General features: G+C 34.7%; 12 protein-coding genes, 1 long non-coding RNA gene and 2 pseudogenes across 33 annotated transcripts; 11 read left to right on the forward strand and 4 right to left on the reverse strand.

Moving 5' to 3' along the window:
* Positions 1-8,338: 8,338 nt before the first annotated feature.
* On the forward strand, positions 8,339-10,352 carry LOC111805545 (protein AAL-toxin resistant 7-like). 2 transcript variants are annotated; one of them, XM_023690655.2, is made up of 2 exons: positions 8,339-9,474; positions 10,114-10,352. In XM_023690655.2, the coding sequence occupies exons 1-2, from the start codon at positions 8,435-8,437 to the stop codon at positions 10,160-10,162; spliced, it is 1,089 nt and encodes a 362-aa protein (XP_023546423.2). In that variant the 5' UTR covers positions 8,339-8,434; the 3' UTR covers positions 10,163-10,352. The 2 variants fall into 2 exon arrangements, with proteins under 2 accessions (XP_023546423.2, XP_086984316.1); XM_087128190.1 differs by lacking the exon at positions 10,114-10,352 and adding an exon at positions 9,870-10,061.
* Positions 10,353-12,311: 1,959 nt separating this feature from the next.
* Positions 12,312-13,116, forward strand: COPT5 (copper transporter 5). The gene has a single exon (XM_023689772.2). The coding sequence runs from the start codon at positions 12,406-12,408 to the stop codon at positions 12,832-12,834; it is 429 nt and encodes a 142-aa protein (XP_023545540.1). The 5' UTR covers positions 12,312-12,405; the 3' UTR covers positions 12,835-13,116.
* Positions 13,117-19,417: 6,301 nt separating this feature from the next.
* LOC111806095 (ethylene-responsive transcription factor ERF017 pseudogene) lies at positions 19,418-20,272 on the forward strand (annotated as a pseudogene).
* Positions 20,273-27,049: 6,777 nt separating this feature from the next.
* LOC111805666 (3beta-hydroxysteroid-dehydrogenase/decarboxylase) lies at positions 27,050-38,232 on the forward strand. 6 transcript variants are annotated; one of them, XM_023690822.2, is made up of 13 exons: positions 27,050-27,201; positions 27,368-27,616; positions 27,708-27,797; positions 27,869-28,002; positions 28,129-28,299; positions 30,248-30,373; positions 31,274-31,353; positions 31,476-31,674; positions 32,830-32,935; positions 34,633-34,807; positions 34,975-35,131; positions 37,385-37,451; positions 37,814-38,232. In XM_023690822.2, the coding sequence occupies exons 1-13, from the start codon at positions 27,075-27,077 to the stop codon at positions 37,948-37,950; spliced, it is 1,818 nt and encodes a 605-aa protein (XP_023546590.2). In that variant the 5' UTR covers positions 27,050-27,074; the 3' UTR covers positions 37,951-38,232. The 6 variants fall into 6 exon arrangements, with proteins under 6 accessions (XP_023546590.2, XP_023546592.2, XP_023546593.2 ...); XM_023690824.2 differs by having other exon boundaries at positions 27,091-27,248; XM_023690825.2 differs by having other exon boundaries at positions 27,092-27,248; positions 27,379-27,616.
* On the forward strand, positions 28,306-29,747 carry LOC111805667 (uncharacterized). The gene is made up of 3 exons (XR_015422920.1): positions 28,306-28,852; positions 29,295-29,519; positions 29,610-29,747. It is a non-coding gene; the product is annotated as an uncharacterized LOC111805667 (long non-coding RNA).
* A 3,495-nt stretch (positions 38,233-41,727) lies between the features above and the next one.
* LOC111785896 (uncharacterized) lies at positions 41,728-48,298 on the forward strand. Of its 3 annotated transcripts, none has more exons than XM_023666257.2 (11): positions 41,728-42,182; positions 42,272-42,514; positions 43,435-43,526; positions 44,209-44,311; positions 44,570-44,832; positions 45,022-45,153; positions 45,882-46,004; positions 46,904-47,026; positions 47,199-47,416; positions 47,554-47,707; positions 47,817-48,298. In XM_023666257.2, the coding sequence occupies exons 2-11, from the start codon at positions 42,307-42,309 to the stop codon at positions 48,033-48,035; spliced, it is 1,635 nt and encodes a 544-aa protein (XP_023522025.2). In that variant the 5' UTR covers positions 41,728-42,182; positions 42,272-42,306; the 3' UTR covers positions 48,036-48,298. The 3 variants fall into 3 exon arrangements, with proteins under 3 accessions (XP_023522025.2, XP_023547261.2, XP_023547259.2); XM_023691491.2 differs by having other exon boundaries at positions 41,729-42,182; positions 42,281-42,514; XM_023691493.2 differs by lacking the exon at positions 46,904-47,026 and having other exon boundaries at positions 42,281-42,514.
* A 656-nt stretch (positions 48,299-48,954) lies between these two features.
* DCL3 (dicer-like 3) lies at positions 48,955-65,985 on the reverse strand. 2 transcript variants are annotated; one of them, XM_087128046.1, is made up of 26 exons: positions 65,553-65,985; positions 65,281-65,461; positions 65,089-65,202; positions 64,126-64,260; positions 63,963-64,032; positions 63,530-63,594; positions 63,312-63,443; positions 63,078-63,230; positions 62,180-62,309; positions 59,521-59,626; positions 59,250-59,442; positions 59,008-59,168; positions 58,713-58,931; positions 57,698-57,963; positions 57,009-57,280; positions 56,359-56,894; positions 56,182-56,276; positions 54,496-54,722; positions 54,209-54,418; positions 53,118-53,594; positions 51,954-52,226; positions 51,437-51,763; positions 50,173-50,236; positions 49,985-50,056; positions 49,557-49,668; positions 48,955-49,378 (listed from the first exon to the last, which is right to left on the reverse strand). In XM_087128046.1, exons 1-26 carry the CDS (start codon positions 65,678-65,680, stop codon positions 49,171-49,173), a joined length of 4,926 nt encoding a protein of 1,641 aa, XP_086984172.1. In that variant the 5' UTR covers positions 65,681-65,985; the 3' UTR covers positions 48,955-49,170. The 2 variants fall into 2 exon arrangements, with proteins under 2 accessions (XP_086984172.1, XP_086984173.1); XM_087128047.1 differs by lacking the exons at positions 65,281-65,461; positions 65,553-65,985 and having other exon boundaries at positions 64,155-64,260.
* Positions 65,986-72,050: 6,065 nt separating this feature from the next.
* Positions 72,051-73,510, forward strand: GAE1 (UDP-D-glucuronate 4-epimerase 1). The gene has a single exon (XM_023665419.2). The coding sequence runs from the start codon at positions 72,142-72,144 to the stop codon at positions 73,435-73,437; it is 1,296 nt and encodes a 431-aa protein (XP_023521187.2). The 5' UTR covers positions 72,051-72,141; the 3' UTR covers positions 73,438-73,510.
* A 4,717-nt stretch (positions 73,511-78,227) lies between these two features.
* LOC111806190 (uncharacterized) lies at positions 78,228-84,226 on the reverse strand. Of its 6 annotated transcripts, none has more exons than XM_023691571.2 (8): positions 84,053-84,226; positions 83,481-83,605; positions 83,313-83,350; positions 82,836-82,943; positions 82,638-82,717; positions 82,072-82,108; positions 79,373-79,414; positions 78,228-78,687 (listed from the first exon to the last, which is right to left on the reverse strand). In XM_023691571.2, exons 1-8 carry the CDS (start codon positions 84,185-84,187, stop codon positions 78,659-78,661), a joined length of 594 nt encoding a protein of 197 aa, XP_023547339.2. In that variant the 5' UTR covers positions 84,188-84,226; the 3' UTR covers positions 78,228-78,658. The 6 variants fall into 6 exon arrangements, with proteins under 6 accessions (XP_023547339.2, XP_023547338.2, XP_086984856.1 ...); XM_023691570.2 differs by having other exon boundaries at positions 78,228-78,698; positions 84,053-84,225; XM_087128733.1 differs by having other exon boundaries at positions 78,511-78,687; positions 82,607-82,717.
* A 928-nt stretch (positions 84,227-85,154) lies between these two features.
* Positions 85,155-88,702, forward strand: TPR1 (Tetratricopeptide repeat (TPR)-like superfamily protein). The gene is made up of 5 exons (XM_023666375.2): positions 85,155-85,515; positions 86,258-86,437; positions 87,576-87,702; positions 87,835-87,948; positions 88,308-88,702. Exons 1-5 carry the CDS (start codon positions 85,261-85,263, stop codon positions 88,421-88,423), a joined length of 792 nt encoding a protein of 263 aa, XP_023522143.1. The 5' UTR covers positions 85,155-85,260; the 3' UTR covers positions 88,424-88,702.
* A 1,248-nt stretch (positions 88,703-89,950) lies between these two features.
* On the forward strand, positions 89,951-94,068 carry LOC111784884 (uncharacterized). Its single transcript, XM_087127985.1, has 5 exons — positions 89,951-90,198; positions 91,172-91,365; positions 93,098-93,182; positions 93,456-93,521; positions 93,613-94,068. The coding sequence occupies exons 1-5, from the start codon at positions 90,115-90,117 to the stop codon at positions 93,703-93,705; spliced, it is 522 nt and encodes a 173-aa protein (XP_086984111.1). The 5' UTR covers positions 89,951-90,114; the 3' UTR covers positions 93,706-94,068.
* LOC111784885 (uncharacterized) lies at positions 91,372-93,010 on the reverse strand (annotated as a pseudogene).
* Positions 94,069-95,248: 1,180 nt separating the features above from the next.
* On the reverse strand, positions 95,249-106,047 carry ATG18B (autophagy 18 B-like protein). Of its 7 annotated transcripts, XM_087128465.1 has the most exons (12): positions 105,857-106,013; positions 102,558-102,628; positions 102,252-102,325; positions 101,410-101,483; positions 101,183-101,292; positions 99,766-99,857; positions 99,326-99,438; positions 98,762-98,881; positions 98,215-98,360; positions 97,083-97,193; positions 96,726-96,791; positions 95,249-95,775 (listed from the first exon to the last, which is right to left on the reverse strand). In XM_087128465.1, the coding sequence occupies exons 4-12, from the start codon at positions 101,455-101,457 to the stop codon at positions 95,634-95,636; spliced, it is 948 nt and encodes a 315-aa protein (XP_086984591.1). In that variant the 5' UTR covers positions 101,458-101,483; positions 102,252-102,325; positions 102,558-102,628; positions 105,857-106,013; the 3' UTR covers positions 95,249-95,633. The 7 variants fall into 7 exon arrangements, with proteins under 7 accessions (XP_086984591.1, XP_023521194.1, XP_086984590.1 ...); XM_023665426.2 differs by lacking the exon at positions 102,558-102,628 and having other exon boundaries at positions 105,857-106,047; XM_087128464.1 differs by lacking the exon at positions 102,558-102,628 and having other exon boundaries at positions 97,083-97,190; positions 105,857-106,045.
* Positions 106,048-112,301: 6,254 nt separating this feature from the next.
* LOC111784875 (S-adenosylmethionine decarboxylase proenzyme) lies at positions 112,302-113,914 on the forward strand. Its single transcript, XM_087128098.1, has one exon. The coding sequence runs from the start codon at positions 112,489-112,491 to the stop codon at positions 113,656-113,658; it is 1,170 nt and encodes a 389-aa protein (XP_086984224.1). The 5' UTR covers positions 112,302-112,488; the 3' UTR covers positions 113,659-113,914.
* A 1,703-nt stretch (positions 113,915-115,617) lies between these two features.
* On the forward strand, positions 115,618-117,071 carry LOC111784881 (putative GDP-L-fucose synthase 2). The gene is made up of 2 exons (XM_023665425.2): positions 115,618-115,761; positions 115,855-117,071. Exons 1-2 carry the CDS (start codon positions 115,740-115,742, stop codon positions 116,808-116,810), a joined length of 978 nt encoding a protein of 325 aa, XP_023521193.1. The 5' UTR covers positions 115,618-115,739; the 3' UTR covers positions 116,811-117,071.
* Positions 117,072-123,874: the final 6,803 nt, after the last annotated feature.

The raw sequence follows: 123,874 nt of genomic DNA on the forward strand, positions 1-123,874 counted from the left end.
CAACATGAATCATGACATTTAGTCCTAGTATGATCTAAAACTATAGCCTTTAGGCTCGAGCTCTTTCTTACATTTGGGATGTGTACCACTTTCATACACATAGTTCTATATCCACCACTTTCATATACACCGAACCCACCAAGCTCATACAACTTTCTTAATCACTAAGCCCGTCGAGTAAGTGCCACTTTGGTTCGTGTGTGGTATCAGTTTCATACACATCGACCCTACACTAAATACGTCAATGATTTTAATTTATAACCGTTAAAAGAAATTATTAGTGTATTTCCAAATTAAGATAGGCTCAAGTTGGCTAAATGTCATTATTAGTTTAAACAAAATAAAAATAATTAATTATCATTAAATTAATTTGAGAAAATGTTTTAAGTTACAAAAATATAAATAAAAAATCAAGCTTTCAAGTTATAGAAATTGGGCTTTCAGCCCATAAAACTAATTGGGCCATTGGAAATAGTACTTTTCGGCCCATAAAAACTACGCTTTAAGGTTGACTAGAACTACCCGACCAAAACTATAAAGTTTATGTTGGATCAAAAATTTTTCCATTTGGGTCGGTTCATGGTTGACTTTTTTTTTGTCGGGTCAACCCGACCAATTCAAAAATGCGTTACAACCCAACTCAACCTTATCATACTTTTAAGATAACGATGAAAATTAAAAATATTTGACATTTGTAGCCAATGTTAATGATGCGTTGTGACTCGTGAATGTTTGATATATTATACTTTATCATATTTAATTATTAATGTAACATATATCATAGATGTATATATTTTTTAAATAATTTACCCGACAAACCGACCCGGTTATTGGGTTGTGAATGATATTCAAATTGCTCAAATTACTAACTCAACCAACTCGAACTTTCGAGTCGATTTAAAAGAATTTTCAATCCAATCTAACTCAACCTGTTTGTTCTACACGAGTCTGTATTATAAATATTATATTTAATATATTTATGTTGTTACTATGAATTTGGAACAAAAATACATTATAAACAAATTAAATGTAATGGTGATGGCAATATATTACAAGTGGGATACTTGCTTTATAATTTCACTCTATTTATGGTTAGTTATTATGGTTTTATTTAATAATTTAATATGAGAAAATTATTTTATTAAATAAAGTAATTGACAATATAAAGATTATTATATTTTATTAAATAAAGCAATTTTTAAAAAAGAAAATGACGTGGAATATTGGTATTTATTTTTAAAAAAATTAATGTAATTATTAATGTGACCTATGAATTTTGGTTGAATAATGTGATTGGTGACTATTGGAAGGAGAGTTGGAAGTTTGTTATCTTATAAATGCCATTTTGTGAATCATTTTCTAGAAACAGAGGAATGGCCTTCAAGTTGGGAGCTTTTGGAGGCATCCACGCCCGCCCGCCCGCCCACTGATAACTGAAAGTGACCTCTCGATTTATCACCTTAAATGCTTTTACGAGTGAATGCATCTAATCATCGATCTTTTAAAATGTAACGAGATTTTTCATTCGTTTGTAGAAAATTTACCATTCGTGGAGGTGAAAAGTTAAGTTGGGGTGTGACGTTCAAGTAAATAAGAAGTACATGAATGAACTGAGATTATATCCGAGTGAGAGTGATCTTATGGGTAGAATGACTGAGAAAGGTTCAAAAGAACTGAAATTACTACTTATACCCATGTACCGTCTCACGTTCTTTCTTTTTGGAAACTCAGGAGAAGGACAGGGATTGCCAGGTCAGAAATTCGAGCATTTCGAATTTTCCCCAAATTGGCATTGAAGGTGATAGTCGAGGTATCTCCACGTTTCCAACTGATAGGGAGAGGGTCGTTGCCTTTTGCATGGTCTCGACTCTCCCTGATGCTGAGTTGGCTCCTATGCCGCTAGCTATGCCGATACGTTTTTTTTTTTTTTTAGTAGCTTAAGTATAATTAAGTGTGTTTAACGTGAAACAATCCTTTGTTGTCACAGGAAGCATGTCGAGAGAATTTATATTGGTTTGTGGGGAGATAATATTCACTGTTAGAAGCTACAAATAGAGAACGTGATTGTGTTCGGGAATTTAGAATGCATAACGAGACATACTGAAGAGACATGTGTTGGTACCGAGGTAGAAAAATGAATAATAAAAATAAAAAAAGATATTTAAAAATGAATGAAATTAAAGTTAATAATGAAAAAAAAAAGCATTTAAAAAAGAGAGGAAAAGAATAGTAATAGAAGGGGGAAGGAGAGAGAATGGATGGGGGAAGCGGGCAGGGGCAGGGGCAGGGGCAGGGGCAGGCTTTTGGATTTCGGCGGGGAGATTGCAGGTGGGGCCCAATGAAACGTATGTGGCGATATCTTGTCGGTATCTCTGGCAGGCCACGTGGAGTCCGCCACTTCAATGGACCCGTAAAGTTCACTCCACGTGGCAAACAGCCTCCGAAATTAAAAAAAAAAAAAAGAAAAAGAACTAAAGTCCCCAAATTGCCCCTATGATTAGGACCCCTCACGTTCAGGTCCGTCAGCGGTCCCACCGCCCCGCCCCCTGGCTTTCAAAGTTCAGGATAACTAACCCTTGAATTTACTCTCATCCTCCATCCCACCGAACCACCCCCACCACCATAATTTTTCTTTACTTTTTATTTTTTTTTATTAATTAATAATAATAAATAAATAAATACTTTTCTAAATTCATTAATTTCAACTGAATAATTTTATCAAAATTCATAAATTTTTTAATAAATTAAATCCAAAACCTTGTGGTGATTTTTAATTTATTCTTCAATAATAGAACAATTTTTAATTAAATTATATTAAAATTGTCACATTTTTATTTACCAAATTTAAGTAAATTTTAAACCATTTTTTAAAATTTATTTTTATTATTTTTCTTATAAATTAAATGTATAATAATAATTAATAAAAAAACAAAATAGGACATATTTGAACTTTCACAATATCAAAACACCCAAAATTGATGTCGTGTCCAAGTAGTTGAGTTATTAAATACAAATAGTTTAAAAATTAATTACCAGCAGTAAAATTATTACTTTTTTTTTTTTTAATTTTTTATCATTAATATATTTATAATTCTATTTAAAGTCTAAGTTGGATTTTACGGTATCTCAATCAATTTATATAAATTTTAAATAGTAAATTTATTGTTAAATTTTTTTAGATAATTTCTTATTTAATTATTTGGAAAATTATTATCTGACGTGACAATTGCCTAAGAATCCAACGGCCCACTTGCTTGACCCGTGATTGTTGAAAAGAGAATGCAATAATTAAAAATGCACAAATATTTAATTACCTTTAATATATATATATATTAAAAATTAAAAATTGAAGATAAAAGTATTTTTGAATTAAAAAAATAAATAAAATATTTGTTTAAAAAAATTTAAAAGTCGTTTTAAACTTAAAGAAAAAAGGAAAAAAAAAAGGAAAAAAAATGATTGGTGGAAAAGAAAGGAATATCCAATTGAATTAATTTATGAATAAAATAATATTTCTTAAGAGAAAAGGCAACGCCGCAGCTGGGGGAGCTCTGATTGGTTCCATTTGGAGGTTGCCTTTGGCTCTTCCTATTATCTCTTAACACATGAGAGAGATTTTTTATTTTTATTTTTATTTTATATTTACTCCTTGCCCCCTCAACTTTCACTTTATTTCATATTAGTCCTTTAATTATTTCGAATCTTAAAAAACTTGCGAGGCGAAGAACGATACGTAATGAACTAAAACGGATAATATCTATTAGATGTGAGATTGAACCGATACGTGTTGAAGATGGGAACGAATCTTTTCTTATAAGGATGTGGAAATCTCTCTCTAATGTTTGAAAATCGTAAAGCTAGCGACGATACATAATTGATTAGATAAGCTTTCGTCAAATGTTACTTTTTATTAATTTAAAATAATTAAATTAATTTGTGGGGTAATATATATATTTTTTTTGACGAAAGTTTTAAATATTTAAAAATTTAGAGATGAAATAAAATTTAAAATTTAAAATTTTAAGGTTAAAATTGTAATATTTTAAAATTCAACTTTCAAATAAAATTAAGGGGTAAAATCAACTTTGAATAGTCAAATAAAAACTAGAACTAATAAAAAAAATAAAAAATAAAAAGACAAAAATTTAAAAATTGTAACAATATTTTTATACGTTTATTAATTTGAAAATAATATGAATTTTTAGATAAAATATAATAAAAATGTCAACAAAATACACTAAATCGTTAATATTGATAATAAAAATATAAACATATTGTTGAAACAATTTGGTCTATGTCTGATTTTGATTTGTGTTTGCCCAAAACGACAACCCACGAACGGTCGGTGATTTATATAATTCTCCTTCTTCACATTTTGTGTTGATTCCTGTTTTGGATTATTTTAGTTTTTTTTTTTACTGTTTTTTTATCCGACATGTCGAATTCTTGGTCGTCTTCATCCCCCTCCCTCTTTTCTAAAACACTACCCCTTCCAAATTTATTGTAATTCTTTTAATTATATTAATAATTAAAATCTTACAAAAATGTCGAATAATAAACCTTCACAAATCACAATTTTCATAATAATTTTAAAAGCATAGTAGGATTGAGTTGTAATCTTATTTTGGGGTTGGTCGGGTTGATCTAACCAAAATTTTTTATTTTAAAAAAAATTTAACCCAACACAAACCAACCGAAAAAGAAAACATAATGCAACTTGACTTTTATGATTTCAGTTGGGTAGTTCGGGTTAATTATGTTAATAAATCATACGAACATTAAATAGAAATTTATAAATTTTTATTTTTTTATATTGTACACTTTGAGTATACACTCTTATGGCTTTGCTTTGGGCTTCTCCGGAAGCCTTATCCCAATGGAGATAGTATTCGGGGACTCTCCCAATAATCCTCAACAGACTAATCTTATGTCCATACTTGAGGAGACTAAAATTAATAAACTAAATTAATAAAAATACAGTTGAATTTTTTATTATTAAAATTTTAATTAATACTCTTAAATCTTGTCAATAGACTATTTTCATTAATTTATTCATAAAAGTGTTACTTACTTTCAAATTTTATTGGTATTTTTTAAACCGTAGAAATATATATATATATATATATATATATATATGAAATAAAATATTAATGATTTTCATTTTTTTTATATATTTTAAAGTTGAAAAATATAATTTAGTAAAATAAAAAATGAGTAGGAAAAAGGCATAGAAGCCATGCTGTGGCAGACTCCAATTGGACCCTGAAATATATTGGAGACTAAGAGGTTTAACAGTAACCTGAGTCCCCAATTGCCGGTAGCCGGTTGTGCGCATCAAAATCATGACAAACCCAAACCCCACCAATAATTGTCTTTAATTTTTGGGACCATTTTACTATCACTACATACCCATAGTATGTATGGTGTAACCGTTTTAAATCTCGACCCGAATTTTTTGTTATGTTTTTACAGTAGTATGGTATTGTCTACTTTAAGTATAAGATCTCATGGCTTTACTTTGGGCTTCCCAAAATGTCTCGTACCAATGGAGAGAGTATTCCTTAATTATGAACGCATGATCATTCCGTAAATTAGCCGATGTGGGACTTTCATCATTAGAATCTTATCTACGAGAAAATAATATTTATTTCCATTTTACTCTCATGATAAATAACACAATAAATAAATAAATAAATAAATAAATAAATAAATAAATAAATAAGATTGTGGCACACGAATGCAAAAAGCAATGGAAAAAGAGAGAGAAATAGGTATGGGGGAGATGTGTCGTGAAGAGGGGGCCAAGTTCACTGTTTCAAATATACACACTCCAATCATTTCATTTTATTTTTTATTTTTTTTTATTTTATATATATAAAAAAAAATAATAATAATAATAAAGGGATGTGATGTAGATGATGTATTCCTTCTGGGTCCCGTTTTGTTCGATGTAGATGTATGAACTGATAGTTTTGTATCGTTGAATGTATAAAAAAGAAATTATTAGAGTGATTATAAGATCGGAAGTGTCGGGTTCTTCAAATTTATGATATGGATGTGTAATAGCCGATATTGTTCTTTTTCGGGCTTTCCCTCAAGGCTTTAAAACGCGTTTGCAACGGGAAGGTTTCCACATCCTTATAAATGATGGTTTGTTCTCCTCCCCAACCAATGTGGGACATCACAATTCAAACCCCTTTCGGGGCTTAGTGTCCTCGCTGACACTCTTTCCTTCCTCCAATCGATGTGGGAGCGCCCCAAAATCCTCCCCCTTTGGGGCCAGCGTCATTACTAGCACACTGCCTCGTGTCTACCCCCCTTTGGGGAATAGCGAGAATACTGACACATCGTTTGGTGTCTGGCTCTGATACCATTTATAACGGTCCAGATCCATCGCTAGTAGATATCGTCCTATTTGGCATGAGGCCTTTTGGGGGAAGCCCAAAGCAAACGATATGATATTGTCAACTTTGAGAACAAACCACCATTTATAAGGGTGTGGAAACCTTCCCCCAGCTGACGCGTTTTAAAGCCTTGAGGGGAAGCCCGAAAGGGAAAGCTCAAAGAGAACAATATCTGCTAGCGGTGGATCTGGGTTGTTACGGGATGAGTATTTGAACTCGTTGGATCAAGGGTGTAATGTCGTTGACCTATGTGTTTACTAGACTCTAAATGAAAGATTCCTACAATTACGTGTTCACTCGATCTTTGAATACAGTCGAAGTGTCATTGCTCTTATATGAAGAACTTCGTTCTTCAATCACAAGTTCTGCTTTTCTCTTGTATACGATACCATCGCACCCTTGTTATCATTATGTACTTTGCTAAATAATCCTTGTTTAGCGGTTCGGTTGATTGGCAGCTCTATAGATTGAGAAACAATCCCGTAAACAATTAGGTTGACATGTGGGTACGCATTAGATTAAGAAACAATCTAATGAACTTATTTGGGTCGAACTGAGCTTAAATAAATGAAAATTTTATAGATTGAGCTAGTTCACGACTTTCACTGAAATTAGATTGAGTTGAACTGAACAAACCCAAAATTATTAAAGACTCTACAATATGTTTATTTTTTTATTGAGTTAGTTTGAATACGTTCATGACCATATAGTAACAGTCCGATCAATAATAAAACTAGGGTTCCTATAGAAGTTCTAACTCTTTCTCCTCAATTCAACTCGAGAACTATTTTCATTATTATCATGGAGAGTAAGGAACCGAACTTAATAAAAATTCTCCGAGCATCACTATACTTTCATTAAATCGAAAGAGTTTGTTGATATATCCAACATTACGGTTAGGCTTCTCAATAGTAGACTCCATTTCTAATCTCCTCAAAATCGTGGGAGAAATATAAATAATAGATAAAATCTGAGTCAATATTAAAAAACGAACACCTAAGCAATTAGTTTGATGTGCACGTATCTCGCTCTCTTTAAGGAGATTCAAACCCTCTACCGTGCATATTTCTTTATATCAACCACTACTGCAACCGATATTCTTTGGTTTATCCCCCTAGGTGCAACAACCCAACTGAACGGTTGTGTGGCTCAAACCACTCTTCTCAATAAAGAACACTATCGTTTAGCCAAATTGCTCTTAAAAGTAGGGGTGTTCACGAAAACTTGACCAACTCAAACCATCCAGCCTAAATTATAAAGGTTAGAACGAGTCAGATTTTTTTTGTTTGAATTGGGTTGAACTTTTCGAAAACAAAAAATTTGAGTCGGTCCCCGAGTCGACAATTTTTTAGTTGGGTCAACTCGATCAACCCGATCAACCCAAAATATTGTTACAACCCAAACCTACCCTACCTTTTTTTTTAAAGATTATATTATAAAAATTAAGAATATTTAACATCCGTAACATATGTTAGTAATACGGTGTGACTTATGAATATTTGATATTTGAATTGGAGTAGATTTTAATTATTAAAGGAATATAAAATTAAAAAAAGTTATTTAATCTAAGGGTATTTTTGAGATTTTTGTTAAATTAGGTATTGTTGGAATTTTTAAAATAAAATAAAAATTAAATGTTATTTTTATTTAATTTAGGAAAAAAGAAAAATAAATAAATAAATAAATATATACTGATGTGAGTCCACACGAAACCCGTCCTTCCAGTTCGCAGTTGTTAATTACAGGTAAGAAAATAGAAAAACAAAAGTAAATTTCCAAAAAAGCAAAAACTCCAAAATAATATTCTTATTCCTTTTTATTTATTTATTTTATTTAAATAATTCAATTTTCTCCCTTAAATTAAACTAAATAAAATAAAGTAAAACCCTAGACTACCCCTACTTCCCAGGCTAGCTATTTATATCACCCACGAGCCTCTCCCTCCCTCCCTGCCCGAGACCATCAAATCCTCTGCTACATTTCTGCACTTCCCGTCTCTCCATGATTCTCCTTCTCTTCTCCTTCATCTAATGGAATCTCCCAACCCTAATCCACAACCTCCCGTCTCCGGCGCTTCCATCCGCTCCCTCGTCAAGCATTTGAAAACCAAAGAATCCATCAATCCTTCTAAAATGGCCGAACAAATCCCCAAACCTCACAAAAAGCAAGTTCGACGACGGCTTCATACCAGTCGGCCGTATCAAGAGCGGTTGTTGAACATGGCGGAGGCTAGAAGAGAGATTGTTACTGCACTTAAGTATCACCGGGCGGCTATGAAGAAGGCCGAGCAGGAACTTCAGCCACAGACGCCGCTCGATCCTTCCCCTGCTAGATCTCATGAAGCGAAGATCAGGCCGAGGAAAATCCTCAAATCCTCGAGTATTGACAGAAATAGAGTTTATGATTCGCAAACTAATTTCAATACTAATAGTAATAATTATTATAATTTGAAGAATTTGAGTAATTATGATCCATCGATGAATTGTTCGTTCCCGATTTGGTCTCTGAATTCGCAATCCATGGAAGGGGATAATATGATGAGCATTGTATTACCAGAACAAACTCTAGGGCTGAATCTCAACTTGCAGGATTTCAACAATTTGGAGATGAATCTGTTCTCAAACGGAAGTAGCGTTTCGATTTCGGGATCAGGTTCGGGTTCGGGTTCGGGTTCGTCGTCTTCGTCTTCTCCCAGTCTTTCAATTGCGACGGACCAGGAAGCACCGAATTGGACATCGGAGTCGAATACGAGCGGCGGTGGTAGCGGCGGAGGGCTGCACGTGGCGGTAGGGGAGGAGGAGATGGCGGAGATCAGATCGATAGGAGATAAGCACGAGATGGAATGGAGTGATAAAATGAATTTGGTGAAATCAGCGTGGTGGTTGAGATTCATGAAGATCGGAAAAAAAGAAGAAGAAGGAATCGGATTCGGATTTGGAGATCAGTTCGATCAGATTCTCGAGTTTCCAGATTGGATGAACAATGGAAACGAGACTTGTTTTCAAGAACAATTGTTGAATGATTATTGCTCAAATGATCACGACGATCATCCTTCCTCTGCTTTACCTTGGTAAGAATCATTACAACAACACTCTATTTTTTATTTGAAAATTATTTGTTTATTTCATAAGTTCTTCTCTGTTCATCATATCCATCATCATCTTCTCTGTTTTCCACTGTTACATTCATTTTGAAGATTTGGATTATTTATTTTTTCATCAAATTGTTTGAAACTGTTTGAATACATTATCTTTTAATAGTCTCATTAAAATTATTTATTTTTTCACAATAAAATATTATTGTTGAGTTTTTTTTTTTCTATGCCCGCAATTATCCATCCAAATTTAGTAATAATTTATAGTTTATAATTTAAAATATATAGCGTTTAATTTTGATTTTTTTCCATTTAAATTATATTATAAGTATGATTTTTTTAAATAATTTAATATTTAATATTTATAATAGATTTTACGCAAGTCCATTCAACCTTGTTGTGTGGAAATAGGCTCTCTGTCCCAAACTTCAGAGTCAAAGTTGTGAAGTTTGACCCATGTGGGGAAACTGGGTCAAATGGGCTTTCTTCTTCAACAGGCCGCACAGTTGGGCTTAGTCAGGCCCATCAATTTTTAATTTTTAATTTTTAATTTTTGATATTTTGAAGTAAATATTAATTTTTGCTGATTAAATTTATGTTTGTTGTTGGATGCAGCATGGACATTGGAGAGTTTGAAGGCATGGATGGAGAATGGTTAGCTTGAAAAAAAAGATTTGATTATCTTTTACTTATCAAATCATTATTAGAATTTTTGTTTTTTTTTTTTTTTTTAATTCTTATATAAACATATATATATTTCAATTTTGGTAGTTTTAGAGTTGAAACTTATAGTAATAAATAGAAAACAGTGAATTTTAAATTAAATAAGGAAGAATATTTTGTGCTTTTTCCCTTTTTTTTTTCTTTTTTTTTTTTTAATCTTCATTTATTGTTTCTTCATTTTAATTAATTAATTTATTTGTATTAAAAATGTATACAAGATCAAATACTAAAGTTCTCTAAAAAAAATAAATGAGAAAAAAAACCATCATCAAACCTGTACTTAATTTGAACGAAACTTTGATTTTTGTTTTTTTTTAGAATTATTTTTTGAATTATGTTATAATAACCTTAAAAAATGAGAGGCTAACACGAAACATAATGAAGTTTGGAGTTTAGGGTTCGAGGGTCTTTGAGTATATTTAATATAAGAACGAGGAAATGATTGAGGATAATTGGAGGCATGATTGATTTCGGTAAACCTTTCATTTTTAAAACACCAAAACCATGTCTATTCTTCCTGGGCCTTAAATTTCTTGGATGTACCTGGGAGGTACTGTGTCAGCTCCCAACCACCCTTGAACTCTGTGGTCTAAGTTAGTTACCACATGACACTGTCGGATGACATAACTATGTCAATATTGGTTCTTGTCCTTGATTCAGAAGTTGGTATATAGGGCCACTCTCCAATACGGTAGGTAGAAATGACTTGACATGGACTCGAGAGGGTTTATACCTCGATATAATGATCGGATGGATGGACATCCAAGATGTCTAACTATAAAAGTGACTCATGGGTTGGATCTAGATAAACATGCCCGAGTGAGCAATGAAAGTAAATGATATCTTGGACTTGGGATGGTATCAGGAAGTGTGGGTAATGTTGTTGAGAATCAAAACAATGAAACGAGATGTGGCATCACATTTGAAAGACGTTGGCCTAGATTAGAGACAAGTAAGCTCAAATGTGAACATATGCATACATCCATTAATAACAATAGCAGGACATGCCTCCATAGATCACTAAAGACCAATTCTAAAAGTTTATTTGAGACTAATTCTAAAAGTTTATTTGAAATAGATGACGATCAAAGGGTAATAATTTGAACATTTTCCAAACAAGAAATGTGCACAAACGCATGGTGTCGTAATCAAGAGAGTTTTTTTTTGGGAGGATGACCAAGACGTTTATGCCACAAAAGGTGAGCCACCTTGGCTCCGGATGGGCAAAGAATGGAAACTCCCGTCCTATCAGCATTGCGTGATCTTCTCAAAGATCATCACGAGCCCTCCTTCCTACATATAGGACATATAAAAGAGGAGGAACAATGATCCATTCTAACAACAAATCGATCATTACCTTGTTATGTGAGGAATCTTCTCTTGGCCAAAAGCTTAATAACATTTCCTTGTTCCTGTGAACAAAGAAGCCAAAGTATCAAACCGTTGAGCTACTGGGTCGGTTGGTGAGTCACCTAAAAAAACATTATGAAATGTCAAGCATATATGTTTTATGAAATGATCAAACACTTTAAATCAAAATGATTTCATCTCAAATGATATGAAATTTATAAGAGTTCGAGCTAACAATTTTATTGATGAACAAGACTTTTAGATCCAAAATATAAATGAAATCAAACTTGAATAATTCTGAGCATGTAGCTAAACGGCATAAAAAAGTACGACTGCAATATGCAGTAAAGGACGAGGCGACGAAGCTTCGTCTTCTTCGATAGCCACCCACAGAGTTTCATTGAGTTACCCGCTTCCCGTGCTCAACAACAACGATCTCTGCCATTAAACCCAGATCCACGCGGTGCACGAGTATGACTATGACATGCAACGACAGCATCTCTGACATCGACACAATCCAATTTAAGATTTTTTAATCATCTTATCTTTAAAATATTTCTTATTCGGAAGTCGTCTCAATTCATTCATGTGACAGACAACCGAGGCTTGAATTTTGGCCGGAAGGGTAGAAATGTAAATAAGGAAAATGTGAAGGGCATTTTCGTAAAACGTTGTTGTATCGTACAAGTGTACTACGTGCCTCACAGTACAACAAACCAAGCAAAAATTAGCTCCGAGGCGTTAAAACGGCCCCATATCCTTACTAACCCCAACAAGAAACTCTCCCGCTTTCCCAATCTCACCGATTCCGTTGATTCGTTGCAGAGAGCGAAGATGATGCACATGACCTTCTACTGGAGCAACCAGGTGACGCTCCTGATCGATTCATGGCGGACAAATTCATGGCTAAGTTATTCCCTCTCCTTGCTCGCTTGCTTCATCGTTTCCGTTTTCTACCAGTATTTGGAGAGCTATCGCATCCGTTTGAAGCTTCTTTCATGTCGGAAGCCGTCGCCATCGGAGATCGATGTTCCTCTCCTTCGATCTAAAGTGGCTGGTAAGTGGACGGTTGTGAAATTTGCAGAATCTCTGTTTTTCGGAGTCAACTCGGCGATAGGTTACCTTCTGATGCTCGCGGTCATGTCCTTTAATGGCGGAGTTTTCGTTGCGATTGTGTTAGGGCTTGCGTTTGGTTATTTGGCGTTTAGGAGTGATGATGAGGATTTCAGTGTTAGCGTTGAAAATCCTTGTGCCTGTGCTTAGTTCTTCCTCAGTATCGCGAATCAGATGAAAGCTGAATGAAAAGTAATTGCTGAATCTGCTCCTTTCAGATACGAATCGGTTTCTTGCATTGTCTTATTAGATCTGTTTCTTTTCATTTCTTGCTAAATTGATTGGCCGTTTACTTCAATTTCTGCAGATCTGTTTGGATGTTTTATGATTAGATAATTTGTGCATAAACGGAGTAAAATATTGTGATTCGTCTATTCGTCTGTCAAATTGTGGAAAATTTCAATTAGGGGGAGAAACTCTACTGGTTGATTATGATCCTTATTTTGTTTTTTGTTGATGAATTTCGATTTGCAGTTTGACAGATAAGATAGCAGAAAATGGCTCCATAAATCCTTAGCTTTTGATTTCAATTTCAATGTATAAAGCCCATCATCATTCTATCTTCTTGGGATGGGAAACAGAATAAAGGTAGCTAAAATAATACCACTCTTCCGAGATTGGCAGTTTCCAAACCATTTATAGGTTAGCAAACAATAAACAAATAAACAACTATAGTAACTTATTATCCGAGTATGAAGTATTGGTACCTAGCGGCATTTTGAAGCAAAGTTAATTTTGATAGTGATAAAGAGTATCTTCGACTTCTAGGATCATAGCAACATGTCTTATAAGGAGTATGTTCGATTGTCAAGATCATAGCAACATGTCTTATAAAGGGTATGTTCAACTTCTAGGATCATAGCAACATGTCTTATAAGGTGTATGTTCAACTTCTAGGATCATAGCAACATGTCTTATAAGGTGTATGTTCAACTTCTAGGATCATAGCAACATGTCTTATAAGGTGTATGTTTAACTTCTAGGATCATAGCAACATATCTTAAAAGGAGTATGTTCCGTTGCTAGGATCATAGCAGCACGTCCTGGAAGGAGTACGTTCTGTTGCTAGGATCATAGCAGCACGTCCTGGAAGGAGTACGTTCCGTTGCTAGGATCATAGCAGCACGTCCTGTAAGGAGTACGTTCCGTTGCTAGGATCATAGCAGCACGTCCTGTAAGGAGTACGTTCCGTTACTAGGATCATAGCAGCATGTCTTGTAAGGAGTACGTTCCGTTGCTAGGATCATAGCAGAATGTCCTGTAAGGAGTACGTTCCGTTATTAGGATCATAGCAGCATGTCTTGTAAGGAGTACGTTCCGTTGCTAGGATCATAGCAGAATGTCCTGTAAGGAGTACGTTCCGTTATTAGGATCATAGCAGCATGTCTTGTAAGGAGTACGTTCCGTTGCTAGGATCATAGCAGAATGTCCTGTAAGGAGTACGTTCCGTTGCTAGGATCATAGCTAGCAACATGTCCTATAAGGAGTGCGTTCCGTTGCTAGGATCATAGCAGCATGTACTATAAGGAGTACGTTCCGTTGCTAGGATCATAGCAGCACGTCCTGTAAGGAGTACGTTCCGTTGCTAGGATCATAGCAGCACGTCCTGTAAGGAGTACGTTCCGTTGCTAGGATCATAGCAGCACGTCCTGTTAGGAGTACGTTCCGTTACTAGGATCATAGCAGCACGTCCTGTAAAGAGTATGTTTCGTTGCTAGGATCATAGCAGCATGTCCTGTAAGGAGTACGTTTCGTTGCTAGGATCATAGCTAGCAACATGTCCTGTAAGGAGTACGTTCCGTTGCTAGGATCATAGCTAGCAACATGTCCTGTAAGGAGTATGTTCCAGTGCTAGGATCATAGCAACATGTCTCGTAAGGAGCATGTTCCAGTGCTAGGACGGATTCCGAATGGCATAATTGTCCAATTTCTTACTTGATCTTCAAACAAACAAAGAAGACTGACTCCTCCTTCTCTGACTCCTCCTTCTCCTACTCTTCCTTCTCCTTTAGGATAGGATCGTCATTGGTCCTTCTTTCACTAATGATTTCATTAGATCACAAGTCACAATTTGATAGTCACGAGGGACCAGACTTTCTATCGCTTGCTTTTCACTCTCAAGACAATGGTCTCTCTTCTATAAATAGAAACATATCATAGAAACATGTCTTATAAGGAGCATGTTCCACTGCTGGGATGGAAGCAACATGTCTTGTAAGGAGCATGTTCCACTATGACCACGACGATAGTGACAATGTGCATACTCAACCATTCGGATCATAGTTGGATTCTTCTTCTTTACCTTAAATTTTAAAGATACTTGTTTAATGATATATAGTCGGGTTGATGTACATATACTTCTTTTTATTCAAATTCGTTAAATAATAATAATAATAATAATAATAATTTATATGAAATAAAAGACACTAGGTGAATACATTCCAAAGACCAAAAAAATAATAATAACAATAATAATAATTTACTCTGCGTTTTACCGGTCCAGCTGATGTCAGCCAGAACACCAGGAATTTGCTTACGTCATCTGTGCCACATAGGTGTGGACGTCATAACTAATGGGCCGAAGGCCCAGCCTGTAATTGCTTCAATTCATGGGTGGATAGTTTTTATAAATGCTTCACCAATTCACACAAATAAATTTAAAAGTTAAAAAAACAAATAACATAATTTATAATTAAGATTCCTTTACTTATTTGTATATATAATATTGAAAAGAAAATTCCTAAATATTTAGTAGTTATTGTTGAAATTATTTTATAAAAAGGAAACTATTAGAATTAAACACGGTTCAACCCGGATACTATCTCCACACGTTTCAAGGTCGCGCTAAATTCAATTATCATTTTCGCGAAATTCTCCGTTTGATTTTATAGGGATTGGTACAGATACCCTACCAAAATTTTGTTGGATCATATTTTATGCATGAAAAAAACTCAATAAAATTGTCGGATCAATCCACATGACTTTTTTTTTTTTTTTTTTTTTTTTTTTTTTTGTGTATATATAGAGTCGAGGATTAGAGATGTCTACAAAGCGAGACAAGGACGAGAAACCTTCTCGATCAGCCAAATTATCAATTTATTTTTGCGAGATCAAGTTCCTCTCGAAACTTTTATTTATTTTTTATTTTTAACATTAGTCCTTAAAAACAAATTAATTCATAATTTTCACTTTTTATTATAAATATTAATTATATATATATAACATACTAACAAATTTAATAATATTTCACAAAAAAAAAAAAAATGTCAATCATTTCTAAAATTAAAATTTTAATATTATATCATAATCTTCGCCATAAATTTAAATATGATAAACATAGTCGGAAAATAAAAAACAACAATAAAGTACTATATATGTAAAATAGTATTAGATTGAGGACAAAAAAAAATATAATTTTTATTCCCGACCCCATTTATCTAATGGAGAGAAATTTCTTCTCGTTCATATTTAAAACAGGTTAAATGGTGATTTATACTAAGGATGAGAATATAATATCGATCGGTTCCGTTAATACTGATAACCTATCAATATTTGTAAAATAGTAAAAGTTTTGATATATATATGGTAGCGGGGCGGAGAATTATACGAGAACGGAAAAAATAATTTTCATTTCCAGTCCTATTTATCTATTGGAGAGAAATTTCTTTTCGAGAATATAATCTTGCGCGATTTAATTAACGAGATTTGACATTTAATTGACACGTGGATGACACTTGGATATATATAGCATACCGGTCGAAAATGATTGTCTCCACATGTCCAGTACTCCATTCAACTGTCCTCTCATCTGTCGCTTTCAATACGCTCACGTCATCAATGAGTCATCTCCTCCGCCGCAAACGCTTCCACCGCCCATGCTCGCCGCCGTCCATTCCTCGCTGACCGCCTCACTATTTCTTTGACTTCCCCAATTTTCTACAATCATTTAAATCATTTCTTTTTTTTTTTTTACTCTTTTATCTACAATAATTCTTTCAAACAAATAATAATAATAATATTAATATATATATATATATATATATATATATATATATATATAGGTTAGTTTTGTAGCGGAGAGTTGTGTGCAGGGATAAAAAATATAATATCTTGTCCCGTTTAGCTAATGGAGAGAAATCTCTCTCCGTTCTGTCTCTCAAATATCTTTTAAATGGGGATTCTCGAGCTCTAATGGGATTAAATAGACATTGTGGTTAAATTAGTATTTTATAATATATTAAAATATAGTAATAATTATCAGATGGACGAGTGAATCTTATTATGTGGTTTTTTCAGACAACTTATCGACTTAAATAAGGTTGAATTGTTCAGACGAGGATGGGACAGTGTCGGTTGAAAGGTCTCTACACCTTACTTCCATTAATGGCTGTTATCTTCCAAAATCTCACTTACTATTAAAGTAGACAGCTTAAAAGTCAAAATTTACAGGCTAAACGTATCGTCTTATGGTCAACCTAAATCTTTATTAGTTAATTACAGTCGAATAACGTCGGATTCACTAACAAAAAAAATAAGGATAAAAGTAGTACCGCTTTGTTCGTATTCATCGAACGTTGCAGTGGCTTCCAAAATTCAAGACAGTATTGAATCATATAAAATAAATAAGACCATATTTTTCAATAGCCTTGTCGGTAAATAAGTTTTTATTAACATTTTAACACTTGAATCCCACCACTAGTAGATATTGTCCGTTTTGACCCGTTACAAATGGTATCAGAGTATATATATATATATATATATATATATATATATATATATATATATATATATATATATCAACAACTTAATTCAAATGAATTTTTTTTAAAAAAATTCATCTTGAGAATGTAACACCGGAAGCCCACCACTAACAGATATTGTCCGTTTTGGCCCGTTACAAATGGTATCAGAGCCAGACATCAGTCGGTGTACTGTTGAGAACATTGGATCCTCAAGGAGAGTGGATTGCGAGATTTCACATCAATTGGAGACGGAAAGAAAACATTTGTTATAAGAGTATGAAAAGATCTTCTTAGTAGACGTGTTTTAAAAAGGGAAGTTCGAAATGAAAGCTCAAAGAAGACAATATCTAGTAGCAGTAGGCTCGTAGGCTCGTAGGCTCGTAGACTCGTAGGGTCGTGTATATATATCAAGGGTAGAATTGGAATTTGAAAAGTTGATTAGGGAATATGGAAGACTTAGGAGAGCCGTTTTGGAAGTTCTTCCAATGATTATAACTTTTGACCCTTAGAACCAATCTTAAATTGGATTCAAATATGAGTCAACCTCGCATTATAGAGCCGTTCTTTCATCTACGTAGTCGGAAGGCCGGCGCAGCCTCCGCCCCTCTGGCCGACGTCCGATCACTCCCCTTTTTCAAAGCTGGTCCTTCCTCATAGACTAACCAAAACCCTAATTACTCCAAATTTGAAACACTTTCTCTACACATTTTTGTCCATTTCACACTCCGAATCAAATATTATCATTGTAGTCCCTAAACTTACAAAAATTAACGTTTCCGTCCTTATCTTATTTTAACAAATTAATTTAAGAGCACGGTTTTAACATTCATTGAGCGGATTTTATATATAAAAACAAAAACTAACATAGCAACTACGGGTGTTCGTGGGTTAAGTTGGGTTAAGTTGCAACATCTTCTTAAACCTAATTCAATTGTTCGGATTGTAAATTTTTTCATCCATAATTTTTTTTGGGTTGAGTTGGTTCGGGTTGTTTGGATCATTTATTCATATTTTATTTTTAGTCAAAGCAAATCGATCGAGCTGATCTATGCTCGGTAAGGGATATAAGGAGCTTAACTCACTAGTTTTAGGGAAACCCACCGGCCAACCCAATCCATAAAATTTTTATTTATTTGAACTTAACCGAACCCAAATAAATTCATAATATAACTCAAATTGAATTGGATTTATTAGATTTTTCTAATTATCGAGTTTTTTTGAACACCTTTAATTCAAAAATAAAAATAAACACTGTTTAGCAATTTCAGAATCTCCCCCTCGAACCACCTATTCTCCCCGGTACGAATAGGCAGGTAAATTTCTCCAATAACCGAGTACTTTTATCTATAAATACGACATATTTCATTAAATCCATAAATTTTATTCCCTACAAGTTCGAGTCTCAACACAAATGTAAGTTCTAACTAATTTCCACTTACACAAAAGAATCAACGGAGTTTTTTTTTTCTTAACAACTTCCACGATAGACCCAAGTCAAGCTAATAGGATATACTCGAACAATTGCCCTACTCGATCAAAATGTCAGGACAAACACGACTTCACTAACGCTAAAACACCACCACTTTCTTAACCGTAAGAGAAAATTCATTCAGAATCAAAGCTCGAAAAATGAATCTATCTCTATATAAAAAATTTGCTGGAGAATAGAGAATTTAAAAATTAATATTTAAACATATTCTAAATATGCCAAGTCAAGAATAGTTTTTCAGTCAAAGATATCTAAATAAATAAATAAATAAATAAATAAATAAATAAATAAATAAATGAAAAGGCATATTTGTTGTAAAAAAAAATTAAATAATTCAAGACAATAATTTATTTTTCTTTAAATTATAAGAAATTAAATTAGAAAGAAAAGAAAAATTGGCAAAACATGTAAAAAAGGCATTAAGCAACGTGGCAAAAATAGGGCGGAAAACACAATAGGAACCGCGTTAGCGACAGTGAACACACACCCTCCGAAGGCGCCACGTGTCATTCCGTTTCAAACGTCCACTTTCAAGTTTGAACAAGTCAAGAAAAACATCCCATATATATATATGCCGAAAAACCCGCCCCCACTCAAAATCATGAACAACAATAATAATCCACCAGAGCTCAGCCAGTCCTCCGCCGCCTCCGCCGCCGGTGACACCAAATACAAAGGTGTACGACGACGGAAATGGGGTAAATGGGTAGCGGAAATCCGCCTCCCTAACAGCCGCGACAGAATATGGCTCGGTTCCTACGACTCACCGGAGAAAGCTGCCCGTGCTTTTGACGCTGCCCTCTTTTGCCTACGTGGCCGACAAGCTAAGTTCAACTTCCCCAACCAACCACTGCCCGACATTCTCGACGCTCACTCCCTCACTGCCCATGAAATCCAACAGCTGGCAGCTAAATTCGCTAATGATTATAATCAACACTCCTCCGGTAGTGCTGACCAAAACAACGCCGCCGTCGACCGTCTCCAAGCTCCTCCCGCCACCTCCGACCAAAACATTGACTGGTCATTCCTCGACAACCTCGACGCCGTTGACTACACTCCAGACACTTCTAATCTCTTCCCACTTTACAACGACGACTTTGATAACATATTAACCAGTGATTTTTACCAATCCCCGAATGACCATTACGACGATGAAGACGGCGCCGCCGCCGCCGCCGGTCAATCGTTTCTCTGGAACTTTTAAACCCATCATTAAAAGAACCCTTTTTTTTAAGATTCCAGGGCTCTTTGATTTCTGGGTATGTTTTGATTGTTTTGATCCTTTTTTTGGGCAAATTTTTATTTTTCAAGCACTGTAGATTGATGAGACGATATAAATATATGAACACAAAATAGTGTTTTTTTTTTTTTTTTTTTTTAAATTTATTTATAGCAAATTTGGTATTCTCTTATCTTCAATTTGTGGTTTAAATTTTTAGACACGTGGGGTTTTTTACATTCAGGAAAAGTCAAGTTTTTCAATCATAATGAAAAGGAGGGGAAACAGGACAGTTGTTCCCCTGAAATACTGTTATGTTCTTCAAATAATTTTCTCGTGTTTTTTTTTTTTTTTTTGTTCTAAAAAATATTTTAAAATTTTCAATAATATTCTTAATTTTTTTAAAATTAAGATTAAAAAAGTAATTTTAATGGTTAATTTTGGAAGTTAACGGTTAAAATTTGTTTCAAACATTTTTAAAATTTTAAAAAGATTAAAAAGTAATTTTAATAAACAGTTAAAATTTGTTTGTTTTAAGAAAGATCTTTGGTTTTTAAAGGTAATATTCTTTGACTTTTAAAAAAAAAGTTTTTACTGTGGGTGTAAAGGTAAAAATAGTTTATTTACATTTTTTTTTACTACAATGAAGCAACTATTTAGGTGTTCGAAGTTTCATAAAGTTTTGAATTTAAGTTGATACAATTATTAGTTTGAGGTTACAAGCGTATATGTATGTGTATATAATATAATATAATATGAGACTCACATTTAATAATGGTAATAATTCAAAATTAAAAAGAAAAAGAAAAGAAAAGAAAATGAAAGTTGTCTCCGTCCCTTTAGTTTTCTATGTTACAACAATTACTTCAGCAATTCGAAACTAGTCGGGGAATACATTTTCTTACTGCTTCAAGTTGATTTTTTTGACTAATCTGATTCGGGTCTGATATGCTCGGACTCATTTTTACCAGTTTCAACTCTTCAAAAGCATTTATTGTTAATTTAATACAAAATTAAGTGAGCCAATTTCTAGAGTTGAATTCTAATTTATGAGTGTGAGACTATTTAGACAAAATTAAATTTCAGAGAGCAGCATTAAACTAGTATCAAATGATCCTTAAGCTAACATGAAGAGATCGTAGTAGTTTCGGCCTAAGTGAACCACGTAAGTAGCTCTACAGTCGGTTTGATTGGAAGAATTGCTTTATGTATGATGACATATGCCCAGTAGTTTCTGCACGTGTCATATGTGTGATATGCTTTGATATGTGATGTTATGTTATGTTATATTACGCTATATGATATGCCAAATAATATTATGGTATAAAGGAAATGTCATATTATGTTATGATATGCTATGACATGCCATGATATGTTTTGAAATAAGAAAATGTATGATGCACAACCTTCGTATACCATGTCTTGGAAGCTATGTTATGGAAATGACGTATAAGAATTATGTACGCATAATTACTAGATTTAATATGTTACGAAAGAATGGACGTTGTCTTGCATCATTTATTATACCACGATGAAAAGTACGTAGATCTCATGCATAATTGTATGTTCACGTGCATCAAGATACTCCCATATTATGATGAGTACAGACACATACCACCATGAGACTGATTATGACCATCATGTTTTCCACGATGCTACGATGACCGCTATTTCCTCCAAGTATCCAGCAACAACCCATCAGTGAGCGCTAGCCCAACCAACCGGCCTAGGGGTGTGCGAGCCTACGTAGTGAGCCGTGTGTAGAGAAGTACTGCGCCGCTTATGGTAGGACCCATCATGTTGCATGTTTTAGCATTTCACGACCGACCCTACTTAGATGAAATGAAAATTAAGCTCCAAAACGTATTAGAATTGAAACGAAAATGACCCGACGGAACCGAACCGAGTGTTTTGTTTCTTATTCTAACCTAGATCAAATTTAGTATGAGTTGGAAAATGAGGGCTCATGAAAGTTGACCAAAGACCCAACAAGGTTTTAGAGTGATGCGTTAAAAACGTGGGGAAAATAATACAGAATGGTTTCATTATCATAAAGGGGTTTGTGTTATTATAAAAGAGATATGATATCACAGTGGGGGATGGAGACTGCAATAGCAAATGAGGTCCAGGCTGGGCGGATAGCTATGCATCACCGCCTGATATTGCCTAGCCTCGCCGTACTGCTATGCGCTGGCCGCCCCCAATGGGTAGCACCGCCCACCTTCCTCCGCCCATACAAACCCTAGCAACCTTTTTCCTTAAACAACCTATACATATATATTGTAACGATGTGACTTTCTCGACGTCGATCGACTCGAGTCGCTACGCCATGCAAGTCTTTGTCATTTTAAAGTTGATAAACGTAATTATTTTTTTTAATCAAAATAAATAAAGTTTGTTCGGAGTTTCCCTTTTAAATATTTGGATATACAAATTTGAACTAAATAATCTTCGTAACGTATATCGAAATGATTGAACTATAAATCCGTTCCGTAACACGTTACAAAATTAATATAACTCACGAGCACCGAAGAGATTTTTAAAAGTTTGTCGGGTTCAATGCTTTATTTATCATATCTGAGAAAATAATGACGAAAAATCAAATAACTGTGTTTGGTATCTTGTATATATTATCAGTATTTTTAACCATTTTATTAAAATAATTTTAAATAATTAAAATTTAATGTAATTTTAATTCATATACCCTAAATTTTAGGATTTTAAGTTTATTTGGTAATAACTCTTAATAATTAATTTTAAATAAATAAATTTTATAAAATTATATAAACAAATATTTAGTATTAAAAAATGTAGTGTAGGATGAAATATCAATTATGTTAAATTATTATTTATATTAGAACGAATGGTTATTTTGATTTATTAGAAATTGAACCAGTAAAAAAAAATTCTCGTTGCGTTACGTACTTACGTAAAAACGAATAAACTCCAGTTTCAAGAAATAATATCTTCGACCAAGATCAAGACATTCACTCCTCAAGCGGAAGCCCTTTTGAAAGAAGCTATTTAAGAACAGATGGAACGTTTTCTAGTTCAAGACCAAGTATAAAAGAAAACAAGTAAAGTATACGCTCATCGTCATGCACCGCCCCTTATTCCGCTCTGCATTTACCTTAAAAAAAATGTTTTGAAAGGTTGAGTATTATAAATATTCAATAAAAATCTCCGGTTAGGGTTAAATATGAACATACAGAGTGTAGCATAAATTTGAGGACCTAAAATCATTCAACACTGGGCCATCTAGCCTATGACCTTGCTCGGAAATAAGACCCAAAGTGAACTTGAAGATATTATTCATCTAGCCTCGGACCAAGTCTCAAACACATGGACCATTTAGGTTTTGGCAAAAGTTAAAACCCTAATCTTCTAGCCTGGGTTCATGAACCAAAATGATGGTCATCGAACCCGTGACTATAGTGGTACAATTAACTCGTTAACTGAGAAGTAATTGTCACAATTTTATTTCATAAATATCATGTCATATGATAAATAATAAATGCAATCCATCCCATAAACATTTTAAAATGACATTTTTTAATGTATCACAACAATCGCACTACAAACAAAATGCACGTGTACCTTATTATTACTAATGGGCATCCAATAGGAAATTCACTTACTTTAAAACGCTATTTTTGTAGATACCGTAGCATATATTGTCTGTTTTGACCCGTTACGTATTGTCGTCAACCTTCCGATTCTTAAAACGTGTCTATTAAGGATAGATTTCTACACTCTTATAAGAAGTGCTTCGTTCTCCCTCTCCAACCGACGTGGGATCTCACAATCCAGCTCCCTTGGGAGTCATGTCTTTGCTGACACACTGCTCAGCGTCTGGCTCTAAACACTAAGCCTTAGTCAATCCCTTGTAATACTTTTACGACGGCTTAATCTCCTATTACTTTAGTCTCCAAGCCCAAAATTTTAACGAATTCTCCTCCAAATCTTGAATGCAACGTATGTATCGGGTCGATGACTTATTTCTTTAACCATTCACATGAAACATATTACGTCTGACGTATATCAATGGTGACAAGATCCATCTACAACTAATAGATCAATGCACCCTAAAAATCGAAAATGAATTTCCTCCACGAATTCTTTTGAATATCACTGTAACACCAATAATTTAACTTGTGGGAGCTTATTGAAAGGACGAGGAAATTTCGATTAACGAAATTGTGAGAGATCACACTTTAGCTTAGACCTGGGTCCTATTTGTAGAAATTTGAGAGGAATCTTTGACATATTTAAAATAAAATATCTCAATATATATTTAACCAATTTAAAACATATATTTCTGTCTCTAAAATATTAATTTCAACGCTTTAAATTAAATATATTTTTTTATCTAGAGATATATTAAATATAATTTAAATATTTTAAATTTTAAGAGCTTGCCCATAAACCTATAAATTATAAGCTCCAATGACACAAATTAATTAATTAAATTTTTTAATCAATCTATTTCATTTATAAATTATATGTCACTCCACGACCTATAGCTGAACTCTCATGTACATGTCTGTGGTTTTGTATTGTACCGTCGGTCATTGTCGTTTTTTTTTTCTTTTTTCAAACAAACTCTATCCATGAAAACTCACAAAAAATGGCCGAAGTCCTTACGATACAACACGCCAAATTGCTCATAAACCCGAAACCAAATGGTTGATCAGAAAAAGGTATCTTCCCCTTGATTGCGCCCACACGGGACAGATGTTGTAGGATGCAAATTAAAGAATTTACGGTTGAGATTTATGCCCGAAAGTCTCGTAATTAATTATTAATTTTTTAATAATAATTTTGATTGTTTTATTCTTGATTTAATATTATCTATGCTATGAAAAGTCCAAGGTTATTAACGTAGTATATGATTGACGTAAGATAAGCAATAACCTAAATGATCTATAGTATATGAATATGGTTAGGTGTCTTATCTTGGTAACACTATTGATACGACCAACTAGGTAATTTATACAAATAATTTGATCCAAATCGTTCATGTGGAGACATGAGTAGAGATACTTATACAATGAGTTTGTATAAGACTGAACCATGAAATATTTAATCTCTTTTTATAAATCTGTTAATCGATAAAATTAATAGTTCACATGATGATCATTACGTGACTCGATCATATGTGACTCGATTTTGAGTGAGTTATGAACTTGTGCCTATGAGGGCTTGTCCTTTGGTTTACACAGGTGAAGATGGCTTTTGTACCGATCCAATATGTCTAAAATTTTGGGGCCTGACAAAATAAGAAACAAGTTAGAATTTCACTCAAGTAATGAGTATTTTCCTAGCTAATAATAACACTAAAATGTCAATTTAAATTCGGCAATAAAATTAGACGGAGACGTTGATTTTATAACTATAACGATGCTATTAGAAACTCAAATCTTGACAACAGTACTCTTCGACCCCGCAAACGATTCTAGTTGGATCCGAAACGAGTGCTAGCCTAAGTGGGTTTCGCAAACAGGTTGATGGGCTCGAGCCTAGCGGGTTAAATATGACTAGGAAGCAAGTGGATGCAGCCATGTTACAGGCGGAAAACCAACGTTATAAGGGGAACAAAATGAGCCACTAGTCTTGATGTTCGGCTAAGTTTAGGTGGTTGGGCCAGCATGTTATGCTTGTCTAAGGCGTATTACCTATGGCCACATATCCGTTGCATGCCAAAACTCTTGCGTTATATCATTTTATTGCTTTTCTTTACCGCTTTTACAACAAGGTCTACTCGACATGAATTAGGAGTTAAGTCCCTATGCCTATGTGTCGACACTAAACCCTTTTTTCTCTTCTTTTAATAGGCGTTGTGACCTCTTGATGATGTAGCAAGCAGTGCCATATATAAAATAGGAGTGAAAGTCTCCCTAGAGGAAAGAAAGAGTTGTAGGTACTAAGAGTTCTATACTATCTAACCAGTTGTGTTGCCTTTCTCGCTTATAGTCTGTAACATTTCTATTAATCTCTATCCAATCTTACTTTCGAACTTTTTTTTTCGAAAATCTCTCTGCATTGTTTTTTAAAGTTCTTATCAAAACGGGGCTCGAGGCTTGAGCATACGTCGCCTTGCCGCAGGCGACGCGGTTTCGAATTGGCTTGACTCACTCGGTGTCGGGAGTGAGTGTCGCATAATTGCAAAGTCTGCTACAAAAAAAAAGTACAATTCTGACACTAAGTAGAGACCGACGAAATAGATGGTTCTTTTTCGTTTTAGCATGGAGATCTAAGTCATTGACCACAGTCGTGAAATAAGGGTGAAATTAAATTGCATTCAACAGAGATAACAATATGGTGAACAATTTAAAACGGAAGACAACAAGAAACCAAAAAAACAATTAGGAAACATTCAAGACGCTTAGTTGAGTTATTAAGGAACCGTGTTAGTTTGTGGAGCTAAATGATTTGTGTTTTAGGTGTTGAGTTTCTCCGCTCGAATAAAAACACATTCATCCAATAAAAAAAACTAAATTTATTGAAAAAAATGCGGTGTTCATATAATTTGATAAGTCCGACTAATCTAGACTATCCAATCCAAACCATATAGGTAGATTGCTAGGCATATTCATATGATCAGATAATTCGATTAATCTGAACTACTAATTCCAAATCAGGGAGACGAACCGTGTTAGATGTTTTTATTTTTATTTTTATTTGTGTCGAAAATAGGGTTACAATCCAACTTTACCTTCGAATTATAAAAATTAGGAATATTATTAAAATTTATGATATTTTAATTATTAACGTAACATTTACGGTAGATAAGTATGATTTATTTAAATAATTAAAAAAAAAAAAAAAGAATAATCGGACGGCTCAAAATAATTTAATTTGAGTTAGATTGAGTTGTGAAAGTCACTGCAATGGGCTCAAATTGGGCCGATGTCTGTTGAAGCATTTGTCGGCCCTTAAAATGAATCCAATGGTGGATTCTCCGGTGAAGATTGATCCGCACGACGACGCTGGCGGCATCATCCGCCAGAACAATTCTTTATTCCAAACTTTGATTACCTTCCCTCTCTGCTCTACTGTACATTCTTGTATGCGCATGTGCTCTCCTCTCTGCTTCAGATCCCATCCGTCCTAGGTCATCTACTTCGACGGCGTGGTTATTCAGTCTGGATGCTTAACTTACCTGTTGCATAGCTTACTCACTCCACATTGCTGAAATTTTGGTAAAATTTCTTACTCTCACTTTGTTTGCAGCAAGCGAACAGATGAGTATGGGGAGCGAGGAGAAATGGTGCGTTGTTACTGGAGGGAGAGGTTTCGCTGCACGACATCTCGTTGAGATGCTGATCAGTTCCAAGATGTTTTCCGTTCGAATCGTTGATTTAGGCTCCTCCATTGAATTGGAAGCAAGCGAGGAGCAAGGGATTCTCGGAGAGGCATTGCGTTCTGGTCGTGCTCAATATGTTTCAGCCGATCTTCGTGATAAAGCTCAATTGCTCAAAGGTTGTGATTTTTTCTGGAACCTTTCTGTCAACGCTATTGATTTCTGTTTTATTCGTGAAATGTGGTTGTAATGTCAATTTTAATGTTGCAGCGTTTGAGGGAGTGGAGGTTGTTTTCCATATGGCTGCTCCGAATTCATCCATTAACAATTACAAACTTCATTATTCGGTCAACGTTGAAGGTACGAACTATTTGGTTTAGCAATTCTTCTTTGATGTGCTGATTATTGTTATTGTTTTCTTTGCTTTTCAGGAGCCAAGAATGTAATTGATGCTTGTGTCGAGCAAAATGTAAAGCGGCTAATATATACTAGTTCGGCCAGCGTAGTGTTTGATGGGATAAATGGACTTGTTAATGCAGATGAGACACTGCCTTACGCATCGAAGGTACTAACTCCACTGACGTCTCTGCTCATTTCATCAATAATTGGACTTTCTGTTCAGTGATTTTCGTTGCATGTTGCAAATTTTCATCGACTGTACTGCTTGGACAATGTTTGTCCACTGTTTCAGCATAATGATTTCTACTCTGCGACTAAAGCTGAGGGGGAAGCTTTGATCCTCAAGGCAAACGGCTTAAATGGACTTCTAACATGCAGCCTAAGGCCCAGTGGCATCTTTGGCCCTGGTGATAGGTTACTGGTTCCATCCCTAGTTGCTAATGCGAGGGCAGGGAAATCCAAGGTAAGCATGTTCATTATTTTTGTTAGTTTTTCTTTTTTTTGTTTTGTTTTGGTAAGAAACACATTCCCATCCAAAGACATGAAAGAATATACAAAGTATAAAAAACAATCCCCAACAGAATAAGGAGGCGAGTTGGGCTCTAATTACAGAAAAGAACTCAAATCCCAAAGAATAAGAGCAAGCTCCCAATGACGAAAGGACCTAGTGACAATCACAAAGAGGCGCTAATCCTATCCGCTTCCCGACTTCCTGACCAATCTTTCAATCTTCTAAAAATTCTATTGAAGTTCCATTTTTAGTTTTTAGTTTTTTTTTTTTTTTTTTTTTTCACTGTCAAAAAATTTCTGACGTTTAATTTGGAATTTGGAGTATTGGAGCTACTTCTGTCGTCAGGATCTTGTTTAGATACCAAAATATTATCTTTATGTTTTTAGAAGACTTTCAGCTTACCATTAATTTTAATCCAGAAGTTGGCAGTGGACAAGCAATCAAAATCCAAGATCTCCATTTCTCACTGAAGCCCTTAACAGAATGATACCCCAAAATGACCTATGTATGTACTTTGTCACATACCTTTTCAATTTCAAGTTCAAGCACTAGCCTTTTCATGGTCGTTTTGCAGTCATCAACTAGCTAGTTAGCAAGAATAATGGAACCAACCATTTGTCTTTCCTCTTTATAGAGGCGAATAACTAATAACCCTTAGACTATTCTCTCGTTTTAGTTTTATGCCTCCTGCTACGAACTAAGATTAGACTGATTTGAGATAAGATATATGTTGCTCTCTCTTATTCTAGAGTTTACAACTTCATTTGGAAAGTCTTAACACCTTGATAAAATCAACCTGGATGATATTTGTAGTCCTCGGAGCTTTGTTGGATCATAATTTTTTTTTCTATCACTTCATACTGGAGAGGAAGCTTTGACTGCCTACCAGAAAGGAACCCCCAGTAGAATTTAAGTACTATCCTGAAACTTGAAATTTTTTGATACAGGTTGATGATCTCCCTTCCACATCCTAGAGTTTACAACTTCATTTGGAAAGTCTTAGAACACCTTGATAAAATCAACCTGGATGACATTTGTAGTCCTCGGAACTTTGTTGGATCATAATTTTTTTTTTTCACTTCATACCAGAGAGGAAGCTTTGACTGCCTACCAGAAAGGAACCCCCAGTAGAATTTAAAAACTGTCCTCAAACTTGAAATTTTTTGATACAGGTTGATGATCTTCCTTCCACATCCAAATAATTGATCATAAGGAATCTCTTGATAAATGAAACTCTTCTTCTTTTGCTTGTTAACTTGAAGGTGGAATCAGAAAACAGAATCTTCAACACTGCTTTAAGTGTTCATCTTGTTATTGCATCTTTGCCTTCACATAGTGTCCACCTTCTGCCCTTTCAAATGACACTGCCTGCACTCTCTTTGGTCCACACCCAAGCTGCTCAATAGAAAGACCAACCACCTGTTCTCCATGCCATCCAAAAAATGAAGCTCGGAGAAAATGGCATCCTTTTGAGCTGCAATATTACCATGTATTACACATGGATTAATTAAAATTCTTTTTATTTTTCATTTGTCTTATAGACTAATTTACAATAGCATTTGATCTAATCCTCTCTTCAAGACTATAGGATGAATTCGATTTGCTGTTCCTCTCTCCTCAAAATCCTCTCTTCAAGATTACAAATACATATATATGTTATTATTATTATTATTTTGAACAAGAAACAAATTTTATCAATAAATGAAAAGGAAGATAATGTTAAAGGATACAAGTTCCAAAGAGAACGAAGAAAATAAAAAGCAGGCCTACAAAATATGTATGGGAGGTCTATACAGTTTTCTTTCTATCGTCCTATGCAAATACATTTCATTAAAAAAAAAAAAAAAAAAAAAAAAATCATGGCCTTCATTGTAATTGTCATGTGCTTTAAAATTTACAGTTCATTATTGGTAAAGGCAACAACACCTATGACTTTACTTACGTTGAAAATGTGGGACATGCCCATGTGTGTGCTGAACGAGCTCTAGCTTCAGGAGGAATAATTGCAGAAAAAGCTGCAGGGCAGGTACCTCTGTCAGTGTATGGAACGACTTAATTATATTCAGTTATCCTGGTCTTCTCTGTCTAATTAATAATCAAATTGTAGTTTTGCATGACATATATAATTTTTCCTATCGGACAAAGAATTTATAGAAGTTGGGTTCTTGTTTGTTTGTTTGTTTTTTTTTTTCTCAATGTAATGGATGATAAAACAAAAATCATAGTTTCCTCATATTTAGTTCTTTGGTATAAACCATTGGAATATTAATGGTATGCTTGTCTCTTGTCTTTGAAACTCTCATTATAATAATTTTCATTGTGCATATAGCATCAGTCTATCAGCAAATTAACATCTTTGACATATGTATTCAGTACTTGTGCATGAGCATCGGAGAAATTGTGATGTTAAAGTATTTACTGCAGATCAATTAATAAGGAAGCAATTTAATGGATTAAACTCGGGAATCTCAAGGAAGTTTTGGCTTGGTTTAGGATTGACCTTGTAAAATAATTGTTGTCAAATTTGTTGCTAGTAAAGTTGAACATTAGGATTCGGTTAATTTCAAACTTAAATATAAAATAGTAAAATAAAAGAGAAACTTCTAAAAGTTGGTTAGAAGTTATAAGAACTTTTAGGGAGTCAATCTCAAAAGCAATAGTTGACCTGGTCAACGTATTTGAAAGAGTGATTTTTATTTAAATTAATTTATAATCAGTTTTATCAAACACTCGAAACAGTTAAATTCCCTCATAGTCACATTTAAGGCCGGAAAAATCAATCTCAAATGGAGCTATAGTCTTAAATTAATTTATAATCAATTTTACCGAACATTAAACACAGTTAGAATTTCTCCATAATCACTTTCATGACCTGCAAAATCAAATTTAAACAGAGGCTTATGCTAAACTTGAAGGTCTTTTGCAGGCTTATTTCATAACCAACATGGAACCCATTAAGTTTTGGGACTTTGTCTCACTTATACTGGATGGCCTTGGCTATGAAAGGTATTCTTTATTGTAATTTAAATTTTAGCCCCTCTGATCATTTGGTTTTCCAGCCATCTTTATCCTCGTCTTGGTAAAGCTAAGATATGCTGTATTGACATCTTGCATTCTCTGAGTTGCAGGCCAAGAATAAAAATCCCTGCCTACCTAGTGATGCCGATTGCACATATGGTGAACTGGATTTATACGCTTTTAGGTCCTTATGGAATGCCTGTCCCACAGTTTACACCTTCCCGTATAAGACTCCTCTCTTGTTGTAGAACTTTTAACTCCTCGAAGGCCAAGGATCGACTTTTCTATACCCCCATTGTTTCACTTCAGGTTCTTCTATGTTTTATTTGTTGCATATACTTTTTTCTTGTGCATGTTAACGCTATTTTTTAACTCTCTACTATACTCTTTAAATGCCTTCCTTTGATGATGTTTCTGTAGGAACTAAAGAAAACCATGTGTATTTTGCTCTACTGAAACTCAAGATCTGACAATTCCATAATCTGATGAACTAGGTCTAGCTTATTTGGACTTTCATATTTCTTTTATGGGAGCTTATTGATTATTAAAAAAGGGAAGAGCGATGACTTGTCCAAGTTAAACTTAAAGTGGAAGTGTGTTTATATTTCCTCCCATTGGATCAGTTTCACTGGGTCTGATGATCTTTTGGGACATTTTAGTTATGTCAATTTTATTTTTCTTGTCCAAATACGAATGTTCTTGCTGCAGTGAATTGTCTAATTCTTGTAATTAAGGACCTCTTGAAGTAACTTAAAGTGGGGGTGACTTCTTGTGGACTTCTGAAGAGAGGATTAATAGGTTTTCGATGTATTTTTACTTTTCTCCATGGTGCAAAGCTTCCGTGAGTGCATGATTAAGGAGTAAAAAAAAAAAACTCTTGACATAATTTCTGATATGTTCTTGAAAATAGTGACTACCATCACTGTCAATAAATTTGAATATGAGGTATAGTAGACTTTGCCTCTTGCTGATTATTCAGACTATATTCAAACATGCTTACATAGCCATGCGATGCTGTGAATGATCATGATTTATGCTTAAAATGCAATGGTTATTCTTCTCACTGGATCTACAGAGGACATGAATGTCCATGATTACACCAACACTGTCAGTTAATTTGAATGTAGAGTGTTACTGCACTAGTCTTACCTTGGTATCTGATCTATCAGCAATTCACTATATTTACATTTTTTTACATCAACTTTAAACATGTTTACAAAGATATGTGGTGTGTGAACAGTCATACTCACTGCTTGCAATGATACCTCACACGAGCGTGTATGCAGTATATGAACATCCATGCTTATTACCGTTACCAATTAATATGAGTATGGGGTATTAATAAACTCGTCTTAGCTTGCTATTTGTTAAGTCAGCCATTCACAATACTTAAACATGCTTACATAGCCATGTGATGCTCTATACGTCCATGATTGAGGCTTAAAATGCAATAGTTCTTCACAGGAGGGTATAGAAAGGACAATAGAAGCCTACTCCCATTTAAAGGCTGTGCATCAACAAAAAAGAGAAGGGCCATCCAAAGCCTCAATATATCTCAGAGGAGGAACTGGTATGTGTCCTTTTATTCTTTTTTCTTTCTTTCTTTCTTTCTTTCTTTCTTTTTTTTTTTTTTTTTTTTTTTTTTTTTTCTAGAGAAGAATTTTGAAGTTTTATTTCATTTCCTCTATTTAGGGATGCCAAATTCCCCATGGGGTCTGGTCTTGCAAGTCTCCAACCCGATCGGGTTGGGGAATCTCCGGTTTGGCTGGGTACAAGGGTCAAACCGGGGATTTAATTATGGTCCCCGGTTGGGGTCAGGGCTGGGATGGGGAGGGGATGCCCACCGTGTCCCTGTCCCCATCTGCGACCTCTCCCCAATCTATTTTTTAGTTTTAAAAATATATATAATATATTATATTTATTTAAAATAATTAATTTTATAATAATAAAAAATGTTAAATATAATTTAAATTAATTATTTAAGTAAATGAAACAATAATAGATACTAACTATAACATACATAAAAGTATATATCATTTTAATTCATTTAAAAATGAAAATGACAAAGGGGGATCTTTCCCGGTTGGGGTCAGGGCAAGGATCTTTCCAAGTCAGCCTTCTTACCCACAGAGATGGGGCACCAATTGAGGCCTCTCAATGGTGGGTTTGGTATTCACCTCCAAGGCATAGAGGTTAGAGAAGAAGATAAAATTTACTCTTCAATCTCCTTATCCCCCTTAACCAACTCACCCTTAGTTCTCCAAAGACCCAATGAAGTACTTTCTTCGTCTGCCAGTCGCCATTCTAAAACAGAGTTACAGTCCCAAAAAATGAGATGGATCAAGGATGGGAATTGTAACTTTGCGTTTATCCATAAAATGGCTAATTGCAGAAAAAGTAAGAACTTCATTGGGTCTTTGGAGAAAGATAGGGGGAGTTAGTGAGAGGGATAAGGAGATTGAAACTTTTTTTGTCAGTTTGGCCAAGCCAAGGAGCTCAATTCCATGTTGGGGGAGTTTCTTTCTCATCCTCCCTCTCGTGAAAAGTGCGGCCTGCTATGGTTTGTTTGTCTTTGTGCTATTCTTTTTGGTCTTTGAAGGTAAAGAAACAATATGATTTTTAGAGGGTTTGAGAGAACTGTGGGTGAGGTGTGGTCCCTTGTTAAATATCATGTCTCTTTTTCAGTCCTTGGTTGTAAAAACTTTTGTTATTATGCTTTAGGTTTTATTTTGCTGAGTCCCTTGGTTACTTGGGCCCTCCTTGAGGTGTTTTTTTTTTTTTTTTTTGGTATTCCTGTGTATTCTTTCATTTAATCTCAAAGCAAGCTGGACTTTTACCAAAAAAAAAAAAAAAAAAAAAGAAAAAAAAAAGAAGAGAAAAGAAAAGAAAAAAGAAACCTTACATTGCTAAGAAATCTTCAACCATTTTTTTAACAATGTATTTGATCACATCCTAGAATTTATTAAACGATGAGAATGAGAATTGGATATTGATTCTAGGTAAATTTAATGAACACAAGTAGTAATATGGGTTTTTTATTTCACTTCTGGATGAATTAACATTTAGGATGTGAATTGGATATTGGTTTTAGATAAGTTTAATAAAACATTTTAGGAATCGAATTCTGATTCAAAAGAATCTGATTTTATTTCTCTTGTTCTCATACTTCACACTGATTTTTAATCTCATTCCTATTTGTGAACTGGACTTGTATGTATCAAAATATTGATGAACCAATAATCATTGCTGCTGTGCTACTTTTGGCAGCTGCTGACATTTTACTCTGGAAGGATAAAAGGAAGACATTGATAGCATTGCTAGTTTTGATGGCTATTTATTATAACTTCATTGCTCCTGAGTGTACCATGATCACTGCACTGTCGAAGCTTCTCTTGGTGGCATTCATATTTCTGTTTATTCATGGGATTTTGCCAGAAAAAATGTACGTCTGCCTACTCTCCTAGACATGCTGTAAATTGCAGTTACATTTATGACAGATATTGGAATAAAATGGGACCTAGTATCGTGGTGTAGATGGATGGCCTGTGCAATCAAATTAGAAATCGTAGCATCAAATTTCAATTTCTAATTGTAATGATCTTCGTGCAGGTTTGGATATCAAGTTGAGAAAATTTCCTCTTCATGTTTTTCCTTGTCAGAAGAGAGGTCACGAAGCATTGTCATCAATATAGCATCATTTTGGAATTCTTTCGTTAGAAATTTTAAATCTCTTTCCAGAGGGAATGATTGGGTGCGCTTGCTTAAGGTAACCATCTTTGTTCTTTGTTCTTTTTTTTTTTTTTTAAATGTTTTTTCGTTATTTCATAAACAAATTTTTGGCCTACTTTCATGCAATGCCCTTGGCTCCCAGTAGAGGCTTTAAATGATACAATCTCCAAAAAAATAAAAATTGGAAAGAAACCTGCATAACTCTTTAAAGGTTATATTGTTTCTTTTGATCCAAAGCAGCAAAGCTGTGCTTCTGTGACAGCCTCCTCTAGCAAGATAGAATTTTATGGAGAAGCAAGGAGACAACACTAGGACAGCCCCAGGCCGTACCAAAGATACTAAAATAACATTCAAACTCTTGGTGGTGAAACCACAAAGCAAGAATGGATGGTCATTGGTCTCCCCATCCCTTAAACAGTTAAAATTACCCAAGGATAAAAAGGAGGTTCTTTGTCTGCAACGTGTCTGGAGTGTTCCAGGCTTTGGTAAACGAAGGACCAAGTGAAAGAATTTGATTCTGTTGGGGTACTCCAATTTTCCATTTAAGCTTAAGTATGATCGACTTAGGGTGGAGAATGCAGCTTTGCAAGGCTAACTCCCTGAACTGTACAACATCCAAAAGGCATGATCATAATTTTGATTAGGAACCTGCTTCGTCGAGTTTACATGATAAAGTCAACCCACTCGTCCCGTTGAGCATCCATCCAGTTCACCTATTCAATCCTCTTAAAACATAGATCCCAGGTTCCGTTCTACCCTCTATCCAGCACTGTTACTTGTTTTCCCTTTCAACTTTCAAGAGCATATTAGAAATGAGAGATGCAAAGAAAGAACCAACTGCATACCTAAAATTCGACTCAAACCATCTAGGTTTTGCACCTCCATGTAGAGCAGTCTTAAGGGCATCTAAAGGAGCCTGCTGGGGTTTTTCATATTGACCAACTAGGTTGAATTTTGCAAATATTCATACCAAGAATGGCTGGTTTTAGCCCATTTATGGTTGGAACTGAAACTAAGCAAAGAGTAACTTTCTCCAACTCTGCACCCGCAACATTCCTCATTATCACTACTGTAAATGATAGTGGGATAACGCGAACTTCCTGGATTTTCCATTGAAGCCCTAAATCCTGCCTTCCACCTTTAATTTGTCTATAAAATGCTTAAGAACCAACTACAAGCATAAAGAGAAAGGGGAGGATGGATACTCTTGCCTTGATTGGTACAAGGTATTAGAGGATAGAAATGGGTAAGGATTTGTGATTCCCTTGTTTGACACAAGGTTTATGGAGTTGGCCATGGAAATAATCTATTTCTGGGCATTATTTACACCCATACATAAGAGTAGTCTGGACCCATACAAAAGTATGGGTTTTCTCTTTGCCTTATGTCTTTTTTATCTTCTTTTAAACATTTTTATATTTAGCTTTTATGTTGAGCAATTAGTTGATTGATGTGGATGTGGATGTACTCAAATTAATATAATTTATTATTTAGTTAGAATAAATTAATAATAATTTATCAAAATACATGATCATTTTTCTGATACAAAAATTTATTAAATGAATGCTATCACTTTGCTGCAATTATTTGTTAACATCTTAATTTACTTGATTAAAATTGGTTAAATTAATTTAGTAAAATCATTTGTCAATAATTATAATCAATCATTTTTTATCTGTTTGTTGGATAATTTTGATTAGTTCATTAATTAATATATCAAAATTGTACAAAAAAAAAAAAAAAAAAAAAATGGGAATAATTTCATAAATAAACGGTAAACATCATTATTCCCATACTAATCGGATAGCAACCAAACTTAGTCATATTTAATTTCCGGTAATATTATTTTCATACATCTCATTCTGATGCAATGTTTCCCATGGACATTAAGGATCATTTTTATTTTTTTTTAATTTTTAATAAATGGCCCCTATTCTCTAAAACAAATACCTTACCCTTTGGTTTATCATTGATCATTGATGAAGAAGGATTCACCTCCACAATCCTCCATCTTGGAATGATCCACCTCTTTCACCCTGGCCCCCCAAATTAATGTTAGTGTTATTAAGTAAAGGGCAATATAAATCTCTCTCTCTCTCTCTCTCTCTCTCTCTTTTTTTTGTTACAATCTGAGACATGGATGTAATAATGTCTGATTTAACAACCTAAATTGGTTAATGTAGAAAACAAAAGTAATGGGTATTCGAAAAATCAAAGTACGAGATATTCATATACTGTAATTTTAGAATCGCGTTTGATCAACTTAGATGTTGTTTTCATCAATTAACAGGTTTCTGTAGCACTGTTGGCTCTTAGCTTTATTGGACTGGTTTCTCTTCAAACTTTATATAAGACAGGTTCCTTCTCTCCCTCTCTCCTCCTCTCCCATTGTATCATGAACTCTAGCAATCTCAATCATCTGGAATTGTAGGTTGATACCAAAGATAATTTGTCTCGACATATAAATTTTCCTTATTCACTATGTTCTTATCATTGCTCCTAATGCCTTCTTTGAACTTTTTCAACTTTTTTTGTTTTTATTTTCTTAAAAGAATTATTTGGATCACAGAAGTTCATACATATGTTAGGAAAATCATTTATTTTAGAGACGTAACTTCCCATTCACTTTGATTTGATTTCTTTGGAGTTCTACGGATGAAAGTTTTTTATTTGCACATACCATCTAGAAAGCTGAAGTATATTTGTCATAATATTGCAGTTGTTCTATTCGCCTTCACGGTTTTCTTCGTATACGAGAAAAAGGAGCAAGAGATCGATTCTTTGTGTCAAAAATTTCAATTTTGGACGCAAAAGAAATGCAATGTGGTCGGAAAAGTTTCTACTTCACAAGGATAACGTGATTAGTGCAAGTTGTGTTTATACTAAGTGGCACCAAAGTTTACGTCCTCATCTTGCATTTCTGCCGATGTGGGCTCATGCCCTGTTACAAATTTAATAAGCTTTATTCCGTGTCTCTGTTGGTTATCTTTTTCCATTTTCCCCTAGGGCTCATGTAATTTCTTTCGCTCGTTGATAAACCTCCCCACCCTCAAATATATATGAAGAATTAATTTATTTCAATTTTACATATTACAATGTCAAGACGTTAATTATTTCAGTTGAAGATGGTTTGGGACATGTATTATTTAGAACTTTTGCTTGCTTATTCACAGACCCAAATTAGATATTCACAGGAAACTTGTTGAAAAGCACATGGATGATCTTGAAGACTGTTTCTTTTCCATAAAGCTTTTTGGTGAGATTTATCACGGTTATCACCCTATCCTGATTGCTACCGTTGAAAATAGTAGTGCTTTCCTTAAAGCCTGACTTACATATGAAGCAATTGTACCTCTTTTTCAATTTAAATTTGTGTTCTGATCCTTATTTAATGGGTGATTCAAACAGGAGAACCATGAGAGAGACATGCACTTGAAGATCATGCTTCTTCAATGATTGCCACGAGCAAAATATTTGAAGTTCAATTACCCCTCGGTTGAAAGGTAGATGTCCTCTCCTCATTTTCATTGCTCTATTACATGGCGTTACGAAACTGCAATGACTTCCTTGTTGATGATGTTTTTTTTAAAACTATTTTTTCCTAGTTAAAAACATTTTTAAGTCCAGAAATTCCTTGGAAGTACCAAAATAGAGACACCAAGCTGATAGGTCGTTTAACTAGACGAAACTTTATGTAACAATTTAAGCCTACCGCTAGCAAATATTGTGCTCTTTAGATTTTCCTTTCAAACTTCCCCTCTGAGATCCCACATCGGTTGGGGAGGAGAATGAAACATTCTTTATAAGGGTGTGGAAACCTCTCTTTAGCAAACGTGTTTTAAAAACCTTGAGGGAAAGCCCAAAGAGAACAATATTTGCGGTGGATTTCGGCCGTTACACTGGCCAATTTAGTGTTCATCAGCTGGTGCTTTTTTATCTGCTTGGAGATTGATAGCTTCGTTGACCCTCTGGCCTCTATTATTCTTTAACCAACTTTTTCCCTTTCCTGTTTCTTTCACTAACTTGGTGACGACCGGGCCTACTGACATACCCAAAAATGGCCGCACACCACTTTCTTTTCATTTTGTGGTAGTTGAGGTGACTAGGGTCTCGATTGCAATTACTTTAAGATAAGGCTTCTTTAGTTGACACTTTCTAGGTCTAGCTAAACTAAAAGGTTGTCAGCTACAGTGTTTCCGATAGCAGTCTAACTAATTCTACATGTATTCTCCTCTCTGGCTAGTCAAATAAAAACACATCAAATTATTTTTCTTCACCCTGGGAGAGGTACAGGTTCTTTGCGAGTGGCCGGGGATTGATGCCCTACTCTTATCTGTTTCTTCCTGAGCCTCCAAGTCTAGGACAACTTAAATCAATTGGTCATTTGCTGCTAGAGTGATTTAAATTTTAGGCTAAATTTCAAAAAGTACTCCCGAACTTTGTCCTTTGTTTAAAAAATACCTATGATCTTTCAAACCGTTGACCTTTTATAAATGATTCAGAACTAGTCTTACTAGAAATCCTTTAGAATATTAGATGAAAATTGAGATTTATAATTGGTGTGGCACTGACTTGGAATAGTGTCCATGGTGTTTAGCCTTCAACATTCGTTCCAAGTATGTTATGTTCCTCCTAACCTTTCATAAACGTTTTAGATTTAGCTTTGGTTTGTAATATAAACTCAAATTAGGTAAAAAAATGACTTTTACTTGGGGTGGGTTAGGTGTTAGTTCAGATATTTTTAGAAAATTAATTAGAGTTTGGACTTCAATCCAATCCATCTAAATTAATTAATAATTACAGTTTTCTTTTCTTTTCTTGCAATGAAGTTATTTGTGCATGTCGTTATCTTTCTTAACTTCATTTTCACTCGATGATAACCCTTTTTTTTAATTAATATTTTTTAAAGATAGTTAAAATTCAGCCATTATTTTAATTTAATGCTTGAAAGTAAGGAAAGATATCATCATTTTGTGTATGTGTCCCCATTTAGCATACATCACATTACACGATCCAATTTAGAAGCAATGTTTAAGGGAAGAGTTGGGACCATGCCACACCCTTCATCCACCTTTCTCAAATTTTAAGGCACATTGTACTCTTAACTCTATATTGTATTAAATACAATATGAATTGTAAGATCATATGCCTTATTTATTTTGACTGATAGGGGTGTTCGTATGACCCAAAAACTCGGCTTATTCGAACTACTCAATCCAACCATTAAGTATGAACTACATTAGATTTTTTTTATAGTTTGGATTGAGTTGAATTTTTTAAAAATTGAAAACTTCGAGTTAGTTTACAGGGTAAATATTTTTTTGGTCAGATCAGCTTGACCAACCAAGCTAACCCGAAAATAACTTATATTTGAATTTTATGAGATTTTAGATATTAATGTAAACTGATATTTGATATTTGAATTTTATGAGATTTTAGTTATTAGTGTAATATGATATTTGAATTTTATGAGATTTTAGTTATTAATGTAACATGCAATTGTATTGTAGATAAGTATGATTTTTGTTTTTTTATTTTTAAACCAACCAACTCGACAACTCAACTTCAAAATAGAAGGTTGAGTAGGGTTATGAACGCTATTCGAGTTACCTAAATCACCAACTGAACCAACTCAAAATTTTGGGTTGGTCAAAAAAAAAAATTTCAAGCCAATCCAATCTACGTGTGCCTTGAGGCAATTTTTTTTTTTTTTTTTCCCATAGAAAATGTACTGTTTTTTTAGTGAAATACTTCATCAATTATCCCTTTTGAATGAAACCCTAATCGGGTGTATTCTTTCAAAGCAATTCACGTTTTTGCAAGTGTTTTAAGAATTTTTTAAAAATGGTTTTGGTCAGATAACAAAATAGTATGGAAACTTTGGAAAACTCTAAACTCACTCTTAAATAGTAAGCTTACTTTCCTAAAATTATAGATCCATCAACCAAATTCGTTGCACAATTCCATATGTTAATTTCCATTTTCATATATAATTATTTTTATTTATTTCTGTATTAGAAAAAAAAGAAAAAGAAAAAAAGAATTAACTCGAGCTTGGTTTTGAACAATGTAATGATTATCGAACTATTCCCTAAATGTCATTAAATTTGACATTTTTTTTACTCATAGGTACTTAAAAAATGGATTTATTTGGTCGATGATGGATAAATTAAATTTTAAAGATGAATATAATTATAAAAATTAAAGATTAATACATGAAGTTTTAAAATTTAAGTTTTTTTTTTTTTTAATTTCAAACTAATAATTATATTAATTAACAAAAATCACCTTAAAAAAATATAAATATAGTTATTTATCTTTAAAAAAAAAAAAAATCTATCATGTTATTCTTCTAGTAAAGAAAAAAAAAGTTGTATTAATTAAAATTTTAAAATTAAAAATAAATAAAAACTATATCTAAAATAGTTTCTTTTTTTCTAATTTAAAATATAAGTATTTAATAAATATTTTTCAAGTTATCAAATAGGTAAAATTTAAGTGATCTATTAAATTTTTTTTTTTTTTTTTTTTAAATAGAGATATAATCCTAAAAGTTTATATATTTGTTAGACATTTAAAAATAAATAAAAAATTAAATAGAAAAAGATTATAATATTATTTATTAACCTCGAAAGTTGAAACTTTGAAGAGCAGGGAAGAAGTGTAGCAGTAAAGCCGGAGTTGAATGCTCCACTCTCAAAGCTCTGCACTTTCCTTCACAAAAGTTGGGTTTCGCGTGTAAAGGAGAAGCTTGGATTACTCTCAAGAATCCCCCATTTTGTTTTTAATTCCATTTCTTCTTCCTTTTCAATCACTATTTTGCTTTCCTCTTCGATTTGTTCTTCCCAATCCAATTTTCCCTTTTCCCTTTTCCCTTTTCCATTTCTGAGATTATTTCTTTTGATTCGGTCAAATAATCTTCCGAAATCTTCTTTTCATGTCAATTCTGACTCCTCGTTACGGATTACGCTCTGTAATGTTTCAAATTTCCTTCCCGCTTTTGATTAAATTACACATTTTCCATTTCTTTTGCCTGTTCTTCGATCTCCTTTCTCGGAATCGCCACGGTGTTCAGTTTTATGCAATGAGTATATTCCATCATTTCGATTCTTAGTCGTTTTTTGTGCTCTTTTTGTCGTTCTAGGGTTTAACTTTTCTAAATCTGTCCTGTTTTGAGGTTTTGCAGTAAGGTAATTGGCGTTCGTGGTGGTTATGGGAGGTGGTACGGTCGATGTGGTTAGCAGTAAAGGTTGTTCGCGGCTGCTTTTTGGATTCTCATCGCCGCTATCGTCATTGGGAGGTTTGCAACAGCTTGACTCCATGTCTCTTGCTTCATCGTCTTCAAGGTCTGAATCGGTGAAAGCTTCATTAATCGGTCCCTTTACTGGACTCGTAATTTGCGTTACTGGTTTATCTAAAGGTTGGTTATATGCTGTAAATCTTTTCTTCAATGTTCTTATTCTTTGTGATCATCATTGTTCATGTGTATTTGGAGTTTACTTGTGAACCTTTTCTTCTGCTTCTTCTATTCGTCTTTGGTTGCGGAGCTTGTAAGATGAAAACCTCTCCCTAGCAGATACGTTTGAAAACCTTGAGGGGAAGTCCAAAAGGGAAATCTCAAAGAAGACAATATCTGCTAGCGGTGGGCTTGGGCTATTACAAATGGGATTATAGCCAGACACCTGGCAATGTGCCATCGAGGAGGCTGTCCCCCGAAGAGGTAGACACGAGGTGGTGTGCCAGCAAGGACGCTGGCCCCGAGGGGGTGGATTTGGTGGGGAGGTTGTTCCCCGAAGGGGGTAGACACAAGGTGGTGTGCCAGCAAGGATGCTGGGCCCTGAAGGGGGTGGATTTGGTGGGGTGGCTGTTCCTCGAAGGGGGTAGACACGAGGTGGCGTGCCAGCAAGGACGCTAGTCCCAAAGGGGGGGGTGGATTTGGGGGGATCCCACATCGATTGAAGAAAGGAACAAGTGCCAACGAGGACGTTGGGCCGTGAAGTGGGGTGGATTGTGAGATCCACATTAGTTGGGGAGGAGAACGAAACACCCTTCATAAGAGTGTGGAAACCTCTACTTAGCAGACGCGTTTTAAAAACCTTGAGGGGAAGCCCAAAAGGGAAAGCCCACAGAGTACAATATCGGCTAGCGGTGGGCTTGTGCTATTACAAAAATTCTAATTCTAATGGTTTTCAGCTTGTTTAATCAATTACTCCAAATATTGATAGTTTCTAAATAAGAATGTTGTTGAGATATCTGTTTAAGATGTCTATAATGATGATTTGTTCATCTTTGAATAAGTTTTGCTGCAATTATCGATAATTTGCTTCTTGTTTTTGGCAGAAGCAAGGAAACAAGTTAAGGAAGCTACAGAGAGATTAGGTGGACAATACAGCCCTAATTTGCATCCACAATGCACTCATTTGGTGGTTCAAATATCCTTTAGCTTATCTTGGGTATACTTAACTTTGTTTCTTTTTTTTTATATGATATTGGTTGGGCATTCAAACCCCTTTGGTAGAACTTTTATGACCTGCATCCCTACTTGTTTTGTACTGAATTTCCAGATTTTGCTGACAGGGTTCATAAGAGAAGATATGCATATTCTTAAAACTTAGTGAGGTATTGATTAATGGTGGTACTACGAGATGGCGGTTTGACTACTGTATTGGGAATCATAGTTGATGTACTAGTAATTGTATGGTTAGAAAGAGAAAATTCTAAGATCCTACCTCAGTTGGAGAGGGGAACGAAGCATTCCTTATAAGGGTGTGGAAACCTCTCCCTAGCAAACGCGTTTTAAAATCGTGAGACTGATAGCGATACGTAATGGGCTGAAGTGGACAATATCTGCTAACGGTGGGCTTAGGCTGTTACAAAAATATACCGCATACAACAACGGATTGGATTTGAATATGCATGTCCTTTTTTGTCCATTTTCTTAAGGAATTGCTTCTTATGAAAAAATAATGTATTGGGTCAATCTTTTTACACTCTTAGGTTCTATAATTTCTTCAGAGTGGTAGAAATTTCATAGCCTAAGTGATTATTTTATCGTTAATCGGTCGAGTATTGAAAGCCAATGTTGGTATGAATGAACACCTTGACAGATACCACAGCTTAGGTGGACGCAAATTCGAGCACGCCTTTAAGCATGGATCAAGAAATGGGCTATTTGTTGTCTCTCTTGGCTGGTTTGTAGATAGTGTACGGAGAAATGGTAAGAAGAAGCTTTGTGTGCTAACTGGTTATGATATTTTTCGTTTAAGTTTTGTTCTCATGTATCATGGCTATGTTCGGGATGAGGGGGGCATACTTGGGGCATATAATCACCGACATAAATACTAATTACAACCTTACTTTTCTTTATAGGCTAAATTAATAAAAATACCCCTAAACTTTGTACTTCCTCTCGAGGAGTTACTAGTTTTACTATAAGCATTTGTGTCAGATGTATGACTGTTCTCATCTTTTACAGTAAGACTGAGCGAGTCTCTTTATAATATCAAGAGTCTCGGAGAAAATAGTGGACGAATGGATGAACTGAACCAACTAGTAGGGTCCAATGGTGATGGAAACTCCTGCCTTCCAGTGGGCATTCATGGAGTTGAGCAAAATGATATAAGAGGAGAATCTCATTTACCATTCTCTAAGCGAGATTGTGACAGAAAAAAGGACTCTAATCTCTCGGGTCAATCCGTGTATATTGATACCGACATTTCATCAGAGCTGCGACAAAAGGTAATCTTATTATAAACTCCATAGTTTTATAGCTCTAACTGATGAACACTAAGGAGGTGACTATTGGTGTATGCTAATGTTAGACTACATAAGTAATATGGAACTTCATGACCGTGAAGCTGCTAGTATCTGGTAGTTTGCAGGCTATCGAGGCTGCTAAGGGGATGATTGATTCTCAAATTTTTGTAGGTTATCGAGGCAGCTAAGGGAGTCGGTGCCTCGCTTGTCGATCAATGGTTTGCTGGTTGCAGTACGAGTCACGTGGTTTGTGAAAGGACTTCCGTCCATCGATATCTTGGCCACTCCAGCAATTTAGTTACAGTAAGTGGTGTTTCATTTGTGTGTTCATATGAAGCTGGTTTTTTTTTCTATGTTTTCGTAATGGTGGACTGTTCTTGGACAGGAATTTCTTTTCAAATATATATGAGCTATAGTTTTTGCTCTCTTATATCATGTCTGTATTTATATGTATGAAGTGTAACAGTCCAATCCCACCGCTAGTCGATATTGTACTCTTTGGACTCTCCCTTTCGGGCTTCCCCTCAAGGTTTTTAAAACGCGTTTACTAGGGAGAGGTTTTCACACCCCTATAAAGAATGTTTCATTCTCCTCTCCAACTGATGTGGGATCTTACAATCCACCCCCATTCAGGGCCCAGCGTCCTTGCTGGCACTCGTTCCCTGCTCCGGTTGAGGTGGGACCCCCCCAATACATCCCCTTCGAGGCCCAACTTCCTTGTTAGCACACTTCCTTGTGTCCACCCCCCTTCAGGGCTTAGTCTCCTCGCTGGCGATGTGTGTGGCTCTGATACCATTTGTAACAGCCCAAACCCACTGCTAGCAGATATTGTCTTCTTTGGGCTTTCCCTTTCAGGCTTCCCTTCAATGTTTTTAAAACGCATCTACTAGGGACAGATTTCCACACCCTTATAAAGAATGTTTCGTTCTTCTCCCCAACCTAACTCTCATAAAAGATTTATCTTTTGAGATTACTTTGTGTGTTCTTTTAAATGTTTTAGCTTCACTGAGATTCATCTGATAATTTCTCAGCCACTCTGGGTTCTGAAAACTGTGAATGAGAAACATACACAAAGACTTATTCACATGTCTGCCGACTTGGCTCGACAAATTAGTTCAACACTTGAAGATCTTTCTGCCGAAGATTCTACGGAGGTACATTTGACTTTTTAATCCTTTGTTAAGCATTTTATAACGTGGAAACATCATTGTTAGTAATTTTGATGAAGTTTCTTGCTATCTGGATTTCGGGAATGCACTTATTCTAGCTTATATCTCAGTCTCATGCTGATACCGTATTAATAGTGAACCGTTATCGTGCAGTAATCGAGATGCCAGTAAAATTTTCAGTTTAAATAACCTGAATTTACCCAACACAAAGCCAGTAAGCAACAGGAAAGGTCACATTATAACAAAATTAAAAAACGTACTTCTAACGTGAAAACATTAACTCCAGCTCTTGCTCATAACATAGAGCAGGAAATCTTTATATTAGTGTTGTTATCTAGTGTATTCCCTTGTTTTTCCCCCCTCTTCTCAAGCTTACCGCTAGCAGATATTGTCCGCTTTAGCCCGTTACATATCGTTTTCAGCCTCACGATTTTAAAATGCATCTGCTAGGGAGAGATTTTCATACCTTTAAAAGGAATATTTTGTTCCCTTTTCCAACCAATGTGGGGTCTTACAATCCACCCCCTTGGAGGCCTAGCGTCCTCGCTGGCGCACTGTCCGGTGCCTGGCTCTAATATCATTTTTAACACTTCAAGCCCACCGCTAGGAGATATTGTCCGCTGTCAGCCTTACGGTTTTAAAACGCGTCTACTAGGGAGAGGTTTCCACACCTTTATAAGAAATGTTTTGTTCCCCTCTCCAACTGATGTGGGATCTCATAATCTACCCCCCTTGGGGGCCCAGTGTCCTCATTGACACACTGCCCGATGCCTGGCTACCATTTGTAACAATTCAAGTCCACTGCTAACAGATATTGTCCGCTTTAGCCCGTTACATATTGTTGTCAGCCTCAGTTTTAAAACGCGTGTTCTCATGATCTGCAGGCAAGAAATAGGCAAGCAGAAGATGCTAGAAATTTTAGAAGCAAGGCAACCCAGGCAGAACGTGAACAGATGATTTCAAATGCTAAACTTGGGGTGAGGAAACGTCGTGCTTGTCGATTGCAGGTTGTCCCTTATTTGAATCTTATTTGGGGCCTTTCTATGTTTGTTTGATGTTCATGTTTGATTGTGCTTCTCTGCTTCACCTTCAAGTATCGTTGAATTTGAAAATCTATATTTGAAAATCAAGATTGAAGAGAATTATGGTATTTATCAGTTTGTTATCTTCTTTTTACAGACGTTTCAAAACCCAATACGTCCGTTAACTCCGAGTAGCCTTTTGGATTCAATCTGCTGGTCAATATCTGAGCCAAGTTCATCTGCTTCTGTTTACACAGACTCTTTCAGTAGTGAAGGTGTTAGTGAGCATCATACTCCAGAGTTCTTTGATGCAACAGGAGATGGCAAGGAATCAGAAGCTTCATTTGCAAACCTAACTCGTCCGCTCAGTGAAAGGTCGGATCACTTTTTATGGTTTGAGATCAATGCATTTGATCAGTTACCTCGTCAAAATCCCGTGGAACTTGTAGTTCGAGTAATGTTGAACTCAGACAGCAACTGAATTTTTTCTCATTTTTTACTTTCACTTGCAGTGAGAAGTCTGAAGTTGTATTCAAAAACCATTACTTGACCATACTATTTCCGGTGGATCGTTTCTTTGAGATGGGTCCATCGTCAAGGACATTTTTTAACAACAACGGGTTCACGTGTTTGCAGATTCTCGATCATATTTATACATTTTATCAGGTATTACTGTGTTCGAAAGTTTAGTTTGTGTCACGTAAAGATTTGATATTTTGATTAGGATGGAGGTGAGTTAATTAGTCTTACAAGAAACTGCATGCTCTGGTTGCAGGAGAACATGTCGGATCATGAAATAGAGATGGCAATTCACACTGACTCGAGACATGCTGACCGACTTCGATCAGCTTACTGCAGTAGAGAAACATCAGAATCTGGTTATACAGCTTTCAAAAGGATCGAATTCTTGGGGAGCCGTAGAAGTTTTGAAATGTTGAAGCGTGTTAGCGTCGACAACAACAGTAACATCTACGAATTATTGATCAGAGCATGAGACTGCTATACCGGACAGCGGGGTCTTCATTCGATCCTTACTGTGAGTTGCTCTTGCATCAACATATTGATTTTCATGCTAAGCTAATGTTAACATGTTTGAGAATTAAGTCTAAGCTTCACTGTTGAATCTTGTGATGTTAGTGCACTCTCTTCAACTTGTTAGGGGGTGAAGTTTTTCAAATCATTTCATCTGTAACGTAGGCTTTGTTTTGTTTGAGAATTATTTCAACAATAATACAATAAATATATATGTTCGAATAATTGTTTCTCGTCGGTTGTAGCTTGCCATCATCATCGTTCCTCATGGTTAATTGGAACTGCGATCCTGCCATGGTCGTTCCTCATGGTTAATTGGAACTGCGATCCTGCCATGGTCGTTCCTCATGGTTAATTGGAACTGCGATCTTGCCATGGTCGTTCCTCTTGATAGTAGCGTAAAGCATATTAAATCATTGTGAGGAACTACCTCTAGTAGTTTCTTCACTTCATAGTGTAATCGATGTTTTAAATTTGAAAGCTTGTTTAAGACCCCATCAGACTTGTAACGACCTCTGGAACGAAGGGATTCTCCTTCGTTCAAGAGGGTTCGTCCTCGTTCTTTGAAGACAACAATCACTAGCGTAAGACAATGGTACCAACAAAGTCAAAGACGACAATCACAAGACAGCAATTGAAACCTAAGTATACAAAATGCCTTTAGTAGTTAGGTTCAATCTATTTTAGAGTAACCTACTAATCGTTCTCCACTAACTCGTTACACTTCAATTGCAAATAATTCTTTAAGTCCCAAGAAAATGGAGTTTTGATTTGATTTCCCTATATAACCTCGGTAATTTGATGCTCTTATATCAATACTATTCTCGTCAACCCCTAAGCATATATCAATTAACTAATACATTCCATGAAAAGGTCAAAAGTTTAAAAACAAAAAAGATTTTTTTTTTATTGTTCAATGGGTTGAAAGCATATATCAATTAACTAATACATTCCATGAAAAGGTCAAAAGTTTAAATCTCTTTACTGGTGAGACTATCAACCCTAAAGTTTAAATCTTTGGACTAATGAGACTATCCGCCCTAAAGATAAACCTAAACCTGTGACATATAAGACTATACATATATTAATGACAAGGCTCATGAGTCATTAATAACGACTCTTCCTCGTCGTCGGAGTTCCTCAAGCATGACGAGAGATGCCGAGTCAAGCGAGCTCTTCTTGTCGGCTCGGGCATCACCTTTACATTCAATACAGCCAGCATTGGGTATTTGCAGAATAATATTTGACAAGTAACTGTTAAATCCTTTTCTTCTCTCCGAGCCTTCGCCAATGTCTATTAGGACTCTGTATGAAGAACAAGGACTTGTTACAAAAATAAACTGGTAAGTCAACAGAAGAAATATTTTGGAGTCGACACAGTGGTGCTACTCGATCGACTCTTGGGGCGTGTACGTGGAGGCAAACACAAAAAAATATAGTATCCAAACAGAAAAGAGAAGATGAGAACCAATATTCAACTAACCTTGATTTATTTTCTACTGTATTGAAAGTTGGCATTGGCCACTGCAGTTTCTTGCATAGTTCAAACAAAGTACTCCGTGGTCCTCCTTTCTTCAAGTTGATTGGTCCAATAACTGCAACGTGGGCAAAAATGAATTATAAATCAATGAAAAGGAGCTTGACTTCAATTCCTAAAGTAAGCTAGCAAATGAATGATATTAACTCATTTCTTGTCATGAATCCGAGATAAGGATTTTGGGAACGTTGCTTAGAAATGGTACAAGCCACAACATATCAGTAAAACTCCAGCAATTAATTAACATATCATCAATGTACAGCATTTGTGTAATAAAAGATTCAGTGAACTTAAAACTTTTTATGAGTTATCAAATTCTCCGGCGTTCAAATATATTCAACCAATGAAATCAAATTATGAGAACAGAAGCAAACCAGGGGTCTCGGAGTTGGGATCACAGGCATCTGTAGAACAGTTGATAGATGATGAGAGAACCATAGCAGCCTCTGCGCGAAAAATAAAATAAAATAGGGACCATCACCACCACCATTATACTTATCTTAAGGATTATAGAAACCAAAGAAAAAACCAAGTTTTTTGCTCCCAGGAAAATGACACTCACCAACGCAACTGGGATTTTGTTTTCTCTTCTTGGAGCCAGAACGAGAGTAAGAAATTCCTCTTGTCTGTTATCAGAATAGTCCAAAATGAGTACCATACCAAATAAAAAGTTGAAATGCCATATAGTATGGAAAATAAAGGTTTAGATAAATAAAAATTCCATGTATAAGAAAGGATTGCGGAAAAGGTGATAAGCTAAGCTATCCACTAAAAGAGCCAAGGGGTTAAGAGAAAGAGAAAGAAAGAAAGATTCCATTTTTTACTGTGAAATCTCACAACGGTCGAGGTGGAGAACGAAGTATTTTTTATAAGGGTGTTGGAAATCTCTTCCTAATAGAAGCGTTTTAAAAACCTTGAGGGGAAGCCCGAAAGGAAAAGCCCAAAGAAGACAATATCTGCTAGCGATGGGCTTTGGCTGTTACAAATGGTATCAGAGTCGGACACCGGGCGATGTACCAACAAGGAGGTTGAGCCCAATGGGGTGGACACGAGGTAGTGTGCCAACAAGGACGCTGGGCCCCAAAGGGCGTGGATTGGGGGTCCCACATCAATTGGAGAAAGGAACAAGTCCGCCAACGAGGACGCTGGGCCCCGAAGGGCGGTGGATCGTGAGATCCCACATTGGTTGGGGGAGGAGAACGAAGCATTCTTTATAAGGGTATGGAAACCTCTCTCTGGCAGACGCGTTTTAAAAACCTTGAGGGAAAGCCTGAAAGGGAAAGCCCAAAGAGGACAATATCTGCTAGAGGTGGGCTTGGGCCGTTACACTCACCGAAGGAAGAAAAAAACTTATCTAAGACGGAGGACAAAATTTTTTATTAAGGTCTATTTTATGCCACGATTAAATGTCCACTAATTCACCGGTCAGAAAACTAATTCAAGCCTTTCTTACCTTTGAAACTAATTGGAATAGAGAATATAAGTTCGACGACTGCTCTAAAATATAGACTCCATAATCCTAAAAGTTTTTCATAACAAGCAAGCAGTGTCAAATAAAGCAGAAATCTCTAACACCAAGACATCACCAATAGCGACACTTTCAATATACGAGTAGAGCATGCAAAGTTCATATTCCCTCCAGATAGAAAATGAACTTGGTTTTCAAGTGGACGACCCCCAAAACCTTTCCAATCCAAATAACTTTCATTTCTAAACAGAACATCTAAATTCTAATATTCTCTCTCTGTAGTAGACAGAAGTAAACGAGGATTCAAAGATTCTGGAGAAATATTCAAATTCTGGCTATTGAAAAGACATCATTTTACCTCAAGTTGAACTAATAAGCGTTGAGCAGCTTCTCCTCTTGAGGCTTTTCTGGTTCGTTCATATCCTTCACCTACTAATAGGACATCTTGCAACTGTAATCTAAGTTCTGCATGAAAAATTTCTCCCTTCCTAGTACATTTATCTTTGATGAAATACCCCAGAGAATCACATAATTCAATTAGTTCTCGGAGTGGTGGAAGTTCAAGTTTATCAGGGGTCACTAATGGAGTTAATAGTGGCTTATATATTTTCCATACTTCGTCAAGATTAAGCTTTGTGTCAATCAGTATGGCACCCGCAATACTTTCCACCATATCACCAAGAACCTGTAGAAGAAAAAGATAATAGAAAAGTTGAGAACCAAGAAATCGGGGAGAAAGTAAGCTGTGTAATACAAAGAACATAGTACAAATGGATTTCTAATTTTTAAATAATATATGAAACTCCACGTCAAGAAAATATGGAAAATAATGGCATAATAATTGCAGTACAAATACAAATTTGAATGACAAGTACCTTTGGGCCTTTATTTCCATGCAGTGACTTTCCAGCATCATGAGACTCGGACAAGTACTTCACATACTCAGTAATTTGACTAATCAGAAGCCCAGAACAATGTTGAAGATGTTGCTGAAGATTCCGTCTCACAGCCACTTGAGCGAAAGTTTCATTATTAACAGAAGCTGAACGTAAATCAGTCAACTCCCCTGGGTCAATATCTGAGTACTTCTGATAATAATACCATGTAATGAGCAAGTCTAACACTGAGTCACCAAGAAACTCAAGCCTCTGAGTAAAAAAAGAAAGAGAAATCAGGTGGAATTCTCACATTCCTACAGCATCATTCTTTCGACATGTAATTGCTTCTAATCTTTGATTTTTTGGAGGAATATATAACATAAAGGAGAAAGAAAGCCTTAAATCAACTATGAAACTGGTTACAATTAGCAACATGTTCACTTCTTTGCTCCCTAAATCATAAAAAGAGTTTGCTTTATGTCTTTGGACTGAAAACCATACCCCTTGCTGGAATCAAGCCACTAGATACACAATCACCAAAAAAGGATGAGGGGAATTAACACTATGGTGATAGGGTCTCGAGAAAGGTACCCAACTTGATGGTGCCAATGTGTTTTTTATTAGCAGGAGGGAAGCGGAGGACTTGGATCATATGCTTTGGGCTTGTGATTGTGCTTATTCAGTTTGGAGTCAGTTTTTTGAGAAGTCTGGTTTGGTTTTGGTTTGGCAAGGCACATAAGCTGTGGTGATAATTACGGAGTTCATTTCCATCCTCATTTTTCGTGATAAAAAAGGTTTTTGACAAACTGGGGTGTGTCATTGCTTGGAGGCTTTGGAGAGAAAGAAACAATAAAAATTTTAAGGGTTTGAGAGGCCTCTGAGTCAGGTGTGGTACAAGATTAGATTCAATGTGTCCTTTTGGAGGTTAGCAAATTTACTCTTTTTTTTGTAATTATCAGTTGGGTTTTATTTTGTTAGATTGGAGGTCACTTTTGCAGGTTGCCTTCATTTTTTGTGGGCTCTTCTTTTTGTAGGCTCGTGTATTCTTCATTTTTTCTCGATGAAAGTTCGGTGGTTCATATAAAAAAGAAAGAGAGGGCTTCGGGTAGAGAGAGTAACTACAATCAATTATAAGAGAAAACAGTGAGTTTCCTTGACTACCTGGTAACAGTAATTAACACCAAGTTCTTGATCAGATGTGTGTGTTATAGCCTCCAGCAATAATCCTTTGACAGCAAATTCATATCCAATTTTCGACTCTAAGGTTGCGATCTCAGTATCTTTCAAATTGCAGGATCTCAAAGATGCAGAAGCAATTGCATCAACAACTAATGCTACGTCAAGATCAGCATCAATTCCAAGCCACTTAATCACATGAAGTGCAGCAATGATTCCACCATCAACATAATAGGCGCCTATAAGGGCTTCAGCACAGTCGGCTATAGTTTTTGAAACCAACCACCTATGACCCTTATCACAGCACTTACCCAAAACAACTTTAGGATCTTCAGAGCAGAACTTGTCATCCAAAGGAACCTCTGCTGTATCCACTCCACATTTACAAGGAACTGGACGAAGAGTACAATGTCCTGGTGCCACCCAACGACGTGGATCAAATGCAGAATCACGAATGTATCCCTAAAAGTAAGATTAAACAATAGATACAGTTATCTCATTAAATTTGTTTGTGCGCACATTTGCCATTGAAAAAGTAAAATTAAAGCTAAAGTTTTTCCCCCTCTTAGTTCAGCAATTGTGGGTGAGTGATTGAATCACTTACTTTTAAGACAGTAATAGGTGTTTTAACTAAGGATGTTTGTGAGTAACTTTCAGGAGGGCGAGCCTCAAAAAGTTTCAAACAGAATATACAAAAATTAGTGTGACAATAAATTGGCAATATTGTAGGTCTTGTATAACAGAATGAAATAAGTGAAGATTGACAAATATTTCACGAAAAGCTTGAGGAGCCATAATCAAGAAATCGCGTCTCTTTCAACAATAAATGAAAGCATATTCACCAAGGCCAACCACGCTCCAGCTGACACTAGATGAGACATGAGTTCAACGAGTTCAACGAAAGTGATTCCGAATGGAACCAGAGCTTGTAACTAACAGAAATTAGAAACATTCAAAATTTGGTCAACTAGATTGGAGGACCTCAGTTTGAGACATTTTTCAACAAAGGTGATTTTAAGCACAGGTAACCAACAGAGAAGTTTATAAAGGACATCTGACCACAGAAGATCACATACCTGTAACTTGCACTTCGTTCCCAGAGCATGTAAGGTTGCATTACAGATAACCTGTTGGCGCCGAGAAGATAACTGTCCTTCATGTTTTTCAGGGAACTTGAGAAAGAGATGGCAGCTCACAGCATACTTCAATACTGAATCTCCAAGCAATTCCAACCGCTCAAAGGAAAAACTCTCACAACTTCCAAGGGTTGTAAGTGCTTCCAAAATCTAATAAAGATGATAGATTCAGATTAATCATATAAAAAGTGATCGAAGTCAGGTGCAGATCAACAAGAAGAACATACCAAAGAGCTTGATATACAGAGGCTGTTCGAATGATAATTAATCTCCTTCCTAAGCTGGCTAGCTAACATCAAAGATTCAAAACGGTGCATCAAAGATGGTAGCAAGTATGAAGACTTCAAAACCCCCTTTGGGACATCCATGCTAAGCACAAGTTCAGGAGGCATATGGACATGCATTTGTGGCTTTCTGACAGCAGAGCCAGATTGCAACTTATCACTAGTAACACCTACATGACAATATAGATTTCTTATTGATTAGGTTGTTCAATATATTGCAAAATTTATACAAAGGTTTTTTTTTTTTTTTTTTCCTAATAAGAATCCGAACAATTTTTATGTTAATAAGAAAATAATTAAGATAAATAAAACCGTCCTAGAATTACAATTATAAATGAGAGAACTAAAATGTTGCATCATCACCAATCAAATTACCTAACCTTACAATGGACAACTAAGACTTTGATGTTGGCTACCGTGTTACGCTAACAAAGAAACCTACCCCTTGATTACAGAAGAAATAGGATCATAACTCCAAGACTTTGATAACTCACAAATAAGAAACCACCAAACAAAACCATCCAACAAAAAGTTCTGAGACCTCTCAATACTATTGGAGAGTACATTGCTTGAATTCTTATGCAATGCAAAGGAGAACCCACAGAGCATTAAACCATAGAACCAATACCTCCCCCATGAAGCCATGCCCCACACCAAATGGATCAAATCCTCTTTAATACTCCCTGGTAGCCATAATAGTCGGACAGCTTCAAGCACTAATGCGGTGCATTTTGATATTGAATAAAAATTGTGAGAATTCTTAGTTATTTTATTTCAGAAGGCACCTCAATTTGTTTGTTCCAATAGATTTGGGTTATTGATCCAAGAGGGACCGTAATGTGATCATTTCAATGGTTCTGTGTTTTTCAGCCTTTCAACTCTAGACACTCTTAATCGGTCTGAGAATGGGGGTATTTTCTTTTAAATCTTTTCAAGAGTAAACTGATGGATGGAGAGATGGCTCTTTCTTGTTCTTTCTATGAATTCAACTTCATCTATTTCATCTATGTCACACAAAACCTGACATTGGCTTGTTGTATGCTCAGTCAGCCAATTCGTGAATGAATCCTAATGAGAAACATTTAACTTATCAAATTCTAATGTACCAAAAATATGGAAGTAAAATAATGGTTATACTTGAGAAAGACTACAAGAAAAATCTGGAAGTTTTTTTTTCTATAATTCAAATAGGGCAAGTTCAAAAATTCATTGAGGATGAATATGTAAGAATGGAGTTTAGTTTAGTGATATGGAGGAGGACGAGGCAAACGATAGTTTTCAGAAACACGTTGATGCTAAACAACTGGCCCTTGCCTAAGGCATTTGGATCAAGATGGTGTCTTTTTAATAGTGAGAGTAAAAATTGAGGACATATTTTAAGTTCTAGAAAAATTCAAATAAAATGCTCGACAATACAATATCCTAAGTAAAATGAATGACAATAAAGTTCAAATATTATATTCAAGTGTTCTTTCTCAAGCCCTTGTTGAAATTATAATGTAATAAACGTGATAGTAACTAAGAAAGTTATTGCGTGAACTTACAAAAGCAGCATTCTAGAACTTGAGGCTGAGTACAAAATTAAATATAATTTGTAATGGTAGATCTTAACAACTCAAATTGACAAACCTTCATCCTTGAAGTTGACAAGTAGATTGTGAGGGTTATGACTTTGTTTTAAACGCAACAGAGGCTGTTGTGGGTAACTTAGCGTAATCCCGTACCTGGATACCTAGCTCAAAAGAAAAGTAATGATACCAAGGGAATGCCAGCAAGAAATAACAAAATAGAACCAGGAAGTTGCACCTTTTGTTGAAGTAGTCCGCAAAGGTAATGTAATCAGGTGGTGCTTTGTCACTGTTGCCATCAAAAGGGCTCTCAGCAGATGTATTATTCACAACTTCAACGATTGAGTAGATCTTTCCAGTATGAATAGCCAATACCACCCTGTCCTTTAAGGAGTGAACATCTAGCACACAATTTGCAAAGTGAATTAAACTTGCAGCATTGCTTTCAGTTTCAGCAGAGCAGTTTCTAGAAGGTGATGAATCTGATATGGCACCACAATTTCTTTCAGCATCCAAAGATGAGTTTTTCTTCAAAAACTCAACCACAGAAACACAAGAATCAATTGCTGTCCAGTGTATTTTCCATAAATCATCACTTGAAGCATCGGGTGAATCTACTGGTAGAAGCAGATACATGTTTGATGTAATCCAAAGAGGTTTTGTGTCTTTCTGAAGTAAAAAATCCCTCTTTTTTCCAGTTAATTTTGACCCAATTAACAGTCTCCCAAACAATCCATTGAAAAAAAGCTCCTGAAAGCACTTTGCTTTCATTATCTGTTTTTTTTTTTTTTTTTTTGGGGGGGGGGGGGGGGGGGGGGCATATAATATCACATTAGAGGCAATTCTCTCTGGTGAAGAATGATGAATATGATGAAAATTGATATTTACCTGTTCAGCATCCAAATGAACTTGCCCAGCAAAAGATACAGAAGCCTTAACCATCTTTGAGATTAAATAAAGTTCAAGTTCGAAATTTCCCACGTCATCATCAAGTTTTGATTCTAACAGAAGAACAAATCCAGAAAAATGCTCATATATAACACTGCAGGAAAAGTCAAATTTATAAGCCTGAAAAGTGGCCCCTTCAACTTTTTCTCCCCAAGTTCCAGACAAGGCTCTAATCGCAGTTCTGCCGTGCAGTTCCTTTCTTTTTGTAGTTCCTAAAAGACCCAAAAACAGTGCCATCAAATTGTAAGTTAAAAACATGAAAAGGAGATTAGCAAAGGATGCCAAGCCAATGACCAAGTAGTAGAAACGCATACAGAAATATCCCTTCAATGCTACCAATACTTAGCAGTCAAATTCAAGAAAATACCAGCAATATATACAAGTTCGATTCATTTCTATTTTGTAAAAAATAAGAATATTCATTAGGGAAAAAAAAAGTGCAATACATGTAGGTTGAGTAAAGTTGAATCACACACAAATCAAAGAAAAAAAATTAGAATGCGTGTAAATAGACCATTCAAGATGTCTACAATGATGAATCAAATACAAATGAGCTGACATTTCTTATGGGTGTACTACACATTGAACAATCATTACTAAACTCAGTATACAGCTTCAGGGATATGTACCTGCTCCAGAAGTGGATGCATTGCATTTCAGACCCATGTCAAATTCTGATATCTCTTCAATAGAGGGGAGAAGATGGTCATTAAGTGCACCCATTTGATGTAGCTTCTTACATGCCTCCAAGCATACAAGCTGCTTAGACAAATTAGAATTCCTAGTTGAAGGACCAACTATGGTTTGAAAAGCGGCTGTAGGAGGTAAAATTAGCCGACACTCGTAGGATCCTTCACCATATGAGAGTTGAAAGATTGGTTTTGGACTGAAATATCTACAATTTACAGCAGCAAATCAAAATGAGATCCCTTGGAATTGGCTACTATCAAAAAAATTAGAAAATATTACAAAATCTATATTCACTGTTGAGAATATTTGATGAATCCACCCGGCTTAAATGGTGGTGAAATTCTCTATTTATGATCATCAAATAAATTACTAAGGAAATGGAAAGAACAATAAATGGAAAGAGTAATAAATGCATACAAGATATTTGTCTATAATAAAAGGTCAAATATGGTACCTATGATAAACCGTAATGGAAGGCTAAATATCCTTAACAACTACATTCAATGTAAGTTCTAGACAGATAAGAGCTCTAACCTAGTTTGGCCCATGATCAATCCGACAGAAAATGAAGAGGTACTAATAGTAAGCACATGTTTTTGGATATCGAAAACAACTTTAACTGAGAAAAAATCCAAGAATATAAGAGCATACAAAAAACCAAACCCAAAAAGAGGTCCAACTAGAGAAAGGAACTCCAGCTATACAAATAATAAGTACATGTTTAAGCATGACTGACCAACTCCTTATAAATTCTGATTTATTTCAACATGAATAAGCTTTTAATAGATCTAATTCAATAGATACAAAAAGTACAGAACAAGGGAATATCTAGATGATTTATCAAATAAAATAATTTTGATTTTAGACTGACATACTCATGGTACAGAACCATAGAAGCATGGAAATGTCCAGAGTTCTGTTAGAAGCTAATTACAAAGGGAAGATAATCCATACTTATCACCAGGGAGCTTTTTACAGTATAGATGTATGAGACCAACACTAGAATCTGCAGTAACTGATGCCCCAGTTGCCTCCACAATGTAAGAATCTGTCTCCATAATTGAAAAAGGTTTCAACATGCAAGCATCAGGGTCTCTACTCATAGCTGCCTCTGTCATTGATCGGTCACTTCTTATGACATCAAATAGCTGTTCTCTTTGCTTCACATTTCCCCTGTGAGCATTACAAGATTTAGAATATCAACAAGACATGAGAAAAAAAAAATAGTTTACCACGAGAAAGGCCTTACCTCTCCAGTAACAAAATATATTGGGAGTTGCTCTGTCGAGCACGACCTCGAGATTGTACATAACTACGAACAGTCTTAGGAAGGTCAAACCGTACCACAAATGAGCAATTTGGTACATGAAGTCCTTCCTCAACTACATCAGTGGAAAATAATAGATTGACCTGCAAACATAGAAAGGTTTTAGCCATTAACAACTAGAGTTTCATAAGCCAAAATACAATCTGAATGATGTAAATGAACACCTTGCCATGACGAAACAACTCCAATGTCTCCTTCTGGACTTTCGGTGCCAGTGCACCAACTGATGTATTACATCCAGTCACATATGAAACCGTAAAATGAGATAAATTTGCTACTTTTTTCACAAATCTTTCAATAACATTAGCGGCAATTATTCTTTCAACAAATATGAGACAGAGCACCTGCCTAGATACTCTGATACAAAAACGTGAGGCAATTAAGCAATGGATATTAGAACCAAAATTGATGGTTAATAAATGTATTTGTACTTACCCAAATGATTCAAAAAGTTGGAGAAGTTCAAACAATTTAGGAGAAATGTAGCCCAAATCTAACGCTTTCTGGAAGTCAAAACCAAAATTTGGTATATTTTCATTTCCTGAAACCACAAGGAAAATAGGTAAGCAGCAAACACCAAAAAAACGCACCTTTTGGAGGTAGAACAAATGATAAAAATAGTAAAATTATTAAAGAAAACCAAACTATGGCAAAAATGGTCTCACTTCAGTAGCAGTTGTGCTTAATCTCCTGAGCATGTTACCCGGAGCAATCAACAGTAGATCATGAATTCATATAATATAAATAGAAAAGCAAATCCTACACATAAAGTAGCAAGCTTACCGCTTGGATGAGCTCTCTCTCACTCACATGTCTCCCTCTTCCTTTCATTCCTCTAGTCTCTACTCTCTACACAAATGTTTCTCTGTTTTTCACTCTTTTAGCAGTGATGCTTATATTTTGTTCATCATGAACTCACAATTGTCACGTCTTGTTAGCCTTGAAGACTGATTTCGTTGACAAGTCCAAAGGAAGTACAGTAAGATGCTCAAATTTGCCAGAGACCTTATCGGCTCGGCATGGCGGCTTGGCGGCTTGGCTTCTCGGCTTAGATGGCTCGGTATACGTATAATATATCGATTTCTAGATTTCCAACCCTTCTAAAGCCATTTTCGACCTTATATAAGCCATTTGAGGTCAGTAAAACTCCTTTTTACCAAGTTTAATTAGCTTAGGGGCTTATATTGGAATTAATCATAATGTTTAGTTAGGTTAAGTTATTAGTAGGTCCTAAGCATGTTATATGAATTGGTATAGGTAAGAGTTGGGCATTGGATTGTAGTTTCGAGGCGTCTACCAAATTGTTAGTGACTTCGGTCAAGGCCAACCAAGTAAGTCATCTTACTGTTGGAGCTAACCTATTGTTTGATGTATGATGGTGCATATCCTATGGCTCTTGCATGTACCATATTATATGTGTTATGCTTATGTTATGTGAAATTTGTGTAATCTTTGAATTGATATGAGACGTATGCCATGTATGCATGTAAACCCATTACACTACTTTTATGAATGGATTGAAACGTCATGAATGAAATGTTATGTTTTACATTTAAAGTTTTGTGATGGAGCATGAGATGTTTGTCATGCGTACTTGTTGCTCACATGTATTATGTCATGAAAGAAAAGAGAAAGGAAATGAAATGTATGTTATGTCATGAATGTAAATCACGGGACCTCATGCATGTATGTATGTCAAATGCATCGGGATACTTCCCCATTATGTTATGTTAGTATGGACGCGTACGTTCGATATTTATGTTCGCCATGATATCATGCGGGCCTTTTCTTTTCTGTGGCGTCCGGTGATGTATAATGCGTTGTGCCGAACCAAGTCAGGCCTAAGGGTACGTATATGAGCCCGCCTGGTGGGCCCATGTGCACGTACGTAGGCTGTGTGTGGAGAAGTACCATACATCCAGCCCTGCCCGAATCGAAAAAGAGCCTAAGGTTATGTAACGTTTATGAAAGATAGGTCTCACTCATGTTTTGCATGTGATTGCATATCCAACCCTAGCAGTGGGGTGACTTGATGAGTATTTCATAAAATACTCAAGCCACATGCTACCTTAATTTTTCAGGTAAAAGTGAAGCTCCTATGCACGGATGACGGTGAACGCTAGGAAGGCCATGGAATTCAGAACAGGGCATTTGAATGTTTTAAGTTTTAAATTAGTAGATGTTAGGTCACATTGGATTTCAGTTAGTTGTTGTTAGGTGTTCTTTTGAAGCTTGATTTACTTTTAAAGCTATGTGATGTTGAATTTCATGTTTTAAACTGATTATGCAAGTCCATTGCCTTATTTTAAAGATGTTTATTATGAATCTCCGCATTTATGACTTAAGCATTCTTGCAGTCAATTTTTTCTAGCCTTTATAAAAACCCCTCTCTTCACAACGTCAATAAAGATAAAGACAAACTAATGCTTCTTCCTTCATGGGTGTGAGCCATCTTGCTTCCTCTTTTACCTAGAGCTCCCTTTAAGTAGTAACCCGAAGAGTGTGTAGTCAGGCCTGTAGTGGTGTTTTTTATATAGGCATGCATCAGAAGATTTTGTCCATATTCTAGAGTCTATTGGGATTTTCTTGGTGTGGAATAAAGATTGTTGTTAAATGATGGAAGAAGTTCTTCTAAATTAACCCTTTTGATATAAGCGCAAAGTCCTTTCACTTTTTTTTTTTTTTTTGGGGGGGGGGGGGGGGCTGTTTTGTGGGGTATTTAGCTGGTAGAATTTTGATCTCGTGTATGCCATGGGAAAGCTTGAGAGTTCAAGGGAGGAGGTGGGAGATATTGTTAGATTTAACTCCTCTTTGTGGGCATCAGTTTCTCAAGATTTTTGTAATTAACGGTCAGATTTTATTCTTTTTTATTGAAGTTCATTCCTCTGAAGTTCAGGGTTGGACTCCTTTGAAGCCAGCTAAATGAGAGGTTTTTTTGTCATCAATATAAAGTAAAATAAAAACTTTGTTTCTTATCAAGCAACATTGTACGAAATTGTTCTAACAACACGAAATTGAGTTGTTATGGAGGATAAAAACAAGAAAATAGTTTGATAATGTATATAATAGTTGAATGAAGCAAGTACTCGCATACCAAGTGGGAATGATTCCCCAATTACTCGTAATGCTTCCTCAAGAAACTGTTTATACTGCAAAGAACTTTCTCTAGAAAGCTCATATTCGTTGTTTGGAATATTGACATTCTCTAATAAAACTTTAATTGCCTACAAAAATTAAAGAGAGATACACAAATCTTTAGAAAAAATTAAGATTAAAAGAATGCAACATATATGGACAATAATCTAAGGGCATTCAAGCCTCAACTTGTTAACTGGAAATATTATAACAAAGAAATTCAGAAATCGGAATCTGAGTTTTGTAGTACGCCCAAAGACAAATACCCAAGAAGAAAGAAAGAATGAGAGAACAGAACGATTAAAAGGGGTAATTGGCAGATATAATCTTGTATGCATAATTAGCCAACATAATCTGAATTCTCTAATGGCTCTAATGTAATTATAGTTGATCCAATAAAGCTATCCATGCTAGTTTCAACTTCGTACTGTAGTTTTCGGAACTTGATTGAAATTGGCATATTTATATACCTTAATTGAAGGCACACTTAAGGAATAGTCATTTTTTTCAAAATACATATCAATCTATGCAACGATGTTCACTCACATGAGTTCCTCTTGGTTAAGATTTGATAAAATAGATTTCTATGGATTCATTGATCTTAGTCTAACCAACAGGTAACACAAATATCAGATCCATCGTCGATCATTCCACATTAATCCGTAGTGAGATACACAGGGGAGAAGTCTGTTAAGGTAATATTCTGTATCCCATTTACTATAAATTATCTGAAAGAGTAAATGTTTCACAATGGAAAACGGCTTCATCGCTCATTGTTTGGAAGACTCTTTGCTAGCTTTTTTCTGAAACTAAAATCTAACAACTACAAAATAAACCACATCAAACTACAATTGTACCTCATAAGCACACAGAACACCAAGTTCGTCAAGGCAATAAGAGATCTTAAAATGATCACTTGATAGCCGTTTTTTCAGTGCCTTAACCTTACTGTCTACATCTTTATAATGAACTTGCAATGCCACTTGTGAGTTTGACAATAAAGTATCGAACTGTTCAAGAAAACATGAATCACCGTCATAAACATAAGAAAATATCATTTAAAATTTAGATAATTGCACACATGGGAACACCTTGGACCACAGGGCTTCTATCTTTGCCTTCAACTCCAAAGTTAGAGACTTAGCTGGTTCATAAAATATGCATGTTTCCTTTGCAGAGGGAACATATATTTCCACTTCTTTCTTGTCTTCAATAGCATAAATCTAAATCAGCAGAAAGGCCAAAGTTACTTGAGTATAAAATCATGATTTCTATACTGAGGTTATTGATTGAATCTCTTTTGAAGTACCTTGGAATCCAAGATACTTTCAAGCTCCCCTATTTGGCATTCACAATCCAAGGAAGAGGAAACACCTAATGTAGGATTATACATGTTTAGCAAATAGTGTTGTCCAGAATCAGTCGTAAAGACCACATGTAACTTGTAGATAATTGGAGGATAACTTGTAATTTTGTTCTATTCGGGGATTTCATGCTTTTGTCTCGCTTAGATTTTCATTTAACCTATTATTTTGTGTGGAGTCTTTTTTCCTCCTTTGATGCCCCTGTGGGTTTATAGCATCTCATAAACTTTCATCTCTTTTAATGGAACTTGCATTTCATATCAAACAAAAACATACACTTCAAATCACTATGTAGTATGACACATGCACAGCTTGCAATAATGTTGATACACGCCGTGATATATTGACCAAAGATACATGAGAACCCTGAGACCGTACCTTTTCTAATAACAGGTGAGGCAGTCATTCCAAAAATCTTTGGTTTGTTGTCAGATTTGTGATAAAATTCCTTAACCAAAAGACAAAAAGAATAAAGGCATGAAAAAACACAGGCACAACACATAATACAGGGGGAAGAAAAGTTCCCAGATGAGATATTAACCTTCATGATTTTCGTATAAGGGTGATTACCAGTAGCACGATGGCATTCATCCATGATCATCAAGCACACTGTTCCCAGTCTAAAATATGCCTTCCTCAGTGCATCAAGAAGAATTTGGGGGGTCATAACGAGTACCTATACAGCAATTATAAATGAAATGATACAAAAAGAATACCCTGAATCAAATCAAGAAGCGAGGGTCAACCCGGAGATATTTGCAAGTTAAATAATTTAAAAGTTCAGTCTGTTTTCCCTCAAAGACTGAAGTAAACAAACTAAATGTGAACGGATATAAAAATATAATTTCAAAAATAGTTGGTCCAATCGGTATTGTCCTTAAAAAATATATATATATCAACAGCATTTGTATGAATCGTATTGTTTTAAATTCGGTGGAGATAGCAACTACATGGTCTCCCTTTCTGAACTAATCAAATCATAAGCAGCAGAATTAGAATAGAACTTCACCTTTAACTGGGAAAGATTGAAAGCAACGACACACTACGAAAATTTGTCTCTAAACCACTGGTCTAGGGGACATGATAGAGTTAATTAACATAACAGGACCTTAAGTTTGCGCTCTGCAAACTGTCCTCATCTTTTCAAATGACTGTTTTGCTTCAAAAATTTATCATTAGGTAATGTTGCTTCAAAAATTTATCATTGGGTAATGCTGCTTCAAAATCGAATCAAGGGAGAGGAGGAAATATGCGAAAACAAGAATCATGCATAATTCCAACATCAAATTGAATCAACAGTCCTTAAGGCTTACTCAAGATTCAAAAAATATTGTCAAGTTTTTCTTAATAACAATAAATTACAAATGAATGTGAAGAACTCAAACCAAGGAAAGGCATAGGGGACAACGGTTCACTGCAAATAACAGGGGAGTGATAGAAATTGCAACAGTAACACATTGGAGCAAAAATCAAAAGCAACCAAGAAAGATAGGTAAAATCATACATCGCGTTCACTTGTTTCCTTCTCCCAGCAGTTCATATTCCAATCATCGACCCCCATGGCACCGTAATACTCCGCCACTTCAAAATCAGTCTGAACTTTAATAACGTTAAATTGCTGCAAAAACAAAAACTAAGGTTTTAAAATACAAAACAAGCATCAAAATGTAGGAACATTCCTTACGAAAGTGCGTGCCTGGTGAACCAAATGAACAGTGGGAGCCAAGAAAATGATGAACTTCTTATCACCACTGGACTTCATAGCTTTTCCAATTTCTTTTATAAGCATCACTGCAATCATAGTCTTTCCAGCACCTGTTTCCAACACGGCTATGGTGTTTCTCTTCATCCCAACTTCGAAAACCTCCATTTGATACCTACAGTACACCAAGATTTTAGCCGCAAAATCTGTATCGAATTGTGCGTCGGGAAGTAAAGAAAATGATCAAACAAAAAGAAACATGACACCTTCTAGGAATGAAGCCCTCGTCCATGGGTTTATCGAAGTTGGTCTGATCAGAAGCAACACTGGACTCCATGTCATTGAAATTTCTCTTGCGAGCACCATCACAATTTTCCTCCTCGGGATTATGCATGTCAAAAATTATTTGCAAAATCTAGGAAAGATGAAAGGGAAAACGATCGGAACCCTAAAAATTATTATATTCTCCTGGATTCCTCCGTTGTATTCTCTCTGTATCCTGCCGAAGTAAATGTACAACGGAGCTGCAGGAAGAATGTGTTGATGGTCCGTTCCGGGAACGGAGAATCAGTTAAAACTGAGATCAAACCGGCAGAGTGAGCTGTTGCACGCCGGAGTTGAAAGACTCGGCGGCGAGTTCACTTCGACTCAACCCGCCCTTGTTGTATGCTTGGTTAAACTGTAGTTGAGTTAAATGACAAGTTTCCGTTGGGTTTAAGAGGTTTTTAATAGGGTGTCTTAAAGCTTCGACCACACACGCCGCCCGTGCATGTATGTTTAATTGTTTGCGACACAACCGACTTGCCTCTCCTCGGGACCATGATCTCTCAATGCAACGTTGCTTCCTATCATCTCATCTTGGTTCCCAATTGACATGGACCTCGTCGGTCATCGTAGCTGACTTGGTCATGCCATCGAGAACGAGCCTACGTGTCATTCATGACATTGAGATATCCCAAACATTGTGGAGGTTTGTGATTCCTAACATAATATCAGAGTCATGCCATTAGCTTAGTCATGTCAATAGAATCTTTGTCAGAAGAAAAAAGTTGTGAATGCTCCCGAGAAGAAGTTGAGCCTCAATTAAGAGGAGGTTGTTCGAGGCTCCATAAGTATCAGGAGAGACTCTATGGTATATTTTTTTAGATGGTGAGAGTTTTGATTTTTTTTTTTTTTCAGAGGCTAAATGATCGGTATTTTTTGGTCCGCTTAGGGTTGTTAGCTACTTGATCTAATACCGGTTTCATGGTCTCCAACGCGACTCCACCATCTGTACAAGGGTATCTTGCCTTTACCTGAAATGTAAGAGTAGTACATGACTGGTATTTGAAGAAATAATCGTGACTCTACTATTGAGGTCAAGAAATATGTCAGGTGTATTTTAAGAAATAATGAGTGAGTGACCCCACTATTGAGGTCAGGGAATGTAAGCACATGTAACATGGGGACCTATCCGTTTATCATAGTATAGGCAAGGTTGGATATGTAGTACTTCTCTACACATGACCCACGCGTGCGAGCATGGGTTCACTAGGCGGGCTCGCCCACCCCCTGGATCTGGCTTGTTGGACCAGCACTAGCTAACGGGCTCTTTGCCTAACACCATGGAGGGAAAGGGTCATCTATACATCATGGTAAACATAATGTCATAAATCATATATCATATTGTGTGCGTTCGTACCATCATAGTGGGAAAGTATCTCAATGCACGGTCACACAAAATGCATGAGGTCCCCATAACTTATAGTAATGCAAACCAAACCTCTAACGTTTCTAACATAGCAATTCCTATGGAGGTGTATGCATCGTAGCATCCAAATTTCTTACCACTTTTATACATCACGGACATGAGCATATCATAATGTGGCTTATCATAGTGTAACATGACATAGCATATCAGTACATAGCGTAGTCTATCACTACCGACCATAGTTATTGTAGCTTAGTATCACATAGCATAATGAGACTTATCATAACATAGCATATCACATCATAACACAACATCACATAGCATAGCATAATATAACATAACATTCAAGCATACAACACATGCAGGGGTTATGGAGCATGTGTCATGATACATAAGACAATTCTTCCAACCAAATCGTTAGTGGAGCTACTTACTTAATTGGCCTAGGCCGAAGCTACTACGACCCTTTAATGCTAGCTCGAGGCTGCTCTATGAAATTTAATCTACCCAAGGAATCCCACGATCCTAAACGTGACTTTAAATAATTTAAACTACCAAAAAGGTAGTATTGTGTATGATGTTTTATGGTTCGAAACAACATCACTCCAAATAATTTTCAACCGGATGTTCTATGGTCCAAACAAAACAAAAAAAAAAAAAAAAAAAAATCATGAATGAAGCAGAATGAACGGGAGGTATCGGAGGAAGGAAGGATTAACGAACTACTTGTCGAATCGAGTATTCAACCAACAAGTGCATTGGGGCTATTTTAGGGATTTCAAATGTACTTGAATATTATTCACCAACAAGTGCATTTTAAATATCAAATTAAATTTTAAATACAAGAGTTTTATTTGCAAATTAGTCCTTACCCAAAAAAAAAAAAAACAAAAAAAAAACAAAAAATTCAACCTCAAAATCACATGGGGTTGACTTTAAAACCGTTACATTTGACTCCAATTAAAACACCTCAGTATTTCCCGTAATATCACTGACGTATCTTGAACTGCTTTTAAGAGCAAAAATCATTTTCACAAACCAACACGAGTTCTAACTTACATGTTTTTTAAGATGTCATGATTGAGCCACCGGAAAAAAAACGTGCTCATTGTTGATATAGTCAGTAATTATCGATTATTTTAAGTATTTTTCCAGCCTCATATTCTTATAAACACTCTAATTTAGATGTGGTTTCGGTTCATTCTTGTATCTCTTTTTTATCTGGACGTGACAAATAATGAAATTATATTTTAAATTAAATGAAAATTTAAATATTGTTTCTAACCATCCATATGCACTACGTGGATTATTGAATATTACCACTTTCTAGAATGTCACAACTCTATCATTAGTTACATTAAGTCATTTTATTCATTATATATTATTATTAATATCTTAATCTTAAAAAAATATTATTAATAATATGATTTTTTACACGTCATCTTTGTCTTGCAATAAAAAAAAAATCTATCTGATAATGATTTTTGTTTTCAAAATTATATTCATTAGCTAATAATTTCATGTTTTACAGTAACTTTATTTCTTAAATAATTTTAATATTTTACACTTTTAATTAACTAATTAATTTATTTATTGAGTAATATAATTAAAAATATTTTTTTCAATGTTAAAAATAACCCTGAAAATATGTTAAAGCAAAAGTATTATTTTCTTTAAAAAAAATATTAATAATATAGATTAATTTTAAAATTTATTGAAAAATATAGAAATAAAAAATTTAATTTAGGGATGTTCGTATGACATGGTAACCCGACAAACTCGGACTACCTAACGCAAATTATAAATATTGGGTTATGTTAGAATTTTTTCTCGGTTTGGGATGAATTAATTTCCTTGAAAAATAAAAAATTTGGCTCAGTTTGTGGGTTGACATTTTTTTTATCGGAAGCCCAAAAATAGGGTTACAACTCAACCCTACTTTTAAAAACAACCCGACAACTCAACCCAACTTGAAAATAGAGGGATGGGTTAGGTTATGAATTTTATTTTGATTGTTCGTCACTAACCCAACCAACCCGAGTCCCAAATTTCAATGTCGAAAATAGTATTTTTTTTTTTAATTTATATATGATTTATTTATTAATTGAATTTTGTTTTTTATTTGGGAGGGAAAAATATATTGTATACAATAATAATGGATTATTAAAGTATGAAGAATGCAATGAATTGTTGAATTCACTTAATGAAAACATGTATTTATTAAATATTTAAAGCAGGTTAAATCAAACTATTAAAGTAGTAATAATTTTACTTTTGGCATTATGTTTTTAAAAGTAAATTTATTTTATAATAATTATCTTTTGTATCTAAAATTTATATCTATAGGGGAAGAATTTATAATAATTACCTTTTTTTTTTTATTTATTTACTGCAATTATGTTTATCCTTTTCACTTACTACAAAAGTTGAATGTACCTGTAACGCTTCTATAATGCTCGTGGTAAAAATGAGTACATGAATAAACTGAAACCATATCTGAACGAGAGTGATCTTGAAGATATGAAAATTATGATTAAAAAATACGTTAAATTTTTACAACAATGTTCATTTTTTTTTTTAATGACTCGATCATAAGTGTAACACCCAAGTAAATGAGAGTATACGAGTCAACCGATACCACATTCAAATGAGAGCGATCTTGAGGATAAGATGACTAAAAAAGGCTGAAAGGAAACGAAAGGTACTACATATACCAACAAGGTGCACCTTCTTTTAATCATAGGAATTCTCGTGTCAGTTTTAACTCTAAAAAACAAGGAGTAAGTAACATGACCATGTTGTAAAATGTAGGTGAATATCAAGGCTATCAAGTGTCAAATCTAGATCTCGAGTGCTACAAATAATTTAGTATTATTTTATACCAAACACAATAATTTTTTTTAATTTTCTAAAAATTCAAAATTATTTTTAAAAGTTTAAAAAGTCCAAATTAGACATCAATGAACTCAAATTTAAAAAAAAAAAAAAAAATGTTTATATTTTCTTTTTTATTTTTAATTGTGAAAAAAGGAATAAAAACCATTAAATCCTAAAAATAGCGAGTAAAAAAGAAATTACAGAGAAAAGAAAGTAAATCACCGTCCACCGGCTACGCGGTCATTCTAAATTTATTCCCATCCGGTCAACTCAAGAAACTTCTCCTTCAGTCGCGTCCGCTTCTTCCGGTTCCCGGTGGTATCCCTTTTTTAAAAAAATTAATTTAAAATTAAAAAGTTTTGAAATCCATTTCCCTGGAAGTGCGTGATAACTGATAATGTTATAAATTTATTTATTTTCTTTTTCTTTTTTCTTTTTATTTTTTCCTATAAAACAGCCAATCGGAACGGCGCCCATGTTATTGTTTCTTTTAAAACCACACCCCACAGGCCATAATAACCCAAAATTAAATTAAATTAAAAAAATAAAACTCTTATTATAATTATTATTACGCATTTTTAGAATTCGAAAAATTAAAATATAAATTTTTTTAATAATTTATTTAGAATTATAATTTTCCTAATTTTTTTTGTAATAATTTAATGTCTTATGAGTAAACTATACTGAATAATGATGAACTAACACCACATATAAATTTATAATAATAAATAATATTATTAGTAGTTGTAAAGATCCTACCAACTCGAGTATAATCAGTGATATAAATTATTTTTATTTCTTACTTTAATAAATTTAGCGACATTAAATTAGATTTGATTATAAAAAATACGTCACTATTTGATAATTATATGAATTTTTAAATTTTAGGTTTATACCTACACGTTTTGAAAATTAAAAATTAATTATTTTTTTAAAAATTTAATTATTTTTTATTTTTATTTTTTTAATGGAAAAGTAGAATATAGGCAAACAAATAAAGATATAATTAATATCTCTAAATTTAAATTAAAATGGTCGTACCAATTAAAACCTTAAATTAATAATTTTATCCGTTTAAACCCTAAACTTTTGTAACTGTATCAATATATATTATCTCTTATGTGTAGTTCAGATACACGAATCAATTTTAGATTATCAGCTCTAATTTCATTTTAAAATCGTCAATGCATCAATTTTGATCCTTTATTTTGTTAATATACACGTGAATGCATACATGATTCTGAAAGGTAATCTTAATAGAGAGTATAAATTGATTCACTTATAACAAGTAAGGAGCTTAATCGACATAAATTTACGTCTCACACGATGTTTTCCAAGTGAAATTTAAAGAACAATGTAAATTACGTCTCACCATTAGCTACGATCCACTTTAGCCCATTACATATCGTCATTAGCCTCAGTTTTAAAACACGTCTAGCTAACGACAAGACGTAATAAACCAAAACAGACAATATCTGCCAGCAATGAGTTTGGATGGTTATAAATAGTATTAGAGCGGGTTAAGAAGGAGAAATAGGAATAGAATTGGGATTGAAAATATGATTTTCATTAATGTTTACCACGATTTAAATGAGGAAAATTATATAACTAACAAGTAAATAAGATAAAATATATTATTAAATAAAATATACTAATATATAAGATATGCTCCCTAACTAATTATTAAAATATATCTCCAAAATATCATATCTTAATAGAGCCAAACATCGGGTATAAGCCAACAACTACGCTAGACCCCAAAAGGAGGTGAATTGTGAGATCTTACATCACACAAGAAAACGAAACATTCCTTATAAAAGGTGTGAAAAACTGTTTCTAGTAGACAAGTTTTAAGACGGTAAAACTGACGATGATACATAACAGATCAAGGTGGACAATATCTATTAGTTACATTAAGAGTATTAACGGATACAATCTCCAAAATTTATAAATATAAATTAAACATGAAAATTTCAAAATTAATATTTTTTAAAACATGATATTCTAATTTATCATTATTTAAATAAATAATAATAAATAAAAAAAAAAAAAGTGGTAATTGGTTGAATTGTCTTTAACAAATTCGTAATAATAATTAAAAAAAAAAAAAAAAAAAAAAATTGATCCTCCAATCTGGCAGTCCTTTTTCACGCGTCTTCTCTGGTGCGTGGGTTACCACTATTTATAACCCTCTTCTCCTTCCTTCTCTAATTGGCAGATGCAAAAAGCTTAGCCCCTTCCCCATCTCTGCATCTGCAACGTTTCCTCTCTTCTTCCAATTCCCCAAAATGCCCTCCTTACAGGACGAGCTCTTCCCCTCCACCCCCGGAAAGTTCAAGATCGACAGAAACCACCCAATGAACCGCCACTTCCACCGCTGTTTCGCCTCCACCACCACCATGTTCTTCTGGGCTCTCTTCTTAATCGCTTTAACCGCCTCCTATTTGAGTTTCCAATCCTTCGTCGACTCCGGTAGCCGCTACTTCTCCGTCTCATGGGGCGGCATCCAATGGGAGAAACAACTCCGTCACTCCGCCCAAACCCACCGTCCTAATGGCCTCTCTGTTCTCGTCACCGGCGCTGCTGGCTTCGTCGGAACCCATGTTTCCCTCGCTTTGAAGAAACGCGGCGACGGCGTTGTCGGCCTTGATAATTTCAATTCCTATTATGACCCTTCCTTGAAAAAAGCCCGGAAATCGCTTCTCTCCGATCACGGAATCTTCGTCGTTCACGGCGATTTAAACGACGCTAGATTGCTTGAGAAGCTCTTCGACGTCGTCGTTTTTAGTCACGTGATGCATTTAGCGGCTCAAGCTGGAGTCCGTTACGCTATGGAGAATCCCAATTCGTATGTTCATAGCAACATCGCCGGTTTAGTTACGCTCCTTGAGGCATGTAAATCGGCTAACCCACAACCGGCTGTGGTTTGGGCTTCTTCCAGTTCGGTTTACGGTTTGAACGAGAAAGTCCCCTTTTCCGAATCGGACCGAACCGACCAACCCGCGAGTCTCTACGCAGCCACAAAAAAAGCCGGAGAGGAAATCACTCACACTTATAATCACATCTATGGTTTGTCGATAACCGGGTTGAGATTCTTCACGGTTTACGGTCCATGGGGCCGACCGGACATGGCGTATTTTTCATTCACGAGGAATATTCTTCAAGGAAAGCCGATTACGGTTTTTCGCGGGAAGAACCGGGTGGATTTAGCGAGGGATTTCACTTACATTGATGATATTGTGAAAGGGTGTTTGGGGTCGTTGGATACATCAGGGAAGAGCACCGGTTCAGGTGGGAAGAAAACCGGACCGGCGGCGTATAGGATATTCAACTTGGGGAATACATCGCCGGTGACGGTGCCGACGTTGGTGAGTATATTGGAGAGGCATTTGAAGGTGAAGGCGAAGAAAAATGTGGTGGAAATGCCTGGAAACGGCGACGTTCCGTTTACTCATGCGAATATTAGTTCGGCTCGGAAGGAACTCGGGTATAAACCGACCACGGATTTGCAGACCGGGTTGAAGAAGTTCGTCAGATGGTATTTATCGTATTATGGCTATAATCACGGAAAACCTGTAAATTAAAAATTTTAAAAAAGGGGAATTTTATTTTACTTTTTTTTTTTTTTTTTTAATTTAATATAATTAATTTTCTCTCTGTCTTCTAAGTATTTTAGGAATGAGATAACCCTAAAAGATAGATTTTTTTTTTTTGTTTTTTTAATTTCGTAAAAAAATTAAAAAAAAAATAAAAATTAAAGATGAGCTTTCTCTGTATTCTTCTTTTTCTGTGTTTTTTTTTTTTTTTTTTTTTCTTTTTGTGTAAAGGAAAAGAAAGATGTTGAAGTTTGGTAACGGCGATCATTTCTTGATTTCTCTTTTTTATTTTTATTTTTTAATTTAAATTTTGTTTTTGACGTGGAGTGTACGCGCCTTGAGGGCGCGTGGGAATAGGTGAGAGGTTTAAGTGGGCCTAGCCGACAATATTTATATTCATAAGAAGAGACAGCTAAGAGAAGAGGGACGAGAAAGGAATTTATTTATTTATTTTTATTTATTTATTTATTTATTTGCGACGACGGAGAACCGTAATATACGGTAAGAAGTGGGGCCCACCCACCACTGACTTTCGCAGAAATAAAGGCGTACGGTAGCCGTTGGATTCGGCTGCCGGGAAAAGAAAGTTAAAAATCATTCAGAGGTGGTGATTTTTCCAGCTGGCAAAAGTGGTCCCCACACGCCACGATAATTTGTTTCCTTTTGCCGACAAAGTTTTTCGGTTTTTTTTTTTTTTTTTTTTACAATTTTATTCTTTGCTTATATACCCTCACAGATTCTGAAATTTATTCCTACTCCAAATTTTAATTATTTTTTTATAATTAATATGAAATTAATTATCATATTATTTCAAATTAATTTTTTTTAGTTCAATAATTTAATATATTAATATAATAAGTATATTTTAATCGGTTGAACCATTCTCAAATTAATTTGCTATTATTTTAGAATGAATAAATAAATTTCTACGATTAATTTGAATTTGATTATTAAAATTTATTAAATATCACATAATAATAATTATCATGATATTGACTTCTACTAAGCTCGACGACTTTCGACAATATTTGTATGAAATTAGTTATCGAATCATAAATTTTAATTTTTTCCAACTATATTAGCTCAAACAAATCAATTTCTTCAACGAGACGCGTCAATTCTTAAAATAGAGTAATTAAATCCATTTGAAGCTCTATCTTATCCATTATCCATAAATATGGTGTCTTGTTGTTCGAACTCTTTTATTCTACATTGATTAGTCTTTATCTATTTGAAAATTGTAACGGGGCAGAGACAGTGACAGTGAATATAATCCCGTCTTTGGTCTCATTTATCTAACGGATAAAAAAATGTTCCCCATTACTTCCCCAATTTTACGTCTAAATGGGAAATTTCCTTTCGAGTCCAGCTCTACAAGTAAAATAGACATCTCTGGTTGAGATTGAATTCTTCGGGACTTGATGGAATTTTCAAGTTCTTCCTATTTAACGTGAAACTAATCAATCGAGCCGAACAAATGTGAATCCCTTTTTTACCCTCATCCAAACTTTATTCAAAATTTGTGTATGAAAAAGCTTGTATGAGAGCATATGTTCCAATTTAAAGTAGTAACCATCAAGATGGCTTTTCATAAAAGAGAAAATTATGTCAAAATTTTTCATCATTATCCTTTCATTTAATTTGAAATATTTTATTTAAAAAAATACAATTAATAAATAATAGCTTTTATTTAAAAAATATTTTAACCTTCCGTGTCCACTTTTAAGTAATTATTAATTAGTGAGAGGCTTATTAAATAATAACTTATAATTATAATTATTATTTTCAACTCAATTATTAGTGTTTTGCTTCCCACGCTTCAATATTTAATAATTATAATTATATATATATATATATATATATATATATATATATATAAAAGAAGTTTAAATTAAGCAAGAATTATTAATTTCCTTTTTAAATTCCACAAATTTAGAACCACCGACAGTTGTTTAATGACCATTTTCAGCAGCAAACACGTGGAGCATTTTCATTGGTTAAATAAAGTTGAAAAATTAGAGAGAGATTTTTGTGACGAAAATGGACAAAGCATGATCCGTATTTTTTTAATATATATATATATTTTTTTTTTCATTTTCGTTTTTTCTTGAAATTAATGTAACGCTTATTGAATTGTTAAATAAAATTCAATTAGTTAATTATATATATATATATATATATATATATATATATATAGTACACGATATGTGTACTCCTTGCACGATGCAGACCTCAGTCATTGGCCAATAAATCAAGGATCAATTGACTTCAGTACTTCTTCTCAGTTTCTACTCGAGTACCCTCCTCGTTAGTCGTCACTCAGTACAACATAATACAGTCTTCGTATAGTACAGTTGACGACTCCACATCCACATCCTCCATACAATACATTCTTCAATCTTTAGTTGGCAACTTGTCCTCGCATAGTGGCTCTCTTCAGTTGGTGCCTTCCTTCCACGGTTATCCTCCTCGCACTAGGGGTGTACATCCTCGACTAGTGCATCAAAGCCTGTATCTCAGTTCTTCTTCCTTCAACAGTTATCCTTCTCGCAATGCACTCTAAAGGTTGAGTTGAGTCGTATTTATTATTTAATAAGGATTGTTTGAGTTGAAAAAAGTATACAACCCGAACAACTAGGCTAGGTCAAAAAAATGTTCTAACCCGACCTAGTCCAACCTACTAACACCTCTGTAGATTATGACTTTCTAAATATATGTTATACCTTATTTAATTAAAATTAATGTTACCTTATGATTTAATAGTGTGTATATATAATTAAATATTAAACTTTTATTTAAATCTAATACATTTAACCATTTTTAGAATAAAACTATTTAATAGGAGTTATTAATATATATATATATATATATATATATATATATATATATATATATATATATATATATATATATAATATAATTATAATACGACAAAGTTGTCACGGGCACGACGTGATGGGCCGGTTTCCTTAGAATGAAAAACGTGTGTGGGCCCCACCTCTATCTTTTGTTATTTTGAAACGTGGCATTTATCGGTCGATTTTATTGTCGTTATATATTATATAATTCCAATAAATATTTTTTTATTTAACCAATGAGTGGAGGACGTGTGGGGATGGAAAAAAACTTTATTTAATTTTTTTAATAAGAGAAAAAAAAGGGAAAATAATATTTATGGAATAAAATTTGAAATTTATGCTTTAAAAAAGAATCTAAAATCTAAACTTAATATTTTAAAATCAACCATAGTCAAAATTATGTTTGTTATTAATTAATATAATACGAAACATAATTTGATAGTTCATACTTAAATAATAGAACGGATAAAAAATATTGGGTGCAGGTTAAATAATTTAGAGTACTCGTTGTACAAAAAAAAGTTTGAATAAAACATTTTAAAATATTAGTCCTTATCGAAAAAGTCTCATTGCCTTTTTAGTTCGTATTTTTTCTTTTTCAAATATTATTATGTTATATTGTAGATATATATATATATATAATTAAAGTTTACGACAAGAACTTAAGAGAGTTTTAATTCAATAACTCGAACAACCTGACTACCCAACCCAAACCGTAAAGGTTAGGTTGAACTAGTTTTTTACCTCATCAATTTGGGTGGGATTGAATTTTTGGAGTCGGAAAAATTCAGTTTGGATCGACTAATTTTGAGTTGGTCCAAAAAATTCTCCCAATCCAACTTGTATACACCCGAGCTTCTATAATTGTTATGAAGATGAAGATCACTTGATGTGATGTATTATAACTTATGAATGTTTGATATTTGAGTTTTATGAAATCTTAGTTATTAATATGACGTGTATTGTAGATAAATAGAAGGTTTAAAAATAAGTAAGAAAAATTGAACTACTCGACTACCAAACCCCAACCCAACCTGAAAATAGAGGGTCGGGTTGTGAGTATTCAGTTCATGCAGGTAGCCAACCCAACTCATGTACACCACTACAAGAACGTCGCCAGACGACCGATATAAAAAAATTGAAAAGACAAAGCATAAAGGTTCGAGACAACAAATCCTATCTTATAAAATAGGATTATCCTTCTAGTTTAGGTATAGTTGAGATTAGAATAAGCCAAAGTCCCTTATAAAATGACCCTTGGCAATAGGTGAACTCTCTCTTTGCTTGAAATTGTAACAATGTCTTCTATTGGAGATCTATTCATCTAGTTTATAAAAGTACTAAGAACAATATATATTGGTATTCTAAAGCATTGTAGTAGGTAAAATCATCCATCTTTATGCTACATACTCAAACTCAAACGTGTACCTCGAAGAACTTTAAATAGGGTTAGGCTCACGAAGCCGAACACGCCCTAAAATCAATTCAAACTCAAACGTCCCTACCAATCCAAGTATAACCTCTTTGGTAACGGTTTAAGCTCACCGCTAGCATATATTATCCTCTTTGGACTTTTCCTTCTAGGCATCCCCTCAAGGTTTTAAAACGTGTCTGCTAGGGAGAGGTTTCCACGTCCTGGTAAAGAATGCTCAGTTTCCCTCTCCAAACAATGTAGGATCTTACATCCTCTCTCTTCCCTTTGCTCATTGTGTGCACGCTTAATGAGCAATGTGCAATCATGTCCACGTCATGTGCATTCCACTCGAAATATTAGCAAATGTCATGTTCACCTTTGGCATTATCATACTTTAGAGAATATAAAGTCTCCCAAGGAAACATTCCTTTCCGCCAAGAAGAGGTTCCTCCACATGGAACCCAATTCCAAATTGCTTCTTAATCAACAGAAAGAAATAAGGAAAGGATCATAGAAATATAATGAAGGCACGTAGGAATCAAGAAAAGATCTCACAATCTCGACTTTTGGTACATATAGAATAAAATTACTACTCACACTTGAAACGTGTAACAATTCTTCTACTTGTACCAATGTGCCATTTTCCCTAATCCTTACCCACCAGACAACATCTAACTCGAGCATTGAGTAGGCTATATAGAAACCATAATTTAGACATGTTGGCCTTAGAGCATGATGATGTATTCTTGCAATTCAACAAAAAAATCTGCTTAAAATGATCAAAGAAAATAGAAAATCGAAAATCAAATATTAGAAATCAAATGTGTTGCCAAATAAACAGTAACCTCAATTCTTGGGCTGTGAATTGGCATGTTAATTCTCTGAAATTTTGACTGTGGGCCCATCATCGATATCCCTTCTTCTCCTTGATATTACCTCAGACGCCCAAGATCGTCCCAGCTCGGTCTGAAACTTCCCTACGTGCTTAATGGAATAAGTAGGGTTCTACAAGTGGAATAAGAAATGACCAACACAAGAAACCCAGGACTAATTTAAATTAATTTTGAAATGTACAGTTTACTACTTAAGAACAGAAAGATGGCTTACTTTGGTAACTAGTATGGGGTTTACATAAATGTCACTTGATTTGTCAAAAAGAAAAGAAAAAAAGAAACATATTTAGTATGTCGACCGATAATGGGGTTGGCCCCATTGGGGTCTAAATCGTATGGTTTAGATCACAATAGCTGAATAGACAGACAGGAAAGGCTGGACAAGAACAAGTATTCGTGTTCGTTATACCTCTTTTATGAGATACTACTTTTACACAAAACAGCATTGATCATTTAATTTGTCAAAAGAAATAAATTAGCAAAGAAGTGACTTAGTGTGTGTTTGGCATGTCCTTTAAATTGCTTATTGGGATAAGAAGTGCTTTTGACCAACCAAAAGTATCCAAATTTTCGATACTTAAAAGTGGGTCAGAAGCTTCCAAAAATAGATAAAAAAGCAGCTAGAGCACTTTTAGAGTAAGGATTACACAAATTTTCAAGTGCTTATAAAATAAATGTTTCACTTCAAAACACTTTTTTTTAAAAAAACATGCCAAACATACACCAAATAAAAGACCAAAGAAGAGAAATAAATGTACCCGCAGTTGACTGAAAAAACTCATCCAAATCCTTTCCTTGTTCTGCACACAGACAAATAACTTGGATTACCATCATCAATTGTAGTACTTGGCGTAGTAAAAGATTTTAATAAGACGAGTTATTTAAGACAAGAATGAACTAATGACCCTACTGAAAGTTTCAGGGGAAATATTAATTCCAAGAATTAAGTCAGTCCAGTTGGAAGGTACAAAAAAAAGTTAAAACCAGAGGGTCATCTGAAAGATGCTGTGAAACCAAGATTAGAAGGTTTAGATGCATCAGCCACCTGTCTGTGATATTAGCATGTGACATTCTTCAGAACATAAATGAAAGAAACAAAAATATTGTGAAGACTGAAATATTTGTGATACTCATTTACTGATTATGGTGGGTAAGAAATTTATTGGCCGGTGAAGGTACAAGTTTTTTTTTTTTTTTTTCTTTTTCTTAGAAACAATTTTATTGATGTTTGAAATTTACAAAAAGGATGTGTTTTCCATGATATTTTAAAAAAACCTTTCCAATTTACAATGAGGGAGGTATGACTATAGGAAGCAAAAATATTAAACAATTTAACCCAGATATAGCGTGGTAAACAATATTGTCGAAGAGCATAGTATAAGCTTGTGCCTTCTGTGTGAATACTCTTTAATTTCTCTCTTTTCACGTATCCAAAAGAAAGTCATAATGAGATTTTTCCATAGCAAGACTTTTGCATTCTTGAAGGGGTGGTATGTCAAGGCCATGTCCAATAAATCTATTACCTTCCTGAGAAAAGTGAGATGTCATCCGTAGCTATTGAAGATCCTTTTCAGAAATTTTAAGCGCATGTGCATTGCATAAATGAATGGTTTTGTGATTTCTTATCTTTCTTGCATGGTGGGCAGCAACTTTGGAACTAGAGTCATATAGGCATTCTTTTTTTTCTTTTTTTTTTTTTTTTTGTAGATTTTCAATCGTGCTAATGGTTTTATGCGTTATTTCAAAACAAGAACTTCGTCCTTTTAAGGTAATTTCCTTTCCATACTGTCTTTGCTAGCGTGAAGTTTATTGCATCTACTTCTTTCCCTATGTTCATCATCAAAGATTTTGTAGAGAAGACCCCGTCATGGCTAGAAAGCAATGTCAATGAATCTACTTCTTTAGACAATGCAACTGAGGCGAGGTCAAGTCTTAATTCATCTCATTTCGTAGTTTCGTTATCCTTTAGGTTCCTACCAAGCCTTAGGTCCTAGAATTTGTTGACATCATTGCATATTTATTGGATCGTGACCATTTTGCTATGAGAGAGTCTATACAGAAGTGGATACCGCAAGACTAGCATGATGTTTCCAATCGAGGGATCGGTCCAAAAGATGTGCTTCCTCCATCACCCACCCTATGGCAAATTCGGCTAGTGATGGGGTTTTGGTGTTTTTCCATGGCCCCTTTTTAGAAGAAGAAGGGGATCAATTTGTATATGATGTAGGAGTATATTTGACATTTATAAGTTTTCTTCACAATGCGCTTTCTTCGTGATTATATCTCCATATCCATTTGGCGAGAAGATCTTTATTCTTCTCCTTTATCGAAAATAGACCAAGTCCTACCTTTTCTGCTAGGAGGTTTATGGTATTCCATCGGATAAGGTGTGGACCATCTTTCCACAAATAGTTTTTGATCTTTCTATATTCGTAGCCACTTTTTTGTGGAATTTCAAATAGAGACATATAATAAGTGGAGAGGTTGGACAACGTGGCTTGTATTAGGGAGAGCCTTCTCCCTTTAGAAGTGTAGCATGATGACCATGTGGATAATCTTATTTCTATATTTTAAATAATGGTTTTCCAGAATGAGAAGGATTGTGGTCCCTTTTAAGGGTAATTCTAGATACATATTCGTTCATTAACCCATTTTACAGCCGTATCTCCTGCAAGGTCATTGATAATTTTTGTGCTGACATATAGCCCATAATCTTTATTTTTTTGGAGATATTTTGTCCGGAGAAACTTTTAAGGTTTTTACTGTCTCAATCATGTTTTTTTGGAGGAGACATCTGACAAATCAGAGAAGGAGAAACTTTTAAGGTTTTTACTGTCTCAATCATATTTTTTTTGGAGGAGACATCTGACAAATCAGAGAAGAAGATTGCATTGTCTGCAGATTGAAGGTGGTTGATGCTTAAGTCTTCGCTTCCAACTTAAAAGCCCTTTATTTACCCTTTGTATTCGGCCTTTCTATACTTCAAAGTACAAAACAAAACGTCCAATTGATCTTACTAAGATTCTTGTTAGTTTCACAAATGTAGGAAAGAAAATCTGCTTTTCTCCTTTTTTCATGTTATTCTTGATGGATGCAGTTTATGAGCCAGCTATAAATATGAAGGGAAAAGAGCACAAAATCATCCTCTTAATTTACCCAACTTTCAGTGGTTAAGCAAGTTTCTTAAATGAATTATGTTTCAATTATGTATCACTAAGTTTCCACGATACATACTTGCAAGCATTTAAACTAATCATGGCCCTCGCCAATAGGATTTAAAGACTTCAACAAACCGCTGTTACTTTGCATACAAATGTCATAACAAATTTTGTAGTTTCCTCTCATATTTAACCTTTCAAATTTGACATATACTATCCATTAAAGAAAGCAGCTGCTTTTGAGAAATATGTCAAACAAGAAAAAATGTGTTAATAGATGTCAGGAAAAGAAGACTAACCACTTTCATATTCCAAAGCTTGAAGAATCATCTCCACCTGTAGAAAACCATGAAAAAGTAAATAAAGGTTAACCGTGATGAGCATCAAACAAGAACTTCTTTGCTATCAAGCATAATTATCAAATACGCCTACCATGTGTACTTCCTCGTCACACTGTTAAATACATTTCAACGATCCTCACGTGGGAAAATAAAAATATCTTATCGTACCCTATTTCTCTCGCAAAATTTTTCATGAACCAACAACTGCCACAGCTGCCAGCTACATTTTTTTATCCATTATAGGCTATGAGCTAACTTCACAGTCTACTGCCAATAATAATCAGCTAAGGTAGATGAGAATTTATTTATCTTAGCATTTCCATTTTTAGAATTTATATATTGATAAATAATTTTGATTATAAATGATATAATTATTGTGTCGAACGCATATAGCATATGTGCAAGATGCTTGTTTGAAAGAACAACAGAAAAAAAAAACATCATTGGTGTCAAGAAGAGAAAAAACATAGCAAGTATTAAGCATCGAGCTTAGTTTCGTAACTTTCTAAGCTTACGTAGCTGACCTTATCAAGATCCTTCACAATTTTAGCTTCTGGTGAACTGTTATTTTCATACTCCATCCACAATTCACCTATTTCCTTGGCTGCAATTTTCACACATATTTTTATAAGAAAAAAGGTGTTGACAGACAAACCATGATGCATGCAGGAAAAATGTATCCTGACCCCTAGAATCTCAAAATAAATGACTGAATGGCATACCTCTTGAACCACCAAGCACTTTGCACATGTGGTCTAATGCTTCTTGTTCTCGTCTACTCTTTTCCAACTTTGAAACCCCATCAAATGGGGTAATGTCACCAACAATTGCTGTTCAAATGATATGCAAGTCATTGAAATTTTTTATTTAATAGCAGCACTCCCAACAATTCAAGATGAATATGGTTGGATGCCTACATAGATTGACTTCTAATCCTTTTCAAGGCTATATATTTATCTCGCCTTTCAATGTTACACTTTTGGAGAAATTATCAAACTAGAAGAAATAAAATTGGAGTTCAAAGAAAAATTAATCCCAAGAACATGAAGTTTGTTTCAGACAAATATCTAGGCAATATCGATATCGTTCTAATCCAACATTAGACAAAAGATGTTATCGCTGTCTCTTGTAAGGCTAATTAAGTCCAAATGACATTGAAACATAAAACAATAAAGGAAGGACAAGAAATTATAACTCACCTTCTGCAATGTCATGTACAATTGCCATTTTTATACACCTGAAGATATACATAAATATAGCATCAAAACACCTTCCACACAACAGTACAAGGGGCCGAAAACAACGACAATGATGAAGAGTGAAACATAATCATAAGAGCTGATCATAAAATGTTAGGAATAACAAACTTGTCTCTATCGATGCCCGGAATATCCGAACTAATGAACGCCATTACTCCCATTCGGTACATATGATCTGCTATGGATTCCGGATCCTTGACTCTTCTACGAACCCAGCCAGTTCTTTTCGTAGTCTAGTTCAGATTGAAATAAAATGGCATGATCAAACAACACTTGAAAACTGGAAAATAAATAACATAAACCAGATTTCCGTTTAGTTTATTGACAATCAAGCTATAAATGAATAGGAGAAATACAGACCCCAACCTTTAAACAGGAAAATGGGAATGAACATCATCCATTACTCGAGAAATACAGAAAAATCGACAATACTCGCCCTAGATATTTCATCCATTACTCGAGAAATACAGAAAAATCGACAATACTCGCCCTAGATATTCATCCAAACACAGAGCAAAGAAACCATAGATAAATTGGTTAATGCTTTAAATCCATCAAACAACTTGAAACTCTGGTTCCATTTTTGTATCCCTTTCCCTCACATTTCTAGCGAGGAAACCACCCATCAAACAACTTGAAACTAGAAAATGCATTGTTTGAATGGCAGCATTTAAGGTTACCTTGAGGCGCTGACAGAGGGTGAGAAAATCAATAGCCGAAGAAGCTGAAGCTGCTATGTCGGAGGAAGGAGGAGGGTTAAGAGCAGCGCCGCCGTCGACGGGCGTCGAGGAGGAAGGAGCTTCTTCAGTTGCCATAAACGAAGGAGAGCACAAGAGAGTTAAGCTCTCGAGTTTAAAAGAAATTTAAAATAGTTAATTTGGTTGGTTGGTTTGTCCCGAGTGCAACAAGGAGTGAGATCATACATTTTCAACCGTGCGACGTCATGATTTTGACACACTCATTACAAGCTTTAACGGAAATCCAAGTCCCATATACATTTTCCATCCGTCTTTGTGGATTTGTTGAACCTTATGTGAAGTTTGTCTTCACCAACAGAACACAGCTCGTGTAGAATCCAAGCTGGTTCGGCTACATACGTGCGCCCGTGCATACACGTTCAATCGTTTGCGACTCTGTTTGACTTGACTCTATATTAAGTCAAGTCATCCGACTTGACCTTGTCTCTACTAGGCCCATGATCTCTCTTGTGCCCGCGAGTCTCAATTATGTCATCTAGATTCCCAATCACATGACCTTCATGTATGATACCATCTCAAGTCCTAGGATATCATCGATCATCGTAGCTTACTCAGACATGTCCATCGAAAACGGTCCCATGTATTGTTCATCTCATCGGGATCTCCCGAATATCCATCTATCCGAGTTCTATCGAGGTATTGGACCATCTCATGTCCGTGTCATATCATTTATGGGACTCTACCAAATAGCGAGTGCATAACCAACCTTCGACAAATGGGGTGGGGCATAATGTCGACACTGTCTTTAAAAAATTCATTTCAAAGGAAGTCGTCCGAGACACTCGTCTTGAACGCTCGCTCTCATTGTGCCATAGAGTAGCTCGGTGGTAACGGGTGCATTTCCCATCCTTGTAGAGTAGACAGTAAATTGGGCCTAACTCAGCCCAATATACTATTAAAGAACACGGCCCAGAAAAAGTAAAATTGGGCCTAACTCAGCCCAATATTATGAAGAACACTGAAAGGCCCAAAGTCCAAAAAGAATCTATAAAGAGGCTTCTGGAATGAAAATGTCTTCGTTTCTTGCAACAAATTTATAAACGCAGAGTCTCGTCTTCTCTCCCTAAAACCCAGAATCTGAGAACCAAATCGTTCCAAAATCTTAGAATTTTGTTGATTCGTGGGTGAAAATGGTTCGGATAGAAATGGAGGAATCCGAGGACGAAGTTCCCAGTCCTCCGAAGGCCTCTGCATCAACCCAAAAAACGATGGATTCAAGCGGTGTTCCGTCAACATCTAGTGCGAGCAAAGAACCTTCCGATGGCTACGAGACTGCCAGCGATGGGGAGCTTGGTGATAGTGGTGATGAGAATCAACAGCATCCTGAACAACATCCAGAACACGAGGAACAAATTGCCGCGCTCAGTGAAGATGAGATTAAAGAGGTCTTTCCCTCCTTTGAGCTCTGTTTAGTGCTGTTTGTTTTTTTTTTTTTTTTTTGCTTGGCGATTGGTTTCTTTTGCTTTCTGCGATCAGCATTATCGGCGACAACATTAATGATTCAATTTCTCCGGTATCCATTTTAACTTTAAAGTAGTTCATGTGTTGTTTTTCCCCTTCTCCAATTTCAATTTTGTTTGAAGTTGCCTACAGCTCTTAACCTGGACCGTAATGATGTTCGACGATTGGATCATTTACTCTGCTGACGATTTTGGTTCCACATTGAAATGTTTGAATGAGTATTGATGAATGTATGCAAATGAATTGTCTTCATATCGCTTTGATCTTGATATCACGGACAGTTGATTTGTGTTTTCGTGTGCGAGAAGAAAAACCCGTTCTCAAAGAATTTCGGATTGTAGGGAATTTTAAGTTGTGGATATTTTGATGGAGCCAAGGGAACTGTTGGACAGCTTGTGATTTGTTTAGGATCTTGATTTTCATTGTTGGTTGGGATGACATGACCTACCGACATGATTCTTATACAGCTCTCGTTGATTATTTTCCTCTAATTATGAGAAACAGGTCTCTTTTATCTAGAAATAAGTAATTGGTAAATGGATATCTAAGCTATTAAAATTTTGTTACTGACATGATATGTTCGTCCTTCATGCAAGCTTAAAATTTTCTTGGTTCATTTTTTCTTGAGTCGTGTGGATCTGAATCCTTCTATTACATATCTGGCAGAAAGCCTTGGCTGAAGCAAATAATGCAAAGTTGGCGGGCAATAAACTGTTTGGAGAAGGGAAATATGAGGAAGCAATAATGGAGTATGATCGTGCTTTGAACATTGCTCCGGACATGCCCTCTGCAGTGGAGTTACGGTCCATATGCCATGCAAACCGTGGCGTGTGTTTTCTGAAACTAGTATGTTTTCTCGATCTGAAATGAAAAAGACTGCCTTGTGTTATCTTGTTTATATATTTTTCTCCATTTTTTTTTATGCATTACAGCCATATTCATATTTTTTATGTCTTCACGAATGTCACTAGAGGGTTACACGTCCAATTTTAATGATCTATGCGATCTTACGTTAGCATGCTTAATTTCTACACGGATGCTGTTGTTAGTCCCAATTTCAGTTTTTGTTAATCTTGAGGCTATTATGAGTGGCTTCAATAATCACCAACCCAGAAAGATGGTGATTTATTGAAATTTCCATTCATAAATATAGGAACATGTGCAATTTTGTGAAGACCTTGAATAATTTGGGGGATGTGCTGTTGCTTTCTCTCCTCCTCCCTCTTTTAAATTGGAAACAGAAGCTTTTGAATGACCTGAAAGTACAAATTTGAAATCACCTCTCCATGTGAAAGATTCATTTTTTCTGATATCATGTGGTCATTCTTTCAAACTCGTTGTGTAGGATCTCTGGACTTTGCCGATTAATGCCTAGTCTTCGGGCTAGAAAGGAGTTGAAAACTCTTAATCGGGATAGATATAAGCTACTATTATTTCTAGGATACTGTTAGCTGCTTCTTCTTGGGGGATGATGGACAAATATTTTATAATTACTCTGTGATTTTTTGACTTGGGGAGGTCTTTTGGAATACTTTTGCCCAATTTCAAGTAGAAGCCTCGTCTACGCTCGGCATTAATGATTTCAATATCTAAGTTGAACCCATTAAAAATAAATACATAAATAAACTGAAGTCGGGAGGGCTATCGCATGAAAATTATGATCCTTCAAAAAGCCAAGGCTTTGAGGATTAATTTGTTCTGTTCACATGCCTCAAATTTCTCCTTTGTCACTAAACATTAATTTTATGCATGTATATTTTAACTTCTTAGTTAATGCATCTGAATTTTGGCTGTCTTGTGAACTTAATTTGTTCGCTAAACATTATTTTGGTCTGATTGCTTCCATTTTTCAATTAAGATGGATTGAATCTAGACCTTTCTTGTGAGGTTTTGCTTTAATTCCACATGCATTTTTTCTTCTCATCAGCAGGATAATGTATGTTTGTATCACGTAGTGATTATCTTGAACATAATTTGTTTTAAGGAAAAATATGATGAGACGATCAAAGCATGCTCAAAGGCAATTGAAATCAATCCTGCATATGTCAAAGCTTTGTCTAGAAGAGGAGAGGCTCACGAGAAGCTTGAACACTTTGAGGAGGCCATTCATGGTAAACTTTGCTTTGCTTATGTTACCTTAAAATGGTCAATCTTGCCTGCAGTTGTTTTGTTTAGAGCTTTCCATTTTGTTCTGGAACTGTTGTATTAATCTTCCTTCCAACATATATCTTATCTATTTACAGATATGAAAAAGATATTGGAATTGGACTCGTCAAATGACCAAGCTAAGAAGGCCATCCGTCGCCTTGAACCATTAGCCGAACAAAAACGAGAAAAGATGAAAGAAGAGATGATTGGTACGCAGCATTATACTGTTTTAAAAGTCTTTTCAGTATCGTATTTCATTATTCTTTGTTTTAGAATCTGCTTCCCTACCGTTCAAAGATTAGTCACATGCATGCGAAGTAGTCGTTATTTCTCGATGGATGTTGCTACGCGCTAACAAAGAACCATGGCAGAGCCAATCGAGTTTTTTCATTCTAACTTTTTTACATATATAATCTTTATGTTAAACAAACTTTAAACTCGTAATTACTGCATTTTGTGCATCTAGACGAGTGAATACACATTGGATGTCGTTCGAACAATTACTTCGTCTTCCAAGTCGATATTTTTTGACCCTATTCGTGAATTTGCAATGCTTCTGTTTGAGCAGGAAAGTTAAAAGACATGGGCAATTCTTTGTTGGGTCGTTTTGGCATGAGCGTGGACAACTTCAAGGCTGTCAAAGACCCAAATACTGGTTCCTATTCGATTTCATTCCAACAATAGCTTGGCTTTACCCGATTTGTATTTACGACGACGATGGTAAGAGAATAGTATACGGAAAAAGAATAAAAATCGATACCCGTTTGTACCGGGCGTTGTTCATTCCAGGATTTAATGAATATAATTGATGGTAGTGTTAAAATTTGGGGGTATAGTTTACTTGATCTTTCAGATGGCAAATTGCTGCTGTGTTTCCCCTGCATGCTGCTTTATTTGTTGGTTGTACCTTATGATTGTAGACTTTGCTGATTTGTTTAGTTCAAGGGTGATTTGTGAGTTTCAGTGAAGTGCATTAACTAAGTTTAATTAGTGCAAATCTTGACTTAATTGACATTAATGAATTCTTAGAGATTTTACCTCTCTATTTGTTTAAAATATAAGATGAATTAGCAGAAATGGAATAAAATTTTTAAAATTACAGCACTTGTAAGTTTAAGAGATTAATTTCTATGTACACATTCCATCAAAGTGTTGGGTAAAAATTGATTCATCTTGTTAAATTGGGACAAAATTGACTTTCTTCCCAATAACATTTTTTTTAATATAGACAGAAAATACATTTAAGCGGCCGAGGGAATGGGGCAAGGACGAGGATAGAGAATACAATACTGTTTCAGCTCGTTTATGCGGGAATTGGGCTAGGACGGTGATAGATTGTCTCGGTTTGTTTATGCGGGAATTGGGCAAGGATGGAGATAGAGAATATAATACTGTCCCGGCTTGTTTATGCGGGAATTGGGCAAGAACAGGGATAGGGAATATAATACTGTCCCGAAAAATGTTTTCCAATCCCTCCTTAATTTCCCGTCTTCCCTTTCGGACATCTCTATAAATAAAATGGACATCTCTACTTTTCTAAACCTAAACCGATTAAATTCATCACAAAATATTTCATTTCACAACGGTAAAAGCTAACTAATATGATTATTTTTTAAAACAACGACCTAAAAAGGAATATCATCTACAATGATAGACTTTTTTTTACCTAATCATGACAAATACCCTAATCTAAACTAAAAAATAAAAATAAAAATCAACAATTCATTGCTACAGAATTGTCCTCAAAATTATGACTCAAATTTTAACGTGTCAATTTTTTTTATATATTAAACCCAAAATGCACATTAACACAAACTCAATTTCTAACCTCGAACATTGTTAAAATATTTAGGTCATAAAAAGTCAACGGATAACTCGACTATTATTATTATTATTATTTTTTATTGCTATATAACCTATATTACCTTAATAGGAAAGTATTAGGATATAGATGGAAACAATGAACGGAGACGAATCTTTTTTTTATTTAAAAGGTAAGGGTACTAATGTAATTTTAGAAAGTTTAAGGAGTATTTTTGAACCAAACATTATTTTATTTTTATTTTTATAAAAGATCTAATTTGAACGAAAGTAAGTTAGGATTATTATTATTATATTATTATTATTTATATATAATTTGAAGGTTTTTTTTTTAATTTTATTTATTTTTTTTTTTAAATAATTTCTTAAAAATTTTATTTCATTTTTTTTCTTAATAGCAGATTGGGATTCGACCACCCCCGGTTTACACGCGAAGCCGAAATCAGAGGCCTCATTGTTCTTTCCTCCTCTTCGGATCATTCAGATTCCCAGCCATAACTGAGCAAGATTTTGCTGCAATTTCACCGAACAATTTCCAAATCGAGCTGACATAGATGGCAAACCAAGGAGCAAAGAAGCGCAAGGAAGAGAACGCTCGTCATATGGCGAATCTCCGTCGTCTCATCATAGCCTGTAACGTACGCACTTCTATTCGATAGTTTCTCTTCAATTTTCTTCATTCTTACATCCGTCCTTAGTGATTTAGTATTCATGTTCATGCTTGACTTTACTTGTTCGAAGATTTCTGGAGTTTTAACCTGAAGTAGTCAAAATCAATCGATTTTTCCTTTGGATCATGTGTTTTTCTTTTAGAGATTTGACTTGGAATTCCGGCTGGAAGTCAAATGATGTTGTTTTTCATAGCGAAGCAACAATTGACTGTGTCGTAATGTTGATAATTGAATATTCTTGTTATAAAATTTTCTGGAGCTCCTTCTCGAAATAATCAAAATCGATCGATTTTTGTTTGTTCTTCGCACCTTATGTTTCGTTTTCTTAAATTGACTTGGAATTCCGAGCAGGAAATAATTGTAGGATGTGGTGCATGTTTCATAAACAAACAACAAACTGTTACGTCCTATGTCCATCTGCTCAAAGTTTTAATTTAACATATCAATTTCTAATACTTTGATTCTGTTGGAAACAAAAAAATGATCATAGTTTTTATATGTTTATTTTTTTCTCTTGGGCAAAAATCCCCAAATGTATGTTCTCCAAATCAGACTATTGTAAATTAAAGTCTGACAGGTATCAACAAATGTGCACGAGAAACTTATGAATGTAATGTCGAGGAAGATCTTTTGTGATTTCTTCAGAGCAATATGAGATGACCAAAAGTTGAAGGATGGAGAATTAGTTTAGATTTTTTATGTTTCATGCACTAAGTTCAGAGTTTGTTTAGTATGGTAAATTCTTGTTCTGGATTACTAATTTTGATCCGAAGAGTTGTCAAAGGAATAAGCACCCTTCTGAGCATATCCCGATGCTTCATCATATCATTTATTTTTACCGTAACCATGATTCGTAAAGCGTAGGAGCGCCCGTGTGGCTTAGTGGAACTGGTATGACTTCAGTGTTATGCTGTTTACTGTGTGTAACTTGTTTGTGCAGGTTATCTATATCTTGGTTCGAATGCTGATTTTTCATTCAAGTTTCACTTGGAAACACTGGGTTGGTCTGATTGTCACATCCGCAGCTTATTTTATTCCTTACAACCAACTTGCCAAAATGGCAGACCCAACATATGGTGATGACGGTGAACTTCTAGATGGTGGGTTTGATATGAGGACTGGTGGAATTTGTGGGTATGTCCTCTGTCTTCTTAATGTATGTCATTACATGTCAGTTTCATGCATGTTTTTGTCTTCTTGATATAGAGTATAATTGTTGAATACAGACCTAATTGTTCTGTAACCCAAGTTTAAATGAACCGTAGCTCTGAAACTTGCTAAGACTTGGTATGATATTGTTCACTGTGGATCAAATTTCTTTTGGAAGATGAAGCTATGTTTTTCTGGTTGTCATCCCAAAATTCAGTATTAAATGCTTGAAATGGAAGTGATTAGTGATTTGATAATCGGATTCATTGATTCACCGAGGATAACATGAAGCTATTTTTTCTGGTTGTCATCCCAAAATTCAGTATTAAATGCTTGAAATGGAGGTGAATAGTGATGTGCTAATCGGATTCACTGATTCACCGAGGATAACATGTCACACAATCAATTGATTAAAAAGACTTCAGACGTCTGCAATTTCAGCTCAAGTACGACGGAATTCTCATTTCGTCCCACTCTTCTTAAGCCTAGCATCTCCAAAGGTCCCCTTCTGTTGGGCCTTTGCTTTAAACTCCCTGAGCGTCTTTCCTCTTCCTTCATCTTTTGAATTTTGGCCATATCAACCTCGTTATAATCTTTCTTCTCAACCTTGGGTTGCTTCAGAGGGTTTGCTTTCCCTACTAGCTTGTATGACATGGCGGAGATGTTGCTAGGGATGCTCATGCCCAGCAATTGATGGCTTGATTCACTGATATACAACTGCGGCATATTCTTCTATTTCAGTTCACTCTCTGGATATAATTTCCTTTTCCTCCTGGATTTCATGACTTATTGATTTTCATTTATAGCATTGTAAATTGATATTTAGTATACTTGTCATTTGGCTTAATAAGTCTGGATAAGGGCAATGCACATGAATGCCACGGTTGTTTGGTCTATCGCTTTACTGGGTCATTTTTCAATTTTCTTCCTTGAGAAAATTCCAAATTAGATACAGACATCCAAGCAAGCTTGAAACTTAAATGGTATTGGGTTAATTTTTTTTTTTTTTTTTTTTTTGGACATGGCACTGCTCCACTGATTACTTTTGATCAATTGATGTGTTAGTTACATCCTCAAAGCGACAATAAATCCATTGCTAACGTCTTTTGACCGTACATAAAATTAAGAGGTTCTGTAGGAGGTTGGTGGGACTTGGGATACTATAGAGATTGAGTTAAACTTATTTCAATCAGGCGATTCTAGTTTTTAAGATGACAAATAGTCAGTGTTGTAAACATAGCTAAATTTAACTTTATCTCTGAATTGAAAATGTGTTACATTTTCAAGTAGCACTGTCTTTTCCTCTGAAAGAAGGGCAGGAAGTTCAATGACTGAAATACAATGTAATGCAGGCTGGGTCGCATTTAAGGCCATTTATCTCGTAACTTGTTGTTTCTTATGTGCTTTGGTAATTTCTTTGGGATTCCAACTTGGAAAATCTCATTATAGCAAAATGAGTTTTGTTTTTTTATTAGACAGATAAAGTAATTGACTTCAAAGTTAGATCAATTATGAACCGATATGTTCATATGGCTACAAGTTCTTTGAAACCTCACGGCACTGACATTGAGTGAAAGATTCACCTAGAACAGTTACCACTGCCGTAGTGAGAATTGGATTGACAGAACTGGTCTCGGAGGCTTCCATCCATAAACAGTTTCTTGGCATTTCAATAAGTAATTGAAACATCTTTGATGGGTTGCCTTGTTCTTTGCAGCTACATGCATGACGTGATCTACATTACGAGCTTTGTGCAAATAATGTCAATCCTCTCTGGGAAGTTTTGGTACACCTACCTTGTGGTAAGGTCCAAATACTTTTGAAATTGAACTTGGACATATTTAGTGTAATATATAGCCTAGGAACAACCCTGATATTTGGGTGTGAAATAATGTCATTGATATATCTTTCTGAAATGACTTTAATTGTACATCTAAACATTATTTTCATTATTACCTATATTAACAAGTGTTCATGCATCTGCTAGAAAGTTCAAAATACTTCGTCGGGCGACCAACAAGTTAAAATAGGCACATCTAACTCTGTTTGATGTTCATTTTTCTGTTGCTCTGCAGATTCCAGCATTTGGGGTATACAAATCTTCTGGTTTAATTAAGAGTTTATTGTCGCACGGTTCAGAGGTAATCTATCCTCACCAAACAAGATTTCCTGTATTTTAAAAACGGCCCGGTTTTCTCTTTTCATTTAGGCGTGTACTCGTGTGTCGTTTAGGATGAACCTGAGGATGAGAAGACTCGCAAGAAGAGGGAAAAGATGGAGAAGAAAGCTTCAAGAGTGAAGTTTATGAAAACCAAGAATAGATAATCTTCTCTTCAAAATTAAACGGAATCAACTTAAGTAATGAGATGCAAATTTGAGCAGATGGACAGCAGACACAGTCAAGTTATAGGTACCATTTGAAGTTAGTTTGTGTATTTTTCTGACTAATTATAACAGGAGAATAAGGGGCAGAAGTATATCACTGTAACCTCCATTCTGTCAACTGAGCTTTTAGAAGTCCCTGTTTCCTCTTTCAAAATGACATCACAGGTACACAACTTTTGCTGCTTTGGTTTCCTTTAGAACAGACAGATCTAGGAGAGGGATATCAAAGCAATAGTTTTAATCTCTTTTAAATTTGTTTCTACACATTTTTGCTTCCCAATTCCAAGTTTTGGTTCCTTGATATTTGACCATCTAGAGCTCCCACATCGGTTAGGGAGGAGAAGAAAACATTCTTTATAAGGGTGTGGAAATCTCTCCCTAACAAACGGGTTTTAAAACGGAGGGAAAACCCAAAAGGGAAAGCCCAAAGATTATAATATCTGCTGGCAGTGAACTTAAGCGGTTACAACCAGCCTACCTTTAGCATTTGCTTCCTTTCCTTTGAAATTAATCGTTATGGAGGTGACAACTCGGTTGTGGCTCCGTTCGCCCCGCTCTCCAAAAGATATGAGATTATAATTTGATTTTGTTATTTAGCACAGGTAGACAAGGCTTTATGCTCTTGAATAAAGGAGGTTAGGCTTCTTAAGATTCCACTCAAATTGCAGGGACCATTTGATTTTGTTGGAGTTATTTTTGAAAGGGCTTTTGAACCTTAAGGGGGTTAGATTTGGGATGATTTTCGGAAAATATGTTTTCTAACGAATAAGCACATTACGAAGAGCATTAATCAAGCTTTTTTTTCTTTTCAAAATCATGTGTTTATCTAATTACACATTATGAAAATTTTGAAAGATGGCCACTAAAAATATTTTTTTTTTGCCTTTTGCAGAGTTATTCAAACTTTTAATTTGAATTAAAAGAGCAAAGTATCAATTTGTACTTAATAACTTTAAAATTTGTATCAATTTGTACTTATATAAACTTTAAAATTCGTATCAATTTGTACTTCTATAAACTTTCGTATCAATTTGTACTTCTATAAACTTTAAAATTCGTATCAATTTGAACTTTTATAAACTTTAAAATTCGTATCAATTTGTACTTCTATAAACTTTAATTCTATAAATTTAAATTATGAACGTTGGTCATTAGAATATTTGTTAGTGGTTTTTAACTATTTTTACGTTCAAAATTACTTCAATAAAAAAAAAACACAATGCTTTCTAAATAACTTGAAGATAATAGATCGCTCCTTTGTTTGGTTATTTCATTTCTTTACAATTAACATTACTTTTTACATTTTAAAAAAGTCTTATACACGTGAAAGGTCTAAATTGGTCGGAGTTATAAAAATGATCGATGCAACCTTGAAATTTTGTATAAATTTATTTTCTTTTTCTAATTTAAATTACATCTACACTTTTTGAGTAGTTGTATATTAATTTGAAAAGAAAAAAAGAAAAAAAGAAAAAAAGAAAAAAAAAAAAAAACTCAAGCATATTACAATTTATGAACAATTTTGAACAAGATTTCAGTAACACCACAAATGAGTCATTTAAGTAGGAAATGGTGGAAGAACATAAAATAATCAATAACTTAGCGAAAATAATAAAGGGCAAATTTGATTTTTAATTTACAGACTTCATGGCATGACTATAGTGACTCTAATTAACAAACTCCCCAAATTCTACGGTTGTATTTTCTTTTTCTATTTACGGAACTGCCTACCATTTGTGCCATAAAATAAAAGTGAGGGAGTTTTTTATTTTCTTCAATAGGTTGGTTGACTGGAAGCATTTAAGGTCGTAATGGATAACCTTTCTGAAAGTAAATGAACTTTCTTGGCTTCCATGGAGCAAACGAACTCATAACCTAACGTCGTTATTGGCGATCGCAGTCAAGAGATTGAATTCACAGTCCAAACTTCTCGAGAACTCGTTCTGGTTACTGAGACTTAAGTTGTACTCCTGGAAGTAACCATTGTAGGTTATGATTGCTAGTGTGGCCCTGTATCAAGATCCAAAATTAAATGAGAAAGAACTTGCTCATTTCTAGACAACACAAGTATTGTCTAGAAGTTACTTCTCTGAGTTTGTTTATGGGTCAAAAATCAGATTCTACTGAATCATGATTTCAAATACTCGTTGACCTTAATTTTCAGAACTTATCACAATTGAAATATGGTTTCATTTGAAAGACCAGAAACAATTTTTGTAAGCAATCAACAAGCCTATAGTTTCTAGGATGCAAGGTGAGCTATTCATTGCAGGGAAACTACCTACATGCAAACTGCTTGGCATTCACAAAAAAGGCAATCGTCTTTGATTTAGGATTTCTTTATTAGTTAGTCATTGGTGCTAAGGTGGAAAGGAACCTGTGGGATTTCCGGTAGAAGGTGTCATAGGATGGAATACTAGCTTGTAAATTTGGAGATTATGTAGCCTTGTGAGATTCCACGTCGATTGGGGAGGAGAATGAAGCATTCTTTATAAGGGTGTAGAAGCCTCTCCTTAGCAGACGCGTTTTAAAAATCTTGGGGGGAAGCCCGAAAGGGAAAGCCCAAAGAGGACAACATCTGTTAGCGGTGGGCTTGGGCTGTTACGAACCTTGTTTGCAAAATTGAAGTGGCAGTTCTCTTAGGAGTATGATGCTCTATGACTTGGGATTATAATGAGCCCTCGCCTAATCAAATGGGTTTCACTTGGTGGGAATTAAGGAACTTATTCTAGGAAGACCATTTCATCAGGCGTTCTATCTTTCTCCTTGTGGTTATCTTTTCTCTTATTCTCAACAATTGGAGTTTTTTTTTCTTTTTCTTGACATTAATTTTTTTGTGTTAAGCCTTTTGTAACGCCCATTTGTACATGATCTGGAAACACGTTTGAAGAAAATGGAAGGAAAAGTTGCAGAACGGGGAGCACTCGAGGCTAGCAAATCACGAATTATAAACAACTCACCTGCAAGCTACAATTTCAGAACTAGAAGTATCGGCAACCCTGTCAACCTTGCGTATCACTGCATAGCTGCAAAACAACACTTCATAAGCTTGATAGCAAAGTTGCTAAATTGGGATTTTTTTAGCAAAAGCTAAGAATCTTCTGCACACTAGGATGATTCTGTAAAAGAAGGCTACAAATGCCGTGTCAAAGAAGTTATTGAATGAGCTTAAACAATCAAAAAGCTTGTGGATACAATCGACTTCATTCTTCTTCTTTTTTGTTCTCCTGTTGTGGGTGGGGGGGAGGTGTAGAACTTTGCTGACTTGAAAGAATGATTGGATATTACAGAAAATTATCTCAATTAACATGTCATACCTTTTAATTCCTGCTGGTACAGCATTATGAACAATGTGATGGTGCGCTGGATCCAGTGCATCACTTATGGAGTCGAGCATTATCGATCCAAGAAAGCCACCTGATCTTCTGCTGCCTCAACAGTAAAGGAACCAGATAAGATTAAGCTAATCAGCAGAGGGACAATCAGATCATCCCTGAAATCTCCATAGCATAAAATTTATTGCTAAAAAATGATGAAAGATAGTGAATCACTTCCATGTTTATGAAATAACATGAAGATCTTACAGAAAGAAAGAGGGAAGATTTGAGTATTGGAAAAACTTAAGGGCTTTGAATTACTTTAGTAAGCTGAGATGCATTCTAGAAGCAAGATACTACAGAACAAAATATCTGCACTGAATATATACAAAACACAAACACGATCTGAACACCCCATATGATTAGGAATAGGAAGTCTAAAATTTCCCCCCATGATGTACATGCCAAGATGCATTATAGTAGACAATTTTTTTAAAAAAACTAAAAAAATATTAAATTACATAGATGTATGAAAGTGATACATTTTTAAATTAAAATACTATATTTTGAGTACATATTGATTACAGTGTGCTCATATCTACATTTCTTAGTTGACATAACCCCACCCAAACGTCATTAGATTTCAGGAGTCGAATTTCTGCCAATGCATGAAAATTGTAATCATTACTTCACAATTCTTTTCATCTAACGTTCTATGACATTACAGTTTCTTTTCTTTCATTATTTCTAGTCCCTAGAAAATATGGGGAAATCTATCTTGCACTTCATTATCGGGTTAAAGATCCAACAGACTGAAAAATTATATATTGTCGACTACCTTAAAGTTCTGTGATGAAATATAAAAAAGAATGAAGTAATAAAGAAAGAATCAAAGGTGTGTCAGTGTTTGAAAGATTAGGAAATACAAATATCAGGAACATGGTGAATAATGCATATTGATGGTTCACCCGAGTACCCATGAAGCAGAACAGATGCACCTAAAACTAAAACCTAGACGTAAGGATTGTCAATTAAAGAATCCGACAAGCATGATTAAATACCCATACGACATTGCGTAAAAAGATTATTTATCCTTCCTAAATCTCTGAACAGAAAAAACAGATGCAGTCACCTTTGGTTTATAGCAAATCCCAGAGGAAAAACATGAACAGAACCAGAGGAACTAGTTGCCACCAGAATTTCCGGAACTTGAGAACATTGCCCAAAGGACAATGAAAATATAGTTGATGGATATGATCCTCTCCGGAAACTATATGACTGCCAAAAATTTTGAGTTAGGTACCATCTAAAGAAGGAAAATGAAAAGAAAAAACGACGAAAACCAAAGATTCAAAGAGACAGACTGACAAAACCAAAAAGCAATTCACTGCTTTCAAGATGAATAAGCTCGACTAATCAACAAATGCGCAAGTATCAATAGTTTTCAATGTCTCAAAAGGTGTAGTCTTAACATTCAATGCTATCAATAAGAAACCAATTTTGCTCCAATAAATTTCCCAGGCAGATAAGTATAGTTGTTCTGACCAGTCCAAAAACCGTAGGAGAAGTTTTGGATAGGATGGTAAAAACCCATTTATGATCATGATTTTAATAACATCAAAGCATCTCACATGGTGGGTAGAAAATAACCAATATAAATGTAGAGAGACTTTTTCCACCTTAGTTGCTTCCGATACCAGATGCACTCTAATCATAGTTCCTTGTTCTGATGCTGTTGCTATGTACATCCCATTTGAAGAAAGGACCATTGTGGCCAGCGGTGCAAGATGAGCATCTATCTGCAATTAAATTTCCGCAAACAATAAGCTAAAATTACAATGGATTAAAAAATAAATGTAGTCAATTAAAAAGGATAAATTGCATAAATTATTGTCATTTAAGGTCATGGTCAATAAATAGAACCCAAATCACGAGTATTGGAAAGATAAAAAAACTGAAACCGTCAATAATGTTTGATTGTTACTAAGAGTGTCACAGTACAGACTAGATGATGCCTGTTCCCAGATCTTCCTAAACGAGTGTGTGCAATTTTAGCCACTCTCACAGATGCACATTTCATTAGGATCTACAAACCTTGCATTACTAACCATGGAATTTCTTTATTCCAAAAAAAAAAACCATGACAATTTCTAAAAAGTACAGATCATGTTGGACAACAATTTATAATTTTATCCTATATCTTTTTCTTCCTTCCCAAAAACAAGGAAAGTTAAAGCCCAAACCTCGCAGTGTAACTGAAGCTCCATGACATTGTACAGCAACAGAGATCCCTTAGTGATGCTGGCTGGAAGAGCTAAGAAGCAACCATCCAAACTGGGGGAGAATGCAGAGATTCCTAAGAATTTTAATTTTTGGAAAAGAACCCTCAGTCAACAAGATTTTGTTACTCACACATCAGAATCAAAACCCAACTTATAAAGCATGTAAGATTTGGGTCAACTTATTAAGCAAGTAGACTGTGTTTATGGCAGTAATGAACCATAAAAATATAAAAATGACAGTTAAAAGTTCTTTACCAAGTTCAAGCACTGGAATGAGCAAATGACAGTTCTTGAATAGAACAGCAATGTAAAGAAATGCAAGAAACTTTGCCAAAACTCTCTAGCACGAACATATTATGCAAGACATAGCAAGTACAAACAGGAATATATACCAACCTGACCTTTCAAATTTGGTACTGTATCAATCGTGTCCAAGATTGTGAGACTATTTATGTCATATATGTAGGTCTTATCTTGCAGTAGTACAATAAGTCTGCATTTTCCATCCAATCATAGAGTCAGTACAGCTTAAAAGACTGGTAGAAATACAAAAAAAAAATAATAATAAATAAATAAATAAAATATAAGTTCCTATTATATTTATGAAAATAACTTTTTTTGAGAGGAGAAACACATTCGATTGATAAATGAAATGAAGGAAGCATAAAAGATTCCCGACACCTATGGATGAGTTGCAAAAAATCTTGCTAATTGAAATCAAAGATGAAAGAATAATCTCAAAAAAGGTGCTTATGCTTGCACCAGCAGAATGCATAAAAGAAAATAAAATCCAAAAAGCTATCAAAAGATGACAAAACGTCCCTGAAAATTCTTGCATTCTTTTCACACCATAGATACCAGATTACTATTTCAAAAACTGACACAATTATTCTCAACCTTACTTGAAAATAAAAGCTACCGATGATTGTAAAGTTCAGTCTGTTAATGGTCTAGACGAATGAATTCCTCTTCTCTGAAAAAGGAAGGGTCTAATGCAGCCACCATTTCCAAAAACTAACTTCCTTCTAGTAAATCAAGTATGTTTGATGATTTTAGTTTTGCTTAAAAGATGGGCACTCTTTTTTTCTTTCAATAATAGGCCACTAAAATTCGATTTCCAACTAGAAGAAAGAGTCTAAAAGACATAAAAAACTAACTTCAGGTGGAGGAAAATTGCAAAACCTCATTTAGCCAAGTTGAAGGTTGTTTAAATATTTTAGCCACTTCAATCAAGAAGGACGCATGGACAACCAAAAAGAAGGAAAACACGAACTAAACCCAAGAATTGAAGCCAACAAAAAGGAAATTACAGGATATTGCTCAAAAGCTAATTGTAGGAGAAAGATGATAACCAAAATGTCAAAAACATCTTACACCCTTAAATTAAATAATAGAAAGATGGTTTCTTGGATTAAACGGGCTTGATACCTAGGGACTAGATTTGAAAGGTAGGTAAAATAGTCAATGGTCAACATAAATAAGGAAATGTCAAAAATCTCTGAGACGTGTGGGTCAATTATTACGATTCACATCATCTAGCCTAGCTTCATTTCTCAAGTTCATTTTTAAAATTCTGTCAACTACCAATAAGCATACAAGCTACCTCTTAGACCAATTTGTTCAAGTTACCAACATCAGCAGTTCCATAATAAAACAAATTTATATGATATAAAATATAATAAAAATTTGAGTTTACCATATAATAATGGAAATGTGAGTTTCTTGAAAAAAATAAAAAATAAATAAATCAAACATTAGACATCATTACCATCTTTTAAAAATAATGCATCTTAAATAGCTAGATTTTTTTTCCTTTACCTTTTCCTATTCATGCGAACAGCTAGAATAGAAGTTAAGAAATTCAGTTCTCTAAGGGCATTTCCACTCATTGTATTAAACAAGCAAAGACGACGTGGAGATAAAGATGGCTGTGAACAATCAAGGAAAAATATAATTTAATTAGCAACCAGATGCATAAAATGTGAGATACCGCATGTTACAATAGATAATTATTGAATTGTAGCTATAATCAACTTCCAAATCACCTGTTCACCAGCTCCAACAATGGCAACAAGATTAGAGCTAAACAGCATCTCAACAATATTGAATGCACCAAGAGCTAGCAAGAAAGAACGTGAAATTTTTAGATCAAACACAGAAGGTGAACTCAAGAGCTTCATACTTCCAAATACTAAAAAGTAAAAAATCAACATAAATCAAAATTTTCAAGTTCATTCTTATATAAATAAAAAATTGTGAACTTGATTGCAAAAACAAAGAGTCTACTGACAATAGATAACAACTCGTTAAAGAAAAATCAAATTTATTTTTACCTGAACACAAAATCGAATAATGTGCCCATCTGTTTACTTATATGTGTAAAACATAGAGAAAAGATACCGAGAACTAAATTATTTTGCAAACTTGCAACCTTTCTGATTCCATGCCTTAATAGTAACACTTCATTTGGCTGTAAACATGTTTTGTGCATGAAAACGATTCCATACAAATACTTCATCATTATTTTTCGGAGTTATCTATAAACATCTCTGAACTAAATCTATAATGAAAAAAAAAAAAAAAAAAATTGGCATTTGTCAGGACAAATCGAGGGTCCAGCAAGAACTCCACTTCAATCAATAAGTCTGAGTATCTTACCACAAAAATTACCAAGCCAGAGTATGTTGCATACCTAGTCATTTTAGATAAGCACATGGGAAATATATAGCACAATCCAATTTTTTTATAAAAAAAAATCGTTCAAGTTTTTCATTATTATTACTATTTGTTATTTGATTCATCATTAAAGCAGCTTTGCTGACAAAATCAAAATTATAAAATAAAAAATAGAAGAAGAAGAAGAAGAAAGATTAGTTCAAAAGCATACCTCGTTCATAGCAGAGCCTTCCGTTATTGGAATCAAAAATTCGGAAACCATCTCTTGTGCCTATTGCAAATAAACTGCCAATTTCAACCAAACCAATATCTTAGATTTTTATCTATTTATTTATTTATTATTATTTGCTTCTAATTCTTCAAAGCATGGGGTGATCACTTGTAGAGGATATTGAGACAAAAAAAATAACCGAGTAAAAACAATGTCACATAATTGATGTTTAGCCAAAAGGCCGAGATAGGTATAAGTGAGAAAAAACAATGTCACTAGGCTTTGAACTCTGTACTTAACACACACTTGGTTCACCAAGTCTCTCAACTTTCAACTTTGAACTTTCTCCGTTTTTCTTCTTCACATACTTGCTTCAACTAAACATAAACCAACATATTTGTAGGACTTTGTTAGAAATCCGAACACAGAAACTATAATAAAACACCAAAGATAACTGTATTGCAATGTCAATGAAGAAATTACAAAATAACCAAGTAATTCAAGATACTTGCACCCTCCTCTTGAGATCTCTCCCAAGCCCTAATAATTCACTCATCAAATGCTTAACTCTCACCTTCCTCACTTCCCTATTTATAACCAAACCCATAACTACCTCCATAACTAATTATTAATATACCTTTAATATCCTAATAGTACTCCTAACAGACTTCAAAGAAAATCTGGACTCCTATAATAATAACTCAAATGTTATGAGTTTGAACCATATATACGTGTATCACTATATTATTCACAATAAAACTCATAAGTACATGAATCCAAAATTCATACATGGTGTAGAATGCATCTAAGATAAACCATATTTAAGTTGATTTCCTACGTTCTTTTTTTTTTTTTTGGAAATTTCAGGTAAGGCTCTCTCTCTCTCTCTCTCTCTCTCTCTCTCTCTCTCTCTCTCTCTCTATATATATATATATATATATATATATATATATATATATATATATATATATATATATAAATAAGGTAAGGCCCTATATTTGCGGAATGCATGGACTTGGCTTAATGAGGATACACATCTTCAAATTGGTTTTATATCTACACTATGTTGAGGGAATCTTGTGTCCAACCCTCATATATCGTAATGCATTTATAGCACCTGTATTCATCTCTTTGTTGCTTGGAAATCATATCTTCCTTGTATAAAAGAAACAAATTCATGCCCCTTACTTTCTCATCGCCTCTCTTAAGTATATTCTATATAATGTTTCTCCATATTAGCATATTAAGAGGCAAATCTTCATTTTTCACTATCTTGACTCAACTCTGTTGAATCAGTATAGATGTACATCAGTTCAGTTAGTTCGCTAAACAAATCAACAATATTATTTTCTGTCACCAACATTTTCCAAAATATTCCGTTTGGAGGACTTGCAGTTAATACCAATAATTGAAACCTTTTCCTCTGTTATTCTGAAGTCGACATGAATTCAAAGAACAAAAAGCTGTTCAGATTAACAAAGGATCTTTCCATCTTAGATCAAAAATCATTTGCAAATAGATGTCTCAATACTCCCTCTCTCCACTCCAGTAGAAACCAATATGCTATGAATATCCACCTCTAAAATAAAGAGAGAAGGAAATAACGGATTACATTTTCTAAGGCCTCTAGAAACAAGGATCTTACTTCTCGGTCTTACTTTAATAAGGACAGAAAAGTTGCCAGACATGATATCTACCAATAGATTTATAAGTTAAATGAATAGTGATTTGCTTGCTTACCTATTATTGCATGCAATACTATCAAAGTATCATAAATGTTCTCACATGTCACTCTAACTTTCCATGCCAAAAGAAAAGTAGACTGGGCGTTCTTACTGCCTCAACATAACTAACATTTTCTTTAATTTTAATCTTGCCTTCCAAGAATATGGCAAAATTTATGGCAATTAAAATATTCAACATGATTTTTATCATACCTTCTATCATCATTTAGTCTCATATGGCCTTGAATGATTATGCCTTTACAAGATGAGCATAAGAGAAAACTGCCTCTATCAAGTTCTCTTTAGCCAAAATTCTCTCTACTCAACCTCTAAAATCACTAGGATCGTAACCTTTTACCGTGATCTCAACCTCAACAGTCCTTTTCATGGCTATGATATTTATCTCTCTAACTACAACATTGATTGAAAATGTTTTTTAGTTGACTATTTGATTTTTTAATTAATAAGAGCTTGCAAAGTATACCAATAATTTGTTATAGTCCAATGGAAAAAAAAAAAAAAGAAAGAATATATAAACACACACACATATACACCTCAATTTCCCTATTTCCTCCACTTCTCCCCCATTTCCTCTACTATCTGTCATGATATGAAACTATGAGACCTCATGCATGTTGTATGTCACAAGCATTGGAATACTTCCCAGCATGATTACTACAGAAGCATACACCATGATGAGCGTGCATGTCACAAGCATTGGAATACTTCCCAGCATGATTACTACAGAAGCATACACCATGATGAGCGTGCACTAGCCTGTAGTCAGGCCCAGGGAGTACGCATACATATGTCATGAAAGGAATGGAAGTATGATTTGCATCATAACTATGTACCATGATTTGAAATTATTTAACCCCATGGTTTGACCTATTGACTATTGGGGCCAATAAAAAATGTGAAGGGCTTAAAGAGAATGAGTTCAAACTTGGTGGGAACCTACCTTCAATTCAATACCCAACGAGTTTTCTAGATATACAAATATAGTAGGGTAAAAAAAATGACACTCAGATGTGTGTGTGCGAATTTGATTCAAACTCCTCCTCGTACAACACTTGACAATCTCCACTTAATTTCAGAGGAAACTTTCTTAACTCGATAGATATCTTTAAAAGAAGCCAACAAAGTTTATCAAACTTGTTTGGGTAGTAGATGTAACAGAATTTTTGTCAAATTTTGCATTGACAATAATTGGATGGCTTAGATGAAAGCCTTCGGATCTTTCTCACTAATATGTTGTAGAACTTCACTTAGGCTTGTTTAAGACCACTTCATTTTCTAGTTCTATATAGCCTCCGCCAACAATTTCTCATGCATCTTGTGAATCAAGTAGATTCTTCCTATGGACTTTCATAGGTAAGTTGGAGCACTTGATGCTAAGTTGCAGCTTTCTCTTTTAAGGCTTAAGCTCTAACTCTACAACTTTTTTTGAAGTCTTCGACAGATACTTGAAACAAGATGAATAATTATGAACGAAAAAAGTCGCCCATGCTCAAACTCTTCACATTAGCATAAATTCAGTTAACCACGTCCCTAAAACCTCTTTGAAATTCTTCCCCACACACTAAATCAAACGTTACTCAAAACCAACCTACTCATACAAGTTCAAATCAATTCAAAGGCTCCGATAATACAAAATCCACACCTACATCAGCAGATAATTCACAAAACTCCACACAAACAGAATTATCTAACTAACATAAAAGCACTACTCTCCATATGCTTCACCAGTAATCACGCCTCCAGATTACATATAATTCGATCAAATTCGTTTCGCAGTAGTTACAATCAGAGAATGATCCTAAACAAAAAAGAATGATCAGACCATATTCGATACACACAGAAAGAGAAGGAGGAACATACCTAGCGTCCTGATTGAAGGAGGCGCAGAGAATTGGATAAGAAGATGGTTGATTGGCCATGAGAGGGGGAGAGAGAGAGAGAGAGAGAATCGAAGCTCAGAGACGGGAATCCATGGAAACGGATGTTTGTCTATTCTGAAGCAAAAAAGTTGCAGGTCGTAAGACGGTAGACTTGTAGCGTAATTGGGTCTCTTTTGGGAAAATTGTAAATCCAAATTTTAAAATCCCTTATACTTGCATAGTCATCAAGGTGAAATTACCGGATCGACCGGTTGTGTGTTTGTGCTAACTAAATTTTTTTATAGTTGCACAAATAAGCAATCGGAATTAGGTTACTTGCCCGTTATATATGAGATTCCACGTCGGTCGGGGAGAAGAACCAAACATTCACGGGTGGAATCTCTCCCTAGCATACACGCTTTAAAACCTTGAGTGAAAGCTCGAAAGGAAAGCCCGGAGAGGACAAAATCCTCTAACGGTGGGCTTAAGCCATTACAAATGGTATTAGAGCCAGACACCGAGCAATGTCCCAGTGAGGAGGTTGTGCCCCGAAGGGGGTGGACACGAGGTGATGTGTCAGCAGGGACGTTGGTTCCCGAAAGAAGGTGGATTGGGGGTCCCACATCGATTGGAGAATGGAACGAGTGCTAGCGAGAACGCTGGATTCCGAAGGGGGTGGATTTGGGGGGTTCCACATCGATTGAAGAACGAAATGATTGTCAATGAGGACACTGGGTCTTGTAGGGGGTGGATTGTGAGATCCCACATCAGTTGGGGAGGAAAACACGAAGCATTGTTTATAAGGGTGTGTTGCAGACAATATCCGATAGCGATGAGCTTAGGCTTCAGGGTGGATTTTGGGGGTCCCACATCGATTGGAGAAGGAAACGAGTGCCAGTGAGGACGTTGTGCCCCGAAAGGGGTCGGATTGTGAGATCCCACATCGATTAGGGAGGAGAACGAAACATTCTTTATAAGAGTGGTTGAAGACAATATCTACTAGCGATGGGCTTAGGCTGTTACAGTATCGAAGCTAATCAATTTGATCAAGTAGGACAATTGTTCGAGTAGGTCATATTGGCTCGACCTCTCATCAAGAATAAATCAACACTCCCATGGTTGCAAAAAAAAGTATAATCCATACCAAAAGCAGGAGTCCCGAGACCTTGTCATTTTGGCATGGAAGTAAATATAAACACAAGCGAACCGAGCAAGTGAAAGTATACGTAGCTACATATTTTAACCACTTGTTTTGGAACGAGATAAAAAAAAATCGTTCAAAACAACCGAACTTAATCTACTTTTAGAAGTCTAAACAGTGAATGAAAGATTTGACTTTCGAGTTGATATCGGTTCATTGTTTGCAGTAAAAAAAAACAAAAAAACATTAAATTGGATGATATAGTGGTGGTATCTCGTATAACTCAGATTTGATGCTTGTACCCTACAGATATAAAACCTAAGGTCTTACGACCATGTATAATCAATAGCGGAACTTTATTGACGTAACAACTTAAGCCCACCACTAGCGGATGTCAGATATTGTCCACTTTGGTTTGTTACGTATCGTCGTCAACCTCACGATTTTAAAACGCGTTTAACAGGGACAGATACCTCCCATGGCCACAGCCTCACAATAAGGAATGTTTTGTTCCCCTCTCAAATCAAGGATCTCTCAATTAACTTACCTGTGGTATCTGTTTATAATGACGAAAAATTTAATAATTATTTTATTTTTTCTCTTAAATTTTATAGTGTTTTATTTTAGTTTCTAAATTTTTATTTTGTTCAAAATATAAGTTTTTTTTTTTTTTTTTTTTAATAATTAAAATAACTATTTATAATTTTTTTTAAAAGTCACTAAAATCAATAATATTCAATTATTTCCTTTACAAAAAAGTGTATATTAAATTTAAATTTGTCACTTTATGTTGATATGTTGGCTTTTAATAATTTCCCAAATCTAATAATTCTTATATTATTGCATGTCCCATGTCCTTATCCAAGTATGGATTGGGTTTTCCCTTTGTAATTATATTTATGGAAATATAATTTTTTTATTACAAAATTAGACTGGTTGTCGTGTCGGAGGCTAGGTCAATAAAGACCACAACAAGCCTCTCGAGTCCTTTCAACGGCACACTCAACACATATAAGCCTCGATGACCCCGCTTCTACCTTTATCGAGCAATGATAGCCTTACCTCCACAGTCACAACATGGAGGAGTTGTCTACGGTGCATCTTCAAGAAATCTCGAGACCCAAACCTACAAAAAAACTATTATCTTAAAAAAATCGTCAATTATCATTTTATCCTTTTTTTCACGTTCACGTAAACGTAACCTCCAACGAATAACTTTTTATTTTAAAATGGTAAATACATCATTTTTAGATTTGTATAAAACTTATTTAAATACAATAATTAAATAGATAATGACAAATAACTTTTTACTTACTTCGATTTTATTAAATAATTTAATTTTGGAAAATTTTTAATGTCTATTTTTTATTGGTTTATTATTGTAATAAAAAAATTACCATTTTCCATTAAAAGAAATTAAATTAATATATTAAAAAGCCAATGGTAATTATAATTATAATATCTCTTAAATTTTATATAGTTAGTGAATGAAAATGAAAAATATTATATTATAAATACGAATGTCAACTATGAAAATAATGATTGAATAAATTATCCACTTTGATTATTTAATGATTGAATAAATTATATTCCTAAAAATATTTTTTATTGTAAAATTAATTTTGAAACTAGTTTTTTTTATAATAATAATAACTATTATTATTATTTTATGTTAACTTTTTATTTAATCTTATTTTTTTTTTCGATTTATCTAATAAAATTATAATCTAGTGATGTAGAGATGTCTATTTTACTCGTGGAGACTCGCCCTAAATGGAGAGAAAATTTACCGTTTAGACGGAAAGTGAGAGAGGGAGTGAGGTACATTTTTTTCTAATTAGATAAATAGAGCCGAGGACGGGTTTATATTCCCTGTCCCCGTCCCATTTAGTCTAAATATATTTTCAATACATATTTTAAATTAACTATTTAAAAAAAAAAAAAGGGTAAAAATTACCTATGGGTAACCCAATCCTTGCAAAAAAAAAAAGAAGAATGAAACTCATAATTTACTTGTCTCGACGAACAAAGTACGCCTCTCCCTTAATCGAGGCTCGACTTCTTTTCTTTTGGAGTCTTAGTCATTTTTTACTATGCCTTTGAGGAGCCTCGACTCCTTTTTCTTTTTGGAGTTCTTTGTTCGACATTTGAGTATCCTATTGACATGGCTAAGTTTAGGGCATGACTTTGATACCATGTTAGATGAACACGACTCTCCACAATGGTATGATATTGTCCACTTTGAGCATAAACTCTTGTAACTTTGTTTTGGGCTTCCCAGAGAGCCTCATTACCAATGGAGAGAGTATTCCTTTGTTATTATAAACCTATGATCATTCCCGACTTTCACCCCACATTATTAAGTTAAATTGTGTAAATATTAAATTTCAAAATTAATTTAAAAATTGTAGATTTATCAAATATAAGACAAGGACAAAGAAAATAAGAGACCAATTAAAAAAAAAAACAAAATAATACCAATAGAATAGATCCTATCTTAAAATCTCATCCTAATAATTAAATTGCCAAGTGGATGCTGAGTATTTGCCGAAGCGGATGCCATTAATTTACAATATTAAATTACTACCAAATAACAAAATTTTAAAAACAAGACAAAAATTTTAAATTATTTTTTTTATAGATTTTTAAACTATGTTTGTCATTTCTGTCTTTTATTTTATAGTAGTATATAAAATATAGCATAGGTCAAATCTATTCAAATCCTGTCTTAGTTGACTTTGACTATTTGATAGATCACAAGATAAAAATTCATTAAAATCTTGACTCGTTCATTATTTTAAGTTACAATATTATTTTTTATTTTTCGTAAATATTTTAAAACTATCCCAAAAAAAAACATCGTTAAATTTTTTGTTTGGTTGTGGTCTTAGTTTTCGATCCAGATCATTGCCATGATTTTTTATTTAACCATAAAATATTTATAATAAGCCGAGATTTAGGAACTCAAATAAAACAAATTTTATAATTTATTTAAAAATATTATTCTGGTTAATATACTTCGAGACTTATTTTATTTCGTTTAAATTTTAAAATTTTTAAAATTTTTAATCAATTTTAAAATTAGTTTAATTTATTTTTATAAACTATAATTTCTATTAGTATTCATTCTATAAATTTTGTAATATACTGCAGTTTATGTCTTTTTTTTTTATTATTATTGAAATTGCTATTAATTAACTTTAAAATAATAATAAAAATTATTTTATGTAATATTACGTTAATATCCCTCAACTTTCGGCGTATTTTGGGGCTACGAGGCGCCCAACCCAAACATTCATGCAATACGGCCAAAATTCAAAAAGAAAAAAAAAGAGTATTAAACATTAAATAATATTTTTAGTCTTTTTTTAATAATTACTTTTTGAAAAAAAAATTATAAAAGTATTTATTATAATTATAATTTTATTTTGTTTTAGTAGATGGATAATTATCAATACAAACAATAATTTAAATATATATTTTTCAATATAAAAAATAATATCTTAATTATTTCGACAATTGTCATAAAAATTGAATTATAAATTTAAAAATAAATGATTTTGATCCTCTTCAACAAATTTCCAATTAAATGGAGGCACGTGCCATTGGAAGGCTGGGAGTGTCACAATCGCACTTTTGATGACAGCGGACTTGCGATTGTGCGGCACTCACTTTCCAACGACAAGTGAGCTAAGCCAATTCGTTCTTGCATCGCCTACGGGCAAGCGACGTATGCTCGAGCCTCTGGCCTCGGTTTTAAGAGAAGGTTTTAGAAAACGAGGGTAGAGAGAGATTTTCGAAAGAGATGTGATATAAACAAGCAAGAGAGAAATAACAACGGCTCATAATATATAACCTTGGGTAGGGAGAAGTTGACAACTAGTCGTGTCCCCCTATAGTACATTCTGAGAGGCATTTCATGTCTGACAGCCGCTCTAGACATGATATTTCTGAAACGTCATATTTCTTGTAAATACAAGAGTAAAACACTAGAATATGAAAAGACATAAAGGGTTGGGCTTGTCATGGGCATGCGGTCATGGACAACACGCCTTGGACGACCATGACCGTGATAAGGGGCATTGATTTCACGTACGTGTAACGCGCAGGAAACGGAACAAACGGAAAGGATGGATTAGGTGCCTGTTGTCGACATGTCGTAGAAGACCTTTTAATTTTAAATTTTTTTTTTTTAAAGGAAAGAAATCATCCCAATTCCCGAAGTCAATTTTTATCCATGCAATTCTCTTCCAATGCTTTTCTCTCTCTAATTTAATTTTTCTAAAATGTAATTATTTTATTCTTAGAATTTCTTTATTAAAATAAATAAATAAATAAAATGTATCAATTTAAATATGGTTTAATCGTGCAAATAATAAAAATTTGTAAATTATTTGGGGTAATTTTGAGAAATAAAATTTGAAAAGGGGTATATATGCAAAAGAGAAAACTACAGATTTCTTCTCCTTCTTCCGTTGATTTTAGGCCAAGCAAATCTCGACGTGCCAAGTTCTACCCTATAGCTCTCACTGCCACGTGGACACCCCACGTGCGACGAATATTTTGCAAAAAAGCCCCTCCACTATCCCAAATTTCCGGATACGGGCACTCCCAAGTAGCGCCGTCACAAATGTTAGGGGCGCCTTCCTCATCGGCGCTATAAATAGCCTCTCTCTAACTTCATCTCCTCCTCACAAAGCTCAAAGCCTCCTTGCCTTCTGCATCTCTCGTTCCTGAGCCATGGATCCTTGGCTCTACTAATTATCTTTCTTTGTTTGGAAATTTTCCAAGGAATTCCTGGTGTTTCTCTATATTTATTCCGCCATTGACGAAGATTTCGTAAGTACTTGAGATTAGGATTACTTTTTAGTTGCGGTGTTTGATTTCGATTCTCTTTTCCGCTTCTTTTCATCCTGGAAAGGTATTTTTGAACTGATGTATTTTGGTGTGTATGTTGATTAATCTCTGATTTGTGAATCTGGTTGTCTCGATCTCTGTTTTTCTGTTTTCGTTGCAGAGAAGAAGCGTGGATGTTGTAATGGAAGCGAAAGGCGGTAAGAAAAAGTCGAGCAGTAGTAGTAGTAGTAGCAAGAGTAGTAAAAGGCAACAATACGAAGCTCCTCTTGGTTACATTATTGAAGACGTTCGTCCTCACGGTGGTATTGAAAAGTTCCGATCTGCTGCGTATTCCAACGTAAGATTGTTGTTCGATCTCTTCTTCGAGTTCTTGAGTAACTGTGAATTTTTGTGTTGTAATGGCGTTTTTCGTTGATTTTTTCTTCTGGCAGTGCATGAGGAAGCCATCTTGATACCTTTGTGCACCAAAAAAGGAGGTGTCTCTGTAGATTACAACTTCCGATTTCGATTTTGCTTTAGTGATCTTAATTAGGGCCAATTTCTTGTTCAATCTGAGAACAGAAACGTTCCAAGTTTCTTTCGTTTGCTTTTGTTGATTTTCCTGTTGTTGTGAGGTACTTCGATTGTGTTCAACCATGACTGTGTGCACCAAACTGACAGACGCATCGGTGCATCCGGCACCGGAACAACCTCCATCTCCAATCGGTTTCGAAGGCTTCGAAAAACGTCTAGAAATTACATTCTCCGAGCCGCCTATCTTCCAGGATCCTGAAGGACTCGGTCTCCGAGCCTTGACTCGAACTCAACTCGATTTAATCCTCGAACCTGCTTGCTGTACTATCGTATATCGTCTCTCCAACTCCGAATTTGATTCTTACGTCCTCTCCGAATCGAGCCTCTTCGTTTATCCACGAACAATCATTCTCAAAACTTGCGGCACCACCAAGCTTCTCCTCTCCATTCCGATGATTCTCCAACTCGCTGATTCGCTCTCACTCGCCGCCGTCGCCGTGAAATACTCCCGTGGAACCTTCATCTTCCCCGACTATCAACCTGCTCCTCACCGGAGCTTCTCCGAGGAAGTTACCGCACTGAATGTCTACTTTGGTCATTTCCACTCAGAGGCTTACGTGATCGGCGATCCGGCCGTTCCAAATCGCAACTGGCATATCTACTCGGCCGTGAAATCGCATTCGTATATGAACCGTACTCGTACGGATATGGTTACTCTGGAGATTTGTATGACGGGCTTGAACAAAGAGAAGGCCGCGGTGTTTTGTAAAAAATCTGGAGGCGACTCATCGGCGGATAAAATGACGAAAATGTCCGGAATCTCTGAGATTATTCCGAATCACACCATCTGCGACTTTGAATTCGATCCGTGTGGATACTCGATGAACGGGATTGAAGGTGCAGCGTACTCTACGGTGCACGTGACTCCAGAGGATGGTTTCAGCTACGCCAGCTACGAGGCTATGGGCTTTGACACAACGGAGCTGCCGTTCTCCCAGCTGGCGAACCGGGCGCTCCGATGCTTTTCTCCGGCGGAATTCTCAATTGCCGCCACGTGCGGCAGTAGCTCCCTAATGTGGACCGTTGATTGTGATGCACTAGAGGGGTACACGTGTGACAACGTGGTGAAGCAGGAGCTGCCAGGTGGCGAGTGGCTAGTTTACCGTACATATACCGTCGACAGAAGGCCCGCCGAGCCCCAACCGTGCAAGGCGCCGCTGTTACAGTGCTGGAAGGAAGCCGCCGATGCGGCGGAGGAAAAGGCGGTGCCCTGCCGTATGCCGTCTGCCTAGGAAGAATGTTGTAGAGCTAGAAATCTTTTCATACATCTCTAGCGTTACAGGGCAGTGATGTGACTGAGTCACAGCTAGGTTTTTTCCTGTTTGTTTTTAATAAGCAATTGCAACTTCTGTCTGTGCTGGGCGTTATGTCACCGCATTTCGTGGGTTGTGGTGATTGGAATGATTTTTACTAGCGCAATGGCTGTGTTGTAATTGTAATGAACCTTTGGTCTTAAATTTGGAATAAGAGTTTTTAACACAAATAAAATTATGTGCAAAAAAATATTTGAATAAAATGGCATATAATAATTAATTAATGAACCATTTTACCTTCTCGAGACTTAAAATAATAAACAAAATGCTTATTTAAACCAAACTTCTAAATTTATTTGTTTATATAATATAATATTATTTTCGAGAACTAATTAAACTTTTAATTTTATCAAAATAGTTGTAAATTAAATATATTTGGGCCTAAATTTAAATACGATTTTATCAAAATGGGCCTTCAAATATTAATCTAAATGTTTAGTTTTTATAATTTAAATTGATATTATTATCTGTTTAAGATTTTTCAAATTAAATACAACTTCCTATATTCAAAGTTATAAATAAATTAATAGTTTTTCTAGGAAAAAACAAAGAAACTAATTAAAATTAAAAACGATTCCCACATTTATTGTATGAAATAAATAAATAAACAAAAATTCTTTAAATACTATTTATTATTAACCCACAGTGGAGTGAATTGAAAGCCTCCTTCAAAACTTTTCTTTTTAAATAACTTTTCCTTTATTCCTTTAAAACATTTGATTTTGTTTAGTGCAATAAATGTGGTGAATTGTTCAAAAAATGAGGAAATAATCAAATAAAAAGATAATATTTTAAGAGTTCGAATTGGATTCCCGACCTTTTAGACTTTTAAACACGGCTAGTTTAACAATTTCGGATGTTTCATCTCAACTCTATACGTTCTCTACGATTTTCAAGATTAGCACTAGTGATTAAAGAAAGCGTTTGATACCTAACTATCACAAATCTAAGCAACTATAATTATAAGAAGAAGTTAATCAAAATAAAACAAATATTATAGTAAATATAAGTTGACGTAAACAATTTAGAGATCTTGGTTTGAATTGTCCGATCAACTCTCGTTTGATATTAACCGTAAAAACTAGTTTGAATCATTTGAAAAATCATCGCTTTACAATTTTCTAAATAAATAATTATAAAATAATTGATCGGGAATTATTTTAGTTAAAATCATTTCTATAGAAAGTATTTTGAGAACCATATATTATTTTGAAACATAAATAGAATTTCTAAAAATTTCATAATTGATCTTTCATAATTGAACTTTCTACCGACCTCATTTCTAAAAATTTCAATTTAATATTATACACTTTAAAAAAATTAATTTTATTTATTTATTTATCCGACAACATAATAGTGAGAAATCTCTCGTCAGCCTCCTGTATGTGCTATCTCGAATAGGTATATGAACTAAATTTTGACAATTAAAAAGTATCCAATCAAAATGATATTTTAAGTATAATAAAGTTAAAAATTTTAAAGTGTAATTTAATCGAAATAAATATAATAAAGCTTTAACATAAATATAGAGGCTAAATTAATGTCTAAAATAAATATTCTTAAACTTTAAAAGCTTCCCTAATATTCTTTGAACTAAAAAAATTCTCTTAAACTTTAAAAGAAAATAAAAAAAAAATCCATAAAAATAGTTAATATTTTAATTTCAAAAGACTAAATTAATAAAAATAATCCTACCCATTATAATAGTATTTTTTTTTTTTTAATATTTGGTGGAATATTTTCGAAACAAAAAAAAATTTAGGATATTTTTATTAATTTAACATAATTTAAACGAAAATTTAAACAATCTCAAAAAAAAAAAAAAAAAAAAAAAAAAAAAAAATTGTTGAAGTCAACGGCCAGGATTGCATCTAACGTAATCAAATGATAACTCCCAATAAAAACCACATTGGATCTGCGACTCTATCGTTTATTATACGCCCTCACATTTTCTTCCTCCTCTCCCCGGCCGCCGACGATTCTCTCCTCCACGTCCGACGATGGGCGGCGCCGCCGACAACGGTACTCTCACTATTTACTTGATGCTTATTCGTGTTTCTTAGACACTGCTGTAAATCCTTTCTGAAATTTCTCTTTTCTCTTTGAATTTTGCAGCTTCATCAGGATCCTCGTTCCTCTCTGATAAATCGGCGAAGATCTTCGTCGCCGGTCACCGTGGCCTCGTCGGTTCCGCCATTGTCCGCAAGCTCCAGCAGCTTGGATTCACGAATCTCCTTCTTCGTTCTCACTCCGAGCTTGACCTAACTCGCCAATCCGATGTCGAATCGTTCTTCGCTAATGAAAAACCTCGATTTGTTATCCTCGCTGCCGCTAAAGTCGGCGGCATTCACGCCAACAACACCTATCCGGCGGATTTCATCGCCATTAACCTTCAAATCCAGACTAATGTCATCGATTCGGCCTATCGCCATGGTGTTCAGAAGCTATTGTTCCTCGGTTCGTCGTGTATTTATCCGAAATTCGCTCCACAGCCGATTCCTGAAGACGCATTGCTGACCGGTCCTCTGGAGCCAACGAACGAGTGGTACGCGGTGGCGAAGATCGCCGGAATCAAAATGTGTCAGGCGTATCGAATTCAACACAATTGGAATGCGATTTCAGGAATGCCGACAAATCTGTACGGTCCTAACGACAATTTCCACCCGGAGAATTCACACGTCTTGCCGGCGTTGATGAGGAGATTTCACGAGGCGAAGGTGAACGGAGCAAAAGAAGTGGTGGTTTGGGGAAGTGGAAGCCCTCTCAGGGAGTTTCTGCACGTCGATGATTTGGCCGACGCCGTCGCTTTCCTCATGGAGGAATACAGCGATTTAGGCCATGTGAATGTTGGGAGTGGGAAGGAAGTGAGCATCAAAGAGCTAGCTGAATTGGTGAAAGAAGTGGTGGGATTTGAAGGAGATCTTGTTTGGGACAAATCAAAGCCTGATGGGACTCCAAGGAAATTGATGGACAGTTCCAAGCTTGCTGAATTGGGATGGAATCCAAAGATTTCTCTGAAGGATGGCCTTGTGGATACTTACAAATGGTATGTTCAAAATGTGCAGCAATGAAAAACGAATCAAGAACACAGGTGAGTCCACCATTTTCAATGATCTGTTTGATCCTTTTGTTGTGATTGTAGTTTATAGATCTGTATTACTGAATCAAATTTGCTTAGATCTGAAGCTTTTGCTGCTGCCTGATATATGATTTGATGCCTATAGAGATTTCTGTCATATCTTTCTTTGCCAATTATGTTGATCTTCTTACCAGTAGATTGAGCCAGTTTGTATTTCTGCAATTGAGAATAAAATTTGCTGATTTGAGAACCATTTCTTTCTTACAATTTGGTTTGCTGCAAGGCTTAGGGAATTTGAAATGATTGTGGGTTTGAAGATCTGTGGTGAGTGAAATTCAATTCTTACTTTGTGTTAGTCTGAGGTACCTCCCATGGCAAATTCATAAAAAGACAATTTCCTCTTCCCTTTACCAGTGGGTGAATTAGAGGAAAACAAGTTCTCATCTGAGGAGAAATTATTTGTGGACCTAACTTGTTATGATATCTCCCGACCGGTAGGAAAGAAACCTGTAACCAATGACTAGACTAGTTTCACTGTAGAGTTACGAGTTTTATTTAGCACATTAAGACTACCTTTTGAAAGAGTGATTACCTATGGCTTGAAGGAAACCTGTAACCAATGACTAGTTTCACTGTCGAGTTACGAGTTCTGTTTAGCATATTAAGACTTCCTTTTGAAAGAGTGATTACCTATGACTTGAGGGAAACCTGTAACTAATACTAGTTTCACTATAGAGTTACGAGTTCTATTTAGCACATTAAGACTACCTTTTGAAAAGTGATTACCTATGGCTTGAAGGAAACCTGTAACCAATGACTAGTTTTGCAGTAGAGTTACGAGTTCTGTTTAGCACATTAAGACTTCCTTTTGAAAGAGTGATTACCTATGGCTTGAAGGAAACCCGTAACCAATGACTAGTTTCACTAGCGAGTTACGGGTTCTATTTAGGACATTAAGACTACCTTTTGAAAGAGTGATTATCTATGGCTTGACGGAAACCTGTAACCAATGACTAGTTTCACTGTCGAGTTGCGAGTTCTATTTAGCACATTAAGACTACCTTTTGAAAAAGTGATTACCTATGGCTTGAAGGAAACCTGTAACTAATGACTAGTTTCATTGTCGAGTTGCGAGTTCTATTTAGCACATTAAGACTACCTTTTGAAAGAGTGATTGGCTTGAGGGAAACCTGTAACCAATGACTAGTTTCACTGTCGAGTTGCGAGTTCTATTTAGCACATTAAGATTACCTTTTGAAAGAATGATTACCTATAGCTTGAAGAAAACCTGTAACCAATGACTAGTTTCACTGTAGAGTTGCGGTTTCTATTGAGAACAATAAGACTACCTTTTGAAAGAGTGGTTAGCTATGGCTTAAAGGAAACCTATAACCAATGACTAGTTTCACGGTACAGTTACGAATTCTATTTAAGACATTAAGACTACCTTTTGAAAGAGTGGTTACTTATGGCTTGAAGGAAACTTGTAATCAATGACTAGTGAAACTGTTGAGTTGTGAGTTCTATTTAGCACATTAAAACTACCTTTTTGAAAGAGTGATTACCTATGGGTTGAAGGAAAGCTGTAATCAATGACTAGTTTCACTATAGAGTTTCGAGTTTTATTTAGCACATTAAGACTACCTTTTGAAAGAGTGATTACCAATGGCTTGAAGGAAACCTATAACCAATGACTAGTTTTGATGTAGAGTTACGAGTTCTGTTTAGCACATTAAGACTTCCTTTTGAAAGAGTGATTACCTATGGCTTGAAGGAAACTCGTAACCAATGACTAGTGTCACTGTCGAGTTACGAGTTCTATTTAGGACAATAAGACTACCTTTTGAAATAGTGATTATCTATAGCTAGAAGGAAACCTGTAACCAATGACTAAATGACTAGTTTCACTGTAGAGTTAGGAGTTCTATTTAGGACATTAAGACTACATTTTGAAAGAGTGATTAGCCATAGCTCGAAGGAAACCAGTAACCAATGACTAGTTTCATTGTCAAGTTGCAAGCTCTATTTAGCACATTAAGACTAACTATTGAAAGTGATTCCTCTAGCTTGAAGGATGGAGAAAGATCGCTCTCGTAGCCAATAACTAGTTCCGAGACTCCCTTTTGAAAGTAAGATTACTAATAGCTTGAAGAAGCGAGAAAAACCACTCCGAAATGCTATGTAAAAGGTAGAAGGTAGTCTTGAGATTGTTGGTCTATGTTAGTTAAGCGCAAACATTATGAAAGTCGAAGCTTTATTTATATAGGTTTGTCGTCACAGATGTACGAGAGAAAAACTGCAAAAATGTTTCAAATCTATATCTTATAATTATTTGCTCCCTAAATATAAAAGACGCTCGTTACTTTCTTAAAGTCGAGAGTTGACTTCCCACCTTTATTTATTGTTGTATTATAGACAGTAAAGTGATGCCACAAGTTTTCTTCCTAATAAATATTTCATATTATTTCTATGAATTTCACCATAATTTTTCAATTTTGGTGTATAAAATAATAAAATGTTGAAATATTCCTAATGAAATTGAGAATATATATATATATATATATATATATATATATATATATATATATATATATATATTATATTTAAGGACCAAATAATTAACTTATATAGGTTGACTTAAACATGTTGAAATGTAAGAACTAACATAAATTAGAGAGAAATGCGAGAATTAAATAGATACGTACTGAGCGTTAAGTAAATTTGAGCAATTTTTCATATGTTCGTCGTCTTCTACTACTTTTTTTAAAATTATTTAGAAATAATTATGTGATATTATTCTTTTGGATGAAAAAGAAAAGCCCCACATCGGCTAATTTAGGGAATGATCATGAGTTTATAATCTAGGAATACTATTTGGTATGAGACTTTTTGAAGAAGTCCAAAGCAAAGCCATGAGAGCTTATGCTCAAAGTGGACAATATCACACCATTGTGGAGAGTCGTGTTCATCTAACATGGTATCAGAATCATTCCTTAAACTTAGCCATGTCAATAGAATCCTCAAATGTCGAACAGAGGAAATGACTAAGACTCCAAAAGAAAAGGAGTCGAGCCTTGATTAAAAGGATATGTTGGATGAAAAAGAAAAGTCTCACATCGTATAATCTAGAAATACTATCTCCATTGGTATGAGCCATTTTGGGAAAGCCCAACTTATGAGAGCTTATGCTCAAAGCGGACAATATCATACTATTGTGGGAGTCATGTTCATCTAACATAGCTACAAATTGCCAACAAAATGTCTAAAACAATTTATTTACAAAAATTTTAGAGTTTCGAGTATAAATAGATATTTACAAAAGAAAAGAAAAAAATAAAAGAAGGGTCAACACAAATTTAGGATAAAAAATAGAAGGATGGATTGAGACAAAAAAAAAAATATAATAATAATAAATAATAATAATAATAATAATAAAATAAATAAATATAGAGAAAATATTTTAGATAAAAGTGAGAAGAAAAACTCCAAAATAGATTCACATAAAATAACAAAACCCTAAGACCCATCCTTTTCACTAAAATCTTATGTTCCCATGTAATCTCCATCCCCTTACATTTTTTTTTTTTTTTTGTCCATATTTACCACATCCACCAAACCAAACTCTAAACCTTCTTTGATACTCCAACCCGACATGAATTAGTTATTTTTAAACGAGTCATTAAGGATATATCGAGCTCACCTTGTCTCTATGTTGAATATCGAGAACTGTATCAGATGGATCAAAAATTGCTATTTCGTATGGAGCCGTTGAACCGGCCCAACCAACTAAAATTGTATGTGCATTATATGAATAGAAAGTAAACGACCATGATCATTCAATACAACCATCCAGGACAAACCCATGGAAAAAATACCCATTTGATGGTAGCAGACTTACGATTGTGCGACACTCACTTTTCAGCAACGAGTTAAGCCTATTCGTTATTACGTCGCTTAGGGCTAAGCGACATATGCTCGAGCCTCTGGCGCCGGTACAAGAAGAAAGTTTTAGAAAACGGGGGCAGAGAGATTTTGAAAGCAAGATTTGAGAAATTGAAATTTGTGTTATATGGTAATGTAAGCAAAAACGCAACAACAACAGTGGCTTACTGCATATAACTATCGGGTAGGGAGAAGTTGACAACTAATATTCCTTAATAAGAATGTAAAAACCTCTCGCGTTCTAAAACCATGAGACTAATAACAATATGTAATGAGAAAAAACAGACAATATTTGCTAGTGGTAGGCTTGAACTGTTACAAATGGTATTAGAACCAGGCACAAGACGGTTTCAATTTTTTTTTATTATTTATTTTTATTTTTATTATTTTATTTATATGTTTTTTTTTTTTTTTTTTGGTTCGGCGAGGTTAAGAAATTTAAACTATTTGAAATGTAATTTTTTTAAATGCATTTGAGTTAAATTACAAATCATAAATTAATATAAATAAATAAATAAATAAATATTTTACTTATTAACATTTTATTTTTATAAAAAATAAAAAAAATATCTAAACTTTGGATTAGAACCCTCCATTAATTAATACCATTATTTGCATCAATTTCAATAATGAACATAGATTATATTAGCATCAATTTCGATAATTAAATTCCTTAAAAAAATTATAAAAAATTACAAAAATAAATAAATAAATAAATAATAGCAATAAAAAGATGTGATAGGGCCACAAGTAATCGTCCTCTACGTTGTTTCCAAATTTCTATTTTTTATTTCTCAAAATAATAATAATTATTATTATAAAATTATAAAATAAATAAATAAATAAAAAAGAGGGTTTTTTCTACTGACACACTGTAGAGCCACCGTTCCCAAGAGCTTACATTAATTGCAAAGACAGAGCGACAGAACAGTGCCCAAAATATTAAAATTATAAATCGAAATTAAAATATTTTTAAAAAATAATAATAAATAAAACAATTTTGTTTTAAAAAAATTTTAAATTGGTAATACAACAGTCCGCCGTTTCAACCTCCAGCGCCGCCGCTGTCGCCGTCGTCTCCGTCGTCTCCATCGGCTGTCCACCGCCGCCGCCGTGCAAAATTCAAGCGTTTTGCTCAGGAAGAGGGTAAGATAAAGTAATTATTTTAAAAAAAAAATGGTAATTTTGTGGAGAAAATTAAAAATGAAGGTAAAATAATATTAACCCATTTCATTAAATTAAAAAAAAAAAAAAAAAAATGACAGAGAGAACAAAATGTTACCTGAAATGAACGGAAAATAGAAAATGAAAAATGGAGAAAGGAAAATTAAAAATAAAATAAAAACAATTACAAGAGATTGAGCCAGTCCGCCAATATCACCACCACAACCGCCACCACGCCACGGCGGTGCAAAGATCAAACGCCGGAGGAGCCACGGAGGAGATAAGCCAGAAGAAGAGTGGTTATCCAGCTTTGAACCAAACCCAGAAGCTCATTTCTGGCTGCTGAACTTTTGTTCATGTTCCGCCGTAGATCCCGCCGGGCTCTGCCGTTTAAAGGAGGCGATTCCACCACCGCCACCGCCACCGCCAGCTCCGCCGCCGCAAGAGGAGGAGATGAGACATTAAAAAAACAAAAAAAAAATTGAAAAACACTCAAAAATAGAATGTAAATTTGGGGGAGAACACAAACATTGGGTTTTTTTTTTTTTTTTTTTTTAAAAATCCAATCTCTCTCTCTCTAGATTCTCTCTCTAAATTCTCTCTCTAGATTTCTTGGTTGTTCTTGGGCTTTTCTCTCTCTAGTTTCTTGTAAATGGGGTTTTCTCTCTGGTCCTGTCAAAAAGAAGGAAAAAGTAAAAGAGATTTGCAATGAATGCTTAGAAGAACAAGAAGAAGAAGAAGAAGAAGAAGGGTGGAATGAAATGGAAATAATTTTATTTTTTAAATAAATTATTTAATTTTGACCCGATAATCCGACGTGCTCGGACTATGGGTTAGAATTTTTTCGGTTTGAATTGGGTTAATTTAAAAAAAAAATTAAAATTTTGATTCCGTTCGTGGGGTTCGTAGGTTGACATTTTTTTTTTGTTGGATCGACCCTGACCAACATGAAAATAAAGTTATAATCCAATTGCACTCCGCTTTTTAAAAAAATTAAAAATGTTTAATAGACTCGTAAATATTTGATATTTAAATTTTATCAAATTTTAGTTATTACAGTAATTTTTTAAAAAATAATCAATAATTCAACCTAAAATAGGGAAGGTAAACTCTATTTGTATTACTTCTCTCACTCATTCAATCAACTCGAGACCTTATGTTCAAAGTGGACAATATCATATCATTATGGAGAGTTGTGATCCCTAACATGGTATCAGAGTCATGCCCTAAACTTAGTCATGTCATTAGAATCCTCAAATATTGAACAAAGAATTGTGAGTTTTAAAGGTCTAAAGTGTCGAACAAATGATGTACTTTGTTTGAAGGCTCCTGAGAAAGGAGTCGAGCCTCGAGTAAGGGGAGGCTATTCGAGAGCTCCGTAAGTCTCAGGGTCTGAATCTTATAGTATACTTTGTTCGAGGGAAAGATGGTTGAAGATTATTGGGAGTGAGTACGAAGATCCCGAGCAAATCAGGAACAACAATAATTTTAATTTTGATTAAAATTAGGTTATTTAAAATTTAAAATACTAACAAAAATAAAAATATATATATTTTTTTAATTATATTTATTGTTATTGTCAAAAAGTATGTTTGGATGAAGGGATTTAAAGATTGGGATTAAATGTTTTTTAATCCATTTTAAACCGTTGAACTTTTTCCAAGAAACACCAATTTAGCTAGATCTGCGCCGTCCTTTTTACCTCACTTTTCCTTTTCTCTCCCTTCTTTATTTCAATAATTACCATCCTACCCCTCTCTCTTTTTTTCTTTTGAAAAAATATTTACGTTATTCATACGACCCGAAAGTTTGACCAATTCGTACACCCAACCCATACGATAAGGGTTAGCTTGGTTTAAAATTTGAGTTCAATAAAATTTTAGTTATCCGTTTTAGCTCGTTACGTATCATCGTCAACCTCACAGTTTTAAAACGTGTCTAATAGGGAAA

The sequence above is a fragment of the Cucurbita pepo genome, chromosome 11, assembly GCF_057944985.1.
Source record: "Cucurbita pepo subsp. pepo isolate OVF chromosome 11, ASM5794498v1, whole genome shotgun sequence".
Classification (NCBI taxonomy): domain Eukaryota; kingdom Viridiplantae; phylum Streptophyta; class Magnoliopsida; order Cucurbitales; family Cucurbitaceae; genus Cucurbita; species Cucurbita pepo.

What these genes read in the sequence shown, in the direction of transcription:
- LOC111805545 (XM_023690655.2), top strand. Translation starts at nt 8,435, where the DNA reads ATGGAATCTCCCAACCCTAATCCACAACCTCCCGTCTCCGGCGCTTCC. An exon ending in CCTTCCTCTGCTTTACCTTG is followed by an intron (nt 9,475 to 10,113) that starts GTAAGAATCATT and finishes TGTTGGATGCAG; the next exon opens with CATGGACATTGGAGAGTTTG.
- COPT5 (XM_023689772.2), top strand. Translation starts at nt 12,406, where the DNA reads ATGATGCACATGACCTTCTACTGGAGCAACCAGGTGACGCTCCTGATC.
- LOC111805666 (XM_023690822.2), top strand. Translation starts at nt 27,075, where the DNA reads ATGAATCCAATGGTGGATTCTCCGGTGAAGATTGATCCGCACGACGAC. An exon ending in CTGCTCTACTGTACATTCTT is followed by an intron (nt 27,202 to 27,367) that starts GTATGCGCATGT and finishes CTTTGTTTGCAG; the next exon opens with CAAGCGAACAGATGAGTATG. An exon ending in CGAGGGCAGGGAAATCCAAG is followed by an intron (nt 28,300 to 30,247) that starts GTAAGCATGTTC and finishes TAAAATTTACAG; the next exon opens with TTCATTATTGGTAAAGGCAA.
- LOC111785896 (XM_023666257.2), top strand. Translation starts at nt 42,307, where the DNA reads ATGGGAGGTGGTACGGTCGATGTGGTTAGCAGTAAAGGTTGTTCGCGG. An exon ending in GCACTCATTTGGTGGTTCAA is followed by an intron (nt 43,527 to 44,208) that starts ATATCCTTTAGC and finishes GACAGATACCAC; the next exon opens with AGCTTAGGTGGACGCAAATT. An exon ending in ATATTTATACATTTTATCAG is followed by an intron (nt 47,708 to 47,816) that starts GTATTACTGTGT and finishes CTCTGGTTGCAG; the next exon opens with GAGAACATGTCGGATCATGA.
- DCL3 (XM_087128046.1), bottom strand. Translation starts at nt 65,680, where the DNA reads ATGCATAATCCCGAGGAGGAAAATTGTGATGGTGCTCGCAAGAGAAAT. An exon ending in CTGTTCATTTGGTTCACCAG is followed by an intron (nt 65,203 to 65,280) that starts GCACGCACTTTC and finishes TTGTTTTTGCAG; the next exon opens with CAATTTAACGTTATTAAAGT. An exon ending in TAGAAGCCCTGTGGTCCAAG is followed by an intron (nt 63,231 to 63,311) that starts GTGTTCCCATGT and finishes TTTCTTGAACAG; the next exon opens with TTCGATACTTTATTGTCAAA.
- GAE1 (XM_023665419.2), top strand. Translation starts at nt 72,142, where the DNA reads ATGCCCTCCTTACAGGACGAGCTCTTCCCCTCCACCCCCGGAAAGTTC.
- LOC111806190 (XM_023691570.2), bottom strand. Translation starts at nt 84,187, where the DNA reads ATGGCAACTGAAGAAGCTCCTTCCTCCTCGACGCCCGTCGACGGCGGC. An exon ending in AGTGCTTGGTGGTTCAAGAG is followed by an intron (nt 82,718 to 82,835) that starts GTATGCCATTCA and finishes TGAAAATTGCAG; the next exon opens with CCAAGGAAATAGGTGAATTG. An exon ending in GTTTTTTCAGTCAACTGCGG is followed by an intron (nt 78,699 to 79,372) that starts GTACATTTATTT and finishes TTAAGCACGTAG; the next exon opens with GGAAGTTTCAGACCGAGCTG.
- TPR1 (XM_023666375.2), top strand. Translation starts at nt 85,261, where the DNA reads ATGGTTCGGATAGAAATGGAGGAATCCGAGGACGAAGTTCCCAGTCCT. An exon ending in GCGTGTGTTTTCTGAAACTA is followed by an intron (nt 86,438 to 87,575) that starts GTATGTTTTCTC and finishes ATTTGTTTTAAG; the next exon opens with GAAAAATATGATGAGACGAT. An exon ending in GATGAAAGAAGAGATGATTG is followed by an intron (nt 87,949 to 88,307) that starts GTACGCAGCATT and finishes CTGTTTGAGCAG; the next exon opens with GAAAGTTAAAAGACATGGGC.
- LOC111784884 (XM_087127985.1), top strand. Translation starts at nt 90,115, where the DNA reads ATGGCAAACCAAGGAGCAAAGAAGCGCAAGGAAGAGAACGCTCGTCAT. An exon ending in GTCTCATCATAGCCTGTAAC is followed by an intron (nt 90,199 to 91,171) that starts GTACGCACTTCT and finishes TTGTTTGTGCAG; the next exon opens with GTTATCTATATCTTGGTTCG. An exon ending in AGGACTGGTGGAATTTGTGG is followed by an intron (nt 91,366 to 93,097) that starts GTATGTCCTCTG and finishes TGTTCTTTGCAG; the next exon opens with CTACATGCATGACGTGATCT.
- ATG18B (XM_023665426.2), bottom strand. Translation starts at nt 105,915, where the DNA reads ATGGCCAATCAACCATCTTCTTATCCAATTCTCTGCGCCTCCTTCAAT. An exon ending in TCCTTCAATCAGGACGCTAG is followed by an intron (nt 102,326 to 105,856) that starts GTATGTTCCTCC and finishes TGAAATTGGCAG; the next exon opens with TTTATTTGCAATAGGCACAA. An exon ending in AAGGCTCTGCTATGAACGAG is followed by an intron (nt 101,484 to 102,251) that starts GTATGCTTTTGA and finishes CTTTCTTGCTAG; the next exon opens with CTCTTGGTGCATTCAATATT.
- LOC111784875 (XM_087128098.1), top strand. Translation starts at nt 112,489, where the DNA reads ATGACTGTGTGCACCAAACTGACAGACGCATCGGTGCATCCGGCACCG.
- LOC111784881 (XM_023665425.2), top strand. Translation starts at nt 115,740, where the DNA reads ATGGGCGGCGCCGCCGACAACG. An exon ending in GGGCGGCGCCGCCGACAACG is followed by an intron (nt 115,762 to 115,854) that starts GTACTCTCACTA and finishes TGAATTTTGCAG; the next exon opens with CTTCATCAGGATCCTCGTTC.